Source organism: Catharus ustulatus, chromosome 6 (assembly GCF_009819885.2).
Source record: "Catharus ustulatus isolate bCatUst1 chromosome 6, bCatUst1.pri.v2, whole genome shotgun sequence".
Classification (NCBI taxonomy): Eukaryota; Metazoa; Chordata; class Aves; order Passeriformes; family Turdidae; genus Catharus; species Catharus ustulatus.
Window position 1 is genome coordinate 8,169,170 of NC_046226.1, and position 127,573 is coordinate 8,296,742.

At 41.5% G+C, this 127,573-nt stretch overlaps 1 protein-coding gene across 1 annotated transcript; it reads left to right on the top strand.

The window, feature by feature from the left end:
• Positions 1-58,209: 58,209 nt before the first annotated feature.
• NUDT14 (nudix hydrolase 14) lies at positions 58,210-121,575 on the top strand. The gene is made up of 5 exons (XM_033063619.2): positions 58,210-59,576; positions 87,086-87,129; positions 100,928-100,992; positions 105,648-105,885; positions 116,653-121,575. The coding sequence occupies exons 1-5, from the start codon at positions 59,496-59,498 to the stop codon at positions 116,891-116,893; spliced, it is 669 nt and encodes a 222-aa protein (XP_032919510.1). The 5' UTR covers positions 58,210-59,495; the 3' UTR covers positions 116,894-121,575.
• Positions 121,576-127,573: the final 5,998 nt, after the last annotated feature.

A 127,573-nucleotide genomic window follows, 5' to 3' on the forward strand; every position in this document is an offset into this window, starting at 1 on the left:
AATAGTGTGGGTATTCAGGAGGAAATTTTTGATTGCTCAGGTGAGAGCTTTCACAATGCCACACGAGCACAAAATTATGGTCTTAGATTTGCTGTGGCTTTCTGCTAACAGCAAATATAATTTGACAACTGAAGGTAGCCCCAGAGCCTTTTGTGTGGTCTGTACCATGAAATAGTTATCCACAAAGCAATATACTCCTGGTGACACTTCCATTGCCCCCAAAATTGCCTCCTTTCACTTTGCTGATGTTACTGCCCTTTCACAGAATGACAGTAACACCACTCAGAAGCTTTCTGTTCATGTGGCAGAAAAAAGAAGCAAAACCTCTCATATTTGCCTGTGTTTAGGTGCTGGATATTGCTTAAGGTATATCCTTGCACTGGGTGATTGCTGACAGGGTCCAAAGAGCTATCAACATTGTCAAACTTCCACTCAGCAGTGGAACCATGTCAGATCTGCCCTGAGAACCAGGTCTGGTTTTCCAAGTGCTCCCTCCCTTTACACAGCTGCCAACCGTGTATCTCTGTCAGCCAGACAACAGAACTGTGTGCTGAGCTCCAGCATTGCTGGCAGCTCTGAGACTTCCACCAAACACCTGTGAGCAGTGGCTTCCTCCCCACGTGGCTGCTGAGACAGTGCTCTCATTTTTCTGGTGAGGGTGACACCAGAGTACAGTAATTTCACAATTATAAGCCGCACCATTTTGACTAAAATTTTGGTCCGAACCCAAAGTGTGGCTTATAATCAGGTGCGGCTTATATATGGACAAAGAGTGAAAAGTTGCTGTTTTAGTTTGGAGGACAAGTGTCTGCTGAGAAAGGCAGGAGCTTCTCTTTGAAATGGAGAATGTAAACCCCCTCGCTCCAAATTATTACAATTTTGAAATCAAGGGGCTCTCAGGCAAAGATATGGGAATTAGGAATAACAGTTCTTTACTAGGGAAATTAAAATAGAAATACAGTACTACAAAGAAACAAACTCCAAACCCTGACACAGTCAGAGTACAACCTGACACCCGTCAGGCAGGGTGTTGGCAGCAGTCCCATTCCATGGTGGCTGCATCCTCCTGCAGTGACAGATGTGGCTCAGTTGGAGCAGTGCTCCTGTACAAGGTGCAGTTTCCCTCTGGAGCTCCAGTGGGGATGTGGAGAAATCCGGTTTTCCTCTGGAGTCCAGTGGAGAAAGGGGCTCCCTTAGTGTCCCAAAACCTCTGTTTTATCTTGGTAAGAAATGTTGGGCTCTTCCCCCTGGCTGGAGCAACTCCCAATGGGATGCAGTAATTTTATCAGTCCCACAGTGGGACTCAATGGCCATTAGCAGAAAATAATTCACTGGCAGGGGGATGGGTTATGAAAAGCTAAAGAACAATGCCCCACCTGGTTTCAATGGATGGCCCATTAGCAGAATATCTCCCGTGGAGATAAGGATCACTGCCCCCACCCTCAACAGATGGTGATAGAACAGATACCTTTTATCACACTCTGTATTGTAACCCAAGACAGTTGCCGACACCCAGACATGCAGTTTATATTCAGGTGTGGCTTATAATTGTGAAATTACTGTACATCCTTTTCCTCTTGAAGGCATGACAGCCTGTGAGCAGCATGGCTGAAACTCCATAAAATTTTAGCCCAAATCCTTTCCCCCCATCTCTTCCGTTTCTTTTAATGATAGGATGAATGTGGCCTTCTCTTACCATGCAAACAACTCTATCCCAGCTTTGGCAGTTCTTAAGGAAATTGAGAGTATGTTGACACTTGTGGATGGTTTGGAAAGATTTAGACGTCTCAGAACCATTCTCCATCACAACTGGTATCAGCACAGCAGCAGCTCAGTCTGTGTCCTGCAGTAATTGTTAAAGGTTTCTAGAAAATCCATGAAATTAGTAAAGGCATTTTCTGGTTTGATTAAAAAAACTCTTGTGTTCTCAGAATCAGAATTCAGCAACAAACTCTATGTTTGGGTATCACAGAGAAATGTTAAAATATAGAAAAAAATTATCAGCATTCTAACAGAATGAGGCAGGCAGCCTTTTCCCTCCACTTTCTAATCTCCTCTGCTCACACATGATGTACAACAGCAAAGCTGCACAGAGTGTTTTGAACAATCCCAGTTTGTGAAGAGCTCCACTGAAATTTTAGTCTCAAGTAAAGTTTTATGGCCTCATTCAGATTTCAGAGTTTTGGCCTAAAGAAAACACAAGTTGTTAAATTATTAGTAATGATTTGGACAGCCACAGCTCATTTCAAATTAGCAGTAATATTGCTGTTGTGATGAACAGTCATAGATTTTATGTGAAAATTTGCAGAAAATGCATTTGGGGGGTGCTTTGCAGTCTTTTGAAACAGGGCAAAGAACACTATTTTTCCCATTAGCCTTCCAAACTCAGATGTCTAAGGGCAGCTTAAAGTGAAAGACACAGTGAGGGTGTCCCAAGGCCGCCCCCGCTCCAAAATAACAATAATACACAAATAGTTCAGCTATTGAATAGGTTTGGGTAATCCTTTGTACTTTTAGTATTTCACCATCTGCCATGTCTAAAAAGAAGTACATGTAGCCAGGAGCACTGTGAAAGACAGGCAGGCGAGGGATCACGACCCCTGCTTTTGACCTTGATGCTGAGAACTCCCATCTCAAAAGAGATCTAGGGCTGCAAACCTGTCACTGCTCCTGCCCCTGGGAGCCAGACAATTGGCAGGGCAGATTCGTCTCTGTAAAAATGAGAAACTGTTGTGGGGGGCTTAAAGGGAGGAGGGAATGAACACCAGAGAACAACAACTGCATTTCAAATAACCTCACTTATTCCTCTCAGCCCTCCTATCAGCATTTCCCTTCTCTCATTTCCATACCGAAGGCAGATATAAAGCTGTGAAAGATGTTCAAGATGTGGCACCCATTTGGAAACCTCCCAGGCAGTTGTACTGACATGTTTTTAAAGACTGCCTGTAGGTCTTTCGTCTGGATTAGCTGCACATTCTTCCCTTGGCTTCTTTTCTGTACTGAAGAGCTCCCTCACTTTTATCCATTGCAGGACAAAGTTCCCCTTGAATCCCCACCTTAGAACTCGCTAATTTACACAATAGAAGAGACTTGCTTACCACCACTTTGCATCTGTATTTACACAGAGGGGCACCTGGATCCAAGTGAAGTTCCTTTTGGGGATTGACTTCCCTTTGCAAATCAGGAGTACATTCCAGAGCTTCACTCACTTTAAGTTCACACCAAATATGCAAGTTCAACTGGGTTGTTCATGAGAGTAAGGCAAGCAAGAGCTGGCCTCCTGCTCGACCTCACATATGAGCAAGGCCTGTCTTCTTTTTTATAGGTTTTTCTTGAGTGCCAGAAGTAAGTAGAAGTTTCTACTTTCAAAGGAAGGACTGGGGGATACAACACACTGATCTTGCTGTCCTGGTCTACTTCTCTTTCATTAGATTGTTTTTTTATTGATGTAGAGGAAAATAACATAGCTGGAAAAAAAATCAGGAAGGTCTATGCCAGACACATAAAGCTGAGGTGTTCGTGTTTTGCAAATTGTTTCTTCTCCTGTCTGCTCATAGATAATGGAGTTTTTGACATCGAGCCACAGAAAAACAGAAAAAATGTTGCCTGCCTTGGCCAGCCTATTGAAAGAAATCATCTCCTCTTTCCAGTTTGTTTCCATTCCCCTCATTAATCCTGCTTTCCTGCCCAGCTTAACTCTCCCATCCTGTTATCTTCTCTTCGTGATGTTTCACCCAAGACAAGGCTGATGCCTACCATAACAAATTCCTCTGAGACCTGGCAAAAAGAGAACACGACAAGAATCTGCAGGCAGATAGAAACCTGAATGGCTGGCCTTAAGCTATATTGATATTTCTGTAGTGATATATACAGAGACTGCCATAAAAACCTAGACCTTTGGCTCAGTAGGGCCAGTTACTTGTTTTTAGATGTGGCTGCTAATCAGTCTTTCAAAGGAAAATGAAAAGTCCCTGTATTACACCGAGCTCTGGTGTATTGCTATAGAAAGGAATTTTTCCCTGACCTTACAAATCAACAAGATATGTCATGCTTATTCTGATCTTCTGGTATCTAAATACCTACAAATATTATCAATCAGCATCAAATAACTGAGTCCTACTCAAAATCTAGGGTAACATATACGTGTATGAGACTGTGTAACTGGGTCATTGGTTATCATATGTTGTCCTTTAAAAATGTTGTTCTCCCTTCATTTTGGAAAGGTTGAAATAAATGATCTGATTGTCTCTGACCTAGCGAAGGGAAATGAAATAAGAACAGCTGGGTAGGTCAAGAAGGAGATGAGTCATTTTACATTCAAGTCATCAGGAAGGGCCAGAAATCTGGACTACAGGAATTAGAACAGCTGAGAGGGAGTAAAGCAATTGCAAGTGTATTGGACTCTTATCCAAATCCCTTAAAATGGCCTTTGGTTCTCGCAAAGTCAGCAGAAAACTGGCAATATATTGCTGGAAATGCTTGACAAAAGTGGAAAAGAAATTGCTTTTAACACAATGTTCAGTGGAAAATGTCAGTGCTTCATTTGAAAATATGGGCTGCTGTCTTAAAACCTGGAAGGTTTTAGCACAGAAATTGTTGCGGCAAAATACAAATTAATTTATGTGAAATCAACAATCTATGAGAAATGTCAGAAGACTTCTTAACCTGAGTCGATGTAGACTTTTTAGATTTCTTATCACTGAAATATATTGTACAGTCCTAAATCAATACACTGAAATACTGGCAAGCATCACCAACCATACATATGCTTTCATTTTACTATTAGTGGCATTAATGTTAGAAAGAGCAAACTGTGCTCTTTTATATGTATCTGATTACTTCCATTTACAACCATGGATTTGCTTTAATAGTGTTTTTCTAGAACAGGACACACCCTGCAATGCTTCACACTTTTCCCCCTATAAATCATACCTAAACTCCTTCCCCTGGCCAAATCTGACTCCTGAACTTCTCCTGATCACATCCACTGTTTCTGCTTTTTATCCACTCAGTTGATTCCACAGTGTCCAGAGGTTATGAATGTCCTAGTGATGCCTCAAACCAAAACCAAGCCACTGTGGATGAGTCAAAAAAGCTCTGAATTCACAAGACCACAGATAATGCTGTAAATACAACTGTGCAGCAAGACAGCAAAATAACTGAAAACTTTTTTTAGGTCAATGAAGATCAGGTAAAATTGGAGGCAAGCAAAGGCAGGCAAACAGTTTTTGGATTAAGCACACGGGTTTTTTGCTCTATGATTTTGCCTCAGGTTCATTTTGAAGTTTGTAAGTTTTTATTTTTTTAATTATAGCTCCAGTGTTTGAGGTTTTATTGGAATTTGGAGGGTTCTTTTTTCTTTTTCCTGGGTAAAAGGAATATCAAAATAGGATAAATGCTCAGACAAACTGGCAGGAAATATTTTCAGAAACCAAGAGGAACAAAGATGAAGATGAAAGTACCAGCAATTCACATTGTCCTTACTAGTCACTCCAGCACTGAGGGTAAATGCCTTTTCATGAGCAACAAGAAGGAATGCAAATCCTCTGAAGGACCAAGGGCTAGCACCGTGTTGCCCAGTACACAAACTCCTACTAGCTCATTGCTGAATAGCTGCATGGTGGGATGCATTCAGGTGTCCCACAGCATCAAGAGAGCAGTGAGTGCTTCAGAGAGCCACTGCTGTGGAGTCTCCATCCTTGGAGGCACTCCAGTCTCAGCCAGGTATGACCCTGAGCAACCTGATCCGCCTTTGAAGTTGCATTTGGCTTTGAAGTTGTCTGTGCTGTGAGTGGGCGTGTGACCAGGTGACACCGAGAGGTCCCTGCCACTCTAAGATGTTCTGTGATTCTCTCTAAAGCCGCTCAAATTAGTTCCCTGAGCAGCCAGAGTGACACAAAGCAAGACAGTGACAATGCTTTAGCACAGAACCTATAGCCAGCAGCACCAGCAAAGTCTCTCCTTCCAAGGGTGAAGGCAAGATGTGAGAGCTGCTGAAGCAATGATGATCTAACGACATAAACAAGGCAGTTGTGTGGAAGGTGAGATAGCATCTCTTTATTAAGCCAGCTGATAACAGTGGAAAAACAAAGATAAGGATTGGGGAATGTAAGACTTTTTCAGGTCTGCTTTTTTTCATGTCAGGTCATCTTCAGTTGATCTTTGTGAATAATTGTAATTATTGTAGTGCTAAACTGTGGAGAGATGGTGACTCTATGCATATAATTACTTGAGAAAATGAAGAATGTGAGATAAGGCTTTAAAGTGTGCATTAAGAAGATGTACAGACTGATGAAAAATGAAATTTGAGTTTGTTTTGAAATAAAATACAATGTAAAGGGAAAGTCTGCAAGTTTAATGTACTTTCAAAAGTAACTTTAATTTTCATTTCCTTGGGAGACTCCAGTTTGCACAGACTGCAAAAGTGCAGTGAAGAGAATCTCTTGTCTGGGACAGCAGAGGACATTTCAGGTCAGAACTAAGAACTTCTTTGCTATCAGTGATGGCCTTCAAAGAGCTCCTGAGAGATGCACTTGCCTCGTGTCAGCCCTGTGAGTCACACTTTCACACAAGTAATAAATGTATCCAGATTATATATACTTAATGCAAGAAGCCAGGCTTTATACCCTGTTTTTTTTAAGATGTCTTTTTTCCTCAGCTGTTGAAGATGAAGACATCTCCCCAGCGCTGTGTGCAGCTGTGTGTATCCTGAATTCAAGAGCTGTCTGACCCAGTCAGGGCAGGTTTGTAGATCAGACAGACCCAAACCTCCCATAGTTTTGCCCTTAGATTACCCTCTAGATTATCTGGGAAAAAGTCCCTGCCATTCAGCAGCAGAATAAATTATCTGTTTAGAGTTTGAGGAGAACCCCAAAGCTTCCTTTCCCCTCATTCCATGCAGGTCAGCACCTCTCTTTTGCTGCCTCTCACTCTGCGTGCATCAGCTGAGGGTGAAGTTATCTCAGCAGGTTCCTGGAGGGGCTTCTTGTGCCTTGTTTCCAAGTGTTGGCATTTTTCAAGAATCCAAGGTTGTAAGAGGGGTGGGCTGCATATGTCCAAAATAAGGCAGGCATTCTGAGAAAAGTTGAGATGTGCTGGTTGGAAAAGGCACAAAGGACCCACATCCAAAGCCCAGCGGATCAATGGAAGGATGTGCAACGCCCTAATCTGATGGAGCACAGCGCAATGAGACGCTCAGAAGCTGAAGGCTTTGATACCTGAGCCCTGTAGCAAAGATTCCCTGGATGCCATGAAGGTGAATTGAGGTTAGCAGGGAGCAGATAAATACAGGAGGGTGCAGACTTCCATACACCTGATGCGGGAGCACAGTTTGCTTTCATCTAAGCGGGGCCCTGTGTTTTCTAAACACTGCAGATGTGGCGTTCTTGTTTTGGTTTGGTTTTCATTATTAAAAACGCAGCAAATGAAACCCCCAGAGAAGAAGCTGGAGGGAAAGCTGCTCCCACATTTTCACCTCTAGGTGGATTGCTTGACCCTGCCCACAGTCCCACCTCGAGTGAGTAACAAAAACATAAATCCCTGTGGGATATGGGAAGATACAGGTTCTACGTACCAGCAGAGTGTGCCTCAGGAAAAGGTATGAAATCATTGCCAAGGAATTTCAGCGTTTATGTGCAGCCCCAAAGTAATCATCTTCTGTTTATTGCCTGGGTAAAACCCTTTATTTCTTGGGTGCTGCATATTTGAGTTCCTACCTATCGCAGACAAAACAGGCATTTTGTTCTTGCAGCTGCACTCTGAATACTCAGAAGTTCCCTGTGCTCTCTCAGATTTTCCCTTATTTTCTCTTTATTGGCATAATTTCCTTCACTGAAGAGCTATAGCAACATATATTTTGCACAGGAAACAGTGACACATACCAGGGCTACCATGTAGATCCTGTTATCTGTAAGCAATGCTCCCTATGCTTATTTTTCACTAAGAATAATTCCAAATTTTCAGACCAAAATGGCTCGAAAACTCATTAGTTTACACAAAGTTATCCAGTCTTATCAGGCCTGATATTTCTCTGAGTATAAACCTATGAAATCCATTCTCAGTGAATTATGTCTGCAGGGTATCACAGGCCCTGTAGGGTGGGATGAAAGTTCCCTATAACTCTCCACTCGTGATTTAGGCAGTGATGCTGGTGCCAGGTGCCCTGCCTGAGGAGAGCAGAGGCAGCAGCACAAACCACCCCATTCCCTGTGTACATCTGTTACATGTTCCTGTGATGTACCAGCTTTAGCATGTTTTCTGCTAGGAAACACCTCATGGACAGTCCCTTTTGACTCCTCCACAGACTCCAAATCTTGAAGAACATGGTCTCTTCAGTGTGGGATGAGAAGCAGCGTCTCAACCGACACGTGATTTGTGCCTGTGAGTATCAGTCCTTGGTGCCAAGGCAAGGAGCACTCAGGCTAGGAAGATTGTTTGTGTCCTAGACACAGACCCTCTCAGTCCTGGCAATGGCAAATTAAATGAGTTGAGGGCATTACAGACAGAGAATCTGTTCCTGGCTGCCAAAACTGACTTGAATAAGGCTCAACATAAAACACCATCCACTGGAGAGATTTACTTGAGCAACAAACCCTGGTATTTCTTATCACAAGCAAGTTATGTCCCAGACAGTGCTTTAAAAAATTCAGATCTATCTGTGTGGCCAGTACCTCCTGCACAGCCATGGTACAGTCCTTCCATACACCACTGGCATGAATCAATCTGTCCAAGAAGTTTGCTGATTAATCTCTGCATTCCAGCTAATGAGAAGCCACAGGATGGGTGCAGGTGGTGTGTGCATTTGCTCAGACCACTCAGGATGACTTGGATCACCCTTTCAGCAGTGTGCTAAGATGGAAACCCCATGAAACACTTTGGCAAATAGGAGTGTGCACTCTTTAAATGTACAGCCACCAAATTTCTTGTGGGTCCCTCTGACTAACCAGAGCTCTAAGACTTCAGTAGGGGTTTAATTTTGTAGTATTTCCTAGGGGAATGTGGGAAAGGCATCCTTCCTATAATTCCTTAGACCTTGGGGGGAACTGAGACCTGTGAAAGTATTAATCCCAGGCAGTTATTCTAGAGGATTTTGCTAGAAGAAAGTAAACAGATTTCATACTTGAGCACTCTAGGACTGAGAGCTGACCTAAATGTCCAATCTTCCACAGACCCTGACTCACTGGTTCTAAAGATGTGCTGGGGTCTGCTGAATGGCACCATCTCTTCTCTGGTTACACCCCAGGAGTTTGCCAGGAACGACATGGCATCCTTTGTCTGCCCTTCCCCTCACCCTTCTCCTCCATCCTCGACCTTCCCAGCCCAGTGCTTGCTGCCTGCAGCTGGAATTCCCAGGAGCTGGGGCACAGCCTCGTGCCTGCACTCCTGGACATGCCCCTGGTTTTAGGGGGCTGCAAAATGCTGCTGTACCGAATTAGTGTCTCTTGCAGTCTCACTCTCCGGCTGTGCTGCTTCCAAAGCACAAAGAAAGGTTTGTTAACAAAGCACCAGATATTAGGATTTTTAAAAATCGTCCTGTTTGCTTTGTGCTGGGAAATCTGTGGGCGTTGGGGCGAGGTATATATACACATACACTCATAGTGTGTGCATGCATCCTATAGAGGTTCTGCATATCTCTGTATATATGGATCTGTATCAACTTACACATATGTGTGCATGCACAGGTTAAGCCTTATCTGCAGAACAGGCTAATATGTCCCCTTTTTTATTGAAAAACAAACATTTATTGCTGACTTGTAAGGCATATTCCTTTGTGTTGTTTTTTTAACTTGGCCAGTTCTTAGAGTACAATAGTACATTGGCCATCTGTGCAGAGGAGAAGAGGGGTTTAATGAATAGACAAAGCAGGGAATGATTGACTGATTGGGACTGTTTCCCAGTCTCATTCATACCAGCCATACAATGGAATCACTCCCCATTTACACCGCCAGAAGTGAAAGGAGAATCACGTCTGTTTTGAGTTCATTCCTCAGAAGCTCAGATCATCCTCCTGGGCAAAAGACTTTAAAGCACGTGCTGCTGAAGCCAGGCTATCTGGTTTATTCAGAACATGCCCCAGCCTTTTATATGTGCTAGTAAAATTAGCTTCTCCTCGGCCCCTCTGATGGTGTCATGCAGCAGACGTGGCCTTTGTACAGGGCTAGGACAGTTTGTGTCCGGACAAACTTGTTTATGCAACCCAGTATGCCCCTTCCTTTTTTTGTGCCCATGTATAATGACAAAGTTCTAGGCATGTGGGCAGATCACTTACTTTCCCCTTTTGTCAGAGTACAAATTTACAACAGCCTGTTTGCATACCGTGCGCTGGATTTTAATCAAGTTCACTGTAAGGAGAGATAATAAAAATGAGAACCATGATTACTTCACAGTTGATTTCATTTGAATAAAGAACTGCTCAATGACAGATGGTTTCTAGAGCTGCTCTATATGTGAGCTGCCATGATGTTGAATAGTAAGGAGAACAAGAAAGTATGCTGCTGTGGTCTTTGGGTCCTTACTTTGTCTTATCTATATTCATGTTTTATTCAGAGAGGAAATTAGACTCCACACCATTTTTTATTCAGAAGAGAGGGTTGGAAAGGAATAATACACAGTATGCAAACCTGCCAGCTTCTCTCGGATCAGGTCCACATCCCTCTACTCGCCAATACAGCTTTAGCAGTATTCTCCACCAGCAAAATGCCTTGCTGTGAATGTGGCTTGTATCAGGGGAGCTGTGCTTTTGGCAGCGTGACTTGTTTCACCTCCAACCGCAGCCCAGGGGCAAATGTGTCATCCCAGAACAGTAAAGCAAGGGGTTTTGTTGGTAAAGACCTGTGTGAGGAAGGGGTGTCCCTATACAGTGCCTGATGTGCCACACCAGTGACACTGCAGCACAGAGAGCTGAGAGTCTCTTTCCACTGGCTTTGAATTTAGCTGCTTCTGTGGGTTAAATTTGCCATGTCTAGTACAGTGTTACACAAAACTGCTGAGGACTTTGTTCTCAGCGTTTTACTCAGAGGCAGAAATGCTCCTCTGGCATGTATTGAAAGAGTATATATAACCTATATAAACCAAAGATGCTTGGTGACATATCCTTGTACAAATGAGTGGTCTTTCATCATCAACTTACAGCAATTCTGATCTCTCCCTCATTGCATGCTTACCTGATCTCACCTGCATTATTCTGAGCTGCAATGGAAAAATCATTGACTTGATGAATTAAAATGCTAAGCTTGCTTTGCATTCTGGAAAGTTTTCCAGAAAAGGTAAAAATCTACTATTTTCCAATGAATAGCTAGGAATGTCAAAATTTGTCAGGAGTAGGAATAGCTTTTCTTAGACCACCTACTGTGCTTGGAAGGGTTAGACAAGTTTTTAAGGACACCACTGAATTTCAGAAAGTTCCAATCTTCAAAAACGGGTAGAGGTTGGAAAGTGTTGCTTTGAAATCTGTTAATACAGCAGGAAGAGATATCACTTGAGATGAAAGGTAGCTGGTGCCTGTGGTTTGTTGGTGTCAGAAGGGACTGCTACTAAAAATGGAGTCCCAAAGGGCATTAGCCTGTGTGGTTCAGAGGGAAAGAGGCAATTTATCACCTCAGGAACACAGAGGTATTTGCTGAGAATAGTTACTAAGGGATTAGAACATGCCATTAAACCACTGTCTTTATTGCACCCACAAATTTTGCATCTAATAATGATTAAAGCCAGGAGGTAAATATTTCAGCTCCTCAGGCCTCATTAATGAGAGTCTTTCCAGTGGCTTTTAAGTGCTTCGAACTGTGCTCACATAGAGCACATTCATCTTGTGAACTTTGGGACTAAACTTTTTTGGCTGTTGAGTCATGGGTTCAGCTAGTGACCACCTGTGACTCTTGAGATCACTGTGATTATTAGCTTAGGCAAATGCACTTGTCTTCCATCCCTCCTTCCTGTCTCCATTTATCCTACCGGGGTATTCACCTGTTGTGTATTGTCTAAATCCTTGATTACGAGGTCTCTGGGTCAGGGCTTGTCTTTGTTTCCTTTGTTAGATCTCTTCTATATTAATCCCTTTCACATTGGCAGTATATGAAAGGTGGATTCCTCACAAATTCTTATTAAGTAGCCAATTAATAAGAGCAAGAGCATGTTAAGAGCACAGCACAGAGACAATGCTCCATTCAGATGCTGCATGAAATCTTGATGCTGATACTGTCACTCGAGTGAAATCTGTCTGGGAAGAATCCCATGATAAGAACTAGGAAAATATTATTAACAGAGCTGGACATATTTTATTTATTTATTTGGAATTTGGGGTGTGTGTGTGTGTGTACAATAAAATAAAAATAACAACTGCTTTCTTTGTTTTTCACCATGCACCATTTATATAGATGTTAGAAATTCAGACACAAATTGATCCTGGGTAAAACAAAGAAAAATTGGTCTAAACATTATCCTCTGAACCTGAGCATAATCTGGGGCTTCATTCTGCTTTACAACTTCTCTAGAAACACAGAATACAGAACAGAGAATTGTATGGTCATTTGGAGAAACAAGCATCCTCTCCTGGGATAGCTCTGTGTTTCTAAGGGACTCATCAGTTCCTGGGTGCCAAAGGAAGTGAAGTTCAGTTAGTGAAGTTCAGACATCAGACCCAACACCTGAGTAGATCAGAATATCTAAGAGCATCAGTGATCTAGTGAGCAGCCACCCAGTAAACAACATCCCTGTCCATGGCAGTGGGGTTGGGACTTGGGTTGATCTTCCAACTCAAACCACTCCAGGACTCTGTGACCAGGAGGAACATTGTGACAGATAAGCACTAAGTAAGAGAGGGTTGTATTGGTCTGAGAGATGAGCTGGGAGCAAGATGACATTTTGGGGCCAGTGACAACTGGGAATTGGCAAGAGTGAACTGGCTATGAGAGCAGGGAAGATGAAGGAGAAGGTTCTGGTATTCCTGATTGAGAGAAATCTCTGGGTTTTACCTAAAACACGAAATTAAGTAAGGTGCAGTACTACAATATTCACTTTCATGAAAGATGGCTACAAATTTCCAGAAGGAGGCTCACGACTGAGCTGGGTGCAGTGGGCCCATACTGAGAGGGCTGAGAAACCTGGCTCTGCTTCCAGATCCTTCCCCTGCAGGCCTCCAGGCTTCCTTCTTCCCTCTCCCCACATCTCCCCGCACACAAAGGTCAGAAAGCACAGCCACACATGGAGCCCTGAGCTCTGGCAGTGCCCCCAGCACACATTCCCACGGTGCACCTCCGGCTGGGGATGGAGGTGATGAAGGCAAGCCTCTGTGCGCTCCCAAAAGGGCTCCCAAAGATACTGGGTGCTCCTTTTGCCATTCATTGCCCTATAGAGCAGCCTTTAGGCCGCTCTGAATGGTAACAGGTGCTTCTGGCCCCATTGTGCCGTCCCAGCTGTCAGGGATTTCTGGGGACCAGTGAGTGAGATTGTGTAGGAGTTGCTTTAGTGGCTCTTTGCCATTCAGGAATTCTTTTGCGCCAAGGGAATCCTCCAACAGCTGTTTGGGCTGGCTTGGTGACAGCTTTGTGCTGCAGGAGCTGGGCAAAGCGGCCCCAGCTGGGCCAAGGATCTGGCTCCTTGCGTGTAACTTGCTTATTTAGGCCTGTGGCCCTGTTTTGTAGGTAATCACTGCTACTGGGGGTGAATTCAGTGAGCTGCTGAAGCCGGTGGCCTTTGCCAAGGAGCAAAATACCCACTGATGTAATTGGAATGTGAGATCTGCAACGCTTGAGAATTCTGCCAGAAAGTAGTTAAATGGAGATGGCATCTCATTAAAGGGAAGAATGGGGTCTCTGTGCATGTGTTCTGTCCTTAGACCGGGCAATGGATCCCCAGCAAGTTTCCTCTGCAAAAGATAAGCATTTGAAAGAGGGGATGGGGAAGAGCTGGGTCTCGGGTGCAATGGGTAGGCGCAGAGCTACTCCATTCAAGGGTGTGACATCCAGGTGCAGCGGATGAAGGCCTGGCTGAAGGCTTACAAACAAAGATAAGCATTGCCATGCTGTGGTTTTGGTTGTGCATGTGACCTGAATGTCTGTCCTCGTCCTTTTGTGCTACTGCCTATTGAGGAGCCACGAGGAGCAAATCATAAGGGCAGTAGCGACTGTCTCCATATTACTGAGTCACGATTGGCAACGCACGCCCCGAGCATCAGCTGTTTGATTATCCAGAGAGCATGTGGCTTTACTCAGCTGCTCCAGGCAAAAAAAGCCAAGGAGGACAACTGACTGATTGTGGGGAAGGGTAGGCAACGAGGCAGGAGCGGGAATCCATGTGACTGGTTTCTGAGTACAGTCCTTCAGCACCCAGTCAAAACAGAATGGGCCTGAGCTGGCTGGTGACCTGCATATGTAAAAATACTTGTCCTCACTCAAAAGGGAGTGGGACAACATATACTGTGAATGGAACAATGCATGCAAGCATTTGGAAATCCAAGATGTGCCTTGCAGCTAAATCATATGAAACAACATTGTCTTCCCCAGTGTATTGTTGGTTGGGTAATCAGGTTCCAGCAAAGCTGCAAAGAAAATAAAAGTGGCACAAAACAAACTCTTGCTAATGAGCAAACCTATTATTTGTCTGCTGCTAAATATGTAAATACTGAAGCAGATTAAGCAACAGTAGCTTAAAGATAGGTATTTTTCCGTTCATTTATCTGTATTTTGTAGCCTAATGGATTAAAGTGTAAAGCTGACAGGCTGCTTTAAAGAGATGTTCCTTGGGGGACATTAAAAAGTCTTTATGCATGACACTAGACAAAACACCCACAGCACTGTCTTTGCTCTGAGTGAAAAATCAGCTTTTTAGTCAGCTTTTTATAACCAGCTACTAAAGAATACTCTTTATTTTGGTAAGTAGACAAAGGAAGGATGTGCAATAGAGTCAGACACCACCTAGAAATTACAGTATTTGCCAGTATTTGAAATACATTTCCCTCAGGACTGTTCACTTCCCTCACCTCTGCTGCAAACACAGTTATGGAATTATTTGGCCTTGGTACAAAATGATGCCTTGAAAGGACCTTCCCAAGGGAAGGTGATCCCACACTGCTCAGCTGTTTCCTTCTGGACCTTAGTGCAGATGCTGCCTGCAGCTGGTGCTCCTGGGGGATGGCAGGCTGGATGGACCAACTGGGTCTGTCCCCAGCCAGCCTTCCAAAGCTCATCTAGAAAACACTGGAGCCCCAACACATCTCCGTGTCTGGTGGGGGAGCAGAAAGAGGCATGAGGTGTCCAGCCTGGGTTCTGGAGTTTGCAGCTACTCCAACACAAGGGTAAATTTCATTTGCACCCAGAGCCAGCATGTGGGGGGTTGGAAGGAGGGAGGATGGACTTTCCCTGAGGTGATATCCTCCCTGCAAGGGACTCTCCAGGGTTTTTAAGCGTAGGCTGCAGAAATCTTTTTGATTCGTAGATACCTGTTGCTCTTCCTTGAAAGAAAACAATTGCCTTTTTTTCCCCTCCCTCCCTGGGCTTCTTTAAAACCTTCTTCTCCCATGAAGACCTTATCCAAAGATAAAAGATTCCTCATTTTATTAAAAAGAGCGCTTCTGGATATGAGCCATTGCACCAAATTAAAAATAAACCTGGAAAATATTGGCAATAATAATAATAATAAAGAGCCTGTACGGTGTGAGAAAACACTCTGTGAGCATATTAAAGCAGGAAAGCAAGGGAGAGCTTTCCTGAAGTGGATCCACAAGGGTCTCTTAGGGCAAAGCCTGAGCATTGCTGGCCCAGCTCCTGCACCTCCACTCCTACTCCCATGCTGCAGAGTCCTCCCACATCTCCTGGCTCTTCCCCATCACACAGGGACCCCTTTGCCACATGCACTGGTGTGCCAGATCCATCCCATTGCCCCCACACCAGAAATGTGGTGGTTCTGTGTGTAAATCTTGGTGTGGATTTACCCTGCTCCCAAGTTAGAGCACGGCACAGATGAGGAAGAACAGCTCCACACTCCTCTGAAAGTCTGTGTCATCACAAGCTGCTACTGAAGGGAGAGGGCCAGCTACTTATTAACTTTTTTGCAGTGCTTTTCGTCAGCTTGAGCATGTCAGCTCACTGATATTTTTCATGCTTTAATAAAATGTATCCAACACTTTGGGAACAGCATGCATCTACATTTTTTTCCTTCAGTCTCAACCACCCTAAAAATCAGCAGCACCAAATGCTAGGCAGTTACCACGACCGACCTGCAGTCACTGGTGATGATGGCCCAGATAGGAGAGAGAGAATACTGTTTTCTCAACACCACTTTTATCTCACACTTTAAACCCCCATCAAAGAATTTCATACATATTTCTCTACGTATTGCAACTTGTTGTAGGGGCTGGACTTGGATTGCCTTTTTAGTTAATTGCTACTTTACTTTATATTTCATTTAAAATCCACCAGTTCTAAGAAGTTCTTCTAAGAGGTCATTGTCTCAGGTACTGCATAAATGTCAGCTATGTTTTCATTTGCTCCTTTATTTCCTTTTTTTTTTTTTTTTTTTGGTTAGGATTTTCCCCCAGGCCATGCCTTCTTGAGGTTCAGAGTCTTCAATCCTCTGTTCCAGCTTCTTTACTTTCCAGCTCAGCATCCTACTATCATTCATGGTGTAGTTCCAAAATGCACACATTCCTTACAGCTGAGATAAGAATCACTGGGGTTTTCTTTGAGGAGCTGGTCTACTTTTGGCCTCACATGAAAATGTTACCCTTCATAGGAAATAAATTTGCACTGCTTTGATTCACAAATTCATCTCTCCTGTCCTTGTGGACCTAATCCTGTAACTGGATCCAGACACAGAAGCTACATGTGCACTGGTAAATTAAACATGGGCAGCAGCACTCCCGGGCACTGCAGCCAGTTGGAAAAGGCAGTGCCTGTGCTAGTGAACTGCCTGGTTAAAGCTGTTCACATGGCAACCATCTACTGCACATGGACCCTGGACTGGTCTAAGTGCTGTGCCTGAGAACAGAGTTAGGATGGGCAAATTCCCAGAGCAGCTGTGGCTGCCCCATCCCTGGGAGTGCTCAAGGCCAGGCTGGATGGGGCTGGGAGCTGCCTGGGCTGGTGGAAGGTGTCCCTGCTCATGGAAAGGGCGTTGGGATGAGATGATCTTTAAGGTCCCTTCCAACCCAATCTCTAGGGTTCTAGGATTCTATGAAATTCATGTTGGGATGCTCTAAAATTCAGGCACAGCCCAGCACCTGGGGATGCTACTGCCATACCTGAACTTACAGGTGCTGCTGCCTGAGTCTCCTGCTACAGAGCCCATGCTGTGGGAGCAGCCCACGAGGACAGCTCACTGCTTTGTCTGAGTGGCAGTACTGTGGTGCAAACCACATCTGCTGGGTATTACAGCACACCACTGCTGTCTCAACTGCTCCTGAAGGTGTATTGTCTTAGGTATTGTAAGATACACCATGAAGCTTAAGCCATTGCTAAGTGACACAGATTATCTGGGTGCTTAGGTAGGTAGGTATGTGGATAGGTTGATAGATCAGGATTCTTCATCCTCTGGCTCTTCTCCAAAGTCCAATTAGAGAAGATAATGCGGAAGTGACCTCAAAGGGATCTCAGTCCTCACTGCAGAGCATTGACATAAAAACCCTTACACAAGGCCACCCAGGAGTCCAGGTACCCAAGGACTTTCTCTCTGACAGTGACCTGCAGTAGGTTTGTAGAGCCCAAAGCAGGGCACATTGCAGCAATCCTCCTGTGGGCATGGCCTCCTCACAGCTTGTGGCAATCAGCAATCCCTCAACTTCTGCACTAGTAGACTCTAAAGGAATTTTTCATCAAGAATGTTTCTGTTCCTTCTCTGAAACCAGTTATATTCTTGGCCTCCGTAACACCCTGGGCAAGGAGTTCCACCAACTTATTAGATGTGGTATGAAGCAGTATTTCTTCTTATTTGAGTTTGCTGCTTGATCATTTCTTTGCATGTGTCTCAGTTCATCTATTGTAAGAACAGCTGTCTTTATTTACTTTTCTGTGCCGTTTGGGATGGAAAATACTCTTTCTCAGATGTTGCCTTTCATCATCACTTTTTTCCCCATAAGGTAGATTCCTTTCTACTTGTTCAGTCTTTGCATAGAAGTTATTTCTCCATAAATATCACACAATATTCTGTCACAGTTACAGATGTAATATAGTTCTGCTATGTGCTATTGAGATGGGGGGACCAGGATATCTGAATGTACTTGGATTGGAGTAATGGCTTAATAATATCTTTTTTTTTCCTGTATTCTCTTTCCTGTAATTACCAACATCCCATTTGCCTTTCTGATCGCTACTGAGCACTCACTGGTGGTGTGATAATCTCATAGTACTGTCCCCAGTGACCCCAATTTCCCTTTCCTGATTGGTAATTGGTATATTGGAAGCCCTCATTACCTATGTAATATTCAGATTGTTTTTCTTTGCCGTGCATTACTTTGCACTTTCCAATACTAAATTCCATCTCTGTTTTATTATCCATGCCAACCTCTTCTGCAATTCTTTGCTGCCGGCAGTAGTTTTGACCGAGCAGGATCTACCATATTTGGTAGAAACAACCAAAGCTGACTCTTTTAGACATGTTTAATTCCTCTCTTTAAAAAAAAATCAATTCACAGAAGAGCCCATCCATTTCTTTGCAGACTCTCTCCTCCCTACACGCTATTGCTGTTGTCCAAACAGAAGTCTTGTTGTGGACCTGCCATGCTTCTCCAGTTGAGATTGAATTAATGAATTATATCTCTTAGCAGATTTCTGGGAATGGGACTGGACTTCTACCCAAAAGTGACACAGAGTGCTCCATGCAGCAGTTTTCATCTCCACACATCAAAGTACTTGCAAAGATGGGGGAGTATCAATGTCTCCAGGTGACAGCCAGGGAAACTGATACCCCTTTTAGCAGTAACAGTATGCAGTGTTCTAGAGTGGCCTGAATGCTATTTGTTGAATAAATTAGTTAATGAGTAACAGCAATAGTTGCTAATTAACATACCCAATGAATATTTATGATGGCACCTCGCCAGTTGCACATCTTATACAATGTGTCTTTCACTCTCACTTTCCCCTTATTTATTTCATACCGTGAGCTCCCATCGGAAACGACCTATCCTGGCTCTGCCTCCCCAGCATCTGTCACAAGGAAAGCCAACTTCTTCTTCCCACCCTGTAACAGCCAATTGTGATCAAATGTAAGCCTCAGAAATCATCCCCAGCCTCGGTCTTTCCCTGCTTTCCAAGCAGCAGTCGATCAATGGCTTCTCCACAGCTCCCCTAGGATTTACAGACTCAAATTGTATAGAGGAACGAAGATTCCAGCTCATGGAATGAACAGAACCAACAAGTGACCTGAAGGATTCAAGCCACACATTTTTTGCCACTGTCAAAGATCAGATTCATGCCTTCAAAACATAAGCATCCTGGGAGATTTAAAGCTTCATAAAGACAATCAATAAGTTAATTTCAAAGTGGAATCCAATTTTCAACCTGCATAGCTCAGGGCCCATTGCTGTACCCCACAGCCTGGATCAACTCCAGTGCCTGGAATAGCCCCAAAGCATCGGCATTACACCCAGCTCACTAATCAGGCATTTCAACTCTGTCCTCCCTCTAGTAGGATGAGGCAAGAATTGGTGTCTGCAATTCAAGAAATGAGATGTTGGTGTCATCTCTACTTCTGAGACGTCCAACACACCTTTGGTCCTGTGAAGAGCATCCTGTAGGCACAAACCCCAAAGCTTGGTGGGTTTTATCCAGTACTCCTCTTAAGGATGAGACCCTAAGGATTATCCTTGTGTTCATCTTCTCCAGTTGCTAAAAAGTGAAGGCTGACTTTGAACAGTCAAACAACTAATGCTGGTTGTGAAGAGTCATAGAAAATCCTGATCTATCAGTGATTGTGATCTAACATTAGCAAAAGATGAAATAGCTAATAAAAGTATTATGATAACAAATGCAAACTGACTCTTACAGGGTAAAAAAATGCCCTAATAATGTCTATACAGTAATGGACATTACATTAGTTATTTCCTCTCAGGAAAGACACTGCAATCAGTGTGGATAGTGCTTGTAAGTACATAATTTAGGGTCTAGAAGCACTCAGAAAGCAAAACTGAGCATCAGGAACTATTAGGAAAGAAACAGAGAAAAAAAAAAGACACCTGTTCTCATCCCTGTGTTGCTGTGTACATTGATGGTGTGTACCCCTGCAGGCAGGGCTGCTCTCTGTGCCCAGGAAAAACAGAGCAGGGCCAGAAATGTTCACAGGAGATCAACAGGGATGATCAAAGATATGGAAAGTCTTCAAAATAAAGAAGCATCATATGGGCTGGGACTGCTCAGCTGGAGAAGAGACTACTGGGACACCAGATGAGAGAGGTGTGTGAAATCAGGAATGGCCTGGAGAATGTGATAAAATTGTGTGAGGACTGAGGAGACTTTACATGATTAACTGCCAGATTTAAAGCAAACACATCCAACACACAAGCACTTTGTGACACCCATTGCCACAGGATGTCATGGAGACCAAAGGTATAAATGGGTTCTAAATACAATTAGAAAATTCTTGAAAGAAAAGTCCATCAAGGCCCCTAGACTGCAGAGATGAAGACACAGCTCTGGATCAGGAAGTCCCTAAACTTCAGACTGCCAGAAGCTGGAAGGATGAAGTGGAGGAAATCTCTCTGTACTTGTCCTGCTCCTGTGCTCTTTTGCTGAGCATTCACTACAGGCTGGTCAGAGACAGGATGCAGTCTAGGTGACCCCTCAGCCTGACTCAGCACTGCCCTTCCTGCAGGCTGGCTCCTTTCCAGCTGGGCTAATTCACAGGATGGCTGCTCAGAGGCTGTGTTTCTCCGTGTCCTGCTGTCTGTGTAATTCAGGGTATCCAGAACACAGGATTTTCTCTGCCAGCTGAGACAGACCCTCACTGAGATCAAGGCAAAGGGACACAAGTTTTCAGACACAATGGTCAGACTGAGAAACTTGGTGCTATGAGGTCAAGGGTCCTGATGGAGCTGCAAAAAAAAAGCAATGACAGCTAAAACAGGCCTGCCATGACCTGAGCAGCACTCTGGCAGGACTCATCAGGGTGTAGGAAACTGCACTCAGACTCATTTCTCCTGAGACAGTCCCCATCACACACCAGTGCCATATGGAGTGGGGATATGGACGTGTAAGGAGTTTTGGATCCATGCCATGCCCAGCACTTAAACAGTTTCTGCTGACTTCACGTTCTACCAGGGTATAACAGCTCTGGGTTTTGCACTGGAGTTCCTCACTAAACAAAAGAGGGGGCGAGCGTTGCTCCAGGCTCACACCAGGCTCCCTGAGACTTCCCAGCCTTCCCATGGCAGATACACAGAGCTGCAGGAGGTTCAGATAAGGCCTCACTCCAAAATTAAAAAAGTGCCAAAAAAACAAAACACAAAAACCCACCAGAAAACCAAACCACTTGAGCACCCAGGTAATGAGCAGCACCTGTGCACCTCAAGGCACATGGCACTTCCCAGCGAGCCCACAGAGCTGCTCCACGTGCTGGAGGATGGGGGTGATGCCCTTCAGCATTTTGCAGCGTTGGGGTGTAAAACAGTGCAGAAAATCCCTCCTTTCCCTCACTTTGCAAAGCTACAGTGCTTGTGAACACCATGCTGCAGGTAAGTAGTTTAAGTGCATTGTAGCAGGGTGGCTGTTTTTGAATTACTAAAAATCCCAGCACACAAGTTTTGTCTGTGATAAGCCTAATCTTCTCTTCTCATCATTATCACGCTAGAAATCACGCTGGAGGCCTCTATAATCTGACTTCATTTTGCATTAACCATAATTGTGAGAACTCACTTTCTGCATGCGTGTTTGGGCAAAGATTGTTTGCCAGTGACTTTATACGATTATTTTACTCCCAGAAGTATGCCAGAATTATTTTTTTTCCTTGATATAAAATGCAAAAGAAAAAAAAAAAAAAAGGAATGATCCCAAAGGATAAAAGAAATGAGAAGAGAAGAAAGTCGTTGTTGTACAAGATGATTCTGAAGTGCACAGCAGTGGCACAAATTTCAAAGTTAGAGATACTGAATAACCAGGCTTCACCAGTCAGCTCAGTGTGCATTGCTTCAGTGCACATTGCTGTGACAGGTGAGGTCCCCACACACCAGCTCTCAGTGGGGGACATATGCAATGACTTCACCTCAGTTATTCTCTTATCAATACAAATTGTGTTGGGTTTGGGCATCCTTTTCATTTTTTCCCACTTCTACCAAAATCCACACTGTCTATTCACTCATAACCCTTTCCTCTACAGACTGTCAGGAGTTTTCCTTACCTCTAGGGACTGATCCTATTCTTTTCAAACCAACAGGAGACCTTGCAGGAGGGGTGGGCCAGGGCAAGGGGCTGGGCTGGGAGCTGCAGGGGAAGCTCTCCGGAGTCAGTCAGCAGCTACAGGGATCAAAGAGCAGAGCCAGTGTTTGCAGCTGCAAAGCAGACCTGATGCTGATCCCAACCCTTTTAGATCCCAGTCTGATATGAGAAAAGAAATTTTCATAGTCTTTCCATTAAACACCTTATCAGCAATGTTAAAGCATCTGGAGTGATGGGGTGCTAAGGAGGAGAGACTCATCCGGGGGGTTTATAAAGAGGAACACCTAAGAACATGAAACCAAAGGTATTATTATGGCTAATGAAACAAAGGCATTTGATTAATTACTGACATGGCAGAAGTACATTTTTAAAAGTGATTACTATAACTAGAGATGTCGAATGTGATAAGATGCACTAAACAACACACAACAGGGCAGGAGAAGATTTATGAGATTCCCCTGCACCTTGGCTGCAACAAAGTTCATCAAATCTCAGGAGTTCACAGGGAGAGACCTGAATAGCTGAGAGTCTTCTGCAAGGCCCTGGAGAGCCACATTAACTAACCAGGACTGTCAGGGATCCAGATAAAATTCTGGGAGTCAGCTAGGAGGGGTAGAATGCCCAAGGCTGCTGGGCTGGTGGTCTGCTCCCAGTATGGGGGGTGGTGGTTTGACCTGACCAGAATACCAGGGAATTGTCTGACAGGGGGCACGTGAAGAAATCATGGTGCTCAGGCTTTGACGTGCCATTTCTTCCTGGTGGCCCCAGTTTGGAGGTGGCAGGGTACTCTGCCATGGAGGGGTAAAACTGAGTTTTCCAGAAGGGCTTCACCATGAGAAGAATTTCAGCAGACAGGTACTTAGCTGTCTGCTGGTGCTTGCAACCATTCTGGCCATGCTGGAGGCATCCCCTCTCCTTTCACTTTGCCTTCCAGCACTTGGCCCTGGGCAGTTTCCTCAGGGAACACAATTGTTCATGAGCCTCTTCCTCTGCAGGGGAGGGAATACATCCCCTTCCATTTGCCACTGCAGCCCCGAGGAGATGGGGACAAACTGGCCCAGGGAGGGGAAGCCCTCTGAAGACAAACTCTTATAACCTGCTGCTTCTATATCAGGATGTCTCCAAGAGCTGGAGCTACTTGCATTATAGAGCCAGGTGATGGGAAATGGGTAATTTTTCATCAACACCTTATACCAGCTTCAGCACCTGGGTCAGATTAGTCTCTGGTGGCTGGTGAAGCAGGCTGGGGACTATCTGCTCTGTGCTGCCCTGCTGTCATCCTCTTCTTCAGACACCAGCCCCTGAGTGCTGTCTGAGAGCACCAGCACACAGCCAAAACTCAGGTTACACATTGCATGTTAATTTGTAAGCTAATTTTGCTCGCTTGGCTCTGTTCATGCTCTGGCTCCGAGCTGCTGCTCACAGACAGAACTACCCGTGCATATTTAGACAGTGACGGTGAGGAGGGCAGAGCTCAGGACAGGCAGGCAGCTGGGACTTCAACATTTCCACCTGCACTGAGCTGAGAATATTACCTAGGAACACTAGAAACTGCATTCTGCATGGAAATACGACTTCATTGATCACAGGGGTGCAAACACAGTGTGCCTCAAGTGGCAAACAGATGGTGATCACAGAAAGGAAAACAAGTTGCATTAAAAAACAATAAAAAATAGTCAGCTATAAGAAGGCAAGTAGCAACAGTGAACACTGGGGACTTGTCCAAGGGCCAAGAATTAACCCAGTGTTCGTAGGTGCTCTTGGACAACTGTAATGTAAAGATTTGGAGCCAGATTCTCTGTCAGGGTAAGAAAGTAATGAAGTAAATTGCACTAATGTGATTTACAGCAACAGACTCTGCCACTAAAAGCACAGATCCCTCCAGAAGAGCAAGGGGCATCTTTCATGAGTGGCTGCATGACAGCAACTCCTTACGCACTGGAAAAATATCTCCGTGATTTCACGGGCAGACACACGCCCGAAGGGAAGTTTCAAAAGGTGAAAAAAATAACAATATCCTTAAGCTACCTGTAACAATTGCTAATTTCCAGCTACTTTCTCTTTTAATCATCAAGACTGGCGTATGTTGACACTCCTCTATCATTGCTGTTAATCAGATTTAACTATCTCTGTGTAACTACCACCTTCACACGCCCCATGGCATTTTTTATTGCCTTTGTATGACAGCTCCATTATTTCACCCGTGTTGCCCCGCACTGACACGGAGGATAATTGAACACCTCCAGATGAAGGTGCTAATAAAAATCCCTTGTGCAGATGCCCCGAGCAGGGTGGAGTGGGAGGGAGGAGATCCCGGTGCTGCCCTTGCCAGCAGAGGTCACTGCAGAATGGGAGTGTGAACACTCACCCGGGACCCCCTTCAAGCCAAATGACTAAAAATGAGTTTCTCTATTCCCATGCACGCACGTGGTAACCAACACGCACTTAATTTTTTTTAAAAAATAAAATTTACTCTTGTGGAGATCTGGATCCAAACAGTGCCAAGCCTCCAGGTAGCCCAGTGGATCTCCCTGAGCTCAAGTGTCCAGACACATTTTTCTGACACTCACTTCTCCCAACTGGCCAGATCACACTGGTTTTAGGTGAGAGCACTGACTATACCCAAAAATGGTACGTTTTCTGAACACAGCAATACATTTTAATATCACTGCTAGCAGATTGGCTACTGTTGATAGCAGATCTATTGTGTGAAAATAAAAAGGGGCTATTTTTTTTTTAACTTATTCTTGTTCTTTATCTCAGTTTTGGAGGCGCTGACATTGAATGCTGTAATCTCAGTGAGATTTCATCCTGATTACCCAGCATGGAAACATTTCTCCCATTCATCTCTCTGGGTATATAAACACACTGTGACTATGGACCATATGGATTTCCCAGTGCACCCAGGTCACACTGGGGTTGTCAGAGTAAGGACTAAAGGCACTTGGCATGGAAGGTCAACTGCTGTACATTCAGTTTTTCCATGGGAGCTTTCATCGTGGTCATCTGAACTGCTTTATAACCCTGACACAAAATCATGTCCCATGAGCTCTTCTCCATCTTCAGATGGTGCAGAAGAGATTTCAGGAAGTCATCCACTCTAGATTTAAAAGAGAAACTGAGAATCCAACTTTACTCTAGTAAGCAGTGGCTAATTACCTCCAATTTTTTTACTTGCTTTCTGTTCTGGATGCATCAACAACCAACCACTAGATTTTATTATGGGTTTATTTTCTGCTTGGAACATCTGTTGTATTTTCCCCATGCTCATACTTGTAGACCACAAGCAAGTCACCCCTCAGCCTTCCTTCAAACAGAAGAATTCCACTGTGTTCTCAGTCTCCTACCATAAAGTTTTCCAGATCTCAGGCTTCTCACATACCTTTCCCTGATGCCTTTCCAACCTGTCAACATCTCTTTTGAAGTGTGGACTTGAAAATGGGACAGAATGTTCTCCTGGCTGCCCTGTGCTGTGGTGCACAGAAATAAATCCAGGTCGTGGCTCCTCCTGTGCGTGTTCAGGACATTCTGCACAGCAGCATCACAGGAGGAGATGACATTCACCTGGCTGCTCACTGTCACCTCTACATCTTTCCAGCTCCCTGTGGTGCAAGGGATGGAGTCCTTTCCCAAGGGATCTTTGACCTCCCAGCCCAGTAATGAAAGGCCAGCCCTGAGCTCGGGGAAGAAAATGGCTCCCCTGATCCTTGGACCATTTGGCTTAGGACCAACCCCAGGTTTATGTTAGAGCCTCAAGGGAGACTCCCCAGCTGCAGCAGCACAAAAAGGATGGAGCTGGGAGCAAGGGTGGAGCCTGCATTCCTCAATCTAAAAGGAGACTTTTAGTCTATTCCTCACCTCCCTTTCTTTGAAATGTCTCTCAAGAGATGGTTAGAGAACAAAGGCAAGGAATGAATAAAAGACACATTATCAGTACTTTGCATGAGTCCTGCAGGGAAAGGTGGCAAGCTCCCTCCTCTTCTCCTCCCTTTCTTGTTCCTCCCTTGCCACAGTGACTCTCCGAGCTCTGGCTTGGAGTCACTCTCTGGCTTGGCATCTTCCTTGCTATTCTTTGCAGATCTCTTCTTGGAGTCACAGGAGATGCTGGCTCCCTCCTCAGAGGGCTTTGCTGCTGCTTATTGACATCCCAGTTAAAATTGCCTCCATTGGAATGACACAAATGGCAGTAGCAGAGGAAAACGCACAAGAATGGGGACAAAATGCTGCACAATGATAAATGAAAAGCCATGACTGTTGTGGGGTGGTGCACACCACTGACTCACTGGGGAGCAAAGCAGAGCCCTATCACTCACTGCCATCAGGAAAACCTGGAAGGACTAACGTTGTACCTTTGAACAATGACATTTTTAAAATGAATATACTCTTTTTTTTCTGTCTCTTGCAGCATACTTTTGAGAACTACATTGTCCATTGCTGCACCATAATTCTTTTTTTCTTCATAGGCTTTTAATGGGAATGACTTCATTTCCAACCCATAAAGCTTTAAACACAGTTTCTCCAAGTGTTACACCATTACTGCCATGCAATGGAAAACCAAGCCCTGCAGATTATACAAATTGTTCAGTTATTTGTATAGGCCAGAAGATCTTTCAAATGCATTTCTTTTATTAGCTATTAGGGTATTTGTGCCTATTCCAAGCAAGTTGTGCAGAAGATGAGCATTTGCTAGACTGCAATATGTCAGCATAACTTCATGGATGATATATAGCCAAATCTAAAAAATGCCATTGAACGTTAACTTGCATGGCTACTTAACATCATCACAGAAAACTTGGATAGGGATGGACTATCACTTGTTTTTTGCTGTGAATGAACTGGGTTCCAAATAAGAAGTGGTAGTTTTGCATGCAATAGATAGTAGATCTACAGAATTGCTTGCCAAAGGGTGTTGAGGATGATAAAAGTTTGTAAGGGTTCAACCAGTGACTGGACAAGTTCACAGCACAGAAATGCACTAAGGTTACTAAACAGACAAACCACACCTTGCTCAGGGAGTCCCTGACCTGAGAACAGCTGATGCTGAAAGAGGGATGTATCCTACAGGTTTTCTGCTTCCTTCCTCTTCCCAAGACATCTGTTTATGATTTCAGTCCAAAGCTGGATGCCAGTCAAGATGGACCTTGACATGACCTGGTACAGCTGCTTTCCTGGCTCTGTGTTTTTGGTACAGACTCCGGTGACAAGGAAGGTGTAGCTCATGGAATCAGAGAATGGCCTTGGGTTGGAAAGGACCTTAAGGATCATCCCCTTCCAACTAGACCAGGTAACTCAAACCCATTTACTGAAGTGGATTTTTTTAAGAGAAAAATTACTTGGATATTTGTATTTACTTCTACCATTACAGTATACTTTGGGTTATGCACAGCTTTCAAGAAGTAATGTTGTTTAATGGCACTATTACTTATATTTTCTGTGGATAAGTTTTTCTTCTTTTTTCACATTCTCACAAGAAAATTAAGACAGTAAAAAAAAAATTCAAAACAAAGAAATCAAGTACACGTGTTATTTTGACCCAAAACAAGTCCATGACAGCTTAGTACACACAGACATTTCAACAGGCATGTTGGCTTTATAATCCCTTTTTTTTGGCGTCAGTGTAAGTGATGAAAGGTAGCCATGTGTCCAGATAACTCCATATGAGTGATTAGAAAACCTGGTCATTTTTCTCATGGCACAGGCCCCTACCTGCCTTTTTAAAGACAGCTTTCATCCCAGATGCTTGATGAATGCCAGCTTGTACAGTATTAGCAGTAATGTCATATACCTGTGAATGTGCAGCCCAGCCCTGCAAGAAGCAAGTGCCAGGGAAGAGGATGAAAAGCAGACCCTAAAAGCCTGAATACTCCAGATGGGCAGGCTGTCCCCAGGGAATAGCTCTCCTCTTGTTTCTATCAGCAAGCAGAGGGAAACAGTTAAAAGAAACAGGCCTTGTTTGCATTAATATTTAGAGTGTTTTGCCCAAAATGTAGCTAAATAATGAATTTGAAGGTACTAAACACTGTTGTGTGAAGCTGGAGCTCAGATGAAACAGAGGAAGAGAGGTGGCAGGAAGGCAACTTGGGGAAGCAGAGACTCTGCTTGCCCTGTGTGCCATCAAGATCTCTCTGGAGGATTCCACACCAGGACAAACCTGACAGCAGCCTCAGGTGGAAACACTGATGCCAAATTAATGGCCACTGGAGAACTTCCAGTGAAGCAGGTAAGGGCTGCAGCTCAGCTGACAAAATCCAGCAAGGGCTTGTCTATCCAGCAAGCCGGAATCATGTGCTGAACCAACCACTGAAAGCAGGAAAGGCATCACTTCCCTGAAGGGATGGACATCACCTGGACTTCCCCAACACTGGTCAATAGAACAGTGCAGGAATGGGCTCTAAATTAACACCACAGTATGGTGTGTTCAAACTGCAGGTGGAGAGCTGAGCTCCAGAACTACTGACAAGATGCTTCTGGGGGTGGGAAGCAGCAGATCTCACTTAGCAGCCACAGATTAGATCTAGATGCAGACACAGATATTGTTGGTTTACTAATGCTCCTGCTCTCGAGCTGGGTGGCAAGTCCCCCGGGGGGCTGGAGTACAGAGGGTTGAATAGTTTACCTCTGTAAGGGAGAAAGCAAGTCTGAGGCAAATCCCCTGCTCTGCTTCCCTCTGTGTTACTGCTTGGATCAACCAGAGTGGCTCTTTTAGGACACCAAGCCCACAGGCCACATCCAGTGCCCACGTGGAGCCCCTGTCCCTGCCCTGCCTGTCCTTCCCCAGCCAGGGACGTGCCCAGCTGCTCCCACCATGGCCCTGGAATTGCCTGGCTACAATCCCACCCCTCCCACCAAACCATCCACAGCTATCCCTCCTGCTCTCCCAAATTAGGATATTTTCCCTGGGGACTGCTGTCTGACTGTCAGTTTTTCCAGGCTGAGGCTATGCCAGCTTTGCATTTCCTCTTCTTCCCTCATACACTAACTCAGCTTTGTCTGTGGGAAGCTTTCTCTCCTAAAAGCACCTGGTGAATATCCTAGTTTTCCTACACTTCTGGGCTGGATGGCATTCCAGATAGATGGCTTCTGGCTAGATGGCTTCTGTTCTAGCCATTATACCTGATGAAATCACTGGGCATGCCAGTGTCAGCCAACAGGTTGCAATATCAGGGTGTACAATAGCAATTTTTAACAATGAATAAAGACTGACCAAAGCTTGAGGTTCCATCTCTGATGCAGAGGTGCTCCCACTGCAGAGAAAAGTCTACACTGGTCTGCAATCCTGATCCTCCCAATTCCCTGCCACCTGTTTTATTTCTGCTCATGCAAGCATTTTGTTCATGCAACCTCTGGTGAAAGAGGCTGGTCCTGGGTCTTGCTCAGGTGCAGCCACAGCAGAGTCCTTGTCTGTGCCCAGGAAAGAGACACAGAGCCAGTCCTTGCCACCTGGACAATTCTGAGGGAGGAGCCACCACGTTTGTCAGTGGTGTCCCAATCTTCCTTCAGTTTCTGGATTACCTGGAAGAGCATCAATGCAGAAGAGGTGTGAGAGTGGGTCAGAATAAAGGGGGTTTGTTTTGGTTTTCAGTGACTGGATGCTGGCTGAGGTCCTGCCAGAGCCCATGGATCTTCTATCACAGCCACATGGTTGGGCAGGAGGTGCCACTGGGATTATCTGATGGGAAACTGAGGCTGGAGGTGGGTTTAGTGACCATGAACAGACCAGTTCACCAGGGGCACAGCACTGGGAGTGCTTAAGTCTTACAATAAGAGAGATCACTCAGTGATGGGAGAAAAGGAGGAAGATACTCAGCCTTAGCTTAGAAGATCACAAGTTTGAGTCCTGAGTATAGGTTGAAAGAAGGCTCCTAATTTTGCAGTGAGGAATGCAGAGACTGGATTTGATGCAGGAGAACTCGCCACTGCAGAGCTGGTGACTTTCCATAAACAACCCCAATCAGCCGAGCCTGACGCCGCTTCACAAAGAACCGAATTTCATTCTAAGCAGATATATTTGTTTTGGAAAGGTGTCTGTAAAGCTGAATGTGGTGCAAAGTATGCTGCTGGCAGTGAATTTTCTGGCTGAGTCCCTCTTGGCATGCAGCAAAGTTACCAGTCCAGCCCTGCCATTCATGCTGGGCTTGAATCACCAGCGTGTTGCTGCAGCTTTGTGCTGGTACCATTCCAGAAAAACGAGTGAGAGGCTCCAGAGAGTTCCTGAGCAATGCCATGTCCTGCCTGCATGTCAAAGTCCGTGACAAAGCTGCCTGCCTGTGGCTGGCTCTTTGCAGGAATGTTGCTCCAGGCATGTCAGCATCCTCTCAATGTCATTTGCCATCTGCCTGCCTGTGCCTTGTTTTCTCTCCTGGTCCAACACCAGGCTGGGTGGGCAGGGAGCAGACAGTGAAAGGGATTAGTGGCTGCTGTGCCTCCTCCAAAAAGCAAGAACTGAGTCCTAGCTGTGCTGCAGAGTTGTGGTGACAGCGAGGCCACAGAGGAAATTGAGGAGAGGCACAGAACCCTGGTGAGGTTGGCATTGCACTCAAGGTTAGCAGAGCCCTGCCTTGCTGAGGAAAGAGTCAAGTGGCATCAAGTCAAAGGTGTGCCTTGTATATACAGGCAAAAAATCATTTGGAAGCTAAAACCCTCAATAAAGGCTTGCAATAATGAGATTTAGCTCTCAATACTGTCACAACTCCCATGTGCCACCCAACCATGTTATTTCTCTGTGTTTCAATTCCTTCCCCGTGGAATGGGGAAATCTTCCATCTCCAGCCCTTTGCTACTCCTGTCTATTTAAACTGCCAGTTTTTCAGGCCAAGCATCATTTCTCACAAGGTGTACACACAACAACGTATTCCAGTGCATATTCCATACATCTAGGAATAAAAATCTAAACTTAGGACTCCTGTGAAGCTGGCAGGTCTGGATGAGCGACATGCTCACCCTGCAGGCTGTGCCTACCAAGTGGCTGCATATGTGGCCAGTGCTTTGAGAGACATTTATGTGATGTTTCCTCATGCCCTCAGTCTCTTGAACTCCATGTGCTGCCAGACATCCATGGCTACAGCGAGTCTCCCTAATCACTGGCTGCTGGCAAACACACAATCAGTCACCAGCCACTTTTGAAGTGTGCCAGACACGTCGTGGAATATGTGCTCCTCTCAACCCATCTGCACAACAGGCTACAGATGCCAGCTGCTTTTCTTGGAGTGACATGGACGGGAGAGAAAGAAGGGAAAAGGAGAAAACAGTAACTGAAAACCACGTTCTCCACACTTCTTTTAACCCATTTCCCTCTTGCCTGTATACTGCTTGGAAATTGTTGCCCCAATTTTTCTCTCCTTTTCATTTTCCCACTGATTAATTAGGCTGTCATTGAGTCAATGAGGTTTTAATCATATGACAATAAAATAGATGTTCCTAAACTGACCTTGCAGTTTTCTTTGGGAATATTCCCAATTTAAAAAAGGATAAGATAGAGGAGAGCACTGAGGATAATAAATTTAACCTTCTTGTCCCTTATACTTTCCCAACACTGCTCTGACTTCACTGACCATGATGACAGTACTATTGTGTTGCAACACTATTAACAGGGTGATGATTTCACCAGGATCCTTGTGCCAGCATCACACATAGTTTTTGCCAAAGTTTCAGGAAGGAAATTTGCTGAAATTTTTTATCCCCCTGCTGCAAATCTACATGCAAATCCTCTTTTAAGAGAAATGTAGCTGGGTATGACTGCACATGAGCATGGCTGAATCACCTGAATGAATCCCACTTCAATGGGATTGAACTAAAAATGCTACACAAAGTGCACTGAACACACTTGGATATAGGAAAAAAAGAGGAAAGAAATCTCAGTGTGCGCAACTTTTGAGAACAAAACAAATGAAAGCAAGCAAAGGTTAATTTTTTCATGTGCCTTCAGATGAAGGGCTCTTGATGAGCACAAGAAGTCATCCTGGGAATGCTGTATTTTTTAGAGCACAACTTTTTGTGAAATTCTGTCAATTCTTATCTCCTACATCAAGCTCCCTAGCTTATTTGGGGCCCTGCAGACCCTCCCCTCATGGGTGATGAATAAATGAGGATTGAGAACAGCAGAAGCCACGTTTCTTCTGAGTAAGGTCTGTCTGGACAGACACACCAAATGAATGGAACCATTTTCAATTCACAACTCTTAATAATTTGGTGACAGAGGGGCAGAACACAAGACTGCTGGGTACAATGGGTTAATTGGATAAAAGGCATGTGAAAACACCATACCTATAATGTACCTTGTTAGCATATGCAAATGACATAATTATACAGGCTGATAGCAGTTAGGCACAGTAATACATCGTCCATGTGAACTGTCCACAAATACTTTCGAGATCAAGAAATAAAAGTAAATTCTTTAAACATCCTAATTGGTTGCCAAAAGGAAATTCATTCCGACTAGAACTTAATTCAGTGTAAAGCAACGTAACTCATTTGATCTCAATGAAGATCAAAAAAACACAGCCATATCCAGACAATCTTGGATTACAGCACATTGTTTGTATATATTTACTACATAAAGTTATTATGCAAAAAACAGTCTTAGTGAGATGAAGGCTCTGTGAAATCATTCAATGCTATTTCTTATGTGTTATTTGTGAGTCAAACATTGTCCTGTTCGTGCAAGAATACACCAGGTCCTCCTATAGCCTGGGTTTGCATGCAGCATTTCTGCAAGCCAAAAGGATAGTCAGATGTTTCTCATTCCCTCAATTGCACTCAGTGATTTTGCACTTCAAATTTAGGCCAGCCTCTCACCTCTCAAGCTATTAATGTACCTCAGAGACATTTTCTAAGGAATTATTCAGGTAGACAACATTTTTTTCTACTTGATTTGCTATGAAATGACAAGCACTGTTAAACCAAAGGTTAATCATTGATTGAGTTTAATGACACTAAAAGAAACAGGTCATGTGAGAAAGCAATTGCACTTTCATTTTTGCTGTCACAGGTCATTTATGGCTTTTGATTCAAATTCCACCCCACGCAAAGAGTTGCTAACAACATCCTACTTCAAATTCTAATGTACTACAACTGCAGAGCAAGCATGTGAGCTGGCAGTAATCAGGTCATTTGTAAAGCATACACAGATTCTTTCATTCATCCTGGCCATTAAACTGTTTGAAAAGATTATTTTATTGTTCTGCATTAAGAGGCAGCTTTGGACAACTTGTTTTACAGAGAAGTGCCCATTTTTATATGTGTTCAAGGCTGTTCTGCTATTTTCATGCATTTAAGAACCTCATATTCATCATCACCTGCAGTTCTTCCCAGTTTGGTATGGACACAAAACAAAACAAAGCAACAAAAAAAAGGAAAATAGCTTGAAAATAGATAATTTATTTTCTCTGTGACCAATAGCTCCTGTGCCCCAAAATACACAAGGACCTGAAAAGTCAACTGTAAGAGTTTATTATTCTTTCAAGGATGGCTGCATCAGCAGGGAGCTGCCAGACAGTAATAGAAACTCCTTCTGATCCCATCCTCCTTTGCACCCTTCCACATCCATTTGGTTCCAGGTCATGACTCTTCCTTTACACCATCACCAAGCAGATCAGAATCAAATCTTCCACCTGCTGAGAAAGTGTTAGTGGGCATTGTTAATCCAATATTCATCTATGCTTTGGCTCACTAGACAAAATAATTAGCCCTCTAATGAAGAAAGGACCCTTTAAAAACTTAGATATGGGCACAAAATAAGCAATAGAAGTAGATCATGAGACTTTCTAAATGCTCTGTCACCTTTCTTTCCTTCCTTTTTATCAATGCATAAGACAAAGAAGGGCCTAGTCCTCTAAAGTTTTGGGGACTTATATCAGAACCCACATAACTGATGCACATATGTACAAGAATTTTCAAAACTGACGTCACTTGAAAGAAGAAAACCATAAAGACAGAGATAGAAGCCTGACTTAAAAAGTCAGGATTTTTGTTACAAAAAGCACTTATAGGCAAAGGGGAACTGTACTTTCAAAAAACTAATGGTGGGACAAAAGACATGAGACTGCCTTTATTTGTAGATTGTACATGAATTGAGGGGTGAGTCTGGCTCTTTGGAACGAGGCTGTTGCCAGGTGCAAAGCTGCAGAGAACAGTTTGTCTCTGAGGCATAGCACTGATTCTTCCTGCAATGGGCAAACGACTCCAGGTGTGATTTGATGAAAATGGGCTGTTGGTAGAGACCAACTCCAGAGTATCAACAGAGCTCATAACAAAAAATTGGCTTTAAAATGGTAGTAGAAGTGATACAACAAAAGGAATGCCTTGAAGCGTTGAAGTTTTTCTCTTTTCAAAGAATGCAGCGAGGATTGTTCAAATCTATAAAACATGAGAAGAGTGCTTGTTCTGCAATAGTGACAAGATTTTTTTTCCCTTTAAATCTGGTTCGGGAATGACCATAAAAAGTCTGCATTAAAAGTTCTCATTTTCAGTGTGGCAGAGCTGGACCCTTGCCATGGACTTTTTGAAGAGTCACTTCACATCCACCTCTATTCTCACCCTTTCAACCCAATTCTACATTGTTACTGCTGAGTGGTGGAGCTGCCTTTGAAAACACACAAAGCAGGTGATTTTCAATTGTGTAAAGCCATGTTTGACTTTAGGCATTTGAATTCATGGAATAGCCTTTCAAAGTGCCTAGTCCAAAGCATAGTGAAGTCAGTGGAAAATCTCCAGGTGACTTAACTGGACCTTGGATCTGGTCCAAACTGTGGAGCCTCAAAGTCTGGAAGTCTCAACTGGGCTTGAAGTTAACCCTGATTGTTCAAAAAGGGAATAAGAATTTTGCTAGGTTTACCTCCTCCACACATGCTGTGTCCCATTTTGCAATGACCTGCGAGTCTTCTAGAAGGCTGCAGGCATTCAGCACTTTACAAAGTGACCTCTCATCTTAGGATAAACCTTGTCACAATAGCCACTGCAGCAGATATGCAGTGGTTTCATTGCATTGTCTCATCTCTGCCAAAATCCATCCAGCTGTGCAGCCTAGTCACCTTTAGCCACAAGTTGTGGTTGCAACTCATCTGCTAAATTTAGCAAGCCACATGGAAATTCACTTCTAGGAGACTATTCCCTCCAGGCATTGGCTATGAAAAATAAAGGAATAAACACAGAAATACAAACATTTAAATTAAAACTGTGATCTGACTTCCAAAACAATTCTTTATCCATAAAGTTCCCACCCAAGGAACCAGCTACATGTTTCAAGGGACTATATTGTTTAAAGAAACTGTAAATGCCACACAGTTAAAAGAGAGATGCAGCTAGATTTACTTAAACAATTGACTAATAACTCAGTCAACATTATTCTTACCCTAGGTAGTAGTTATCAGCTTAGACAGCTGTTACAGTCTTTCACTGTAATACTTAAAAGGCAAACCACCAAATTCAATACCATATTGTTTGCGTAGTAGTGTTTGTTTAAAGGTAAATCACTCATAAAAGTGTAATTTCCTGCTGATACATAATGGTGGATAGCGGCAGGAAGCCGGTCAGAGCAGACAGACCCTGAGATATGCAGTGTTAAATCACCAGCAGTAGCTACCCCAGCTCTGAAATTACTGTGTTTTTACACCCAGTCACACCTAAATCAGCATCAGCATTTTAGCCCTTCTTGCAGACGCCTCTCTTTTCTTTGTGCAACAGCACATGATAGGAAAAGGTGCTACAATCAACACAATAAAGTCATGTTTCTCCAAATAAAATTCCCTTCCTGCCAGGGAGACCCTGCTGGGCAAAATTCCCTCCCCAGTCTGTTTTTCTTACTGATTTTCTACAGAATCATGCTTGTATTTTGGGAACCCTTCTGCTTGCTTTCGGCTGACACACTACCTCATTGGATTCCACCGCTTTTAGAACTGCTGATTGAAGCTCCCAGATTCACAGCGTTTTGCTCCCTGGTTTCCGAGTGTCAGTGGCACAGACAGGGAGCAGCTGCTCTTGGCTTTGGGAGAGCTGCTCTAGGTTCATGCCAGTATAACCAAAACCCCAATTAACTTGGCAGCATGTGCTGATCCTTCACCGTGGCCCCTCAGCCTGTACAGGGCCTGGCAGCATGAAAGCCATGGGGATGCTCCCAGGGATTGAGCCTGAGACACTGACACAGTTATCAATCATGGGATGAAACAACTCAGAGAAATAACTTTTTGTTCCCATCTGAGTCCTTGGAGCTGATTGCTTTTTATCCAAGTTCATCTGCCTAAATCTCAGGTTGCTGAGGCCAAGCCAGCTCACTACATGATTAAATTATAATCAATGAAAAGAGAGGCAGAAGGTAATTCATGCTGGGCATTCCATCTATCTTTTTTTTTTTTTTTTTGCAGAATGAATCAGCATCCATCTCTCAGATAGTCCCTAGTGCCCAGGGTGGGTGGATATGTATTTTGCTTTCCTGCATTTCTCTAAAGAGATTTCCTGGGTTGCCATCAGTATGCCTTGATGGCCTGCTGCCAGAGCACTCCCCAAGTGCCATAAGAATGCACTGGATAAAATCACACAGCCTGTAGCTCAAGCCCACGCAGAGTGGGGAGGAAAGGACTCTCACTGCATCTCTCACCCTTTCTCTGCCAAAGCCTAATTGTTCAGAGAGATTAAGAGAATAAAAATAAATTGTGTCCTTTGCTCACTCTTACCCATCTGTACCTCAGAATCTGGACCCAGACAAACCTGGATCTAAGCCACAGAGTTCAGAGGAAGTTTTGACAGAATGAGGATGTTGAGCCTCACAGGGTAGGAAGGGCAGATGCTGTGGAATTTGTACTGGGACTCTCTTGCTCCTCCACTGGATAGGAGAGATTTCTGATATGTCTATACACAGATATTTTTACAGAATTCATTTTAGCAGTCCACAGAAAGGAAATCAGAGTCCTGCAAAGATTACAGAAGAGTGAATTACTATGCTAAATTTAAATTCATAAAACATTAATAGAAGGCTAAATTGGAAATCAGTTCCATCTTCCTCCATCTGCCAAGCTCTACTTTCTCAGCAGCAAAGCACGTAGCTCAGGGAAATTCTCACATCTCCCTCCATTAGGGTTTGATGTTATCAGCATTTTCCTGTCATATACAAAAAATTATCTTTAATTAGCTTAGCTTACAGCTACACTACCCAGACTTGGAAACTTGTTTTGGGATATGAGGAGCTAGTTGTCTTCTCAAGTGTCTTATGAATCATCCTCAGCAGCAATAAATTCACCAGAGTCCTGTGGCTCAGGACTGTTGTCTGGCATCAGCAAGGCCAGTGCTTATGCCTGGAGATGAGCTCCAGTGCCCATGCCATGCCCACAGTTCCTCATCCAGCCCAGTTCAGCCATCCCTTCCCCATGGCTATCAGCACTGAGAAAAACAAGAACAAAAAGTTACCCTGCCTTCCAGTGCCAGCAAGTGTATCCCAAATTATGACCAAGAGAGAAGCATTGCTTGCCTAAAAATGCTGCTTTTTCCGCCTACTTTTGGTTTGGATTTTTCTTTGTTTTGTTTTAAAACTCAAGTGCATTTAGGAACATGAGTTTCCAGTGTAGTGTGAGCTGCTCACATTCCCTGAAGTTCAAGTTGTTAGAAATGAAGGGGGATTCATTTCCTGGTAAGCTGGATAAAATCCTTTTTCAGGTTGCATTAGTTCATAGCTAAATATAGCACTTGTCAATGCCTCCCTCACCCAGAGGAAGAGAAGACTGTCTATTGGTTTCCTCTTCATTAAACTGAGGCTAAAATAAAATGTCTTTGTTTAATTGAATGCCTCTGCAGACATACTCAGGCTCATCTCCTGTTTCTTCAAACAAAAAGATAACAAAGGAAACATGGATCTGCCATATAACCTCATCATTTGCTTGGAGGGGAGGAAGAGCTCCATGCCAGTCACAGCTTCCCTCAGAGCTTCAAGGACAGAAGGAGCAGCTGCCAGTCTGGGGGCAGCAGGATGGAGGAGGTTCACACACTATAAAAGCAGAACAGCATTTGGAGAGAAACTGCAACCAGCAGGGGAATGGTTTGGAAAAGGCTGTGAGGGGCACAATTTTGTCCTGGCAATTCTCTTTGCTGGACCATCAGGCTTCTGCTGTGATAGGTGGGTCATCACCCAAAAAGTAATTTCGAAGCCAAGAGAGATTTTACAATGACCCTGGTGTTTGTGAAGACGCTGTAATTCAGCACCACTTGTGCAAAATGCACCTATTTGGTACAAGGATTGAACTAGTGACCTGAGTCAAGGACTGGGTAAATGTTTTTCCCTTCAAAAATAAACATTATTTCTTATAACAATATTTATAATAATACTGCAGGTTTGTACTGCAACCCTGAGTGAGAACAAGACCTCTTCACACTTAGAGGCAGACCCTGCCCCTCAAAACTTGCATTTGAAAACAGCTGTATGTTGTATGGCAAAGATAACAGAAAGGGAAGGATTAGGTTGTCTAAATCACACAAGAGGACAGTGTCTGTGCCGGAATGCTGATTTTAGAATGCTAATGATGGAAGGTAGGAGTATGGGGAAACAGTTACAGAAATCCCCCAGGTGTTCATAGTTGATTAAATTCAGGATTTCTGAATAACACTCTGTGTTGTTCATAATAACAGAATTTAGAATTACACACTGAACAATAACATACATAGAGACATGGTTTTGCAGTCTATACTCCAAAAAGCACAGGAATCTCAGACTTTTATTTTTTTAAATTTATTATGAGTTTGTTCTCCCTTCAGTTACATTTGGGTTTACTTTGTGGGAAGCCACTGAGTTATACCAGAAAGGAACTCAGAAGAGAGCAGAACAACAGCAAGTCCCCTGCCCTGCAGCTGCAATGAGACTCTGCCTGCTTTGCTGCTCTAAGACATTTGCCAGCCTGTAAACTGTGGGAGGCTGAATCTCCTTGTCCCTTTCTCCTTTCTCCTTCCTGCCCACCTTGAATGGGACAGCACAGGCAGAGCCCCACGCTGATCTCAGGCTGTGGCAGCCCATGCACTCACAGCTCATGATCTCATGATCCTTCAGTCTGACCTTTGGAGTAACCCAAGGTGAAGAAATTAATGCAGAAGCTCCTGCTCAGCCCTGTGGTCTCAATTTGTGGTTGCTGGTGGTTTAAAATAATATGACTTGCTCCAATCTCCTGATGATGGAGAATCACCACATCCCTGGTCAGGTATTGCTGTGGTCTGCTACACTCAGTGAGTCAATTTAACACAAATCTTCTCAAGCCTCACAGGCCTCCTATCCACTTGCAGACCTGGAAATCAAGGCAATTTGCAGATTCTGTGTCAGTACAATACAAATTAAAATCTCATGTTGGGTCTATTATTCAGGCAAAACCATCCACCAGAATATGTGGATATTCTCTAAAAAGTGCCACTGAAGACAGGAAAACCTAATTTTTACCCCCATCACAAAATTACAAGTTGATGTATTATCCAACCTAGACATTGTTTAAGCCAGTCTTGGCCTCAGAGAGACAGTCTAACTTTGCTAAGAGGCTCTTAAGGACATTGAAACCGAACTTCTTTTCCTATTTGAAAACATCTCTCACTGAAACACTCTTTGAGAGAAATCACAAACGCAGGAAACAGCAGCTACAGTGCCACATGTTTGTCCGTACAGAAGGAATGTGATGATATCATTTTGGAATGTGCTTTCTTTCTCAGGTTTTTGTTTTGGTGGTAGGAATGTCACTTTCTTAAAAAGTAAAGCACATTCTTGGCTGTTGTCTCCCTCCCCCTCCCTCCAAATTTTGCCTACGAATCAGTATTCCCATCTTCTGCCATGTGTTTTTCCCAACCTGTCAGATACCGTTCTCGTGTTAGTAGTACAACCATCTGATATCAGGCATCCCAACAGGCAATTATAAATAGTCTTTTACTATTAGTTTGGAAGGTTTATTTCCACAGATATAAACTTCAAGATGTTCTTTGCTATTTTAACTTGAAAGCATTATTTATTTGCATTTTGCATAGAGGATGTGACCATTTAAAATATGTCCCTTTCTGCCATGCTGTAGTAGAACCTCAAAACAAACCCTTGTTGTCTGAAATTCTTCAGTTTTTAGAGGCACATGATGTCCTGCTCTCTGCTCTCTGACTGGGTGCCTCTCTGACAGCTCTGCCTGAGAGAGCCCATTTCCCAGTGGATATTTCCTTATAGCCAGAGTCATGCAGATGAAGTTGGCCAAACATGGAGATCTACTTTGCTATGATTTTCTGTGGAATTTTCTTATTTTTCCCCACTTATCCCAAATCCATGTGCTATGTACTGCTACTACATCCCCTATTACATCATGATCTTAAAATTCTACTTCCAGTTGTTGTTAAGACTAACTTAAGGATAAGCAAGATCCTAAACCAGTTCCTCAATGCCCCCAAGGGACTGAGATGCTGGAGAACACACCTGCACTTCCAAGAGGCAAACCCTGCCTCATCATGCCAGGGTGTCGTCCTTCCATCTCATGGAGCAATGAAAATTCAAAATTCACCAGGAAACAAACCTTCAGACAAAAGAATCGGAGAGTTTAACACAATTTTTCTCACCTGAAGAGACCTCCCATTGCAGATTTCAGTGTGCTTTGCCGATGATCATTAAAGGAATGATCCTTCAGCAAACAACACAGGGGAAACTTCATGGTTGGAAGGTTCCCTTGTCCACACAGGCATGATGACAATGGCTTTCTGAAAAGACAACTCTTGTGCCTCAGGAGTTTGTCCTGCAGGAGTCCTGAACCTCTTCAAGTGGCAATTGGATCTTTGCTGGTTGGAAGAACAAAACGAAATTCTTGTCCACTCCAGCAGCTGGACACACAGTATTTAAATTTTGATATCGGGAAGGGCAATGCGTATCAAACCTGTGAGTTGCAAGAATCCTACTGATCCCAAAAACCAACATGTTTTGTGAAGTGTGTGCTGCAGCAATGAACATCTGGTAAAGAATACAGTAGAAGAACAGCAGGGCATTGCCAACATGGCAGGCAATTCAAAAGCAAAAATGTTTCATCCTGTGTAAAGGAAGCTGATTCCAGAAAGCTGTCTTGGAATCTTCTTGTCCTACCACATCTCATGTCTCAGAGATGACATGGTGTGATTTCTGGATCTTTATTCTCAGAGAACAGCAACATTAACCTCAGACACACTGCAATTTCTGCTCAGGATAATCCTGTTAGCAGGAATGAAGCCGTTTTACTGAAACCCAACTCACTGATCTAATGTTCTGTCTGATCTCCAGGGTCATTTGCAATGAGCACTACCGTGGGTTTTTATCACAGAAGTCCTTTTATTGAAGAATGTTTGACAAAATGCTAAGGGTCTGTAATTTGCCAGAGAATCAGAATTATCTGTATAATCAAGGACACTGCAAGATCAAATATTGACTTTGCATAAGCAAAGCTGTTGCTACAAACGAATTAAGAAGCCTGGCTGGGCAGATGTAATCGTGCAAGCATCAGCCAATACATTCTTGTAAGTCTCTATACTGGCTGCAAAATGCTTATGCAAAACCAGAGGCTTCCTACTGACTTAAATCAGAATTGTGTGTGGGTGTAAGGGTGTGCCTCTGCTGGAGCAGTTTAGATGTCAGAGGCCAGAAACCCAACTCTGTATTCTTTAACAATTAGATAAACCAGTAATAAGTTCATAATTGCAATTCCACAAGGTAATTTCATGTGCCTGGGAGATGACAATATGCATACAATCAAAAGAAGAAAGCTTTTCATCCCTGCAAACTGTATTACTGAGTTCTGCAATCTTTTCTATTTGCAGCATGCAGAAGGGAGGGCAGGAGTCACCCTGCACAGGGTGGAGACACCAGGAGAGGAAGAGGGAATCCCCAAGGCTGTAAATTCACTGAGTTCAGTTCAACAGAAAATATGGAAATGTAGGTCTCTCCTATGCTACCTCTCTTAGCCATTTTCATCTTTTTGCTTGTATGCAAGAGGAAGTGTCCTGGGATAAGGTTCTTAGATCTAGTGTAACAAATAGGGTATGAAAAATTCCCTTTATTCTGACGATCTTTGAAATAACAAAGCAGCTCAATTTCTGAATTATTATATTTAAGCTGTCTTTCAACTTTCCTTTTTCCCCCGACAGTTTTAAATCTCTCTGTGGGTGGAGGTCTAATGTCAGCACATGCAATTCTATACTTTAATCATTTTTTAACTACATGATCAAAGCAAGTAGGTTTTTATTACTCCAGTGTCCGATACTTCAACTTAACTATTGAATATCAGGCAACAGCTCTTCTCAATGGACCACATTAAAATAAATCTTTCCAGCTACACTTCCCTTCCACCAAGAAATGTATTTTAAAAAAAAAAATTACCTTATTAATCATGTGAAAAGAACAAACTTGTTTCTACATTTACTCTGGGGGTGTGTGAGCAGCACACTGCCTAAGAAGAAACCCCATGGCAAACATTGTTAATATTCTCATTTTATTTTCATTTCTAACACTTTTCTTCACTTTCCCTGCTTCCACACAGGAACCCAGAGAAATTAATACCTGGCCCATGGCCAGACTGTCTGGGAGAGCAGCCCCTGGGGTATTATTCCTCTGGCCATGGCAGTGCAGAGCAAACCACTTGAGAAGAATGAAGGCATCTTTCACCCCCCGGTGTCAACCCCTCCCTAACTGTGCCCAAATCCCATCTATGGTCTCTCTCCCCTACCCTGTCCGTGGGAATTCTTCCCATCCAATTGCTGCTGTCTCACTCTCATGGCTGGGTTTCACAGGAATAGTTTTCTGAACTGGCTGCACAAGTGTTTGTCCTTCTGTTGGCACCGTCAGTTTTGCATTTGGTACAGTAACTTCAAGACAGGGCAGAAGGTTGATAATTCCTTCATGCTTCTGGAGAAAAGGTGCCACTTACAGTTACACATGACTTGTTCAAGTACTCCCTACTGCTCACAGGGGAGCAGCATTCTCCTGCTTAGCCCAGAGGAATCTCACCAGTGTCTTACTGTGATCAGAGCATGAGCTCTGAGCCGACCTTCCTGCACATGAGCCACTGTGGGTGTTTGGGGAGTCCCACTGACCCTCACCATTCATCTGCTCTGCATGGACATGGATGTGCTGGGCACATTCCCATCAGAGCTGTGCACACACAGCGTCTGCACTTTGCTATCCTCCCAAATACCTCTCTGTCACAAGCTGGTCCAATTAAGAAGGCATGCAATAATATCCCTAATTACATTTCACTTTGATGAGAGATCTAGGCATTTTTTTGAAAACGCATGCTGTATAGGGTTAGGAGAAGCTTCATTTCAATTCTTTGCATATTTTGGCAGGGGTTGTGTCTCCTCCCTCGGCGGGCTCCAGGCCCTGCAGGGCACGTGCATCCCTTCTGCTCTGCAGCCCAGGCTCTGCATGCCAGGCACCAGCAGGCTGGTTTTTGCTGACTAACCCCAACACTACATCAGTGAGCTCTGACAGCTCCAACACAAGAATTAAAAAAGACCCTGAGCAGTCCAGGGGTCTGGATGGAAGGGTCCTGATGTAAAATGCTCCCTCGGAGCTGTCAGGCTCAAACAGGCACTTGGAAGGAGATTTATATTTTGTTGATTACAATGGTAATAAGCCACAAACACAAATTCAAAGAGTAAGAGTGAACCAAACCCATGTTCCCTTTGAGTGAGATAACATCTCTACCTTTTACACGCCTATCTATTGATGTGTTCCTGGATAAAATGTGTAATTTTAATTAACTGAAAGTACCTGCCTTTTATATTGGACTTGGTGCTAAAAACAAAGAAAATCACACAGCAAAAATTCCATGCTGGCTGAATGCATTTTTCTTTTGTGCTGAGGAGTTGATGTGAGCACTGCTCGCCTCTCAATCAATACACACTAGTGTGTAATTGGTGACTATAAAAAAACCCCCCTCAAGGTGTTCAGTGTCAATTAGCATCACTTTGCTAATTCTCTTGCCAAACAGGTACAAGCATTTATATGTTAAGCTTGTCTGATGCAGCCCCCATAGGTAAATTTCTTTCTATTAGTGAAGCAGCTACAGGGAATGTAATTATCCTTAAAATTAGGAAGGAAAAGAAGAAAACCTAAAAGAGAATGTGTTGATCCAGAACTAAAGTTAAGCACAAGGAAATTAGATTCTTTACTGTAATTGTTTAATAATATTCTAGTATAAAATTTCTCTCTGTTATTTCAACTATTATGTCAAAACCATGCCCATTTAACATATATATTTGTAAGTATGGATGGAGGTACATATATTATATTTATTTATGTATACTTCAAGAGTGCTGTGTTTTTGTTGGCTCTCAGAACTATTTGGTCAGCTCAGATCCCTTGATCATACTAAAGAAGAATTCTAGGTCAAGAATTTATATTTACAGTGAACCAAATATGTGAGCAAATGGGTGTTTCATTAGAGCTAACTTTTAATCTCCATCCAGGCCCAAGTTTCAAACACTCCTTCCTGGATATCCTCTCTCTGCCCAAGGGTTTTGCCATCTCACTCTCTCTTTCAACACCACCCTGTTGTTTGGCTAGGGAGACACGTTGTTTTTCTATCTCAACCAAGGATTTTGCCAAGTCCTGTTGCTTCCACTTCTGTAGCATATTTAGAATTCCTCCAGCCCTCTCTATCTCAAAATTCTTGGCCCTACACAACTGTTTTATTTTGGCTGCTAGAAGCCCAAACTAACCTCACCAGATTTTGACTGGCAACACAGATCTTTTTAACCATATCTGTTTTTCTCTGGGCACATCCTTGTTTACTGAGTCTGTTGGTGGTGGAACCAGTACAGTAAAACTCAGCACACAAAGATACCAAGGAAAATCCATGCTGAATCTTTAAACAAATAGAAGTGCCAGAAAACAGAGTTGAGGACATGGCTTAGCCCAAGTCTCAAATTTTCTTTGTTGGGGTTTTTATTTTTGAGGATAGCTATGTATTTCTACTGACTACAGCTTCTTTTTAATGTTTCCAAAATGTAAGCATACAATGCACAGTTTTCATTTTTTCTGCCCAGTTTGCACACAGGTGAATGCCTACAAGGAACTCTCTCTGGATAAGGGCAAACATGATGCAGAGACTCTGTGATTCTCTCACTATATCTGACTGAACTGGGCTAATAATTCCAGCTAATAATGTCTGTTAATGTACTAGTGGACTGCTGGTTTATGTGCACTGGTAGATAAATGCAGATGTTGGTATGGGTGATGGCAGTGATAAAAATGTAACATCTGTGAGTCTTCTGCTGCAAATCACTTTTTCCTTTATTACCTTTCGCAAGTAAAAATCAGCTTTGATTCTAGTAACAAACTTTCAGGTAAAGCTCAGATAACATTTATCCCAGAACATTTTATCACTATTATCTTCCTTCCCTGGTAGGTTAGATAGAGCACCAACTTCAGCAGTTTTCCTGCATACAAGGTGCACAAGGTTGCCTTCATGGAAGAGTTGCTTCAGTAGTTTACTAAAAGACAGAGTTCATCTTTCTTTTTTTTTATTTTTTAGAGCTTTTTATAAAACCCATTTTCACTGCACTTGGAAAATGTGACTGTACAATGGGAAAGGGCAGGCCCTCCTTTTTTTTCTTGTCTGAACACAATGGCAGGATAAGGGAGGCACCACTCATTACAAGGAATACACTTTAATCAAGTTGCCCAGCACCAAGTGTTTGTCTTCCACCACTTTAGATGCCAATGTTTGTTTTCTCTTTGGGAGAAGAAACAGACAACACTTTTAATTTTAATAAAAATCTTTCAGAATGAAGCAAACAGATGACCTGTTTGGAGGATCTACTTCTTTGCTTGGGTTGCAAATAAAGGCAAAGATGACTGGCAGGCTCCCATACAGCATTGCTGGAGGAGATTTAACACTTTCCTGCTCCATTTGTTGGCTGGGAAGTGTGAGATGGATTGCCACGCTGTTTGATTCCACTTCCCCTGCTCCAGAAACAGTGCCCTTGCTATCACATACTGCTTGGCTTGCAAAATATGCTGCTGTGAGTAAAGCTGCAGTTGGAAAGGTGGAAATCTGATTTTATTAAACACGTGTGGATGCCTGTTAAAATTACTTCTGCAGCTAAAGCCAAGACTCCATCTTCACTTTCACAACACTCTCACCCTCTGATATGAATCCATTGTTTCCGGGTTTAAGGACATAAAAGCAAATTTTCTGATGTGTTTCTTTGACCTGCAGTACTGGATGTCTAAGTAGACAAAGACAAGAAATCGTAATCATAAGAGCCATCTTTCACCTAAATCAATCATTTCAAGCCTCCATGTTTGTGAAGAAAAACAGAAACTCATTAAAGACTCCTAGAGCAAGGAAATTGAAATTCTTATTTTTTGTGCATCCTCATGGCCAATTCCCAGGATTTGGAACTTGAATGCTACATTTTTTATGCTGTTGGCTGACAGCAGGTAAATTTGAGGGCTTTGAGCATCTTGTCTTGTCTGGATGTACCATCCACAAACAGCACAAACTTATTCTCTGTGACCTGGTAGAAATAACTGGAGCCTGAAGCCTCCTGCTCTAGGATTCATCTTCTTCAAAGCCAGATCTCCCACCCTTTTCCTCCAGCAGCACTGAACTTCCAAAGTCAAGGGAGGGAGGGACAAAAGGAAGGATGAAGATGCAGAAACATGAATCTCCTTGACTAACAAGGGAGCAGCCCTGTTGTCACTGAGCTGCAGGTACAAAAGGTGCCAGCCCTGCAGTCTGTCCTCCTGAACCTCCCTGCTGGGAACACAAGAGGGATGCCAGGTAAGAGGAGACAGGAGGTAGTGGAGGACTGGAATCAATGAGTTTTCTGCCATGCACTTCTCCCTAGACAAATCCCTACTTGCCTTGCTCATAGTCTGTAACAGATGGAACTTGGTGTAATCTATCAACTTGTCTATAATTTACCAAAAAATACCATACTGATTATCAGCCCTGAGGTGGTTTCTCCTGGAACTTGTGCTCCCCTTGTGAGTGATGTCCACTGCTGGAAGCACACTTCTTAATTTTCATTTAAACTTGCATTACTGAAACTTCTTACTGGAAATCCTGGCTATTGCAATGCCATGGAGCATCTCCCTGCAATGGTGAATTGGGCAAAACCAAAGCATTCCATGATATTTTTTTTGTTGTTGTTGTTTGTTTGTTTTTTAATTTTGTGAACAGATTCTGGGACCTGCTCTTCTGCCTGCCTGCACTAGAGCATACAGCAGGCATTGCTGACAGCAAAGAGCTGCTCTGGAGCCCCAGGGTACTGTGCAATGCAGCAAATGTACAAAAATAAATGGTCTGTTGTATGGATCTCACAGCGATATCTGGCTGAACAATGAACACCTTGAGGGGGGCACTGGCTGATGACAAGCACAGGATTCAATCTTTGTCCCAGATCCACCCATGAATGGATCAGTCCTCATTTTCCTAAAATCACTGTTTATTCTACTGGCCCACTAATTGCTACTATTAAAGAAAATGGTGCCATGTATGGTCTTGCAGAGTATCAACAACCCAGAGCTGCCTGGCACTTAGGTGTGCAGCGAGGTGCTGCATGCAAACACCTCCACCCAGAGCATGGGCATTTCTTTGATTATTGCTCTGCTTTACCTCTGCCATCTCTTAGGGGAGTTTCCCTCAAGGACACTATCCACAGACACCAGCTGCCTTCCTGTTTTAATCAGCAGCTGCTACCAGCTCTGTGCTATTCATTTGGCAGAGCTCTCACTCCTGAGCAGGTTGCTATGGTTTATGGGAATTTTCCTGTGTTGGAAGGACCAGGAATGAAGGTGCTTTCATGTGGTTTTGGCCCGTATCACCTCTGTGTCACATGGAATATCCAGCTCTCTGAAACTACACCCCCTGTTCGCTGCTGACGTTGGAGAACCACTTGGATTCCAGGGTACAAGATGTGATTTGCTATCTATTGTTCCTCCTAGACACTTTAAACCACTTTGGGATTTATTTTATCATATATTTTAGTATTACTAGGAGGATATTGGACCAATATTTTCTTTACCAAAACCAGCAACACTGTCAGCAGAGAGTTTGTCCCATAAACTGGATGGGAGCCAGACATGCAGGACTCCTGCATAAACAATGGATTGTTCTGGAGAATAATCTGTAGAAATCCTGCTATATCTCACCCACAGAGAGGTGTCAGAGATCCCAAGATGGGGGTAAGGAATAACTGCTGGCACCCAGGACAGATTCCTGGAGACTTCACTACACACAAAGCAGCCACCAGGCTAATCAACTCCAGCACAAGGGTTTCATATAGATCAAAACAGCTCAAAACAAACATCTCACCATTCATCAGTTATGCTCGTTCCTCTTTTATTTTTTTTTTGTTCTTGTTGTGAGAAAACAAGTAGAGAAATATAAATTTATTGTCCATAGACTGGAAATATTTTTTTTTCCGGTCAGCCTCATTCCTGAGTCAGCTATCTGTGTACGCTGCTAAAGGAAGTAATGGAAGTTGTCTATACAAAAGAAAGGGAGCACAAATCAACAGGAGAGAAAATTGGGTTTATCTTGAGCCACTGGCAAAAACAAAGCTATCAACCATGTGAAACAAGACAGGGCTCACTGCAGAACTGCAGAGCCTCTGTACTGTATTGATGATATCTAAGTTGTGCGACTGCTTTGCAGCTCTTTTGCCTTTAATCCAAATAGTGTCAGCCTTCAGATTGCTTCTCAGCCTGTGTGTCTGCCTGCAGACACTACTGCATTGATTTCCATCTGGTGCATGTTTTAAAAGTTTTCCTCACAACCTTAAAGATTAACTGCCCCTTTTTTATTTTTTTTTTTAGCAGAACTTCAGATTCTGACGCATGCTGAGGAAAACAATCACAGCAAAGAAGCACCAAATCTGTGAACTCTCGCCGATCAGTGGGCATACAAAGATCTACCAGCAGCTGTTAATGTCACGTTATGGATGATTAGCAGGACTTCCTGTATCTAATGAACATGGCTCTTTCAGTGAGGAGGAGACACAGTACAATGCTGTCCCAGGAACACAAAAACGATGTAACATTCAGTCAGGAATGCATTTACTACATGGCCTGGAATGGTGAATTGATCTCATGCTTCTGTAACAAAGATCTCATCTGTAGTCCCCATGCACTGCTGGCACTGGCACGGCTTCAGAACGAGCCTGACGATCCTGCTCCCAAAAGGAACTGATTAGGAGGGATGTTCTAGGAGCTATTTGATACAGGCAGCACAATCCAGAATGCCATTTATAGAGCCAAAATAAAATAATATGGCAAACTTTAAATATTTTTATGTCTAAGTATGCCAACAGCATCTTCTAGCTGACAGTGAAAATAAGCATTAAATATGCCTATAACCGTGGTGTTCCTGGATTTGAAGCAGGTAGAGTGGATGGACAGATGTTTTGGTGTGAGCATGGCACTTAAGAGAAAAAGGTTCAGTTTGGTTTTTGCTGCTTTCCTCTTGATTTTAACTGGAAATATAAATGTAAGTCCATTTAAAGTCCCTCTGCTCATATCTCTACATTTTGTTTCACACACAGGGGATCCAGGATACCCAGGGATATGTGAAATAAAATGTCAAGTTGTGAGATGACCTATATGGTGAAGGGAACAAGGCTGATGTAAATAAGACAGGCAGTTTGTAAGAAAGACTTTCAGAATCTTTTGCCAACGATCCAACTTGTGGAAACAGTGCAAGCAAGGGGGTGAAAATATACTTGGAGTTTTGCTTCGTCAATACTATAAAATAAACCAAAGTTAAAACGGGTGTTGCCCAACCCAATTGTCAAACATCACTGCTGCAATACAAAGACAAATGTTTATTGGCTTAACTTTGAAACTGCAGTAAATGCTCTTCTGTTCAATTACATAAACAAATACAGGACAGAGTATATAATAGGGTCCTTTCAAGTAAATTATGCTTTCTAAGTCACGTGTAAAAGAAAAATTACTTTAATGTTTATATTTCTGTAAAATAAAAAACCATCAAGGCTCTCCTTCTGCTATATTCTAAATATAAAAAAATAAAGAATGTTTAAATTATGTCCATTTTATGACAAAATCAGCAAAGCAAAGAAACACAGCCAGGCTGACAATCCAGCTTTTCTTCTCACCATTACAAGAGAGAAGGAGAAAAAATTCTTTATTATGTTCTCATTTACAGTAGCACAAATCCCCAGGAACTGCACTGACTTCAGTATGTTATTTTGGATTTACAGCACACTAAAAGAGATTAGAATTCAGTCACACATGAATGAGGAACAGAACATCCACATTCATTCTAAACATATTTTTCTTTCTTGTGTACACAGAGCAGCAATGCTGTCCTTAGCAATGACAGATTATGTGCTGCTGGTTTACCTGCTTGCCTAGAGGTATTTGTACCAGGCAGGATGCCTTAGTGAAGGAGTACTTTGTTATCCTCAGTTGTTACCCTTTTATTGTTACCCCAATTTATGTCCAGAGAGAACTGCCAGCTCTGTAGCATCAGGGCATCGGGCAAGGGGCTAAAACACACTCACAGCATTATGCATCCAGTGATGAAAACCACCTGTTTGTGAGCCTGTTCTATTGTCTCTGCCAAAGACTGGCTCTAAGTCCTGACAATTTCTCATGCAGATGTATTAGCATACATGGACTATATATCTTTAAAATACAAGCAGAAAACTGTAGTAGTTGCTGGAGAGCACTGTGGTTAAAACAATACATAATTCCTTGTCGTGATGGAGAAGGGCATTTTCTTCTTACAGGTTGCTCAGTTATGAGAATCTCAAATCTAGTCTAGCAAAAAGGCAATGCAGTGAATAGGTCCCTACCAGTTTAAGATCAAAGATGTCCCCTGCATGGCACAACTCCATACTCTAACATCCCATGCCTTGTCCGTCGTGCTCAGCTGAGGTGGAAACTCCTCACACCTGAGCAGGAGCCAAACAAGCAGTGCCTTCCCTTTGGTCTTGACACCTGTCAACATTAAACACATCCACCCCTCCTGCTCTGCAGGCTTTCTAATGAAGTGGCTGCAGGCAAGGAAGAGGCATTAAGAGAGGGAGCACTGCAAAAGTAAAATGAAAATAGGCTGCTCCAGGAGATCGACAGAGATTAGGGTTGGATATCCCTGGGCTCAGTTTTACTGTGAGCATACTAATGCCCACATCTCCAATTGAAATGCTCTGGAAACCTTCTCTGCAGCTTCCAAGAACAGTGCAAAATAATAATTCCAGCACGACAGATCACAAATAGGAAAGAGGAGGAAGGGTTGATTTTTGTGGTTACTTTTTTTTTCCTGAGCTATAACTAAAGAATTGAAAAGCATGCAGAATATTTATTAAAAAAAATAAAAAATTGTCAAGGTTTCAAAGTCAGGCACTTTCCTAAGTTAGTAAAGGCCTGTGCCAACAGTTTTGAGAGTCCAGTATAAAATGCCTAGGATTTTGTTTTCCAGAACTCTGATTTTTATGGAGATCCAATCTCTTCCAGACCCAACCTTTAAAAGATCCAAATTCCAACTCTTCAGCTAGCCCTCAACAACAAATCAGCTCAACTACCTGCAGGTTACTTGTTAAATCATTTAAACTCCCTCAGTCCAACCCTTATATTGCTTCCTGACTTCAAGTCTCTGCTAATGAAATCCTGCTGCTCCGTATCTCCAGCCCACATCCCACGCTGCCACAGCACTCCCAGAATCACTGTCTGTGCTGTCCTTCATCCACGGTTTTTTTGAAGAAAAGTTACAACTCCTTAAGTTTTGGGGCTCTTACCCCATCCTTCCTTTGAGCTCTTCTCCAGCTCACTTCCAACCACAAGAATCTCGCTAGAGCATTTAGGCTATTTTGTTCTGCAATTCGATACCGATGAGCACAATAAAGCTCTGGGTTCCTAAGCACTGGTGTAATAGAAATAAACAGGAAAATAATGTAATATGTCTAATGAAGAGGAGGCAGGAAAATGGTCAGCTGTGTCTCTCTACCTTTCTATCACATAAAACACACACATATATATATATTTATATTTAAATATGTCAAAATACATGCACCCTACATCTGGTGAAAAAAACCTCTCTGACTATATTTTTATTTTGGAATGTCTCAATTTACCAAACAGAAACATTTCATCCAGACAAGTATTCAATTAAATTCGTTTGAAAAACAGGCAAGCTTCCACTGGAGCTATGCCAGCCCCAGCTTCTGAGCAGTCCAGCTGGTAGTCTCCTGAGGACCAGGGCTTCCAGCTCCCACAGTTTCAACAAATCTTGCTATTCAAATTGCTTGAAAATTAAGGACCCTTGGGCTTACAGTGCCCCCAGTCCAGGGCAAGTAGCAGGCACAGCACAGTGTCATGGTGACTGGGGAGCTCAGAGATACCAGGATCATGGCTCCAGCCATGGCCAACACTCCAGCATCCAACAGCTCCCGCTCCAGTCCTTTTTTACAGGCAATTTCAAACTGCTGGAACATCAAGGTTCCTGAGAAATCAAAATACTTTTCTCCTTCCAGCTCTATTGCATACATATGTAGCAAACAAAAGAAGATTCTTTGTGATCTTTTGCTCTCCTTCAGCTGTTCCTTATTAGGTACATTCATCTTGTTTGTTCTTTTGTGCAACTTATTTTGCTGCTTTTTTTGTGAAAGCTGCCATTTTTCTACCTGCATTTGAACAGTTCCCAGCATAATGAGATCCAGATATTGGTTGTACATGGCTCTGTAATACAAACAACACAATGTTATCATTTTCTTTTTTCCTTCCTTAGGGAGAAGTTTATTGAAAAATCAAAGCCTTCTCTCTAATAATTTTTACTCTGCTAGCTGTAGGCAACATTTGTTGGATAGTAATTACACTAATTTCACGATTATAAGCTGCACCGTTTTGACTAAAATTTTGGTCCAAACCCGGAAGTGCGGTTTATATATGGACAAAGAACGCAAAGTTGCTGTTTTAGTTTGGAGTCCCAAAACTTCTGTTTTTATCTTGGTAAGAAATGTTGGGCTCTTCCCCCTGGCTGGAGCAACTCCCAATGGGATGCAGTAATTTTATCAGTCACACAGTGGGACTCAATGGCCATGAGCAGAAAATGACTGGCTGGAGGAAGGATGGGTTGTGAAAAGATAAAGAACAATGCCCTGCCTGGTTTCAATGGATGGCCCATTAGCAGAATATCTGCCATTGAGATAAGGATCACTGCCCCCACCCTCAACAGATGGTGATAGAACAGATACCTTTTATCACACTCTGTATTGTAACCCAAGACAGTTGCCAACACCCGGACATGCGGCTTATAATCAGGTATGGCTGTAATTGTGAAATTACTGTAATGTAATATAAAAGTATCTAAATTTTGCATGCATATTGTTTCTCTTTTTTTTTTTCACAGATTGTGTGTTTGTTCTTCCCCCCGCTGAAAAGCTAAAAATGAGAATTTACTTCCCATGTTCTCACCTCCTCTCCTCTACTTTATACCATATTGCAACTTGTCATATTATATTGTGAATAACTAAGGAACTATTTGACATATTAGTTACACATTTATGTTGGAGAGCTTTTCTCTTTCACTATTTTTAGAAAGACCAATTTTACATGTCATGATACTCGTATCTATATTTATATTGAATATGTTTAATTTTTTTCTTACCATATTTAGTTCAAGGCTTTTATTGATGATGAAAAAGAGCTATTTATCAGACCTTCATTTCACAAGGCAGATGGATAAATTTCAGCTCTTCTGGGAAATCACACAAATTTAACTAGACACATGTGAGTTTCCCACTACCGCCAGGGACAGTTCTTGATGTTGCAAAGACCAAGATGGTAATTCTCATTAAAAGAGATACACTTTTTCTGAAAACAAGGTGGAGATAATCAAAACATCTGAGGGAAACAAACTGACATATTCCTACAACTCTCTGTGGTGCACATCAGCAATACCACACACCATGCCTGTCTTGATCAAGCTGTCAGTCCTTACAAACCAAATTCAGGAATAATTGCTCCAAGTTCTTCAGACTGAGGCTATTCATGGATTAAAGGATCCCTGAACCAACTGATGGTGAATAAAATTGTTGGAACATAATGTTATGTACTGCAGTGTGGACCTCTAATTTTATATTTTGGAATTTAAATGTAAATAATTTATTTTTAAAAAAAGTCTCTCAGAAAAGTTACTATTAAAATCAAAACAAATTTCTCTAGGGCTCTATTTACCATGCCAAAAGAATAGCATAAGCACAATTCCTGTCTTTCATGAATGTAACCAGGGTGGTTATGCCCCAGAACTGAATAATAATTAAAAGTTAGATATTGGCAGCTTCAGGCTTGCTTTTCCCCAGGAGCCTAAGGGGTAAGCTTTAGAAGGCAAACTTCACAAGAGCCACTTCATTACAGAAAGAACATGCATCTGATTCCCAGAATGGCACTCAAAACTAACATCTCTGTGGTGATGCAAGGATGGCCCACATGAAGAAGATACGGTTTCATGCTGTCAACCATAAGGATTCCCAACACGAGTTTACAAAACAGACTTCATTTGGGACACTTTCATCCATCTTTCTCACTAAGCCTGTACAACAAAGATGTCCAACTCTCCTAATACCCCCATGTGACCTTAACAAAAACTGCACATGGCCGAGGGAGCAGAGGTGGAGGAAGTTCTGGGAGCAGTTTCTAGGCAGAAGACAACGGCTTTGATGGCATCCCAGCTGGATGATGCTGATGTGGGCACACAGCTGGATCCAGTGTCTCTTGGCTACTGAAGCATTCTTCTGCCCAGAGCTGGGGATTCAGGTTCTGTCACCCCAACAGCAAAGCCTTTCTACCAAACATGAGGCATCATCTCGGCTTAACAGCTCACAAACCATTAAATTTGCCATCATTTACATTGCCATCATTTACATTTCCTGTCTTTTTTCTTTGCAACCCTGAGGGTTAGAAATATTTTTAAAAAATGAAATTTAAAGACTGCAAGTCAACATGCCTCTATTGTTGGGGCTTTCATACTTGTAGAATCTTAGTAACTACTGTATTCACAAGTATCAAAAGTAATGATACTCTGCAATATATTAAGGAGTCCTCTGGAGATGAAAAGCTCAGGACCTGATGATTTTTTGTCCATGAGCCATGGCATGTCAAAGAACAAAGTGAGCCTGGCAGGGATTGACGGAGATTAAAAGTACACACAGACACGTACACACACAAAAATCACTATGGAAAATGTGCTGCCTAACTCTGCGTGAGTGAACCCAACAGCTCAGGCACCTTGCTAAGCTCCAGTGGGAAGAGGCAAGCACTGCAAGGGACATTCCTGGGTGTCCACTCACTGTAAGCCTGGGCCGAGGTGAGAGGGTGTGCTTGGAGCCACAGCGAGCAGAAGGGCAGCAGCACCGAGCTTGCAATGGAAACATTCCCGGTTGTGTCCCAAAACAAACAGCAATAAAACAAACTGCTAATGAGGATGCAACCTGACCCTCTGCAGAGTGCATGCCCAAGGACCGCGGGCTCTAAGGGGAAGGGAACGACTGTGTCGGCAGAAACGCCAAGCTCAAGGGGATTTCTTAAAAGAGCAGCCAAAAAAAAAAAAATGTTTGGGTACTTTGCTGGTAATAAAAGTTACTCATGAAGTAATACAGAGCAAACACTGCTTTGAAGGAAAGAGAAGTCTGTTAAACAAAGAACTTTACTCTGCGGAAAGAATTCCTTTTTAACTCTAATGTTAACATTTCATTTTTTGTAAGAAATCTCAGCAAATCTTCCCTTAAGACTCTTCAGATGGGACACTTCTCTTTTTTCCCTCTCTGACTGCTGATGTACTCTTCTTTCCAGGAAAAAGACAAATTTTTATTCACACTTTCTGCTTGTTTTCATTAGGCTGTTTATCACAGTGTTACACAAACGATTCTCTGAGCTATTATAGCCTAGGGACAAACATCTAGATTGTACTATTTTATGGAAGGAGACCAGCAGCTCCAGGAGACTGAAAAACCACCCGTGACAGCATTCACAAACCTTGTATCTGTTTTTTTAGTAACAAGAAAACAATCCAGAAACCACTGCTAAGGGAGAAAGAGGAATATATTTAATGTAGTGAAAGGCAACCTGTCATTCTGCCCAACACATTCTTGGTTTTCTAGAAGTCAAGTCAGCAGTCATACTTGGCAAGGAAGATGTGATGGCAGAAGGCACTTGGTTTGTGGAAGGACATCAGAGGTAGCTATTATGATTAGAAGTGCAATGATAAACCTGGATAGTGCCCTTCAAAGAAACTGTGATAGCCAAGAATAAGCCAGGATGTAAGAAGTTTGGGAACTGATTAACTAGGGACAGCATCATAGAAATATAAATGACAGTGGAATAATGCTAATCAAACCCAAAAGATTCTGCAAGCAGTTAAACATGGGCTTAAACTTCAGTATTGGAAATATCTCATTGAAGGTAATAGGCATTTAGTCAGTCCTTTAACACTTTGGAATTATGGACATCGGTTTTCCCAAGTTTCTGGACACATACCACCATTAGTATTTCTGCTTTAAGAAGGGATGTTAAGGAACACACAACAGAGTAGCTGGGGCAAACACAGTATGTCCGTTGGAACCCAGGTGGGAACAGAGCTCTCCTGACCCCTGAGCTGAGGTGCTGAGCAGCAGATCTGCATTGTGTCATCTCCTAATCATTGCTGTGAAGTCAGTGCACTTAGAGCCAGGTTGGTGTCACTGTGCCAGTCAGCCACAAAAGCAGTGAAAGGCAACAGGAAAGCAGGAGTGTGTCTCACCCATACAAAAGTAAGTTGTTCCCCCTTTTTATTGTCCCTTTCAATAAATGGCAGCTGAGAGACATTTCCTTCTTGGGATTGTTCCTGGACTAGCAAATGCAAAGCCACTTGCTGCAGAGGGTATCTATGCCTTCATAAAGAACTGTAATGAAACTCAGGTCCAGGTGCTGAATGATAGTCACACTATGCAGAACATATTTTTCCTATTTATTTTCTTGCTCAGATTTCACCTGTAAAACAGGAATGCTAAGGCAGCTCCTCAATCTCAGCCTGTTAAATCCTCAGTTCAGCTGGCATACTCACAAAGATTTTCCACCAAAGGAATTGACAGATTTCCATTGCAATTGCAACACCAAAGCAATTGGTGCACCAGAGCATCCCAAAATCCATTTTCCTGTGACACTGTGCTCAACAGTTTCAGGTACATTAACGAGATCAGGTCTGTGACACATCACAACCCCAAAAGCTTCCCACCTAAGCCTAGGAATGGAATAAGCAATCCATCATACAGTGTGACACGTTCCCCAAAACACACACACTCTCAAAACCTGAAAGTGGTGTCAGAATGTTTATTGAAGAGGGCAATCTGACTGGCTGAGCCAACCTGGGTAGCTGGTAACTTTTAACATAAGCAAACAGAGATACTGTAAACCTGCTGTGCATGGAAACTGTGTTTATACTTAAATTGGACTTGGAGGACTGAAATAACTTACTAGAAAAATATAGCTTAAGTTCCCAGGAGCTCTGAATGACCTTGAGATCATTCTGAAAAAAACAGAAATATGTAGACATATACAGTGATGCAAACAGAGTTACACAAATATTTTTGAAGTCAGCTAATAAAATACATTTCCTTGCCTATTTTTTATGATAGCTTTGCAAACATACTTTTTAAACCACACTTTTCAGCCCCACCAAGCATTTTTTTTGCCACTTGCGTTATCAGAACTGATGGTAAGCATTCTGCAATGTAAGTGCTGCCCAATTTACTTCTTAGTGAGTTTTGTAATTGCTGGATCTGTTCCTTTTAGACAGACTGCTGAAATTCTTGCTACCACATTACAAGACAACAAACTTTCTTAGTGATGCAGTGAAAGTACAGAGAAACACAAAAAAGGAAAAAGACAAAAGAATTTTCAGATTTTTCTCAACGTGGCCAATACATTGACAAAATATATTTATTTATATGGCACCTAAATTGCTGTACAGAGGCACATCTGCATGGAAAGTGATCACAAATCAGAGAGAAAACAACCACCACAAATTGTGAGCTCTGTTGCTCAGGAACCTAGAAAATAATTATTAGAAGTATTAAAGCAGCCAGAGTAATGCAACCTAATGTTGTATAATTGTAAGCAAAGTGTTTAATTTTCTACGAAAATCATGAAATTGGTAAATCTAAGTGTTTTGCTTAAAAAATAATTACATAAAAGGAGAGGGATAACAATTTTATAACTCGAAAACAGCCAGGGGAGTCTAACTGAGCTGCATTTATTCTTCTGCCATGGAGTGAGTGCATGGCCAGTGCTGGAAGCTGAAAAGGAAAGCTGGAGATGCATTGAGCGATGGATTGCAGGTTATCCATGAATCCCCATTTGCACCTGCATTTTCCACAGCACTCATACCATCTCCATTCAGCACGAAAGCACCACACACGCAGGCAGGCAGAAGGGACTGTGATTTTCACAGCAAGGTGCTCATTCTGCAAAGCCTGATGATGTCCAGGATTGGGATAACCTGGGAGCACATGGAGTGCACCAAGGCTTGGGAGCAGGGGGGCAGGTTTCAGTTCAATGCCGACAAACCCCATGAATTTTTGTGTACAGTGTAGGAGTAACTGATGCTCTGAGAGCATCCGCAAAGCCCCTGAGAAAACAGGATGGCAAATAGGTGTTTCTGGAGAATAATTCTACCCCATGACGGGAGGCTGTATTGAGTTGGGTGGGGGCCGGTCTCTTCTTCCGTGCCTGCAGTGAGAGGAAAAGAATAAATGGCCTTGAGCTAAGAGAGGAGAGATTCAGAACAGATAGTAGAAACATTTTTTTCACTGTTATAATGGTCAGACATCGCAACAGGCTGCCCAGGGAGATGGTGGAGTCACCAGTTCATGAAGTGCCTGGATCTGGCACTGGGCGGGGTGGTTTAGAGGTTTAAGGGTTACAGGGGCAGTGCTAGCTGGACGCTTGAACCGGATGATCTTGAAGGTCTCTTCCAACATTGGTGATTCTGTGAATGACGGCGGCGAGGCTGCTGTGTCCCGGTTTCGGGGGTGAAAGGCAGCACTCCGTGATTCCGGCTCCGTCCGAGGGCACAGGCCGGGCAGCGCCGCGGCCGCGTCCCGTCAGCACCGGGGCCGCTCGGCGGCGGCTGCGCGCGCCTCTCCCCTTCCTCCTGCTGCTCCCTCCTCCGCCTGCCCCCGACAGGGATGGAGGCCATCGAGGAGCTGGCGGTCCAGCCCTGCACCTCCTCCCTCTACCTGCGGCCTTTCCGCCTCTCTTACCGGCAGGTGAGTGGCGCCGCCGGCCCGCCCGCCGTGCCCCGGCCCCGCGGGGCCCCTCAGCCCCCGCCTGCGCCATTTTGGAGCAGCGCCGCTGTCACCTCATGGCGCCGCCCGCCCGCTCCGCCCGCACCCCCGGGACCCCTCGGCCCGCCCTGAGGTGGGGCTGGGGGCGGGCAGCGCGGGTGGCCGGACAGCCCGCGGGGTCACTGCCTTGGGGTGCCGCGGTTCCCCAGGGATGTCCCCTGAGCCTGGGGCTGTCAGTGTCACCCCTGCTGCTGTTTGGGTTCCCCTCTCGATCTGGGCCTTGCTTTGGTGTGAATTGTTCACATCTGGAGCCCCTTGCTGGCCACACCTCAGCAGCCCGTCACTTTCACCCACGGATGTTCAGGCGTCTCTCTTAGGAGGACAGACCATGGGAGCTGGCCTGTTATTTCATTAATACATATAAATACCTCAAAGGTGGTTGCCAAGAGTCTGGTGCCAGTGATGCCCAGTGATAGGATGAGGAGCAGTAGCCATAAACTAAAACACAAGTTTCACTTCAGCCTAAGGATAGACTTCACGTCGAGGAGCAGGCTGCCCAGGGAGGCCATGGAGTCTCCCTCTGGAGATATTCCAAACCCACCTGGACTCATTCCTGTTACCTGCTCCAGTCATCTCCAGCTGTGGGTGATCTCCAGAGGTCCCTTCCCACCCTGATTATTCTGTGATTCTGTGAATAGCCTCAATGCCTGCAGGTGGGAAGTGAAGAAGGAGATCCTGTCCCTTATCATGTTTATATCAACATGAGTCAGCTTTTACAGGATCACTGAGAACTGGTATCTCCAACAGCGGCAGGAATGCAAGCATTGAAAGGAAAGTCACTTCTCACAGCACCAAGCATTGCATGCTCCTTGGATGCTTTCCTTGAGCCTGGTTGTTGGCTGGTCCAGGGTGAGCTTTTACCCAGCCAGAGTGGTGGAAAGTTCAGACAGCCCTAGAAATGGATGGTGGAAAAACATCTCTGATTCCTTCTCTGCTTTGCTTCTAAACACATCAGTTGGAAAGGCAGAAGAGGGATCTGTTGAGTCCAACAATGAGATAAAGTACAGAAAATGAAAAGCAAGGGTTCAAATAGGTTTCATCAAAGCAGATGAGCTGATTTTTAGCATTTTCACAAATATATTTAATACATTTTTTTTCCTAAAGAAAGCTCTTTTCTCATTGGTTGGAATAAATAAACTATTTTGATTCATGAATAGCTGAGAGTTTTACACTGAATTATGTCTTTTTAGGTATCAGAAGTAAACCTAAAAAACATATATTCTGAACTTTTGCTGGTTTAGCTTACAAGTGATGGCTCTTACTACTTAATTTCACTCTAGTTTCTGAGTCATGCTCTATTTACATGAAAATGGGATTTAATTAAAATGTTTGAAACAGTATTGCAAAATTACATTTAATTGATGTGCCTTAGATGTGATGAGTATTGTAAAGAAGAAATAAGGAAATGTTTGGTCATGTGCTGTGAATTGACAGAGACCAGCACTGCCACTAAATGAAGTAGACCTGCCCTTCTTGGTACTTCCTCTCCTTGCACAAGTGTCTGTGCAGCAACTCAGTGAGCTGGATCAGGGTCAAACCTAATCCAGCCAAAAAAAAGAAGTCAATTTTAAGCTAATTTTAAGATCACTGATTCAGTTCATTATGCTGGCAGAGGGGAGGTGGTAGTGTGGTAGTTAGGGATGAGTGTTTGGGGCCTGGTGAGGGCAGAGATTGTTTCTCTTGGCTGCAGCACTGTCTTAAAATGAACTTGAAAATGTAGTTCGTATGGCATCTGCACAGGCTTGTGTGCAGCCTACTGGGAACATGAGCTCAGTGTGAGCACAACTGTCTACCTGACCTGAGAAGCAGGCCCTACATTCATTGAAACACATTTTGCATTTAAAAACTGACTTACTAACCAGAGGAAATACTAAATATTTTCACTCATTTGACTAATTGTTTCAAAAGCATTTAAGTCTGCTAAAAACCCCATTAAACACTCAAGTGTCTGAAATGCAAGAGAGTTAGATTCCTGCTCTGCTTAAGAATTTTTGAAAATTCCACCACTCCTCTAAAACTGACAGTTGTTTCCAAAATCTAGTCCTTGATCTTAACACTTTTATGTTGAGTAGGTCTTCCCTTGTCCAACTTTTAATTCACTAGCTGGAAAAAGAAAAGAAACTTTTCTTCTTCCCAGTTCCTAATTGTTGTATCTCACAGTAACTCTAATTTCCCCCTTCCATGAATTCCCTGCACTTGCTTGCTGAACTTGACCCAAATCTAATAAAAAAGTCTTTCTGGATAGCAGAATAATCTAATGGGGAAAACTTGAATAATGGCGTTTGTTGCACTGTGAAAACTGAAACTAGTTTGGATACTTAAATTATGCAGTGTATGGACTTAGTGGAAGGCTTGGGGTGTCCTGTAGGTACATTTTGTGAAACTATAACACATCCCCTGTAATTGACTGTAGTCCAAAGAAGATTCATTGATGCATTTTTGGGTGTGTATATAATATTAATGAAAGGCAATTGGGGCCTTGAAGACTGAGAATTTGAAATCTATTTTCAAAGAGGTATATTCCTAAAATAGGCATTGATGTTTAACATATATCTTCTGTCCAAGGAAATATAGAGGGTGAAGGTTTTTTATTAATTTGTTTTCTTTTCACATCTACTGCTTTTCTGTACAAATAGGAAATGGAAAGAATTCTTCAATACAGTGTAGGATTTTGAGAGTATTTCTAAGCTTTCATGAATGCATACGTAACAGCACTGATTTCTAGACATTTCATATCAAAATTATGCTGTTTGTGTGGAGATAATTTAAATCCTACTACCATATCTAATACAGCAAGGTCTTTAACATAAGCATAATTCTTATTATTTTAAAAAAATTGGGATAGGTGATTTACATTTCAGTGTACCCTGCTAGTCTGCTTTTTTCCATTCACTGAGTTGTAAACGACTGTTGTTCTAGCAGCTTTACAGACCACTCAAAATCTGTGGAACATCAGAAGAGGATCCATTTGGGGGCTGAAATCTAAACAAAATGCTGAGTAAATTGCCCCAGCTGGTCAGAGCATGGTGCTCATAACATCAAGGTCACAGGCTCAGTCCCTATGTGGGCCATTCACTCAAGAGTTGGATCAATGATCCTCATGGGTCCATCCAACTCAGAATATTCTGTGATTCTGGAAATGCTTTTGTAAATGCACACAGGTTACACATCAGAAGGAGGCTGTGGTCACACCTGATGAAGAGTGGAGCCACAGACTCAGATCATTCTCTACCTGCTCTCAGAGGCATTTTACACATTTACAGCTGCTGGCCCAAGAATTGCACTGGTGTTTTAGCCAACTGAGTATTTTCCTTGGATATACAGATGCTCAGACTGGGAGCTGTGGACAAACAAAAGAACAGAGTTGGGTGTACATAGAATCCAGTCAGGCAATTTCTGTGATGTTACAGAGAACTGCAGCAGTGTCCTTGTAGGTTTGTGCTTGATTCTCAAGTTCTCCTGTGTTTTAAGAGCTTGAGTCATCCTTGACACTCTATTTGGTTACATGCAGAAATACTCTTCCAAAAGACCATGAGAAAAATGTCAGTTTCTGGCTCTTTCAGTGAAGTGAGGATTGTGAGAAATGGCAGTTCCTGAAGTTACAGCGATTTATGCTTGTGGTGGATTCTGTTCTTCCCATAGAGGATCAGGAGAGCTTTTCATATGAAGTGTTTCATCATCCTCTCCTTCAGCCCATCTGTATTTTAAATGAAAGCAATGAGCTCTGGATTTTTCCTACAGAGCATAAAAGTAGGTGTATACCTTTCTGAAAGACTTCCAGGTTTGGAACCTTGCAGATTGAAGCATCCTGCAGCTTCATGCTGGGCAGCCAAGCTGTGGAGAATAGCCTGGCTTGCTGGACAAATCACTGTATCAGTCACTCATTTAAATGATTAGTTCTATCTTTGTGTAGTGTAAAGGTAGCAATGGAAGTGCAGCCAAGGAGTTGTGGAATTCAGCAAACTGCAGTCAGATTTTGGTGAGGGCCAATATGGAGGGGTAAAGAACAGATTAAGTTTATATTCTTCGAAATAGATGTCTGACAGAACTTCAAAAGGGACCTCAGCTTCTGTTTGGGATTTTCAGCTGTCAGCCCTGCTCCAGGTGGAGCCCTTAGTCAAATCAGCCATATTTGAAGTGAAGTAGCCTGGGGTTGAGAGATGGACAAGGTACCTCCCAAACTGAGAAATACTCTCTTCATTTTGTCAGTAGGAACTCTGTGTCCCTATATTTTGGTTTTGCTTGGTACCGAGAGAAGAAAATTCATTTTCTCACACAGAGGATAGCATCTGTCAAGCTTTAATGTGTACTTGCCCCCAAAGTGCAAATTGATTTGTTATCTAAATTGGCTTTTTTTAAAAACACACATCACCTCCTGAAGAATTGGCTTTTTTACCAGGAACTCCATGGCAAATCTCTTTTCACTTTTTCCTATTGAAGTTTTTCTGCTTTTCATAAATAATTTATTCAAGAGACCAGAGGGATGGCTAATGAGAGATTAACTCAATGCCCAAGGGCTAGGGCATTTCCCTGGGATGTGGTAGAGTCAGGCTGCAAGATCTCACTTCAATTAATATTGCTTCCCACATCACAGGAGAGTGTGCTCACTGCTGGGAAACACATTTGTGTGTAAATCTTCATCTCTCTTTTGTATATGCTAGCCAGGCACTAGCCTATATATTAGACAGAAAAAAAAAGCCAAGTTTAAGAGCTCTACTGAGACTCCAAGTCATGAAGTCGACTCTGAGTAGCAGAGTTAAGGAGAGTCTGTAGGATTTTGAGTAGCATTATATATCCAAATGAGATTTGGATACAATGAAGTCTTCTTAATGAGCACCTGAGCAGGGAGGGATTTCAGTGGTTCTGCATGTTGGATTTGGACTCTTACACAGGATTTTGACAGAGCTATGATGGATCTTGCTGTAGCAATTTAAGAAGTTACTGTATGCAAGTTTTTCCCTGAGCTTATGGTCCCTAACCCCTGGGAATCAGCAGAAGGTGGATTTGCTCCAGCTCTTGCTCTGTTGTTCCAATTCAATCCCACTGCCATCAGCCCTTTAAGCCAAATCACTGAGCTTTACACAGAACTGGGTGAATTGCCTTTGCATATTCTTTTTGGTGACCTCTGTGCTGGGGACAGCACCCTTCAAAGGGGAGGCAGAGCATCCATCAGCTGGGGGGAAGCATCTAGCTGGGGGAATAATACCTTGAGCTGTTACAGAAACTTTTGTCCAGAGCTCACATATCAAAGCCTTTGTGGATCTCGCCCAGACTCCTGTACCTTTGTTTTTGAAAGTTGTTCTGGCAGGGGAGCTCTTGCCACTGTTTCCTTGCATTGTATAAACATATTTGTGCATTCTGCCCAGGAACTTTTAGAAGTTTGCCACCAGACTAGAACCAACTGTCAGTAATTTTCCAAGTGTGTTTGTGTGTGAGTGAGTTTGTGTTTTGAATCTGTGGAATGGTGAATGGGCATCTGTTTCAATGATGCGGGTGGGATAAACCTCAAAAGCTCCGTGCATATCGACTGAACCATAGTCAGTGGTGGTAAATTGGAACTATTCCCTTTTCTGAGCTTCACATTCCTTCCACACTTCAGACTAGGTCAATGCCTTAGCCTTTCCTCTATTGATTGAATACTTAGAATAATTTATTTTAAAGTTTGAAAAATGCTCCCTTCAAGTAAATTTTGATGCATGATGTTTTTCATTCACTGTTAAGGGGATTAAATTATTATATCTTTGAGTTTTGTAGTCATTCTAAAGCAATTTTCAAGGCTGCTGTAGATTTTAGCACTCCATGAACTTTGTAATGGGAAGAAAATGTGCTTCATGAACAGGGTGCAGTTCATCAGTGATGAAAGAATTTCTTCTGGTCTGAGTTTGCTACTGCTTTCTTTTGTGACCATGAGCAACCACTGTGTCTTACAATTTTAATTGTCTTGGACATGTCATCAGGATTAAAATATGTGTATACAAGGAGAAAGAAGTGAGGCCTGTATCATTAATGCCATGAAAACTTTGAAGATGAAAAAGCAAAGCAGGGCAGTGCAACAATAATATTAACAATCTTATTTTGCATTTAGGAATTTTTGTATATGGTAATAGCAACATGAATGTGCCCAGCTGCCTGAAATATTCTCTGGAACTTCCGTCAGCTTTTTTATAAACATAAAACATTCTTTTCTGTTTTGACAGTTAAAAATTATGCTGTAGAGGGAGTAAACAGATTTTTAAGTTACCTGTTCAAACAAGTAAGTCTTCTGTTCAATCTTCAAAAGGTTCCAGTAGTAGGAAATATGTTACCAAGTAACACATTTATTTGCAGTTCATTTTTTTAAAGCCGTAGTGCAGTGAAAGGAGATGCCATTTTTTCCCTGTGAAGTTTGTCTCATTTTCTTCAGCTTGTCAAGTCTGTTATGTCAGTGTTGAGTATTAATCTTAAATGGAAACATACTGCTTCCAGCTCAGGGAGTCCCTGAGCTGCAAATTGCAGGAGTCTGAGAGTGTTTTAACAATATAGTCTTCCTTGGGCATCTTGGCTTCTGTCAGAGGTAGATCCTGGATGAGACTGATTTTTGATCTGACTGCTGCTGTATTAACAGTGAATGCAGTTGAGGTGCAGTATAATTCTTTCATATGGGTAAAAGAAAAGAAAGAAAAGTTTTTGCGAAGACAGCATTAGGGAGTTAAGTACTCTGGGAACATAATTCCCTTGGAGAGAAATGGTGTTCTCTGCAATTAGAACACAGATTTAAGAAAAGGAACTAAGGAGTCTGGGCATATCTGCTTCTGGCTCTGCCATATGCTTTGAATTCAACTCTGAAAATTTGTACAAGTTATTTTTGTATAAGACATGAATTACTGAAGGGGGAAATGGGAAGCATTAGTTAATAAGAGCAGTAGTTGAAAAGAACACTAGTACTTGTTTTTGTTTCAGTGAAATTATGTCGTGTTAGTCTTAATTTCTTTATCCAGCATGCTTTGACAAGTGAATGTAAGCTTTTAAGTAAATGCATGAAAAGTAGTTGACAGTGACAAAACTTCGTATTTTTAGGTCAGTCATACTATGATTTAGCACACTTGTGACAGCAAATGTCACATAATGGAAAGAATAAGGCCTTGTTGAGCACCTTTTGTAGCTGAAATGTGTCTGCACTTACATAAACGATCAGTGAAATCTCATTTAATGCCATCAGACTACTTGGGTTACTGCACAGTAACTGTGAAGTTACGACTGAGTGTAGGAGGAGGTACGTAAATTGTAGTGAGCTTAAACTGTACTTCTCAAGTTCTGATATGCAGCTCGCTGAGTGCCACTAGAATACTTGTAGGTCATCCATGTGAGGCAGCTAAGGAAAGCAGATCAATTATCAGCAGGCTGAACGTGCTACCAAGTCCTGCAGCTTCCCTGGAAGATGTTTCCAGGTCTGCAGACGAAGCAGTTGAAAGCCATCAGCTCTGGCAATACCACTCCAGTAGCCTCATCTGCAAGGACTTGTCTGCACAGGACTTTCCTGATTAACTCCATGTCTCATTCTACAACAAAGAGTCTGGTTCTGTTTACGTTAAACCATTTTCAAAGTACGATTGCACTTTGAATTCATACCCTACCTTAATCCATGTTAACTTTCCAGTGTGTGCCCTAAGGGAGCAGTAAACTAAACTGGATGACTGTGTCCACACAGGGGTTTAATGGAGTTTAAGTAGCAGAATTCAAGTTCATCAAGGTACTTATTTCAGATTCATTTTCTTGATGTCCTGGTATAGACAAGCCCTAAGAATAAAAGTGGTTTAGTTCTAAGTGAATGAACCACGTTATAAAATTCATCACTGAAGTTTTATTTTACTTTTGTGTGTGAAATACAACTACTGTAGGGTAAAAAGTAGCTTTTTGTGTCTTGTTTGGTACCATCTCTCTTGTAGTAATTGCAGTTAGATCTGAGAAATAAAATAGTGCTCATGTTCTTCCAACAACTAAATGCTGTATTTGTTTTTCATTTTGGATCAAAATTCATGTGTTTGCTTAAATAGCAGAAACTTTTCCTCATACAAAAAAATCTGTCATCTGAATCACAATCTCAGCTATGACATTATGTGTATTTGATATGTTTTAAAGCAGATGAACACTGTAAAATTTTAAGTGTTTATAGCAAATCTGAGTATCATGGAAATTTGACATTTTCTGTAAATGGCAGTATTCTTTAAAATGTCAGGGTTTGGTGTTCTATAGGGGCTGAAACTATCCTACTCTATTCCTGAAAATAAGTGTATTTTAAGTAATTTTATCTCAGCTGCTGCCGTATTTAAAATACATTTGTATTTTCAGCTGTAACTCATAAAAGGTCAGCTCCTGTGCTCTGAAAACTCTGTACAAGTTGATACTGCATAAATGAGCATGTTTTACACAGCAGGCATATAATGTTATCTGCCCCTCTGACTTGTGCTCAGATCAATTTTCTCCATAATTTTTAACTAAAGTTAAAGAACTTTGTTTTTTGGTACTGTCCTTCAGACATTGATCAAAATCTTGTTAATACAGTAACACTAAAGTTTACCGAAGTTTAAACAAAGTAAAGCTCCGTTTTTCTTAGTGGTCAGCTCATGTCACACTAAAGCCCTGATCACTGATCAAAACAACATTAATTATTTGTTTCAGGTTGAGGTTGCTGTGTCAAAATCCTTTAAATACCTCTTGGAGCAGAGAGGGAATCTTACGGCCTGTGACAGAGCAGCTGGTGTGGACATGGGCTGATGCCCCAGTTGACAGGTTGTTGGATTAGAAAGAATATCAAAGGCAGTGAGTAAGATTAGGGATAAGTGAACATCTGACAGCAGTTTGCAGCAGGGGAGAACAGATGATAAACAATGGGAGCGGGGTGCGTGGGGGGGGTGAGAGGTGAGAAGGCCATGGGAAAAGTGTGGCGGCAATCACTAAAGCTCCAGGTTGCTGAGCCTCATGAATAGAACAGGAAATGGGATTTGCTGGGACAGATGTGCTGAGTGGTGATGAATACATTATAGGGAAATGAGGCTAAACTCCTGAAGGTGAGAGATGTTCCTTCTCTGAAAATAGAAAATATGCGAAAAATAAAGTTTAGCCCTCTGGAGAAGTAAACAGTTCTTGAAAATTAATGTAGAAAGAAGTAATGCTGATTTTAATTAAATTATTTTTTCACAGGAGTGTTCATGATAAACTCTAAGTCATGTACTTCCAGCATAACAATCTTACAGTGCTGTTGCATATATAGGATTGAAAGTGTTTATTTTAGTCATAAGACTGCACAAATGGTGGAATAGTTTGAATGATGGAACAGTCTGGAATGGAGGCTCTGACTGGATAATGCTTAGAAGCATATTCTGTATCTGGCATGTATTACATAGCACTCACATAACATATGTTTGATCCTGCCACTGTTAAGAGACTTGTACTGAGTGATCTTGTGAGGTCCTTCCAGCCTTAACATTTTTTCAATTCTGTAAAGTGATTGAATGCTTGTAGAAAATCATACATAACTCTTCCTGTTCCTTGGGGTATTGTTTCTTCTTGGACTTCCTTAGTTTATATTCTTGATGGATCCTTTTCCAATATTTATGATATAGTTAGTCAGAAAGCCAACAGAAACTTTTTGCATGTTTGCTTATAAAGGGCTGTATGTCAGTTTTCTGACTTAGAATTTCTTATGAGATTTTTTTTCAAATTTCTTTGAAGAAAAACTCATTAAAAACATCTCACACTAACATTTTAACAATGTATTACTTTAGCTGAAGGGAGGACAAGCAGAAAGTATAATTGTTGATGTTATGAGAAAGTACCAGTAAGATTTTGTTCAGAAGGCACCTAGAAATTTATTCCACAATGTATTCTCACAGTTTGAGTTACAGACGCAAGCTTGGTGAAATAATGCAGAAACACAAACTGTGGGAGTCACCAACTGGAAAACATAAAGCTCAATGTTGTAAGGACAAGAGATGACTTAGCTGTAATGGGAATGCCCACCATCTGTCCTTCCTGACCTCAAATCCCTCAGATGTGCTGCCCCTGTCCTCAAGCTGAGGAGACATGAGGCTGAACTCCTTCAGTCCTGGTTACTCCTAGCCATGTGTACTGTAACTGCAGCTCTCGTTTGTGAAAGAGCAAGGGATTGTAGACAGAATCTGGGATTAATGTGTCCCATAGCCCTTCATGGAATTAGCTGTTCATGTTTGAGAAATTCCATGTTTGGTATCTTGACCACAGTGACATCACTTGAATACAGCAACTGAAGAGTCAGTAGAGCTTTGGAGTTACAGATGTTCCACAAAACAATTAAATTTGTCCTTCAGTCAGGCATAACCAAAGAAATAAAAAAATGGTGAGCGCAGCAAAATAGAGACAAAAAAATCTGTTCTACTGATCCTAATTAGCATAAGTACTGTCCTAATAGATGTGGTTTCCATAAATCTGATTTCTGCATTTGCATGAAAATATAACCAAAAACTTTACCATTTGTTGTAGGCAATTCCCATTTTAAAGATCATTTACAGTTGACTTGCATAGTTCCTTACTTTATATACCAGTACTGAAACTGTTACAGGGCCACTGTCATGCAAGATTCAGAAATACTGCAGTAACACATAGAACTGTATATGAATCACTAATCAGATAATCACCAATTCATTCAATTTACTGAATGCCAGTAGTATATGGTATTTAAATAATAGGTACATTTCTCACTAGGAGTGCTCTCTGTTAGAATGGGTGCCAGATTAGAAAGTGTTCACAAGCTACTTGAATCTTTCTGTGTATTACTTTTTCCCAATGGGAAGATGATTAGAGCACTGCCTCTGTGGGAATCAGATTTCAGTTGAGTCTATCAAAATTGAGAGGTAAAAGTGAAATTAGGAAAAGAGCAGAATCTGGAGCTAGTTGCATCTGTCACTTTGAACTGATTTTTGGGAGGGGGTGGGGAGAAAGGAGAGGATGAAAAGCCCTGAGGATCTTTGTGAGGAGGGTCTGTGAGAAAGTCTTAGGAGAAAAATCTAAAGATTGTTCCTAAGCCTTGGCTTCTGTTAGCCCCCTGCTGCTGTTCTTCATCAAGTTGTTTTAATGGCTTTCAAAGCAAGTGAGTGGAAAATGGTTTCTCTGGAACTTTAAGGAGCCTGAACTGAAAACTGTCATTGCTTTATACGTAAAACACATCAAAGATTGATGGAAGAATTGCTTGTTAAACACATTGTAGATTTAATTAAAAAATGGCTGATATCATAAAAGAGACATCAGATCATCTAAACTACCTAAAGGTGAAAGTTTCATGGCTTGTCATCTGCTCAGGAACCTGCATTATCTCTTTCATAGCGTTTGTGACCCCCTGTATGTCTGCAAGATGTTTTTTTTCCCGCAAGTGTTGCGGTTTTTTCATAATGTATAGATGGAAAAGTACCAAAGCATTAAAATATGTAGGTGGTCGTTTTTAATTTTCTGTCTGTCTTTAGGGATGCCTTTTTCTGTTATTTTTAATTAACTAGTGCTTCAAATTCTTATCTATTTCTGGAATAGCTGTTTTTCTTTGTGTTGCAGTGCATAATATTTGGTGTGTTCAGTGTGTGCAAAGTGCATTTGTGTATCATATAGTAATTGCCTGTTTCTTCTGGAACCTGCCCTCTGATTTTCCTCTCCTCTCCCCACTGTCAATTCCCTCCACAATCCTCCCAATCAGTAAATAGCATTTTTTACCATTGTGTTGTAGATCTTATGCAAAAAAGTGAAGGGAAATAGTGTGCATTGAAAACAGCATTTCCACTGAAACTATGAGTCTCATTTTTTAAAACCAAATGTTTTTTTCTGATCTCATGCTGCATATGATCAAGGTGCACATTTAGCAAATACAAACAATTCTTTTTAAAGACTTTTTAAAGAATTCCTCAGCAAGCTGATAAAGTACAATATCCATCTTCAGATTTTAGAAATATCCAGTCTTGTAATACCAATTTTAATCCACAAGGTCCTTCTGGAGTAAAACAGCTATATCTGTGCATGATTCTGACTCCAGATCTGGGTGTATAATATGCAGAAAATTGTTTTTCCCAAGAGCCTAATATGTGATGATTGCAATTACTGGATTTTTTTGCAAATGATAAGGCTTAGAAATGGTATGTTTCATCAAAAACCATGGCATTATTTAAGTGAAATCTGTAAAAATTTCATGATGTATGAGGTCATGTAAATAGGGAGTGAGAATATTGACTATCCAATCAACTACCTAGAATTTGATCACTTGATGTTATTGTTCTAAGGATTCTTTTCAATGATATTTGTTTTAATTAGCTGTAATGGTTACTTGTGAACTCAGAATGGATATAGCATTTTGGTTTGCTGCATAAAAAGATTTTAGACGATAACAGATATGGGTCTAACAGATATTAAGATCCTTGGCATGAATTCTTATAACTTTGTGGAATTCCAACCTTGCTGAATAAAATGAAATTTAGGTCCCCTCTTTGATGAGGCCAGGTTGTCACTTGCATTATTTCTATTCAGTCCTAGTTGAAGCAAACTCAAAAGCAATTTGAGTAACTTTTTTTTTTACTTAGTAGGTAAGCTGATTGGAGTAGCAGCAGTTCAGTGGTTTTTAACCATAAATTATATATTCTGTCAAACTGAGCTGGAAGTCAAGATGGGGAAAAATAGGGGAAAACAGTAAATTTGTATATTGATGAAAACATTATAAACTTAAAAATATTTAGGCTATGATGCTATATAGCTCTTGCATATATTCTCATCCAGAACTGCTGAAATAAACTATCATTGTTGATTTTATTTAGTTTCTTTTTGGCTTCAAGACCTACCTTTGTTATCGTTATGCTAGTTAAACTTGTTGAGCTTTTGAAGCAGAAGGATTAGAAGAAAAATTGGCTTTCAAAATTCAAATCTTTTGGCAAATCTGCCTTAGAATTTCATACGTGTGTCTGCACTAAGCACTCTGCTTTCAGCCTTGTAACATTTCTGACACTTGAAAATATTGGACACAGGCAGTTTCTGGCTTACTTTGCAAAACTGTGTTGCTCTTCAGAGTGAGATTTCCATAACACTGCAGTTTGTACAGCCTAAAATTTTATCTGTAACTCATCTGATTTGTACTGTTCAGATAAATTAAAAAACAATTTCATGTAGTGATTGGACAAGGGAGAACAGCCTTAAACTGAAAAAAGATAGATTTAGATTTGCTGTTAGGAGGAAACTCTTGGCTGTGAGAGTGGTGAGGAACTAGCACAGGTTGCCCAGGGAAGTTGTGGGTGGATGCCCCATCCCTGGAAATGTTTAAAGCCAGATTGGATGGTGCTTTGAGAAACCTGGTCTGGTGGAAGGTGTCCTGGCCCATGAAGAAGGTCTGGAAATTGATGGTCTTGACGGTCTCTTCCAGCCCAAATCATTCTGTGAATATTGACCCCCTATTCAGTGAAACCCATCATTAATCATTAGTACAGGAATTACTGCTATTGTATTTTACAGGATAGTTCCACCAAATCTGAAACACTAATGTTTCTCTGATTGTTTCTGTAAACCACCCTTATTTCTATTCAAGGAGAATAGAAATAAGGTTGACCTGTCAGTCTGGAGAACCCTGTTTCTTTTTATCTCATTACTTTCTCTTTGATCTGTCTTGGAGTTCAAACCTCAGCAGAAATCTGACAGGACCCATGGGAACATACAAGCCTCCCTAGAGCATTATGGGATACTCCATAGAGAAAAATTAATTTGCTCAAGTAATAATATAAATGTCAAGATTTAAATGTAAGAATTATGTTGGAGGGGTGGGAGAGTAGAGATTTAATCACACCCAGGGGCTGAAAAAAGTCAGGGAAACTATTTCACTAAACAGAAAAATTGTCAGGATATTTGCTTTTGAAGTATTTTTGAAAAAACCTAGATGAATGCCAATTGGCATTGTGTTTTCCCTCCCCTCTGTACACTCTTCTGCAGCCCATAGGATAGAGCAGTGTCAGGCCTTCCAGTCCTGCACTAAGTGGGATGATACACCACACCCAACAGTTGTGCCTTGGGGAGAGGATGAAAGGCAGAAGAAACAACTTTTTGCAGTGCTATGTTATGTATACATTTTAGTGAGAAAAGTGTGTCTTGCTCTTGCAGGGGAAGATGTGTAATTACCTGCAGTAGTTGTGAATGTTAAATCTTCATTCTCAGACCAGCCCTGCTGACCCTGTGGGGTGAACTTGTGACCTTCATTCTTTGTCTAAGATTTAGGCTCTTCTGTATATGCTGGGTTCATGCCATTGCATGCTCAGAATGAAGTCTTAGAGCTTAAAGTGTCTTGTGTTCTATTGAAGGAGCCAACAGAAGTGGCCCATAAATAGTTTTAACATGCTCACAGTACTCAGTACTGCTGAGGACACATGCTCAAAATCCTGGGACCCTGTCTATAAACATACTTGAGGGAAGTGGCAGCTTTGAGTTCCTGTGAGATTTTGGTGTACAGGATGTGTCCTCCCCTGCTCTCACTGCACCACAGAGACATGGCAGTGCTGCACCTGCCTTTGTTCCCAACTTCATTGAGACTCAGGGTGGCCCAAGTGCTGCCTACTAACCTTGGTCAAGCTTGTTAATGCTGGATCTTTTTTGGCAGGTACCAGACTGGTGTGTGAGACAAGAGGTACAGTTCATTGAACCATATTTTCTGCATTGATTTGCATGCTGCATCAGAAGTATTTTGTCTTTTGTAGTTGTATATATAAATGAATAGATTTGTAAACTATTTTAAAATCATACTCTTGTGATCCATGATATTGCTTATCAGGTACATTAGAAAAACCAAGTAACTTGGCAGTTACGTGTGATTGATTGTTTTCTGTGTTGTTTGGGATTTTTAAAATCCAATTGTACTGATACAACAGTCTGTGGACAGGGTTTTTCTTATCAGCATTCTGCTTCAGGTGACACAGTCAGTACTCAGGGTTTTTTTAAAATTAGACCAGCATTTATCGACTGCATCATTTTTGAATGCAGATTTATTATCTGTTTCAGTGTGGAGTGGCCCAGTATTGTGGTAGAAGAGGGATAGTTTTATTTTCCTTCTGGCTCTTTGTCAGCCAGAAAATATTTTAATCAGATCCTATATAAGTTGCTGTGGATTGTTAGAATGACTAAGGAGGTAATGAGAAATATTAGACAATTGATGGTGGTGATTAGCTTTTGGCTGAAGTACCAGTGGCAACTTAAACTGTGGTTTTATGGTATTGTCAGTGTTGTTTTCCTGAATGACATAGCAAAATTAATGATGAAAGGACAGTTTCTTTCCTTCCTCTCTTGGATGAGGGTCATGACCTAGGGTAGCAAAGAAGAAGAAATTATGCTTGTAGGCGTAGTGGTTGCCTTGGGACTGATGATTTTAAGATTCATTTACTCCTTCTACCTACTATACTTGTGTTTGCTTCTCTCCCTGCTGTGCCTGCAGGGAAGAGGTGAAAGCCCTAAATCCCAGCAAATTCAGGGGGTGATTCTCTCTGAGTTAGAGATCCTGCATGAGGCTGTGCTGTACCAGTAACTGGCCTGGGAATCAAGAGTTGTGGGAATGTGATGTGGACCAAAGCAGTGTTTGTCCTCTGTGTAGCATTTGGAGAATCCTCTTCCTGAGGGCTTGAAGGGTTATTTTGACTGATGAGTGCACAGGCTGAGTACAGGAAGGAGCTCAAGAATATTCAGAGAGAATTCTCATCAACTGTGGGGTCTCAAACTTGCTTATTGAATTTCAGTGTCTTGAAACAGCTACTACAGACAGACATGATTGATCTAGGTATGTTATGATGAGTGCAGAATTATTGCCCCTGCCTGTCATTAAATATCACTAGTCTGAAATTTCAGTCAGGCCCTTTATCTTGGTAACTCCTCAAAAGAAGCAGCTGCCAGTGGACAAGAAAAGATGAAAACAGGTTTCCTGGAGATGTTTTTTAATCCTTTTGGTCTCTCTAAATAAAAAAATAAATAAAATTTATTTTTCTCATAATTATGTGTGTCTCTGTAAAATTTGGAAGTTTGGAAAGTGTTGTCTTTAGTAACTTAGGAGTTTAAGTGCAGTTTTCCAAAGTAATTTTCAGGAATTGGTCTCACTTAATTTCAGTAACACTTTGTCAGGTAGTAGAGCAGAAATTCTGTAATCCTAGACAAATATTGCAGTTTAAGTCCCACCACAGGAATTACATTATTCAATAAAGATGTTTAGATGCAACTGGGAGATTCTGGCATTTGACTGAAATTGCAGTGGTCCAGAATAAAGTCTAAATCCAATTCTCCCATCTTTCTGGTGGGGGTATTAAAGGTGAAGGTTGTTTAATGCTAAAAAGTGCTTTCCTGAATCTCACCTTTTAGAGTTACTCATTAATTATTATAATTTGGGAGTACGGCTGTGAACCCATGTCTGTGTTCCCCAGATTAATTTATGCCTGAACTACAAAGGCCATGCTTGTTTGTTTGTTTATTTATTTGTTTCCATCTGCAACAATATGCAACAATTTATACAAATAAGGAAAATTCCAGAAAAAGTACTGAAGCACAGAACACCCAGGAGTTCTCAGCAACCCTTGGGTTGAGGTTTTTCCCTGGCCTTCACTCCCTGAGCTGGAGCCAGCAGATGTGCATCCTGGACCTGTGTTTGTCAGCCTCCTATTACAGTTACTGCAAATTATGTGAGACTTTTTTTCTTAAACAATAACAGAAAAAATATTGGTAAAAGATTAGAGAAAAGGCCTTTGCTGGGGAGGTTTTCAGCAAGTATGGATACCAGTGTGAGATGTGCAATACATCTGTTTGAAAGTGCAGCACTTATTTACAGTAAGGAATTTTGCTGTAACATCAGCTGAATGCAGTTTCCAAATTATATTATCTCTGTTAAAACTTCTTTTGTTATTAGGAATATATTTCTTACCTATGTCCAGTCAAAGTTTCAAATTTTATGTTTTCCTATAGTGTTCTGGAAAAAAGAGGGTAAGTAATTTTGTAAATATAGAAGGTGTATGTTCCTTTTATCCCTGCAAAATAAGAAAGTGTTTTACAAACTTCAAAGGGAAAACAGAGTTTAGTGAAAATGGAGAAATATATGCAGAAAAATTCAATTATATATAACAGAAATTTATGTAAAAGAACAGTTGAATAGTCACTTTAAATTTCATCATCTGTGTACAATGGTAGAGGAGTCTGAAGACTCTGCCTGTTAGCAACTGGTTCCTTTGTACAGAGTCAGATTTAACTTAATACTAGGAAATCCCCATCTGTATCTCAACTTATAACCTTAAATTATATGCTGACTTGGCAGTAAAATGATGTGAGAAAAGTCATAAATTTGACCTTTGTCCATATTGTGTTTCTTAAATGTCCTTATTCTTTGTAGTATAGATTTCAGTGCACTGCTGTGGCTTTGCCTTGGAATAAAGTGTTTGATCTGTACATGCAATTGCTCCTGATAATTATGTGTATTAAAAACAGAAAAACAAGGTGAGAAAGGAGATTTGATTTAATTTAATGTACTTATATATGCTTAATTCTCGTGTTTTATAAATTTCATTCAAAGGTAAGTGATCTTAATGATAGCTGAATGCCAAGGTAAACTGCAACAACTCCATTGTTGAAAAGTACACACAAAAAAACAAACTGTGACCTGAAAAGTAAACTTCCAGAGGATTATAGGAGAAAGTTTACTTACACATCAGGTATCTTAGTTGTAATTGTTCTGGCAGTTGATGTACATAAAATGAACAAAGTGGCTTGGCCCAGTATTGCATTAACAGTTGAATAAATTAATGCATTCTCCATTGTTTATTTTACCTCCCAAAGTGTGAAAAAATTGCACCTTTGAACAGTAAACTCTATTGCTATAACCATCTGTTTGCAGTTTCATTACACACTCCTACCAGAATAACCTTCTCTTTGAAGAGAAAATTGATATGGGTTGTAAAAATTACGGGCTCTGACCTTAGGTTTTATGTCCCTTGAGGTATCCCTGGTGTGGTCTCCACTGGTAGATGTTAAGGTTTCTTCAAGAAGTACCTTTGTGTCTTCCAGCTAATTTCAGATAAGAAGCCCATGCATCAAAGGGTTGGCTGTCACACAGAGCTGAGCACTCCAGTCTCTTGTTCAAGCCTGAAAATGAGCTGAGTGAGACCCTTGCAACTTTGTCCTGCCCTGCCCAGAGCTGCTGTGTCAGCTGGGGCCAGCATGATGTCCTTTAGAGTAAAGGATGTTTTGTCTCCATGGACTTCACTAGCTCAGTCTTACTTCTGAAACTGTTAATATTATCAATTAAAGGCAATTAGCAGGACTACTGTTTTGCTTCAGGTAGAATGTTCACTTTTAATTCTGTTAAAATGCCATCAGTTTATGTATTTTTGGATGCATACTCCACAAAGGCACTAAACTCAGTTGATTCCAACTGAAATACTTGAATAGGGAAGTTAAAAACTGAAAAATGCCATTATTTGTAATCATGATGCTTTTAAAATAAACACTCTGGATAGTTTAGTAATGAAATATTACAAGCTTTGTTTAAAAAGCAAACACTCCCCCCCTTCCTCTTGAGCTTCAACAGTGGCTTGTTTAAAAAACCCAGTAAAATTCCATAACACTTAAACTCTTTTGAAGTAGCTTTTCAACATCAGCAAGTAATTCTGCAAATTGCTTTTGAAGATGAGGCTTCATTTACTCCAGCGTGTGCAGTCTAATGGAGTGGATTAGTGGGTGTGGACTGAAATGGTAATTTAGGTTTTTTTGTGTGCATGTGTCTCTGTAGAACACTCCCTATCAGACAGTCTCTGTCCTCCTGGAATAGTTGTGAGTGGACTGAGGCTGTTCTGTTTAATAGTCACTGCTGAAGACTTGCAGTCTGTATGATGGCATTGTATTCATGTTGAATAATAATTTTTCAGTATTAATTTTTCACTTTCATTCTACTAAATAATTTTTTTCCGTTTTTTTTTCCTAGAGCAAAAATAAAATTTTAATTAGGTGAGTTCCCAGAACCAGCCCACATAAATATCAGTGGTGGGGTAAGGGTAGATTAAAGATGTGCAGATGGAGTAGGAAGAGAGAGGAGCACCCTGGATTTGTTTGCCTTGCACTGTTTTGGGACTGCTCCCCAGGACAGAGTGACTTCAACTTTACATTTGAATTAGTAGTTATTTGATAGGATACACACAGCATAAGACAGTTCCCTAATACTGATGTGTACATTCAAAAGGGAAAAAAAAAAGGTCACTCAGCTAATGCAAATTGAAATTATTTTATTGATTTTAGTATTTTTTTAACTGAGTTGCATGGTTTTATGCTAGCTGAAAGTGGTTCCTTTCATTTTGAAAGATGATGTAGAACTTTCTATGAAGTCTGTAATTATGTAAAAAGAAGACAGCATTCTCCCTGCTTGCTACAAATCAAACCTTTCAAGTAGACAAAAAAATTATGATAAGTCATTATGTCAAACAGATTTTAGATGCAAAGTAGTCTATTCAAGACAAGGTTTTTCTTTCAGATGAAAAAGTTGAATATTAAATGTCCTTGAATTTTTGACTGTTCATTTGCACTGGAGTTTTTTTGTGGATGAAGTTTTTTAGATACAGCATGGCAGTTCTTTAGCTTCTGTAAACAAAAATACACCCCACTGACTCAGTAATCCAATAAAAATATTCAATAGGAAGCAATGAAGCTTTTAAAGTGTATTGAATAGGTATTTTATTGTCATTTGGAAAACTTCAGGAGTCCAATCTTGCTTTAGCTGTGTATCTCAGGTTGATTTTGGTTCTTCATATAGGTTTCACTTCATTGTGATGACTACAATGCTTTATTTATTAAAAAACAATACCAAACTTTATATTTTAATGGTGATTTTTTTTTATTCACATGATTTTTGTATGTGGTATATGCTGAAAATACCATGAAAATGCTCAGACAGTGCAAGATAATTTGGTGACAAATTATCTCTTGATAATGAAGTGAAAACAATAAAGTCCTGAGTTTGTCCTGGAAGTGCAGTTTCTGTGGGCACATCATTGTAGGCACTGAAAACATTTTGTATTGATTCTATAGAACAGAGAGTTTCAACATTAATAATTTAGCTGACAAGAAATGGTTTACATTAGGTTATCAATGCTCATGTGTTGCCACTGAGAACTGCTGCAGATGTGACATCAGGTTCCATTAGGCTGAAACCAGAAAAGTCACAAGGAAGCCTCAACTGATAGCAGCACTTCTTCAGTAGTGAGGGCAGAAAGGAAGGGAAAGGTTCGTTTGCAGAGGGATGAGGACATCACTTTTATAGCTTTACCGTAGGGGAAGTCCAGTCTGTTAAACCAGGATCTGGGGCTCGAGAAGCAGCAGCTAACACACACCTCTCCTGTTGTAGAGACATATAAACCAAAATGTTCTAAATTACTGAGTTGTTTTTATTGCAAGTTTATCTCTTGGCAGCTTTTACTGGTCATAAAAAGGTGAATATGGCTGAAAAGCATTAAGCTGAAACCACTTAAGGAAATAAAGGTGGCAGAAGGCAGCAGGAGCTGGCTGTGTTAATGCAAATTTTTGTCTTCATGAGTCAGTTACTTGACTCCCCAGGCACACTGCTCATGTGGATTAACCTGGTAAAAACCCGTAACAAACTCAATGTTCTCTTGCTACGAAGGTCTGGGCAGCAAGTAGACACCTCCACAGGAGAATACACAGTGAATTTCCAGATAGAGGCACTGCTCTGCACATTGATACTTAACCGTGTGAATACATTTGTAGAAGATTGGTTGAATGTGAAAATAAGTGCAATAGAAATACAAGTTTTAGACTTTTTGAAAGAAAAGCATTAACCCTCAAACCTTTAAAAAAAATTTTGGGAGCAGAAAAAAAGCAAAAAAATTGATTATTCCTCTAGGGAGTTTTACTGCTTTGGTCCATGTAAATCATTAAACAGGGACCTCACTCTTGCTTGGCTTTGCTGACTCTGGTTTAAGACCGTTATTTGCCAATTAATTATCTTATCTGTTTTTCTGTACCTATAGTATTTATTTTATAACATGAAGAATGCTCATTATCCCTTTGCATTAAGGACATTAACTACTTTTGTGTCTTAGGAGTGTGGAAACAGAGTAAATGGAGCAATGAGGACAGAGTTATTTTTGTTTTATAATTGCTTCAACTTCTCCGGTTGGATTTTTTCACAAATATTGAACATTTACTTCTTGGGTAAATCCAAATGGTAGACACTGGAGGATCATGACTGTTGTTTGTCATTTTAACCCTCAAAACTAGTGCGTGTAGCTTATCTAAATCATAATATATTTGTCATTTTTCTTAACTGCCTCTGTTTGTTTACATCAACTTTTGTCTAACTGAATTGTAAGATCAGTGAACAGGAACTGTTCCCACTATATGTATTTAGTGCCTTTCACAATGGGTCGCCAAACCTCATGTTGTCTCTGCTGTAATGTAAACAGAAAGAAGTTAATCATTGTCATGGACAGATTTCTTTCTCTTTTAATGGTATATGTGATGTTAATTTGCTTATTTTGGACATATTTCAGACATATGTCTCTTGTATTATAAGTGATCTGCCTGCATGGCCTGTTACCTTTCTCTTCAAAAATATGTAATACAAGGTACAAAACCTTTTTACTGAGGTGGTTTTGGGGTAACTTTACAGTTCTTGGCCACTTAGACTTTGTCTGCTCAAGTTAAAGTTTTCTGTGGATAAACGTGGGAGATGACTTAAGGCAGTGCCTTTAATTTGTCACTTTTTAAATTATTCAATACTTATATAAGGCAAATAATCTGGAAGAAGCTTTATGTAGATTTTGAGTAAGGATCATTTCTTCTACACTTCTATATTGTCTGTCCAGAGCTCATTTCAAGGAGTCATTAAATAAGTAACAATTTGATGTCAATTTTGTTTTGTTGAATAAAATAGCCAACAGAGTGACTATAGGAAATCTGTTACTGTGTGGAGGATTTATTTTATACACCCTTGAGTGATGTTGTGAAAAAATTATTATACAAAGTTAAAGGAAGCATTTAGAGCGGTTTTGTGAGTGTTCTTTCACTTGTTACACCAACACGTTTTTGGTTTACTCTTTAGAATGAAACTTTTATAAAATCTAAGAAAAATAAGCCTTTAATTGCAGACATGTAATGTAGTTTGTCTGTAGCTGTTTCAGATGCTGTCAGTTAATTCTTTTATACGTAAGCAAGGCAAATCTCTGTGCAGCTGCAGGACTTGAGCACTGGGTCATTGAGATGAGACAGATCCGTGCTCAGAAAAACCTCAGCCTTTTCCCAGGTAGCCAGCTATGAAATAGTGCTTCTATATTATGAAAATTGGGAATATTTTTTCACATTCATCATCTCTGTGTGGCACTCTACCAAGGTTACCATAAGCTGTGTGGCATGGACTACAACTACTGTCCTTTCTCCTCCTCACCCTGAAACTCAGTTGCATCTTATAATTGGAGTACCATAGATCTAATTCAATTAAATAATTTATAAAAAGGATCTCTTTGTTTGGGAAGATTCCTGGAAAGATCCTTGAGGAAAGGCCTACACCTCTCTCTCTAAAATTGTGTTTAAGTACTTACTCCTTCCATTTGAAAAAGCAGAAAATACGAAAAATTTCTCTGCATCTGCAGAGAAATTGTGAGTCCCTGGAGGGCTGTACACCATAGGCTGTCTGAGGGCTTGGTTTGTTTGGGTTGGGGGTGTTTTGAAAGGCCAGGATGGTATCAGTCTGACAGTGATGAGTGCTGGTACCTGTGCAAACACATTACCTCGTGTAAGAGCTTCTCAGGTGGCAGACTGTGCATGGGCACTGCTCTCAGAGAAAAGAAGGAGGAAGGCATTAAAGCTGCTCCAAGTGAAGAGCAGAAACTCCCAGTGACTTGTGTCAGAGCATGCCCAGGGTCTGTCACATGTGGAGCTTACCCAGTATCACCCTACAATCAGTGCCAGTGAATGTTTCTACACCATTAGCACAGCAAGTCCTTCTTCTCTTCTTTATTGGCCTGCCTGGGCTAAGTCTTAGGCAAATTCCTCTAGGTAGCCAGAGTTATCCTTTAGGCATTCTGGCAGTGATTTGACCTTGTTCAGATATTTTATTGCCTCAGGTGGTGGAAGAAAGCAAAGGACATCAGTATCTCTGGGACAGTGATTCTTAAGGCATTTTAACCAGAGGGCAAGTGGCTAAAAGAATGGTATTTTAATAGGCTGCAGACAAGTCCAACTTATCCACTACAAACAGTGTGAAGGGACTTCTGCCTGTAATTAGGGCACTGAGCTGGTGCAGGAAGAGTCTTAGGAAAATTATTTCAAGGATGGTAGCTGGACAGAGAATGTGAAGATCAAGAATGGGTAATATAAACAGCTCTGCCTAGGTAGGAGTCACATCTGCTGAACTTGCAGCCACTGTCAACAGTTGTCTAGCAGAGAGCACTTGGCAGTGCCTGGTTGTCCTGAAATCACTTGAACCAAAAGGCATTCAGTCTCCCTGTGCAGACTGTCAAGCTGGGACCGAGCTGCTGTTAATTCTGATTAAGTTATCAATGCCATTAACAAGTCAGTCTTACAGACACTATGGTCTTGTGACACACTTTGCACATTCAGACAGTACAGAAATGGCTATTTGTTCTTGCTTTTCAGAGTTGAGGGAGGACTGTGTTTAGATTTGGGTGCCTTTTTGAGGCACTGTCTTTTGCCACCCTTCAGTGCCTTTTGCCAGACTTGGAAGAGTGTTCTGGGGAAGCATTGCTGTGTGCTTTCTCTGTTCTTAAATTTTAGAGACAGGTTGCCAGGCAAGATGGACATCTCGTCTGACCTGGTATGGCTTTCTTATGCAATTAGTACTTATGTAAGTGATCTGTCTTCTGTGTAACGTGAAACGAAGTTGTCTCACATGCTCCTCTCTTGGAATACAGCTTTATTAATTTACACATACTATATGCACTAGTTGAGTGTTGCAACATCACAGAACCTGATCACTGATCACAGAACTAGAGTGTGATTAAAGATTTACCAAATCAATTATGTGTTACACAAGGTTGTCACAGTATTAGAACTGCTATTCTGAACAGATTAAAAATAGTGTAAAATACTTCTGAAAATAAAATATTTATCTTTACAAACATCACAGGACACATTTCCTGTTTGAAGAATAATTTTTTAAATCTTTCTCTAATGTCATAAAATAATCCTTTCTTCTTCCTGTCATCAATGTTTAGATCTCCAAGCAAACATTTATACTCACTTCTCACTGTATTGAGAGATACTGTGATTGTTCCTTATTAGACATTGGAGAATGGGCTACTTGTAATATTGCAATTACATATGCTTATTAAAATGACAAATGATTACGGTTTGAGAGAACCTTTGTGTTTCACAAAGATCAATCTCTTTTTCAGGAATTAGTTGACCACTGATACCTTTAACATTGCAGCTATCTGTAACTGTGGTGATAGCAGAGCTTTGTCCAAGACCAGGGTATATACAGTGGAACAGTTTAACAAGTAATCGTAGCCACTTGGCTTTTAAAAGCATGAATCTTGATCAGTTCAGCAAGTAATACTTTTGTCCCAAAGATAAGACAGAGATACTACATGCAGCTTGATATAGTTGGTTAGAAGCTGGCTGGAATTAATGTTCTGTAAAGTATGTAAAGCAGCATAAGAACCATTGGTAACTGTTTACATGCTATTAATAATTAGCAACCTTCCTACCAGTCTGTTGGGAAAGAACCATGCGTTGCGTACAATAGAAACTCAACTCCATTCGGTTGGGTTCAAATTACATTTGACTTCGACAATAGCGCATGAATGAGTTTCTGCACATTTGAGTTTCTGCCACTGTAAACAAAGAGATGTTGGAATGTTTCATTTGTTTATTGATTTATTTATTTGGACAGGTGCAACTTGATCATATGAAGTAATTTTTTAATTCACGTATTGCCAGAAAATACCTTAGTAAGCATTGTCCAGTCAGAGTATATGATATTAACCAATGTCTTGACTGAAATTGATTTAGCCCATGGCTGGTTTGGAGTTTGTGTCTTAGACTAATCAAATCATGTTCTAGAGAAAGTGCTTTGCCTGGGCTTAGAAAATACAAATTTTATTTTCTGATTAATTTCTTTTTATGTACTAAGTTCCTTCTTTTGCTTTCTGCTAAAAATTATGTGCACGTCTGTGAGGTAGGCTCTGTTAATGGTAATAGAGCTCATCCTTGGGAAGAGGTCATTCAGTCCTGATGGATCCCATCTGTATGAGGATGATTCTCTAGGGTGCAATTTTCCTCAGCTATTTGAAACCCTCTCATAAGTGCTCCAAAGCAATCAGGTTCTGTAATTTGCAAAATGATGGCAAGAGGAAGGAGGCAGGAAGTTTGTTGGTGGGATTGTATGGTAGAATGCAGTATCACAGGACTAACAGCCTAAATTAATGCAAGGAGATATTTGATTCAGGCTTTTTTTTTTTTTTTTGGCATCTCCAGCAGCTGGACACTGCACTTCTCCAAAGTGGACTCTACAAAGGGAGAATGGATGATGGTAGCACCAGCTTATGATTTGGGGCAGGGGAAGGTTGAGACTAGAGAAACAATATGAAGTTACATGCAGAATACATTACCCTTGGTAAAAAGTTTTCCAATTCTTTCGTGTTAAATGGAAAACTGCTCAACAATCTGCTAACAAATCCCAGAAATACCTTGCTTACAGGTAGAAATAAACCTGCTAGAAGATTGAGCTGACCTTGCACATTTAATACCTTAAATTATTTTGCCATACAACACAGCCCATGTTACAGCTGTGTGTTGTTTCATAGTTCTATCAAAGTTGGTCCTCTGTCTCTCACCAGGTGGAATGAATTGGATATACAATCAGATTTGGAAGCAGTGACTTTAATATTTCAGTTCACACTGAGAATTTGGTGTCTTTATTTCCCTTTCAACATTATATTGCATTTAAATAATGACAGGGCTTCTCCTGTAGTGTACATGTTCAATTCCTGTCACTGCTAACAGAAGGTATGTGCGGACACCAATGGAAGCACGGACTAGAGTTTCTCGTGAGGTGAACAACTGTTTATAATTAGAGTTGTGGGAATGAAGAAAAAACCAGCTAGCAAGCAAACAGTCCCTCTTCCAAAAAGCTTGGTAAACTCATAAAGCTCAGGGGCTTAATCTCTGAACCAGAGTGCTTGTTATCTAATCCTCACCAGCTGTTGTGTACTTGGTAGCCATGACATCTGTAATAGAGCTGAAGGGCCTGTCTATATTGGTTGGCACCTTTACCCACCAACTGAATTTGATTCTTCTCTCATTGCTCACATTTACCTGCTTTAAATCATTAACCAGTTGCTCAGGGTTTGATCATCCATTTAACCATACTTTATAATAGAAGTCAAGTGCTGCTTTTCACATTAAGCATATTTTAGGTATGTAGGTCTTCAGCAGGTCTCATTTTTGTGTTGCTAATAAGAAAAAGGTATCAACCACAAGAATTTCCTCTGGTTTCATACTTATTCCTAATGTAGAGTTAAAACTGACCTGGGAGTGAAATCTCTTGAGTTGTGTTTGAGCTGAAAAACACCATCACACTTCCAGTAAACAGAGTAAAGAATTATATGCACCTCCGTTAACTGATGTGTATGGATTCTATAGGTAACTGTAGAAGGTGTAATATAAATGTAAGCAAGGTATACGTGCTCATTATAACTGTGAAAGAACACTTGTTTTCAGAGATCACTGTCAGCTGTGATGTAGTGGATATTGTTCTTTTTAAGCTGGCAGAGGACAGGAATTGGCCCATCTTGAGAAAATCTGCCATTTAATGTCTCCCAGTTCTTGAGTGAGTGCTGTGATTTCAAGCCTGCTGTGAGACAGTGCCCTCAGCACCAGCAGCAGTGCAGAGGAACAGCTGCTGTGTAGAGTGGAGTGTGACCCCTTCATGTTAGGTGTGGATAAAACTCCTATTTTGGTCCTTTTAAGGGGTCAGAGGGAAGGTGTCTTGTTCCTGGTTCCCACATGGGTTTAGTTAGGAGGTAAGTGCTGAGCAGTTCTCAAGGTAAGAGCATTTCTGGACATGGAAGAACATACCTGTGGGTTATTTTACTGGTTAAAACATAGCTGTTTATAACTTCCTGGCACGTGAATGGTTAGATTGAGCAGCTGAAATTGATGCTGTGGCCAAAACTGGGCCTGAAGGCTGCAATAAACTTATGCTAGCTGTCATCATAATGTGGGTCTAAGACTTTGAACTGTGCTAAGACAGTTCTCAGTGTCTGTAAGACTGTCAAAATCCAGAATACTGGCCTCATAAATAAAACCAGCTTTACTAAGTTTTCAAAGAAATGCCTCTTAAGTTTTGTTAAATTTTATTATAGTAATTTTTCAGTTGGAGTTAATTTGACTGATTTTTAATTTTTCCCCCCCAGAATGGCACTAAGAAGTTCTGGGATTTTATGAGGACACATGACAGGTAATGATGGCATCATTTTATTTCCCGTTGTCTTCATGCTGTATTTCATACTGTATTCTCTTTCATTGGTCAAGTGTTGTTGGTGTTCTTTTACCCCCAATTTCCTGTTCAATTCTCACTTCTTGTACAATACATGCAGGTAGTTGAATACTGTTTAAGACAGAATTAGCAGAAATTTAAAAATCTCCTTGTGGTTTATAATATTTTCAGTAAGTTTTGTCTGTACTTGAATATTCCAACATTAGAGTTTTAACACATAATTTAATATACATTTTAATGATTACATAGAAGATGGAACTGAAAGTTTGGATTGTATGAAATCCTCTTTTTTGAGTGGGAATTTATTACCTGAAGGAGTTTCTTCTATCTTTCCAAATGTATTTCTCTGATGGGGGAAGAAAAGCAATTAATTCCTGACTTCAAAGATCAGTTCATACAGGTTTATAACAAATAAGGTGTATATAAAACAGACCAAGTCTCAATGTTATTAAAAACTAAAATATTTATATGTCTTTCAAAAAGTATTAATATTTAATCTGTTAGCTGAAAACTGAGGTACTAAAAGATAAAAATAAAAAGCAAGGGTAATAACTTTTTCCAAGAAAAAGCTTTCCTAAATCTATTAAATGTAAAAAAATGTAGCAAGACACGAAAATAAATTGTGACATAACCAGAACCACTTCAAGAGATGTGCTTTTCATGTGCATTAAATAACTAAAATCAGTTGCATTTTGGGAAATTCTTCTCTGTTGGAACCCTCTAAGTCCTTACATGAGTCTTTGCATGCATGTGGATGCCTGAGAGGGATATAAAATTTTAGCAACACTTTTCATCTATATAAAGATTATGAAGGTAAAATTTTCAGCAAGACTGGCAAAGTATTAACTAGATTAAAAATGCCTGTACTGCTTGAGAATGAGGACAGAAAAGGGAGTGATATTTCAATACTGAACTTCACACTTGCTTTTGGAATTTGCCTGGAAGACAGTTCTGTCTTTGCACTTTGTCTGTCCATATGGGCATGTGCCTGAATTTATGATGGCAGATACAAAGGCTGAAATGATAATTGATTGCTGGAAATTTAATATATTCCCATTCAAGCAAGTGAATCCAGCCTCAAGTCACAGTGTTGAGAACAAGGCTTCCAGATGAATTTGTGTGACTATTTTTGTTTAAACTTTAGTTCATCACTGTGTGATAATGTGTGAATATATGCAACTCACTGAGTGGGGTAAGTATTAAAGGATCAGTTTTCCATGAACTTCTTGGGAACAGTATTTCTGAAGGACTTTTGTGGACATTTTTAAAATAGTTGAGAACATAACTTTATAAAAAGGCTATGGCCACATGTCATGCCAGTCATCTCTGGTCACATAACATTTGTTAGCTTCAGATGTGCAACAGCTGCCACCCAAACTTATTAGTGACTACTGTTGAACTGCAGAATGTCTAACACTCTTTCACAAGGAAATTCATTGCAGCTTCTGACACCAAAGGTGGTAGTGTGAACTTTCTGCATAGGAAATCCATGGGTTTACATGTATTTTTTTTGTTAATAGGAAGGCAATTATAATCCAATACATTAGTCAGATTCAAAATCCCTTATAGTACATTAAAGCCCTACATTTTGCTGTATTTTAATAGCTGTGATGCTTGTTATATGGAAAAGTCGTGTTAACTAGTTCCTGAAGATTACAGAGAACTTCATACTGAGAGAACTCTTACAGGTTCATTACTGTTAAGGAAATATTAAAGAAGAGGAGATGTTTCTGGGACACATGTTCTGTTGTATTTCTAGTATTTTCTAATGTGTGTGTGTGTCTGCTTGAAAAAGATTGTAGATGTTTTCCAGAATTAAGATCCGTTTTCCATAATATTTTTACATTTGTATTCACAGGTTACTACTTACAGAAGTGCTGTAAGACTCTTAAATGCCCCAAGTGTCTGTAATAGGGCTTCAGTTTACCTGAACTGAGCATGTTGGAATGCCAGATCTGTAAAGAACACACACACATATATATGTGTATATATGTTATATTTACATAGAATTGATATGTATTATGAATTTAGTGATGGTGAATTAAAAAAACAACTGTGTGATCATGTAAAACCACACATTGTGCCTAACCCATATCTTTATTTGTCACCCTCTTTCAGCAGCACAAGTAAACATGCTTAAGACTGACTTCCTTGCTGCATGGTAGTGATCTGAGAGCTTGTGTGCTGGCTTCCTTTGGGACACCAGTGTTCTGTCTCATTTCAAATTAGGTCCACATAAGCCAGTATTTAATAGATTTGTATCAGAAGATACAGGAAAATATTTACCAAGAGATGAAGTTATTGTTGTATAAATGTATCCTTTCCAACTGTTCACATCAACAGCTGATTAAATTACACAAAGACGAAAACACAAGGACAGCAGCAGTCACTTCATTTGATGTGAGTCACCTTTTACAATCTCACTGTATGTTGCAGTAGGGCAAGATCATTTAACCAGTCTGGTGGTGTAACTCTAGCTCAAGGTAAACTAACAGAATTGGTATTACTTTTCCTTTTTTTTTTATATATATTTATTTCTTTTCTTTCCTTTGGTATTTCAGATCTGGGCATGAGTCTATAGTATGTGGTTCATGAGCTTTCTTAAGATCAGGGTCATTCAGAACTAGACATCAATCCTGAAGTCACTGCTGTAATTTATGTTGAACAAATAACTGCTTATTCCCAAGCCCTCCCTGCCACTTAAAGACAAAAATAGTTATGTGCAATTTATTACTGGTCACAGAATAAACTGTTAAGGCAAACCTTCAGAATCTCTGCTGTCAAAAGTCACCTGCATGTCAGCAGAGACAAAAGAAGCAGCATTTCTTACCATATTTAGGTTTAAGTTCTAACAGAAGGAAGATCATGACACAAGGACATACCTGTGCACAATGGTTTTTCCTGGAATGCTTTACCCAGAGAGACTGAGGAATCTTCATCCTTAGAGAAATCCAAACCTTGACTGGACAAGGCTCTGAGAAATCAGGCCTAACTTAGAACTTAATGTGACTTTTAACAGGAGATTGGATCAGATGATTCCCAAAAGTCACTTATATCCTGATTTATATCTATGATTTTACAAGCATATTAAGTGCTTGACGAGTGTGACAGTCCTCATCTGAAAACTCAAAAATTTGCAAACTTGGCAAGAAATCTCTCAATTTCTAAGCCATTTTTCTATTGGAAAATAAGGAGCTTACTATTGTTCTTGTCCTGTGGAGTTAGATTTAAGTTAATCTTTCTTTGAAACATGCAGATGAACATTATTAGAGCTCACTGGAAGGTTTTATTATGTCATTAGAAACGACAGTTAAGTTTACTAAAAATTAATGAAGTAAAAATCCTTGATTACCTCTTCTCCACTATAATTATTGAACAAGTTTATTGAGGTGTTGCTCCTAAAGTTACTTAATTTTGCCCTGTTGTGTTAGGCACACAGCAGAAGATGCTGTCTGCAGTTGTGCATTTTCTAATTAAGTGTAATTTTCCCTTTAATACTCAAGATGATGTGTTTGGTCGTTATGAAACATATCCTGATGAAAATCAAGCCCAGTACAAGCAATGAAAATTTAGATGCAAGGTGTATTTCAAGATTCTTTTTAGACTTGGGTCTGTCAGAACTGGTTAGCAATTTGTGGGGGTGTGATTTGTGGGCTGAAGAGCTGTTAATTTTTTTAAGGACTCGACTTTTAAAAATAAAAGTCTTTATCAGGAGAACATTTTCCTTCTGCAAATTTGTGGTGATTTTCTGTTAGAAATAGAAACATACTAAATTTTACAGAGTAACCATCAATACCTGTAATAAAAAATTATCTCTAAAACCAGACTCAGGTTACAGTTATATTCTCCCTCATCCTAATTTTGCTATATTTAGTCCAGTAAGAGCCTGAAATGTAATACTTAAGTTCCATATTCATCTACTTTATAAAGCAATACACCACATTCGTTTCAGGTTTCAGCAGCTCCCCTTAAACAGATTCAAGGCTTTTAAAAGGCATAATTTGGGAACAGATGAAGGTCAGTGCACAGTCATGTGCTCCCTCCTGTGCTTTGAGTAATAACGCTTGAGAACAGGGACACAACTGTACCTTTTCCTAGTTGACAAAACAAAATTATGTCTACCTCTGTGTTTGAAAGTATGAAAAATGCACTGTGAAGTTCACTGCATTTAAAAGAGAACAATTTTGAGGAGACTGAATTGTGTGCAAGATAGTTATGTGTGTTCCTCTCAACTCTGAAAATACTATGTGATGAATAAAAAGCATTTGGATTAAAAAACTTACAACTCTGCATGGCATTGTACCCCATTCATGCTGCATTTTTACCTTCTAAAACATGTCACAATGACTCAGCAGTTGTTCCTTACTTTAAAAATTCTTAATGAAAAAAACGGAAAGTTTATTCTTATATTGCTGCTTTATAAGATTTGGGTTTTTTGTTTTTTTTTTTAAAGTAAAGAGATTAATTTGTTTCACATTTCAAACAAATTCATTCCTAATCTAATTTGCTTCCTTGGAAGAAACGACTTTACACTTTATCTATTACAAAGACAACTGAAAAATGTAGTTTTTCCATCAGGAGTGAGTTTACAGGGTGGAGGAAACCAAAGTTATCTCCACTTTAGTGTGCTCCCTCCTGCAGGTACCAGTCCTGGGGCAAACAGGAGGAGGCTCCCGAGGCAGGTTAGGAATGAGGATGGAGGGAGGAGATGAAGGTGTGCAGGCTCTGTGCTGTGCAGTCACCTGGCTGGGGGCAGAGATCAGGAGGTGGCTGCCCAGGGCAGTGAGGAATGTGGCCCAACAGCTGCTCCAGGAGCTGGCTGCATCCCAGCTCTGGCCACAGGAGCTGGCCAGGCAGGGGTCACCAGAGCCTGGCCAGTGGCCTGCAGGAGCCACGGGTGCTATTCTGGCTCAGTGGCTGCACCAGGCAGCTATGGAGACAGGGTGGAAGTCATGTGCCCTGACCACATTATAGGAGTGGATTAAATTCCTTCTCCTATTTCATATGCCAGATCATTTGGGCTTTATGGAAACTTAATCCTGTATGTATTTTTCTGGTTTATGTCCTAGTGTATTATAAGACACCATGAAATTTAACTCAGATGCTTCCTTTGTGCAAGAGTTATCACAGTAGCCTTAAAATACAGCTTTTTAACATCCTTATAGGTAAAAAAAAAAACAAAAAAAAATTTTTAAAAACACCAAACTTTTCCTTGGGTGGCATATACCTTTTACTTTCAGTGATGTGCTGTTGTTCTGTAAACCTTGTCTGTCTTTGTAATGTCTCCTCCAGGGTGTCAATGATGTGGAATTTTCTTGATTATCTTCAAAGATAGTGTGGAAGATAATGCACTGTTTAAAATCAACTGGAGGTAGTTCAACAAACAAAAATTATGAAAAGTTTAGGGAAATAATAGCTGAGAGAAGAGAACAAGGGCTGGGCATGTTCATGCAAAGGAAGGACAACCAAGGAGAGAAATTACCACTTATCACAAAATGTAGAGGAATGTTACAGGGCAGGCCAGAATCATTTAATTTCATCAGTAATCAATGACAGAATGAGAAATTATGTATGGTAGGGGAAGTATTTTTAAAATTAAACACTAAAACTTTTTACCAATATGCAGTATGATAATCCAGAAAAGCATGTTTTGTAATCACTGTCATTGAAAATGCTCAGGTCTAGGCTTGATATCTGGCTATCAAGGATGTTATCAGGATAATGATAATTTTCCTGGTATTAGAAGTAAAAAATGTAGTAGCCTATTAGTTTCCTTCAATCCAAGTAATTACACTATTTGTTTGCATACGATATTTGCAAATAAAATGCACTTAATGCTGTGCTTTTTGTTGTTCATTTTTGGGGTTTTCTACAGTGAAGACTTGACAGATCCTCTGCTTTCATGCCAGGAATTCTGCAGGCGTATTTACTGTCTTTTAAAATGAGTTACTATGTTGTTACCTTAGGATCCAATCTAAATAAAAGCACAGAAATGAGAGAAACATGAGATGAGATGCTGTAAAGCTATCAGAGAGAAACATGAAATCATAAATCTTCAGATTCTTATTTCATCTTTTTAAGCATGTGATGTGAAAGCACCCTATTGCATATAATCTTTTCTCTGCTGTATCACTGAAATAGGGTAAAATGGCAATAAAATCTTTATTGAGGGCATTGCTTCATTTGGAAGTTAAATATTTGCCTAATTTTAAGAATAGAAGCCACGAAAATTCTTATAACTAAGCAGGTCCACAAGAATTTTAACTCATTATTCATAAATTTCTGAATACAGGTTTCTGGTATCCAGATTAGAAGCATCTTTGGTTTTTTACAAATTTAGGGATTTAATTTTCTAGTGTTTCCAATAATATAAAAAAAAGAATTAATGTGTTTGTTCTCTTACAATCACTGAAATCAGAAAGAGTCTTCCCTCTGCTTCCAGGTGATTTTGAAATAAACCTGTTCTGTGTGAAGGGTTCCAGGAATTTGTACATGGCCTAGAGACAGCAGCATGATCATGACCTGCATTTGGGATTGGTAAAAATAATCTTAGCAAAGCTAGGAAATGTTCTGTAATTGGAGTGCTTGCATTTTAGAATTTTAGCTGAAAATATCTGTTGGAAAAGAGAAAATAATTCAAGCCTTGTTCTAGAAATGGGAAAATTGAGGAAAATGTGAACAACTTCCAGTTTCTCACTGATAGTACTGAGGCTGTGCAGTTACACCTGGCAAAGGGCTGTGTTTTGCACATCATACTTGGATTTTGGTAGGTAATAAACAAAGTTGCTGTTTTCCCTCACCTTAGTGCAGAACAATTGATCTTTTTTGTTTTGTGAGCTGTCCTTGAAACCTGATGGTGTTTTGAATCTTTGAATTTTGCCATTTCAGAATGGAATAGAGCACTACTTAAGCTTTTCAGGTGGATTGTTTATTGTTCTTGCTATGTGATAGCATTTATAAATGGCAGTTTCACAAATAATTAGGAATTGGAACAAAAACCCATCAGGCTCTGACATCTGTTGCACATAATTCCCATAAAACTGTATTTAATCAATAAGTTAGCATAAAACCTGAATTTATTTATTAAAATATTTTCTTGAAAGAATCCCATTGAGATGCAGTGTGTCATTTCTAAGGGTATCCTGGGATACTGGCCAAGATATGACACTTAAGGAATGTTATTGAGAGCAGCATGCTTTGATGTCTCATTTATTTTGCAGTTGAATTTTCTTTTTATTTTTTTCTTTGTTGTATAAAAATAAATTGCTGTGAGAATTGTTTATTCCAAAGAAGTTGTCCTGATCATGTTCGCTGTTTGGCAATACAAATTGCTACTTTACAAGTAGATGTAAATTGTGTTTTAAAAGTGCATGTATATGGGTTTGTTACCACTTCTTAGTTCATTTTTATGCTGGTCTGATGATTAACCAAACATATGCTTCCTGCTTTATGGTGTCATGAACAACTTCCTGCTGCAGTTCAGTTTACTGAAACCAATCTTCCTTTTGATTTTTTCCAAAGTAACGTTTATTTTCTTAAGCATACGTGGCTCACCACTTTATTCTGGGTTTATTTAATATTAAATATTTACGTTGTGTTGGAGAAAGCATTCACATTTCATCGGAATACAGAAGTCTTTTAGACGTCTCTAATTATCTATTGCCAAATCCACTTTATCTGTGATTAGTATGAAAGGGTGAATGTTTTTGTCAGGAGCTTATAGCTTTGCTTTTGTAATAGGCTGCATTTTAAGCAGCCAATTGGATTGGTGGTGGCCTTTGAAAGATGCAAAATGCTTTGAAGGAAGACTTAAATGAACCAGTAAAGATTGTGCAAGCACACACATTTAATCTCAGGACTATCTGCATTATAGTTAAAGCTCTGGGAAACTAAAGGAATTGCACTGGAGAATAATCAAAGGGTACAGCTTTATTACATCTCTGCTCTGAAAACGAAGGGGCTGTTTTCTCTGGCTTAAGGTACTGGGTGCTGTGCTGATAAAAGGAAGAAGACAGCACTTTAGCCACCACATGAGAAGTTTTCAGGATGTGTCCAGCTGTGAAATGGATGGTTAATTTGAATACAGAATTGGCACAAGGGCTGCATACAATTTTTTCTTACGGACACCAAAAATAATTTTGAAATAAGATGAAGTTGGCCCTCCTGAAGGTTGACTCCTCCCAGAGAATTTGCTTTTGGATGTTGGTTCTCAAACAAGTTTAGGTGGTTTTTGATGATCACTTTCAAATTGAAAGCACAGTCAGATTTGAACGAGGAGAGGACAGATTCGCAAACATGAACGTGGTTGTGTGGAGACCTCAGAGCACCTTGCAGGATCTGAAGGGGGTCCACAGAGAAGCCAGAGAAATTCTCTGTCAGGACTGTGGTGACAGGACAAGGAGTGATAGGTACAGATTCAGAGAGAGGAAATTTAGGTTAGATACTAGGGAGATATTTTTTACTGAGAGGGTGGTGAGGCACTGGAACAGGGTGCCCAGGGAGGTTGTGGATGCCCAACCCTGGAAGTGTTTAAAGCCAGGTTGGACAAGGGGGCTGGGAGTAGAGGATCTTTACAGTCCATTCCAGCCCCTTAGCATTTTATGGACGTACTTTAATTGTGATCTGGGGTGTTTCTCAAACATAATGTTTTAGAAAGACTAGATGGAATTATAGGCTTGACATGGAAAATCAATTGAATAATCAATTTGTCATCCTTCTATGAACAAAGAAAGCCAAATTCATATAACTTCAAGAAGAAAAACAAATTTATACTTTAAAGCTAAAGCAATTATGGGACTTCTAAATTATTTATTTATTTATTTCATACTAACTTTTCATCTAGTATGATTTGTGAATCTTGACATTTTCTCCTTTATGAGCTATGTGGGCTAAAATATGAAATGTGTGTTTTATATTCACATGCTCTCCAGCAGAGATGAATGCATCTCTAAATACTTCTGTGGTTGCACACTACATTTGATTATTTTCTTCTGATTGTATCAAAGGGATTTTTAAAACCAAATATCTGTTGAGAATCAAGGGGGCTGATTAAATCACTTGCTTTTATTCCTGCATGCCGTTTTTGTGTCTCCTTTTGGAATCTGCTATTCCTTCTTCTTTGTCTTCTTTGAGAATGGTAACTGAAATACTGCAGGCACTGTGTTAGTAGTATTGGAGGGATTTTGGTAGTTTGGTTTGGTTGGTTTGTTGTGGTTTTTAAGAAATCATACATCATTAGTTCCTAAAGTGTCCCCCATGGAGCTGAGATTATTGTTTATAGGTACCACCTACCAGTATTACAGGCTTTAAACTAATTTTGAGATACTTTTAAACCTTTAAAAGTAGGTGAAAGAGGCTGAGGTTAAGAGCTGAGAAGTCCTGGCTTTCAGTGTTAATGTCAGTGTTTTTTTAGGTGCTTTACCTTCCACTATTCGTTTCTGAACACAATTTGTGTCACACACACACGCATGCTTGACACAAGAATCTCCTGAGTTGCTCTTTCAAGGATTTGAGAAAAGTCAATTTCTTTACCTGTGCTACCTCATAATTTACCAAATGGATTTGGTATTAGTATTTTAGTTATTAGCACAAGATTGTCATTAAAAGTTCTCATCTGCAGCCTTGAGAGTCTTAGCTCACTGAGAGAAGTACAGGAGTCTTGTCCTTGTCTTTGCTATTGCCATACTGTGGGGGTTTTCTAAAATTATTTGTAAAGTCAGCACTAAGGCCACATCTAAGAATAAAGAAATACTGAATCAATCTTTATTTATTAAAGGATTTTGAAAGTTTGTCTCATGAAAAACAATTAGTAAGTGTCAGCAGTTGCATGTGGATTAACTATAGCCATAGAAATACACATTTAACAGGCTGTGGTAAAGTTCATTTGCTGATCTCAATTACTGGGATATGTTTCAAAAGAATTAACTTTGCATAGTCCGTATGTGTGTGTGCACATTTTAACAGGATGTCAGTTCTCATCTGTCCCCTACCTCAGAGCTGCTGTGGTCAAATGCTGTGTATCTTGTGTTGCTCCATGAAACACCACCTGCCTTTCTCAGGTTTGAGAGTGTGAAGCTGTAGTATTTCTAGCTAAATATCTGCTGAGCTGGAATATCACAAAGCATCAGTTGCTGTGATTTCAATAAATACAGAGCGTTACTATGTTGGGGGAAGGAAAAATATGGAAGTAGTTTTCTATGGCACACAGTGAAGTCATTCTCTAAACTGCTCTCAGAGGTGATTTCAGCTGTAAAGGTTGTATTCAGGTGGGTATTTTCTCTTTTTGTAAGAGTCTTAAAGGTGCAGGAGGAATTAAGGTTCTGCACTCTTATGTTGCAGTGTCCTTGGCTCAGCTGTCTTATTGCTGCACATTGACTTAGTTTAGGGAAGTCAAATATCCATCAGATAATCGTAATACCTATTTCACTTGGGGCTTTTTCTAAGTTTAAATGGTTAAATGCCACACAAGAGCCTTGGCTGAGTAGTTGGAATCCCTTTCAGGAAACATCATATTAGATGCCAGGACCAGACACACTTCAACTGCAAACTTGAGTACAGTAACAGCTCAAGTACAGGTTAAATGCTCTTTGTATGTGACATTTTAGGTACATATCTTTCTTAAAATATTTTAAAGCTACTCTAATAGTTCCCATATTTATAAAAAGAACAATATTCCATGTCATTGCACAGTAAGCTGTTTATATGCGTTCTTTCTTTGGGGAAAACTACTGTAATTAGTGATTTCTTTTGTGTATAAAGCAGTGGGAAGGTGAGGACGAGGTTGGGCTGAAGGCTAAGTAGGTCTGTGGTCTTCACCAGCCCTGGAAGTCACTGTGCACACCCTGTCATCTCTTAATAAGCTGTTTTTCTGTTTGGTTAGTCCCTAATTCAGCCACCAACAGATGTGGTGTGGAGGAGCTGAGTCTCCTTCACTGCTCAGTGGTGTTTGCATTCCTGACCTCTCCTTTTACGCCTCTGATTGCCCTCAGTCAGCTGCTGGAGGAATAGCCAGCAAAGATCAACCTCTGGGATGTGGTAAAAGTAATCTGCCACACAAAGTGTAAAGATTAGCAGGTCTAAGCTGAGACAGTGTTTGCTTAGTGCAGAGGTGTTACAGCTTGTTTTAAGGCATGGATGGAAGCTTGGGATTTATCATGGGTGTTATCATGATCCTTTTATATCTGGGTGTTGTTCTTTGTGAAATGTAATAAAAAAGTCGTCCTGTGCTCCTGTTTGAGGCATGAAGCCTGTTGCTGCATTAGGACCTTTGATACTCATTTTAGATCAAATTCTTGTGTAGTATTACTACCTACTTTTAGGGAATGTGGCTGGGCTTTTTTTTTTCTTTTTTAGTGCTTCTGTGTTTTTTCCCCCAAATGTACAGCTTTGGTTTCATTTCTTTTCTGTATCTTTTAGTTGTGGGGATGCTCACAAAAGTCCTTGTGGATGTTTTAATTTTTTTGTGTTTACTCCTCATTTAAAAACTGTTTATATAATGTCCTAAAATAGGTCTGGTTGTAGTATTTTGAAGGGAAATCAAATACCTCTGTAATACCCCATGGTATGGTCCCACTGAAAAATGTATTTGGACCTACTAATGGACTTATAGTAGTTCTTTTTGATAGCCTGTATCATCTATAAAATAGCAATTTCAAACTAATTTTGTAGTGAATTCTTTGTAAGATGGTTTAAAACTACAGAAGATAAATATTTTCCTTACAGGCCAGACCAATCATCTGAACCCACATTCTGGGCTGTTATGAGGAAGCCCATTGAAAAGGGAAGTGAGGCTCCTCCACCTAGCTCAGTTGAACTGTCTTGCTCTAACTTTGTGTAATACTCAAATAACTGTCCTGAATGCAGCCTTCAATTGGTTTTCAGAAGTTACAGGCCTGGTGACCTGTGAAAATATTTCATGTTATGTTGTTTCTTGTGAACAAAGAAACAGCAAATGGTATTCCCAATGTTACCCCTCTCCTAAGAATGTGTAATTCTGAACTTTCTCTTCCACAACTCTCCAACTCTCCAACAGGAAATATTAGAACTTGTGTGTTGTGGTTTGTTAAAAAAATGTAAATTTCTCTTCAGAATTGTTTGTCAGTCTCTCAGAAAATTAGAAGTAATTAAATAGAAAGTTCTACAGATTTGTGCCATTTCTGTACCCTCTCATCTCAAGATGGTGTGAGAAGCAGACAATTGTAATAACTTGCTGCTACTCCTTTCCAGCTAATTTGATCTTGTTCCTTAATTCTGACAGATTGTTTTTAATTTTCCCATCTGTTCCATAAAAATCTCAAGTGATTGACTCCTAGGAAAAAATAATGTCTAATAGCTGAGCCATTTTTAATGAGTTGGTATGAGTTATTTAATGAGACGTGCTGAAGAAGGCAAGCCAAAGGAAAGATTGGGCCTGGGGTGGTGGATGTAAAGAAAGGTAAAGGGCAACCATCTGCTTCAGGAACTTCCACTCTTCAGCAGCAGCTTTAGGCTGCTGCTCTCTCCAGTTTCAGGCAGTGCCCATGGACAAAACAACATAGGCTCAGTGGCAGTGATTGCTTTTCCCTTTTTATTTAGAGCAGTGTCTAACCTCAGACAGTACTGCTTTGGGGAGAGGAACAGTCATGAAAAGAAAAATAAAAATCAAAGAATAAAAGAATAATATATAAGTAACCTTTAAAATTCTATGGTCTGTGGTTTAGCTTCATTTCTTCCAGCAGCCTACACAAACTCCCAGATATTCCAGAAAGAACACTAGTGCCAGTAAACAGAGTGAATGTTCTCCTCCAGCCTCTCTGAAAGCTAATACCTTTGCTTTAAAACTGCCTGCAAATGGCATCTCCTGGGGCAGGAAGCCATCAATATGCAGTACAGGTCTTTGAGAATAGCAAGCATGAATATAAATACTAACATCTGGACTGGTCCCTTCTGTTTTGGTTTTTATATATTATTATAATAAACATTAACATTATTTTTAATAATCATCAGATAGAATTTTCTTTGGCAGCTTGAGACTTCATTATTAAATCAAATAGTGAAAATAAATACACAGCTCTTTTACAAGTTGAAAGTTTGACTCAACCCTGCAAATATGCCATTGTGAGTCTAATCTATTGTAGAATTCATAGAATAATGAATTAACATCTCCATTGCATACAGTGAGCAGAACAATGAGAGAATGCTTCCATGGCAATGAACAAAATATACACTTGTTTTTTCAGGTGGCAGTGGGCTACCAACTAAAGAGAAAAACTTTTGTCTGCATTTTCTTATGCTGGTAAAGCTGAGAGTGTGTTAGGCAAGCAGAGAACATCAATACTCTACACATCCAGAGCATGTCCAAATACTCAGCCCAAGGTTTTGACTAGCCTAATTTGAGGCTAATATAAGGGGAAAAAAATGTTCTTATTTGTAAGAATTTTTTGCTATCTAGTACCAGGTTCTAGTACCAGTACCTCTCTGGAAGAGGGGGTGGTGGTGGGGGTGTTCCTGTTGGGAAGAAGGAATTGATTGGTGCTTATTTTGCATGCCAGGAACAAAAGGGACTTCATTTTGAGCAAAATTGTCATGGGCTTTGGGACATTACCCATTATCTATCCCTCTAGATGGATTTTGGACAAGGACCTTGTTGTGTTGCAGCTTTGCTAATAAATCTTCCATGTGTTTATGTAATTAAAATTAAATTCACAAGATGTAAGTTTATAGTTCTGCATTAGTCCTTCATAAAGCATTGATCTTTTGTTTTTTTTATCTTCCTCCTCAGTGTGTCAATCCTGATCTTTAATACTTCTCGGCAGTGCTTTGTTGTGGTGAAGCAGTTCCGCCCAGGTAATCCTCTTTTTTAGATTTACTTTTGCTCTCTAGTGAAGCAAGCTTTTAAGGGTTTAGCAGTTAAAAGTTGGTGCATCTGTGGTGATAAAATCTTTGTTCTATATTCTGTCTCTTTGTATGATAGCCCATCCTTTTCAGTCAGTCAGAATTTCTAACCAGGGAAATTTCCATTATGGATGAAACAAATGATTAGGGTAGTCTTACATTCTGCTTTTGGGCTGGTTATTGTCCTCTTTTGGAAGAAATTACAAACAGCTCCACAATGATCATGCAAGAAATTGCTTTAATTTGAAGTTCCTTCTTGACCTACTTATGCAGAAGCACAGTATTTTCCTTTTTGTTTTGTTTTGTCTTGAATATGCTTTTTATTTGTACTGTCTTATTGTGCATTGTATGGTTGGGAATTGAAAATGAGGGAGATTCGGGGCTGTATGCTTTTTCATCAGTATATGGACAGCTTCATTTTACCAGGTATTATGAAATTAGGTTATACATTTTTTTCTGAGTTTTTGTATCCATTATTTTAACTCAAAGCAATATTTACTTTCTAGAAGTTGAAAACAAAATGCGTATTCGCTGCATGTTAATTAAAATAAATGACAAGGTGTTTCACTGACTGTTGCTAAGAGACCATTTCAAGCCTGCTCATGGTACACTTCATAGAAAACTTTCAGGGTAGTGTCACACTGCCCTTTCTTCCTGACAGTGATTACAGCCTCTCCAGTGCTGTGCAGCAGTGTTACACTGACAGTGCATCCTTCTCATCAAGTGCTAATTGACTTGTATGAAGTGTTTGGTTATTTGTTCATCACTAATCCACTGTCTTTTATTTGCCAGTGAATAAATGGCTCCCATAACTCTTGCTGTCGTTGAGGCAGTCTGGGGAGAAGCCTTCATATGTGTGCATGCATATACATATATAGCAACACATTCATTGCACCATCTCTATGAAAGTGTCAAGTCAGCCTCAAAAGACTGCACTGTTTCTGGAGTGAAACCATTCCAGAGGCTGGAGCTGCTCAGACACCTGGCCTTAGGCACAGTGGTCAGCCAGACCCCCACAGCAGTTCAGTGGTCACAGCCATGCCCTGCCATTACTCTCATCTCTGTATTTATAATTATGTCTCATTCCATGGTTATTGTCTGCCCTGGTGCCTGTTCCACACAGCAAAGACAAAGGCTGAGACTTTTCTCATTGCCAGATGCTACCAGGGTCCCACCAGGAAGGGGATCACTCGTTGCTGTGAGTGAACAGCTGCCACTCACTCTCCAGGCACATCTCCTGCGTGTGTGCTGGTGCCATGTGTGCTGCTGGCCTTACCCTAGGCTGTGCTGGCAGGAGCAGCTTTTCCCACTGATGTCTGTGCTGCTTGTACAGGCACTCATCCCTCCCTGCCCATTCCCACCTCGTTCTGTTTGGCAGCAGCAGCAGCAGAATGGCTGCAGACAGGAGGTTTTCAGGATCAGGGAGCTGAAGGAGAAGCACACAGCTAGCCAGGCAAACAGTGTGCTCTGGGCTTAGATCATCTTGAATGATCATGAGATCACACATTTGGGAGGAGCAGAGAGAAGAAAGATAAACATGTATCTCTGTATATGTTCCTCATCCATGACTAATTTGCAGATGTATTGGTCAATGCTTATTTTGGTGGGCAATTGATCACACATTTTCAAATATAATAAAATGATATGTTGCTAGGGTTGGGACCTATGAGCACATACTCTGGTTTATTCACTGTAACTATAATGATCTTCAATGGATTGTGATGTTTGTTTTTCCACTGACTTAAGCAATATCAAAGTTTTGAATCATAAGCAATGTTCCATTTCAAGAGGTACAGAACAGCAGTGCAGTCAGAAGTTTAGAGAGGATCCAGCAACTTCCCAGACAGCCAAACCCCACTGGCTCCTTAGTCCCTACTGCTGTTTTCTTCTGTTTAGGGATAGCAGACAAGTCCCTGTATATGTCACCTACAAAGGCTGCTTTTAATAACAGCCACGATCTTTGCTCCATTTGGTTGAACCATCTATCCTTTGTCCCATGTTACAGAAAGGAAGGTGAGAACATCAATTCTCCTGGAGTTTCCACTTTCTTACAACTGAGTGGCTCCAGGGTAATTAGTCTAGATGTGGATTCCATCACTTCCTTGGGAAGCCTTTTCCAAAGCCTGACAACCCTTTCTGTTGTCATTCTTCCTGAAGCACAAGCAGGAGCTCCCCAGCACAGGTTGATTCCTCACCGTGCTGCTGTTGATGGCTGTGTCCATCTGGCCATGGAGGAGTGCCCAGCAGTGGTGCAGTGGCTGTTCCTGGCCAAGGAAGCATCAGAGGACAAGGGGACAATGGACATGGGACAGTGGCTGGGTGACTGTGCTGGGGCATCTGGATTCTGCTCTGCAAACCCTTTGTGGATTTGCAATAAGATGACAACCTGTGGTGAGGAAGAGGAGGGTCACAGGTTTCCCTCTGAAGATTGTGCCTAGCCAGTAGGTCACACACTCCTTTTCCATCCAGTTCTTTATCATGCAGTGCAGTACATCACTTGTGCAGTCAGTTTTGCACCTTCAAGAGAGTTATGGAATTCTCTGTTCCCTGATATTAGCAGGCAGCTTGGCTTTCTAGGCTTCGCATATCTGTGAGAGATAAATTGAGTTTGAACCTTTACAAGCCAGGTGATATTAAATTCATAATCAGACTCCTTGATGAATGCTCCAATATTTGGGCTCTTACAGAAGGGGCTGGTACTGCTTCTTTTCTTGCTTTACTACAGAGAAAAACTGTTCCTAAAGAGGACTGCTGGATTAGGTCCTTTTGGGAATGTAGGTTTTGATCTACGTGGAGCCCATTTGTGCTGAGGGAGAAGGAGAGTGGCAGGTGCCACTGGAATGACAGGATGGGTTTCAGGGATACAGAAGACTTTTAACACCCTTAAGTCACAGTTTCATGTTTCTGTGCCCCACACTCTTACCTGCATCCTGTGTTAGTGCCCAAAGCCTTCAATGGGATGCGTGCATTGTTCCTTTTTTAATTATCTGATATGAGTATGTCAGTACTAAAAATGAAATAAAACTTTCAAAGGATTTGGCTCATCTCAGAGAAATCTTGGATGTGGTTGTCATTTATGATAATTTTCCTAGCTTTTAGAAGTTTTTGGAATAATGACAATAGACACCCTTCAAGGAGCTGTCCCTTAGAGCTGTCAGGGAATATTTTTTTTTCTGGCTTCGTGCTGCACTTTAAAAAGAAAACTGAGCTCTAAGTCTTGTCCCTCAAGTAAGAAATGGAAACTTCAATCCATACCTGTTTGAATCTCTAAGACCTGGATATACCTAAGACTAGCAGCTTTGAAAGTTTTAACTCCTGGAGAAAGATTAGGTTTTGGTTATTGGACTGATCTGGACATCTCCCTTTGAAGTGCAGATCTTGCTATTTTACACTTCTGAGGTGTCAAAAAGAGCACTGCAGAAAGAGCCCAGGCACAAATTTCTGGAGTTTAAACTCTGCCTCAGAGACCAAGTGCTTAAGAATTCACTGTGGTGCTTCACTGTTATGCAACATTTCTCTAGAGACCTTTTTTTAAGAAATACCAAGCTACAGTACCTGGAAGGATAAAAAGTTGCCTATTAAACCTGAGTTCTTATATATCAATTCTGCAAGATTTAGAATGGGAAATAAAAGAGAAACTAATTTGAAAACCATGTTATGTGTATGTGAAATATGCATATAAAATATTTTAATGGAATAAAAATAGGTTCAAAGTTTAAAATAGTTTTATTCAGGGTGGTTTATAACACTCTCTTGGAAACCTTTCATGAAAAGCAAGGGGATAGACATAAGGAAGCGTCGAGGAAAAAAACAAGTGGAATTATATTAAAGTTACAATGATCTGGAGTTGTCTGTCAGTAGGGATTCTTTGTGTGTTCACATCCAGTCCTGCAGTTCTCACTCAGGCAAAAATTTCTGTTGACATCACTGAGAGGTTTTCCTTAAATAAGGACTAAAATCTGACATTTGCACTTTCTTTAGGAGTGCATTACAGTGGCAGCTGTTTGTAGATTAATTCAAGAAGTCTTTTTCAGACTCCACACAGGAATTTGTGCAAGGAACTGTATGTTCAAAAGAGGATTTTTTTTTCAAACAAACATACATGCTTTTCATACCCTTTCTAAATAACAGCTGAGTTGACAGGCTGAAAGACTCATCATTGTGCACATGGTATTTTATGTGCAACCCAACTTTCCTGCAAGATAACTGCATAGTTTAAATTAAATCCCAATATCCACATTGCCCAACAAATGGGAGCTGTATGGTGCTTCTGGCACTTAGATTTCTTGGATGAATTAGCTTCCTTTTTCAATTTTTATTTATTTTAAGGTGTGCATGAATTCATTTCAGGTGATGTAAGTACCAGCAAGAGTTTAAAGAATAATTTTACGGACATGGCAAGAGAACCTTTGTTCTTTAAAATTCCAGTTTCATGTGTCATTATTTTAACAGATAACACAGCTGAATTCCTTGTTACTCTCAAGTACTCTCATGGTTGTTAATTTCCAGGCAAAATTTGTCTACCACCCTTTTTTATATTTAATATTAAGAGACTAACATACTGCCGCTTGTTTCTTTTTCTTTTGTCTTTTGGGGGTTTTTTTAAGCTGTTTACATGTGTGAAGTAGAAAGGCATCATCCTCAAGTCTTCCAGAATCAGGACAAGGAGAGCTTTCCTTCCCTGGAGAATCCCTTACCTGCTGCAGTTGGAGTGACCTATGAACTCTGTGCTGGCATTGTGGACAAGCCAGGCCTTTCTTTAGAAGAAATTGCTTGTGAGGAAGTCTTGGAAGAGTGTGGCTATCGTGTTTCCATTGCAGACCTCAGGAGGATCACTTCTTACAGGTAAACAGCAGCAAGTTACAACACTTTGATTTCGTCGTTTCACGGATTGCTGAAGTGCCCTGAATGTTCCCTCTTGCCTTGTTTAAGCAGTGTGTTGGAGCAATGTGGACATCAGAAAGGTGTAAGATTTAGCAAGTGAGAGGAGTATTTACAGAAATGTAAGGAATTAGAAATGCATAATCAAAATGTTAATTATGGGATTGAATTCCCAGGAAGAATCATAATATTGTGACTAATTCCAAAGACTGTTAGAACAGGGAAAAGTTGCACTGGGCTCTTCAGAGTAATGTTTTACAGCACTAGGAAACAGCCCATCTTTACTATACTGAGTGTTTTCCATCTCTGATTCTTATTATTCAGATTAATAATAGAAACTGTCCAAGATACTCTCTGATTAACCTTTAACATGATTAACTCTCTGATTAACCTTTAGCATGAGAACCTGTGGCATTAGATCTCTTCACAATATTTGGTCTGCAATTAAAGCTTCTTTGAATTAAACAATAATTGTTGTTATATATAAAGATTTTGCTGATTTGAATGTGAAAATTATTACATTGTATTTTTGCAGGGTTTCAAATAGTTACTGAAATAGTTTTTAACGTGTTTTAAAATATTTATTAGGAATAAAAGGAAAAAGTAATATGCAAGTAGAAAAATACAAAATGTGAGTTGTTGGTGAAAAAAAAGCCCTCAAGACAAAATTTGCACACAGCTTTAATCCTATTAAATCTCATTCCCAGCTTTTAGTATTGTTATCCAAAATGTATGTATGTTTGTATTTTACAGAGAAAGCAGCAGATTTTTTAGTTTCTTTATTTTACTTGACATCTCCATTGAACTAGGCACTGTCATTGGTTTTTAATTTGGGAATTGAATACAAATCCACAGCTGTCAATCCTGGCAAATGTTATTTCCTGCTGGATTAACAAGCAGTGCTTCTGTTGAGGGGAGGGGGTGAATCACAGGAGCTGTCTTTTACAACTCATTGAAACCAGATTAAGGGTTTGTTCTACTGAAAGAAAAAGTGTCTTCCAGATTTATGAGCAAAAGCTGTCTATAGAATTTCATAGGTTGCTGACACTGACAGGCTGCTGCATGCAGATATATACATATGTATATGTATGTATGTATGTATGTGCATACAAATGCAAAAGAGGAAAAGTAGAATACAGTTCCTGTAGAAGGCTGTAGATTTTGTGTAGAAGTTTGATTCATTATTAATGATTTATATCTACCTAAAACTCTCTGTGTTTTGGTATTGATAAATGTCTTTTTATGTTACAGTTGGTTGTTCATTCAGTTGGGTTTTTTTGGTGTTTTTTTCTTTTTAATTGCACTGACTTGTGACAAGTGTATACAATTGGGGTTTTCTTTGTTGAGATGCTTGCAAAGAGCTCATAATCCCCCATTGTCCATGTGAACACAGCTTTCTGCCCATGGAGATCCATGCTGAAATCAGAAGGCCCTGTAAAATTTTTACGTTTTTAAATTAATCTGAAAGGTTGAACCTCAAAGATTATATTTTACAGGGTTTTTTGTTTGATTACCCATGCTCTATTACTAGGATTTTTTTCTAAATGTTTTGATATTCCTATTAGGAGTGTCCTGTTTTCCTCCAGCCAAGGATTGGCATGTCTTCCTGATCCTTGAGGATTTGATGCAAAGATGGGAAGTAATCAGTTCATTTCTGGTCTCCTAAGGACATTTTTTCTGCAATGGCTGTACTACATAGAAGAATTCCTGGGCTTTTTCCAGGTGTAGCAGGTTTTTCCAAGTGGTTTATGCTGCTGTTTCATGCTGTGACTGTCAGTACAAAGCACAGGCATAAAGCATTGCATTAATGCATCTGCATGCCATTACAATTGCAATGCATCCTGCACTTCTACTCTTACCTCCCATCCCAACAATCTGGGTAATAGTTGCTCTGCATTATTTATTGATCCAGTGCCTCAGGCCAGAGTTTTGGGGGGCTCTCTCTAGATGCTCCTCTTCCCAAGATCAGCCTCAGCTGAACTGGCACCAGTTGTGACAAATGTGCATCTGTGCTTTCTCTCAAATCTGATCATTCCATGGCCTCTCTTGGAGGGTTTTGGCGTTCTGTCTGAAGTGTCTTACCTGTCTGTACCACAAGCAATTTTTCCCACATGTGTTGCCTAAATTTCCCTTTCTTTACTTCAAGATTGACACCATTCTGTCCCCAGTGGTCATGAAGTACTTCTGCACCTTCACCTATTTGTTAAAACATGTTCCTTTTATTTTATTTTTGCCTGTGCAAAACGATTTTAGTTGATCTAGTCTTTCTCTTCAGGTCATGTTTTATAGATATCTGATCATTCCTTCTACTGTCCTCTGCTTTTTCTCCATCTGGTCTGAATATTTCTTAAAAGTTTAGTGCCACAGTACTTTAGTGGGGACTTTCCTGGATAGAGTGGAAGCATTACTTCCTCTAATCTCACAGATCATTCTTTATACACTGGAGTTTGTTGTTTGTCTTTTCTGCAGAGGCATTACATTATTCATATAATTTATCTTCCACAATGTCTCAAATGTCACAAAGCTAGGAGTTGAACTTGATGATCATTGTGAGTCCCTTCCAACTCAGAATATTCCATGATTCTGCATTGTCATTCACCTCCTGTCTGTGTTCTGTGTCATCACAGCCTTTGGTCTGAAAGCAGGGAGTTGTATTCCTAATGACATCCTTTCTGGAATCATGGTAATGAGAAGGAAATTGCCTGCCTGGAATAAAACAGGAGTTGAGCTAGACCTGACAGAAGGGCATGAAAAGCCAAAAACATATCAAATGTAAAGGGAAAAATGGTTTTGGCTCAGGAGATCAATACAGTTCTGTGCCTAATGGATTAAGAAAGATGGAGCATGGACAATCCATAGGGAGAACTTAAACTGTGAGGAAAAATTGAATATGAAAACCTTGAGGGGAAAAAGAGAAAGAAGAGATGAAGAAACAATGCAGAGAAAAATCATAGGCTGAGAACTAAATGGACCTGGGGAAAGTACATTCGTTGTGGGGGAGAAGAATTTTCTGTAAGGAAATAAGGAAAGTACTTAGACTGCATTCAACTTTGCTCTGTTTTTAAGCAGTGGGAACTGTATAGGTTAGAGGTGATCTGAAGATTGCAGGGATTTTCCTCATTTCTTATCAGGGCCTGCAGCAGTGGTTTTGGGGGATTTTTTCTTCTAGTACTTCTCAGCTAACCTGGAAAGTGTGACCCCAGTACTGCCACAGGTAATTCATACACATGCAGGTAACTCACTGGACCCCTTTATTAAGCTCTGTCAAAGCTCCAGTGACTTAATACTCATCACATAGAAGTCAGACACTGAATTAAGCAGATCTCAGACTTAATTACCTTGAATGATCCACAGAGGAGCTGTGGAGTCAATGAGGAATCAGGAAAGAAGACAGGAGTTGGGGAATTTATACCATTTGACAAATTGTTGCAGCAGCAGGAGGACAGTGTGGTGTGGGTGAGTGAAGGAGGCTGGGCTGGGGGCAGATAACAAGAAACACAAACACATTTAGAGGAACTTGACTGGAGGAGGACAGAGGAATCACACTTTGAAAATCAGAAATATCTGTTCCTATTATAGAAAAATGCCAGACAGGAGGTGAATTGAAATGCAGATGGTTCATGTTGCTGTGTAGACAGAGGAGGGATCATTCTGAAAAGAATCTGTATTGTTTGCAGCCTGTGTGGTGAGTTTAGTATCATCACTGCACAAATTTCTACTTTTGTGCTTGGCATTCAGTAACTTCATTTTGGTATTGCAAAAAGGTTGGTTTAAATTATGGCAGCAGCTAATTCACTTTTGGATTCTTCCAGGAAGTTTTGGTGGCTGCTGGTGTCTTGAGTTCTTGTCAGTTGTATGTATGGCATCAGTCAAAAATAGCATAGGTGGTTGATGTGAGGGGAGCAAAGGAATTAACTGCTTCAATAATAAAACAACAAAATGTAGCTAATCCTATGGTAGTATAATTATAAATTGAGGGTTCATGAAGGTTGAAGTTTGCAGTTAAATTAAACATTTTTAAAAGCTCTAAAAGAAATCTGTGAGCTTCCCTTCATGTTTGGGGTTTTATTCACAAATGCAAAAATTTTTAAGGTAGCATCTTACCTTGGACTTACTCATATACCAGATGTAACAATTTTTCTATCTGTCATGGTATCCTAGCAGTTTTCTGATTGAATCCCATGTGCTGAAATTCAGCTGTGAGTTAGTTTCCTAGGTTGAAGTACTTCCAGCCATCTGCCTTGAGACTTGTTTCCTTACAAGACAGGGGCAGGGAAATAAGTTGTTGTCGTTTTTGTTGTTGGCATTGATGTTGTTGTTGCTATTGCACAATTTGCGCAGTATTTGCTTTTAATACTTGAAAAAAAAATGGTTGTCTTGAATAATATTTATAAAATTAATTGGACTTCAATAACACCTCAGAACATCAAGGTAGAGTTGAACCAGAGCTTCTGGTTCAAATTCCTTTTCCCTTCATTACATCTTTATTTTCTCCCAGAGGCTGTAAAAAACTCTTGGCTCTGACCTGGATACAATAGGAGCTGTAGGTTCTCAGCCCCACTGCAAAGAAATCAGATGGATTTGTTTAAAGGACTGACTATATTAAAATAGGTACTTACTTTAATCTTCCTACATTTGATTTTTTTTCACAAAGTGTACAAGAAAAGCATTCAGAGAATTAATATTGGATGTTCCAGTTACTCTGCCATGGCTTTTGGCCTCTGTGCAATGAGGTAAAAATGGTTTGTATTCACAGGTTTTTATGTAGAAGGAATAATAGCCCTGAAAATGTTGGAGTGCATTACAATTAGAAAGATCACCTGCTAGTACACCTGTTGGGTGATGGCATAATGTAATATAATTTTATGTTAATTACTTCTGTGCTTTTTTCCCTGCACCTGCTGCTTATAATGTCAGAACTGTACAAAGGTCCTGAGAAGTGACAATGGGAGCTGCATGTCACTGATCGTCAGTTTACATGTTCTATGCCTAACTGGATCTTGATTTGAGCATAAATAACAGAGATTTGTGTCACATTTATTTGTAAACATGAATTATGTATTCACTCTATACCCAAATTCTGTATCCAGATGGCTTATGTCTTATAAAAGGATTTATTGCTTTCAGGAATTTTCACATCAACTATGTGAGATTAAAACAAAAAAAAGATATATTTCTGTGTTGATAAGAATGTTGATTGTTTGTAGATATGTATTTTTTTAATATTAACACATTACAAGAAAATTAGCTTTTAATTGCTGTCTATCAGAAATCTGAACTAAAGTAATAAGTTTTCACAAGGATAAGTCAATTTATGTGTTCCCCATGTTGCAGCAGAGGAGTAGAATATAAAATACTGTTTATATTCTCATGCATGCTTGTTTCTTCAAATTAAAAATATAATATTTACAAACGTGATACTTATGAATAAGATAATTGGTTGGCATAGGTGAGCACCCAGACATGAGAAAAAGGCAAAGCTAATATGAAACAGAAGCTTTAAATTTTGGCCCTAATTACCAATGTGTTTGTGAATGGACATACACACGTGTGTACACACTCATTGTGAAGGAAAAACTCACTGACTGTTGGCAGACTCAATCTCACTTGTGGCTTCAGACACTACTAAACCTTTTTTTAAGACATAAGATATTGTTTCCCACTTTTGATAAAAAAATGTATGTACTGTATCTTTATGCTGATGAACTTAGGACAAGTGAAAAGTCCCACTCTGTGAGCTGGATTTCATGCACTGTGTATTTCCTCATGCACTTGATAAAAGGGAAGAGTTAAACAAAGGCTTTGTAGTAGCTGCTATCGCCGTGTTTCAAAACCAGATTGGAGGGACAATCTGCCTCCTGTGTTTCCCCTGCTCTGAGGAGGAAGTGGATGGAAATGCTGTAATTACAGCCTCCTGCTGCCAGCCAGTCCCACCCCTGGGCAGGAGGTGAGGGGTGCTTCACAGTCATGCTGCAGAAGCTCCTTCTCTGGCATGGCTTTGCCTAAAAGTGTGCTGCCCAGAGCTTTAAAAGCCATAGCATGATTTAATCTCGCTGTTTGAGTGTTTTATTCAAAATGAAATATGGGAAGGCAGCATACAATCTTGTTTTGATGTGCTAAACTTATATGTAAGTTACTATTGTGATGAAAACCATACGACTTTGGTATCCTTACTTTGACATGCTTACATTCCTAGACTTGCTGTTGTCAAAGGTAATGGAGGTTTCTAACTTGTCTGAAGCAGTGCAGAAAGTTTAGTGCTAATAGAGTTTTGGGGTTTAAAATCTCTCTGTTGAAATTACAGGGCCTGTGAGCTTAAGCCCTAATGACTTGACAAGGAGTATTTCTCAGCCCTGTAGCTGTTAATTGGAATGACCATAGGAGGAAACAGATCCTCAGGATAAAGAGGCGAGGAAAACCGAGCTGTGCTTTGTGTAGAGCGTCTGCCTTTGTCCTACAGTGGCAAATAAGTCAAGCCCTGTGCAGACACATCAGAATACAGCTGGAACAGTCAGCTAAGGTCAAGCCAGGCTTAGTAGGTCTGGGTCAGTGTGAGCCACGACATGCTGGGTTTGGGCAGCACAGTGCTAAACCCTGGACTGACACCAAAGCCTGAAGTCTCACTGTGGGCTGGTGCTGAGTTCAGACCTGCTCACCTCCCCCCAGCCAAGCCTCTCTTGTCCCAGGAAGGCACCTTTATCAGGAAGGTGGCTTTGTGGCTTTCCCAGGCTGAAACTCATCACTTGCAGGTCTGGTGTGCTGACCCCTGTGATTTCCACAGATGCAAAGCTAATGAATATAGCTGTAATCTGTTAATAGGTGACTCATTTCAGACCATGGCAAAAGTGTTTTATTTGTAGTGGGAAGTACTGGGGTAAGGAAAAGCATATGTCACAGGTGTGGGATAGATGAGGACAGTAGCACAAAGAGGAGTATGAATAGGATTAAATCCACATCAAAATTCCTTAAACAGTGTACTCAGAAAATGCAGGTAATTGTGCAAAAGCAGAGGAAATTCCTAGTGACAGATAAACCTGAAAGCACGCTGCAAACATCATTTTTCCTGTAGCTTATTCCTTCTCCCTCTCTGCTCTCTTCCTCTTCTGCCCCAGTGCCCAAAATCCCTGAAATGTACAATGTTTTGCAAGATTATATGGAAAAACACTTTATTACTTCAACCAGAAAAACTTAAAAGTAACAAACCTAACTTCTGATTTCTATAAAAGCCAAAGGTACTAGGATAGAGAAAATGTGAATAGCATTGATTTTTGTGCAATTTTCTAAGGACAAGCAGGATACATTAGCAGTCTGGAAATGTCGTGGAAGACAGCAGTAAGCAGTACTGGACAATATTTAATTTATTAAAGGGCAGTCCATGTGGATCTATGCAAAAATGATCAACTGACATAGTAAGCCAGAGCATTTAGAGAATTAAGTATCAAGTGGAAAAAGGTAAGATATTTGGCTTTTAAGAATTAAAGTATATTTCTATTTCTTCCAGCTTCTTTCTGAAACCATTGAAATGATCTTTTAGAATCAGGGACTAATGGAATAGTTGGAAGGGACCCACAAGGATCATCAAGTACAACTCCTGACCCCGCACAGGACATTCCAAGGGTGACACCCTGTGCCTGAGAGCATTGTCCAAAGGCTTCTTGAGTTCTGTCAGGTTTGGGCCTGTGACCTGCCCTGGGGCAGCCTGTTCCAGAGCCCAAACACCCTCTGGGTGAAGAACCTTTTCCTAATCTCCAACCTAAACCTCCCCTGATTAAGCTTCATGCTGTTTCCTCGGGCCCTGTTCTGCCACAGGAGTGGAGGGATCACTGTCTGCCCTCTTCTGCACATTGTGAGGATGTTGAAGACCACAACAAAATCCCCCTCAGTCTTCTCCAGGCTGAACAGACCAAGTGACCTCAGCTGCTCCTTAAAATGATTCCTCACCAGACCCTTCACTATCCTGGTGGCCTCCTCTGAATTCTTTCTAATAACTGAGCATCTTAATATTGTGGCATCCAAAACAGCCCCCAGGACTCGAGGGACAATGCCTCCCTTGCCTGGCTGGTGATGCTGTTCTTGATGCCCCCCAATTCAGGGATGTCCCTCCTGCTGCCAGGACACTGCTGACTCATGTTCAGCTTGCTGTCAACCAGGACCTCCCTTTCCATGGTGCTGCTCTCCAGCCTTTCCTTCCCCAGTCTGTCCATACATCCAGGGTTGCTCCATCCCCAGTGCAGAATCCTTGCCTTTGTTAAACTTGACATGGTTGGTGATTGCCCATCTCTTAATTTGTTGAGGTCTCTCTGCAGGGCCTCTTCACCCTTGAGGGAGCCAACAGCTCATCCCAGTTTTGTGTCATCAAATTGGGAGGAACTGTCAACTCCTGTGAGGGAGATTAGACAACAAATTAAAGCAGGGAATATGTTTATAAATAACATCCTGCAACAGTCTGCAAAGCCACCATCTAAATAGTGAAGGGATTCTAGGTAGGCTTAGAAATGTTAGATTTGCTGGTTTGGGGAGGAAAGACTAGAATAGAATGCAGTAAGTATTACTTATTAATACCAGCATTCTTTAATTTTATTTATAGCTTATTTGGAAGGTTTTATTACTTTGTAGCTAATATCTTGTGGCTAAGTTGCACCAGAGAACAGCAAGTTAGATAATCAAGTAAGAGAGAATGATCATATGGGTATGTCCTTCTATGAACATGTGTTGTTACAAATTTCTGTTTGTTTCTGTGGTTAATTATATGCCAAAAGATGTGAAGAAATACCATAACTTTGGTCATCATAACAAAGGAAAGACCTTGATGTCCAGGACTTGCATCTTTTATATTAAGTGTAGTAGCTACTCTTGATATATGTAGTTCATAACAAGAGAGTATCATATGATAATACAAAAAAATCGCACCATATGGAAATCACCCCCTGCTATTTGAGCTGTAGTGGCAGGAACCTGAGTCTTACAGTGTAGCACCTTGGAAATTGGTTTTCCTTTACTTTAGGGAGAAGATGTGTGGAAAGTGAACAGATTTCCACAGCTGTAGTTATTTCATAAGGAAATGGTCACAGGTGCTGTAGAAGATTTTGCTGTAAATAATCAAGCCAGAATGTTCTTATAGAAGTACTTCTTATGTAAATTTACTGGTTTTGTATATAACCTTTATATAATATCAAGTAGACATGGAAATACTCGGGTTAGGATAATTTTCAGGTTAGACAACCCAGAGGAAGGTGTCACTCATCATAAATAACAGGACATTAAATATATTATACACAGTCCTGTGCTTTTCATGGAACCTGTGGTGACCAGCAAGCTGCATTCTTTGTCTTGCAAATTTTACAATTGGTTAAAACATGGATCAAAAACTCCAGTCCTAACACTGGAATAATGTAATGAGCACAGAATGAAAGAGGGCCAATATCAGCCTTCAGAGTTCCTGAAAATGACAAAGATGGTTAAGTTTCTTTTCATAGATATACAAAAATGATCCTGAAGGGATCTTGTCCAAAGTCACAGAATGCATCAGAGGTAATGTTAGGAAAAGAATTCACTGATTTGAGCCATATTCAGTATTTTAAAAAAAAAGTATATTGATGTAAGAAACCAATTTCAATAGTCGCTATTAGAAACTAACTTCAGTAGTCGCTATTAATTCCCCAAACAAAATAATTGCCAGTGTTCTTAGGACACTGAGAGACAAATGATTAATTCCTGCTATGGGGTGTGATGTGTGCTGGATTAACTGAAAGATTTAGTTGACTAATGGCTGTGTAAATCTGGATATACACTCTAAGATCATAACACTGCTACAAATCTGAGAATCCTCTGTATGTGTAATAATATGGAAGCTAATTTTTCATCTTGCTCTAATGCCTCATTCATAGTTTCAGTGAACTTTGGATCCAGATTTAATGTGAAAAGTCGCTTGTAATCATGTGAAATGAAGAAAGTGCGATTACAATGTGAATATTTTCTTGGAAGAACTAAATGAGTGGATTATGTACTTATCCCTTATTTAATAATACCTAAATTAAATAGTCCTAAGGAAATAGAGGATTAACAAATAAGAAGTATAATACACAGCAAGCAGTCTAGCTGAAGAAAGACTACATAATCTAAAATATCCTCAACTAAATCCACTGCAGCAAATTTAGCAGGGAGACTGAATTACTTTGGACATGTGCGTGCTTACACTGGTCCATTTGGGTCAAGGCTAAAGTTCAGGAAGGATAGAGAGTGAGTCTCAGACTGCCTTTCCCTCCCTTCTTTACCTACCCAGTCCATGAGTGGAGGACTCCAGCTGTGAATGGACATAATCCTCTTAAGAGTGAAAAATCTAAATATTTGTGTAAAAACAAGCAAACAAATGTAGCACGACAGCACACAGATACACTGGGGAGCTTCTTCCTGTTGTTTGTGCATCTCTGAGTCATCCTGCAGTTCTGCTCTCCCTGAGGTCTGCTGGAAGAACTTCTGGTACCTTCAGTGTGTGTAGAACAACAGTTCACCAATACAAAAATCTTTCTTCTTTTTTTATTTTCTCCCAAATTCACATATTTCCAAAGAATATATTTGAAGATGGATCTATTTTATATGGAACTGTATTTAAAAGTGTTGGTATTTCTGCATGAATGTTGCAATCAATTTCTGTCACAGTCAATTTCTGTCTCACTTGTTAAGGACCCAGGTTTCCATTCCTAACGGAGTTTTCTTTCTGCTTTTTTCCAGGTCTGGAGTTGGTGTCACGGGTTCTAGGCAGACACTGTTTTATGCAGAAGTAAATGACCAGATGAGAACCAGTGGAGGAGGTGGCCAGCCTGAAGAAGGAGAGCTGATTGAAGTTGTGGAAATACCTTTAGAAGAGTCCATGAAGTTTGCTTACGATGAGACTTTCCCGAAGACAATGGGTGTCATCTTCAGCTTCATGTGGTTCCACAGCAACATAGCACCTAAGCTACCCAAAAAGTAAAGCACCATGATTTTAAGGAAAACTTTTCTGCTGCTTTCTGCAGAAAACTGCAAATCTGCCTGCCTCAATCAACTCAACTGCTCACAAGACAAATCTTTCTTTAAATAAATTTGGAAGTGAAATTTGAATTTAAATCATCACACAATTTCCGTTATTAGCAAAATACATACTGGCATCGCTGGGGAGGACTTGGAGAGGCAAATGTCGATTTTTGTGCAAAGTTAAAGTGAATGTGTCCAGTTCTTCTTTTTGGCAGCACTGTTTTGAAGAGCTGCCCAAGCCCTCAGCACAGCTGCCTCAGGAGCCTCTCACGTCTGTACATACTGACAACTGTGTATTCATTGTCAGTTTTAATATTTTTTTTTAAGAAAGCAGCAAACCTTAATAGTCACAGGTACCTTAACAATGTTCCTGAGTTCAACACAACTTTCAGGGAGCAGCTTTCTCTGTGGTGTGTGGCTGCTGTGCAGAGGAGGCGTTTGCATTTCTGAACATGCAAACCTTTATTTCATAAGCAAACATGTCTGTAAATCCTTCTGCTTTCATGTCACTTTGACAATGGAGCAGCTGTAAGATTATGTGCTCCTGATTGTTCCCATCACAATGCTGGGCAGCAGTGATGGTGATGGAGGGGTGAAGGATGGGGGCTTCTGCTGGAACACATGCTTCTTTGTTTGCTTTATGGGCAATACTTGATAAATTAGATCAAACTTTGTCCTCTAGAGTGGGACCAGAGAGGCCGAATTCTGTTGATTTGACTATGAGGTGATTAACACAAATGATTTCTCTGAGGTTTTCTGTGGTCTCAGTTTCCTTATCACCAAATGGGAGGAATGGGACTTACCCCTCAGATAACACTTCTTGGAATCTAATGATTGGAAGTGCTTTATTGTGATTTTATCATGATTTGTGCAGTTCTACGTGGAAGCCTGTGCAACCTGCACGGACGTACTGAGGAGCACAATTTGATTTAATGAAGTGGTCCAATTAGAACGTATAGTACTTGTTCTATCAGCATGGTTTGCACGTGGTCTGTTTGTCATGTGAAACTGTTAAGAGCATGAATGAAAGAGAATCAAGTCTGGCAATTCAATTATGCACTGAGTTATGTCATTCACTGACTTAATCAACATGCCCACATTATATGTGTCTCTAGGAATACTGAGGTGCTAAGTGTGTTTAGAAGAGGACTGCAAATATGCAAACTGGAATTTAACAGCTGAAATAATGTCTAATCGTGTCCAGTGGCAGATTTTAAATAACTGCATATCTCAATTGGTGTATAAATAAAAAAGGGGTTTAAAAAAAAAAAAAAAGCTTTTAGAATTGCTGCTTGCTGTTTCTCCTCCTGATAGGGAGGAAAGGTCCTTGGAAAGTGACTGAAGAAGGAGCAGCCTCTGTCTCTGGAGTCAAACTTTTTGTGAGAGTTCAGACACAGCTGTGTTGAGCTGGGCCTGGTCCATGGTGAGTCAAGGGCTGAGTTATTGTGAGAAGCAAATAAATTCTGTCTGTCTGGTGTATTTACATTGGAAGGTGTTTCAAGGTGGGGTCTCCACTGCTCTGTCTAGTACAGTGTGTCCTGACTGCTGCTGAGGCCTTTATGGACTACTACAGTCCACAGAATGAATAATGCCTTTTATTGCAGACTGTAGTGACCAAAGTTTCTATTAGATGCCATCAGAATTACTGGTCACACAGCAGCTTGTTATGTGGTTAGTGTCAAGCTAATAAATGATACATGTCAAAAGCCTTTTTTTCTGTATAGTGCAGAAATTGGGGAAAATAAAATACTTCGGCCCCTCCAAGGCACTGGGACTGTGCCTCTTAACGAACCAAACCTCCCAGGGGCAGTGCCAGGCTTGCCAAAACCTGTCCCCAGCTCCTGCTGCTGGTCAGCAGGAGTCTGTTCCCCATCGCTCACCAGCGTGGGGGGCTTGCAGGAGGTGTCTGCTGTGGCCATGCAGGGTGACACCGAGGAGCCACCACCACCAGAGCAGCAGCACAGGCTGCCCAGGGCTGGGCTGACAGCTGGAGGTGTGGGAAGAGGGGGACTGGCAGCGTGGAGGGAGTGTGGGGAGGGAAGCCACAGGGGTGGCAGGGTGGCATCAGTGCTCTGCTTGCTCCGAGGTGACCTCACCAACACAACCCACAGGCTTCAGAGTGTTTTCAGGCAGTTGATACTGTGGATAATGGTGATGGAGGGCAGTGGTGTGAGCTGGGCATTCCTTCAGCACTCCTCCATGGTGCAGGCATCCAGACAAGCCTCCTCCCTGCTGGGCACACACCTACAAACTCCTGGGGCACTGCAGTGGTTCTGAAGCCTTTACACCCCAAGGGATTCTGGACTCCAATCCTCTGCTCTGCTTCACCATCCCCGCAATGTGCAATTCTCAAACACACAAAACAGTGACAGGATTACTTTAATTTTCTTCCATAGTCTGGGAATTTTCCACAGAAACAGCAGTATACTGAAGGCTGTGCATAAAGCAATGGGGGATCTGGAGTTTGAATCTGCAATATTGAATATAAACATGTCTTCAACCTCTTACTTCTTCCATGTTAATTTTGGTGGGAGTTTTTATAAGCAGTTATGAAGGTTTGAAAATGTGGGTCAAAGGGCTTGACCTTGTTGGGTTTTTTTTTCCCAACACAGTAGATGATTCATATTTATAAAAATAAAACCAGAGCAATTCAGATGTCACTTCACTCATCAGGGCTCATTTCAAAGATCCTAATTAGAGGAAATTCAATATACATTGGCCAAGACAGGCAGGGAAAAAATATTTCTAATGGAATCTCACAATCACATCTGCATTTTAGATGCATCCTTTGGATGTGCCACCACACATATATCCATGGAGGGTGGACAGTTAGCATGAAGCAGGATCCCCATTTGCTGCTAATGAATGCTGGCTCCAGCCTGCAGAGCTCTGATCTGATCTCATCCCACCACCCCCATGAGATCAGCATCTTTTATTGAGCACAACTGAGCGGTCCACATTTATAACACAAGTCTTAGAATCTCTGCCATCTTTACAATGTGACTTGGAGATGTAGGAATAATCTAATGAACCTGAAGTTATGACTCAGACTTCTGGTGAAGCCTGGAATGACAGAATCTTCAATGCAGCGTCGCTGTCGGGCTCACTGTTGGGTGGCACAAGAGAAGGCATCAGCACCTTGCAAGTCTCGGACCTCGTCTGTATCTGCTCTTTGTCACCCTATTTGTAAAGTGGCTGCACGTCCTGAACTGCTCCCAGCTCTCAGGAGCAGGGATATGATTAAAACGCCTTCTGTAAAGGGCTGTCACTGTAAATCAGGGAGCTGAATTGCCCGCGGGGCTGGCGGAGTGCGGGATTTCCTGGGCGCAGGGATGCTCCCGCTGGAAGCGCTCCCCACAGGCACCCACTGCCTTTCCCCTCCCTCACTGCCATCCCTCCCCAGCCATAAAAGCGGCGCTCCCGACTCCCTGCAGGGCCAGGGCCGGGGCCAGGCCAAGGGCAACCGAGATAATTGCTCCTGAAATACACGTGCCGACCGCGCAGGGCGACCCGCTGGACAAATAGGATTTTTGCTAAATTAGGACAATTGCCGAGCACGCTCCATCCCCTGGTCGGGGCTCTATACATAGATGAAAGGCACACCCAGTTGTGCAATCTGTTGCAATGGCACACCTGGTGCTGTCTGCAAGTCTATTCACAACCGTCAGCAGGTGCGACGTGGCCTTTGTGGCCATAAAAGTCTGTCTGTGCCGCCCCTGCTGTGCTCCCCGCGCTCTGGGCAGGGGAGGCTGTCACAGATTAATGCGGTTGTTTGAAGCTGTTGGGAGCCACGGCCTGGAGCTTGTAGAGGCTTCAGGGGGATCAGAGTGAGGCCTGTGCACGCAGGATGGATTTGCAGCTTCTGTCTTGGTGGCTGTGCCGGTGTGGAGGTGACAGGCAGGGCAGTGCTGCTGACTGAGCAGGGACAGGGGACAAGAGCAACAAGGTTGAGTGGGAGGTGTCCCTGCCCATGGCAGGGGGCTTGGAATGAGGTTGTCATCATCAGTCATCATCAGTGATTATATGATACAGCAGGTTCCTGTCTCTGCAGCCCCAGGGATGCTGCCCGATCACTCTGCCATCAGGTACCAATGATTTGCAATAGAGCCCCTGTTTGGGCTCAGCCTCTCCGAAAAGGGTTTGCTTGCTTTGCTTTGGGAGCTCCAAGACCTCAGCCTCAATCCAGACTTGACTTCCATTTAAGGAAGGAATGCCATGGACTTTGAAGTAGGTTTTCATCAGGAGTTTTCATTCCCACTGGGTCATGCAGGATTTTGCTTGATACGAACGAAAAAAAGGGATGCTCAAATCCCACCCTGCTGCAAAAGGTACTTCTCAATTTGTCTAATCCTTCAGAGCCACTCTCACATTTTAATTGGCAATGCATTTTTACAAGGACTTAAATGCTCCTGAGATGAATCATGAGGGAAGAGAGGAAGAATTCATAGCAGTTAAATGGCCCAGATTTGTGGTGCTTGGAGCTCTCTGGTCTGCCTCAGGACTGGCTTTGGTGCATTTCTCGTAATTGGAAATACAATCAGATACATATTAAACCCTGCCAACCACGCACTGTATTGCTCTGCTGCTGAAGTGCTCAATATCCTGTACTGGCTTCAGTCTCTAATAAAACATTCAAAAGCAGTGACGCTCCGTGAAACCCCTTTTGGACCCTTGGTTATGAGGAAAATGGGCTGGGAATGGGCAATGTGGGAACGTCTGTCAACCCTCATCATTAACAGTGGCCCTCGTGCCCCAGCCTCGTTAACAGAAAAATCCCTGGGCTCCTCCTGTGCCCACCTGTGCATCAGTTCTCTGGCTATGGGTTGATGGGTAGAGCATTCAACAGCAAGAAAAGCATGATTTGATCCTTTCCTGACAGTGAAATGTTGCTGTGTGTGGGAAGCCCCTGGGGTTGAAGCTGCATGTCATTTGAGAGACTGACCCCTCCAAACGATGCCATCCGAGTGCATGTCCATCACACTGTGAACACAGCCTGGTTTTAACAAAAAGATCGTTTTGTTAATTCCCTGACAATAAGCCCAGAAGGACATCTCACCTGGCCCTAGGTGCCATGGAAACATGAGTCTGATGAGCCTTGCCCCAGTGCTTTGGGGTGTCTGGCACAGCACTGGCCCCATCACTGCTCTTCCCAAGTCAGCAGGCGCTGGTGGGCACAAAGGGTGCTGTGCTCTGTGCTCAGCCACCTCCTCCAAATCCTCCCCAGGACTGTGGGAAGGGCCAGGGGTTGAGAATTACTGTGCTGGTCTGCTGGTCCCCTCCAGCTGGCCCTGGGGATGGACAGGCCGTGGGAGCAGGGTCATTCATGGGGTTTGCAGTGTGTCTGGCCAGGGAGGTGCTGGTCAATAAAGGGTGCCTCCATCTCCTGCCCAGCGTGCAGGTCCCTCCAGAGCCCTGCCCTGCTTTGTGGGGAGGGGGTGTTGGGGTAACCCTTGCTCGTGCAGCAATCGCTAAAATAACTGTTCAAGGCGCAATCACGCTCTTGAGAGTGCTCGAAACAATTTAAGAAATGTTCTTGGGACGAGCGGCGGGCGCTGTGCAAACAGCTCCGTGGGGTTTGTGCGAGGGGCCCCGCAGGAATGCGCTCGCACCGATAACCCACACGCTCCTTCTGTAACCTCCTTCCTTTGGTCCTCCAGGCTCCCCCCGCTCCCACCCCGGCTTTTGGAGGTCCTCCTGTTGCAATAAAATCAGGAAAACAAAACCAGAGTCACCGCAAGTCCATGCCACACTTTGTCCAGCACCCCTTTTTCTAGTCACTATTAAAGCAAGGCACTTTGGGAGGACTTCAGCAGTCCCCATGGGTCTCCCCAGAGGCAGAACTTGGGTTTTGCTGCCCCACAGATTCCCAGTTTCAGCAGGCTCAGTGGAAGCTGGCAGGCCTGGCTGGGTTTGTGCCACAGCCGAGCTCTGCTGACCCCGGAGCTGGCGCTGCAGCAGGGATGCAAAGGCTTGAGTTACAGCAATCCATCAGCTGCTCATCCACTTGCCAGCCCCACTGCGCTCCTCACATCAATCATGTGGAGCCCCAGGGCGGGTTTGCAGCCCGATTACTCCTATGGCAGCTTAGCAGGGTGTCAGCAGCACAGGGGAGCCCCAGGCTGAAAGCAGCCACCAGAGCTGGGACCTTCCACATCCACAACAAATCTCCGGGGTCTGTGGGACTGGCATCAGGATCTGTCCTGTCTCTTCCTGTCATGCTTGGGGTAGTTGGTGGGGCAGCATCAGGGCAAAGCAGCCAAGATCACATTCAAGGTTTGTGCTTAGTCATGCCAGTGCTTCAGAAAACCCCATTTGCTGGAGTGAGCAACCTTTTGTCTGATATTTATGCAATATCTGTAAAGAGTGGGGAGATGGATTTGCAACAGGCTGCCAGGGAAAAAAGGGAACAGGGTTGGGCTGGTGCAGGGTGTGTATGAAAATTGCACAGCCTCAGGCTGGCCTACAAAGCAGCCACAACCCTCTACATCCCTGACCAGCTGATTTTGTAAGAGTGGACACTGTCCCTTCTGCAGCAGCAGCATCATGCTGAGCAGCTTTTGGGCTGCCCAGAGCTGGAGCAGGACATGACCAAGCCAGGTACCAGCTTTGTACCAAATGTTCTTGCCTGCTGCATCTTCCCAGTCATGCTGCCAGCTTAATTTTTCCAAATGGCTTTGTTTTACCTCTAATGTCTTTTTTCAGGGTAATTTTTGTACTACTGTTTTTTCTTTGTTTTATTGCTCTTCTGCACAACCTGATCCCAGCCTCTCAGACGAGCACAGCCAAAATCACACCAATACATCACCATAATCACATCTGATTGCAGGGCTCTCTGGAAGCCAAGGCACTGAGCAAAGGCTAACAGGCTTATTGATCACAGCAGAGTGACAGCTCTCTCTAGCACAGGATTTAGCTCCTAGGTGGACTCTAATAGGTACATTTGTTTTTCCTCACTGGCAAAAGCAATGTGTAAATATTCTGCTGTTAATGATACAGGTCTGTTCCTGGTTAATAAATGGGGAAACAAAAAGATTGAAGTGAATGTCTTGCCTTCTAAAGCCTTATGACTTATCCTAATGCCCTGTCCTTTTTCTATCAATCAAGGCTGATTGGCAAAGCTTTTTAATTCAAGTCTCTAAGCAGGATGATCAGCATTTACTTAGCTAGTGTTGATTTCCACTTGACCAGGCTGCTCTGGAGAAAGGTATCACCTTATAGTGCAAACCCTCTTACAAGGGATAAAGAAACTGAGACCACCTCCATCCTCCTCGTTAACGATCCTCCGAGCAGCTCTTGCTGTGGCTCAGGGATTGGGGTCCCAGAGGAGCTGGGCAGGCTCCCAGTGAGGACTGTGGCTCCGAGGGCAGAGCTCTTGTGGCCCCAGCCCAGCTGTGGTGCTGGCTTGTGGCAGCCCAGCCCCAGCCCTCCCTTCTCCAGCCCTGGTTCCAGGCACGGTGCTTGGCCTGGGACCGAGTCCCAGAGCTGCTGCAATATAAAACAAACCTGGCAGCAGGAGCCTGCAGCCCGTGGCACATCCCCCCTGGCTATTTTTAGCTGCTTTTCCAGAGAAACAAGGCTTATGCAACCTCCCTGCAAGTGCAGGGGCTCTGGCTACTGTTCACCACGGCATCTCCACCTCTTGGATGGGGTAGTTGCTCCAGGATGAGTTTAACAGCGCTACTGGGGAGGGCAAACCCGTGGAGCTGCAACACAAGCATCCCACAGATGGATGAGCTCTGGACCATGAGCTCTGCCACTCGCAGGGTGATGAATTTCCCCCAGTGTTTCTTCTGTCACCTGTACCTGAGAACCCACCCCGGGCTGCCTGGCAAGGAGAGAGGGGAGAGGAAAGCATGAAATGCAGCTAGGCTAACATTTAACAAAATGACTCATTTTTGTGAAGTTGTTTGCTTACAAAATATTGTTCTGTAAGGTCCCATTTTTGGACAAGATGGGAGAGGGTCAGAGCTGAGAGTGGTGGTTTGGCATTGCAGGACTGGCGCTCCCAGGGCTGGTTTTGCCTCACTGGCTTCATAAAGCACATCCAGGACATGCATAGAGCACTGCAGAATTTGCACAAAGCATTTACACTTGATACAGAAGAGAGGAACTTTTTTCCCTCAGGTACTATATTTAGATGTTTTATGGGGAATAAGAGTTTGGGTTGTCTCTTCAAGAAAAGTAGAGGCTGCTGAACCTCTGGGAGCAGGGGAGTCTGGAGCTAGGCAGGACCATTCTAAATGTTTCAGGGGGCTGAGGACCCATCTCCAGCCAAAACTTCCATGGCATGAGGAAGCCTTCAGTGCTTGGGAAAAGCCTCAAAGCTATTGGGGCAGTAGTCTCATGACTTCTGACATCCCTACTGCTACAGCCATGCTCCAGCTGCAAATACCCATCCTATTTGTAGTTCAAAACAAAAGCAAAGCTCTTGTCTGCAGGACAGCAATCAAAGGCAGCTTGGGTCATTTCAGAGCCCCTCTTGTTTTGCCAGCAAACTGCAGACACTGCTGTGAAACTCCAGACTGAGCCATGGGGGTGACACTGGGGAGTTAACAGGAGCCATCTGTGCAGGTTAGGAACTGTTTCCTTCCCTTTAACCAGTTTTGGGCCAGCTGGGTCATTGTGAGGTACAAGGAAAGTGCCTGCCTCTTTGTGCCACCTGGAGATGTCAAATCCCATGCAGCAGCATCCAATACAGAGCAGCTCAACAGTATTCCAGATCATTATGCAGTGCTCAGCCCTCCCACCAGCCATTTGTATGCAGATCAAGGGGGCTCTAGATCAAATAAATTCTTCTAAAATTTTGGAAAAGTGATTGCCAAGCAATAAAAATATTAGACAATCATTCTAAGCCTGTGTGTACACTGATATTCCTGATAGGATACAAAACACATTATTAAGCACAGAAAGAGTATTGCACTAATGCTGTGGAAGCTATAAAACCAGCCTGAGTTTGAGTACTCAGAAAGCTGCTTATCTGCTCCTTTGGACTAAGAAGACTCAATGCCTTTCAGTTATTAAAAGGGCTGAATTATGTCTTAGGCTAAACTTGGAAGTCAGAGAAGCCACAGACCTCTCCAAGACCCCTGAAGGAAGTAAAGCCCTTTAAATCCCAGCTCAGCTTTTCAGAAAGAGCATTCGGCTCTAGGAGGGATCCCTCATTTGTTTGTTTGCTTGTTTGTCTCCAACCAAGCTTATTCTCAAGAGATTTGCATTGATACCCTCTGTGGGCTTGGGCTTTTCCAGAGCTTCAAGGAAGGTCCCATTCCAAAGGATTGTGCCATCCCAAGTGAGAAGAGATGGATGTACAGGGAGGGACTCAGGATCAACCCCACTCTTGCATCCATTTGATTCCCTCCCATCATCAAGCCACCAAACAGCTTTTTACAAAGGACATTGTTTTCACCAGAAAATTTGGAGACTGGGAGGCTCAATCTCCAACCTAATGACCAACCAGCCCCGTAATCTTAGAGGCTCCTGCATCAAAGGCAATCCTTCCACTGGCAAGCTGCAAAGGCTTTGTAAATCAAGTGTGTGTTTGTGGAACACCAGCCCTGGGTAACAACCAAGGTCCTGAAGGTTAAGGGATGATATGGAAATACAGCAGACCTCAAGGATACTGGATATATTTTCTATTTGCAGATTTATGTGCCTGTCCTGGCATGTGTTTTTTGTCATGTGTACAGCATGAGCCCTGTAGTTGACACTTTAAACCAAGGAACAAAGGACTGTAACTGTAGAGGGGGCTAAATTGAATTGAATTAATTTGTTTATCCTGCAAATCAACATCTGCTCAGACCTATTTCTTTCAACTCTGAAGTTGTCATAACGGAATATTTTGCCTTCTGCTCAGTCTAATTATAGATGCACGAGCCAAAAGCTCTTAATTTTGCTCACAGTCATCAGTGGGAACTTTTCTGCCACACAGCTAAAAGAAGGCTCTTTCTCAGGAAAGTGTTTTCCCCAGTCAGTTGTGTGTTGGTACCCATCTAAGGAGGTGTTTTTGCACTGAATTAATTGAAAAGCTTCTTTTCAGCACTGAAGAAAACCATTACAGAAGACACAGGATCCCAAGGGGTCAGGTCTGCTCAAGCAGAGATGGGAGGGAAATTCTCAGAGGCAGACAGCTCCATCATCATCAGTCTGAAGTGCCCAGGAGATGGACTTGTGCCACTGCACACTACCCCTGAGGGCCCCAGAGAGGATCATAACTCCATAAATATCCAGCACAAAAACCTTTCCTCCATCCTCATATCATCACGCAATCCTGGAATGGTTTGTGTTGGAAGGAACCTTCTTGATCAACCAGTTCCAACATCCTTGCCAGGATCAGAGACATCTTCCACTAGATCAGGTTGCTCCCAACCTGGCCTTGAACACTTCCAGGGATGGGGCATCCACAGATTTCTTGGCAACCTGTGCCAGTGCCTCACCACTCTCACAGTGAAGAATATGCCAGGGTGACTCCTGGGGCAACCATGGGGGTGGTGAATCCTCCCAGCCCAGCACAGACATGGCCACAGGTTCAGTGGCATCAGCCTGAGGAGCCTCAGTCAGGTACAGACTTGTCCCCACACCATTGATGCAGCAAGTGTGAGACCAGCCATGCTCTCACTTCTGATCACTTCAAACTATATAT

What these genes read in the sequence shown, in the direction of transcription:
- NUDT14 (XM_033063619.2), top strand. Translation starts at nt 59,496, where the DNA reads ATGGAGGCCATCGAGGAGCTGGCGGTCCAGCCCTGCACCTCCTCCCTC. An exon ending in GGTGAAGCAGTTCCGCCCAG is followed by an intron (nt 100,993 to 105,647) that starts GTAATCCTCTTT and finishes GGTTTTTTTAAG; the next exon opens with CTGTTTACATGTGTGAAGTA. An exon ending in AGGAGGATCACTTCTTACAG is followed by an intron (nt 105,886 to 116,652) that starts GTAAACAGCAGC and finishes GCTTTTTTCCAG; the next exon opens with GTCTGGAGTTGGTGTCACGG.